This window comes from Bos indicus x Bos taurus, chromosome 2 (assembly GCF_003369695.1).
Source record: "Bos indicus x Bos taurus breed Angus x Brahman F1 hybrid chromosome 2, Bos_hybrid_MaternalHap_v2.0, whole genome shotgun sequence".
In the NCBI taxonomy this organism is placed as follows: domain Eukaryota; kingdom Metazoa; phylum Chordata; class Mammalia; order Artiodactyla; family Bovidae; genus Bos; species Bos indicus x Bos taurus.
In genome coordinates this window covers 128,606,903-128,727,644 of record NC_040077.1, presented here as the reverse complement: position 1 = coordinate 128,727,644, position 120,742 = coordinate 128,606,903, and the positions used below count along the sequence as shown (strand labels likewise).

At 44.6% G+C, this 120,742-nt stretch overlaps 2 protein-coding genes and 1 non-coding gene across 5 annotated transcripts; all 3 read right to left on the bottom strand.

Annotated features, from left to right (window-relative positions):
- Positions 1-7,145: 7,145 nt before the first annotated feature.
- Positions 7,146-31,747, bottom strand: FUCA1 (alpha-L-fucosidase 1). Its single transcript, XM_027520494.1, is given in 9 exon segments — positions 7,146-7,902; positions 8,121-8,220; positions 9,926-10,110; positions 11,222-11,422; positions 14,284-14,389; positions 18,691-18,828; positions 20,667-20,716; positions 20,718-20,802; positions 31,298-31,747. Coding segments are annotated over 9 exon segments (1,407 nt in total). The 5' UTR covers positions 31,696-31,747; the 3' UTR covers positions 7,146-7,758.
- LOC113881968 lies at positions 13,291-13,397 on the bottom strand. Its single transcript, XR_003508236.1, has one exon. It is a non-coding gene; the product is annotated as a U6 spliceosomal RNA (small nuclear RNA).
- An 18,184-nt stretch (positions 31,748-49,931) lies between the features above and the next one.
- On the bottom strand, positions 49,932-86,681 carry CNR2 (cannabinoid receptor 2). Of its 3 annotated transcripts, XM_027520472.1 has the most exons (4): positions 65,204-65,571; positions 64,086-64,174; positions 60,206-60,250; positions 49,932-52,256 (listed from the first exon to the last, which is right to left on the bottom strand). In XM_027520472.1, the coding sequence occupies exon 4, from the start codon at positions 52,209-52,211 to the stop codon at positions 51,126-51,128; it is 1,086 nt and encodes a 361-aa protein (XP_027376273.1). In that variant the 5' UTR covers positions 52,212-52,256; positions 60,206-60,250; positions 64,086-64,174; positions 65,204-65,571; the 3' UTR covers positions 49,932-51,125. The 3 variants fall into 3 exon arrangements, with proteins under 3 accessions (XP_027376273.1, XP_027376282.1, XP_027376276.1); XM_027520481.1 differs by lacking the exon at positions 65,204-65,571 and having other exon boundaries at positions 64,086-64,796; XM_027520475.1 differs by lacking the exons at positions 60,206-60,250; positions 64,086-64,174; positions 65,204-65,571 and adding an exon at positions 86,471-86,681.
- Positions 86,682-120,742: the final 34,061 nt, after the last annotated feature.

Genomic DNA, 120,742 nt, shown 5'->3' with positions numbered 1-120,742 from the left:
AAAGACATTGCATGCTGTAATGTACAAGTTTATGGACAATAAATCTGAAAACTTTGTTGAAATGGGTTCCCTAGACTATTATAGCTTTTAAAAGTAGCTTGAAAATAAAAGAATCCTTACATCCACTAGGATGGCTGTCATAAAATGGACAGATAATAAATGTTGGCAGGGATGTGGAGAAATTGGAACCTTCATTGCCATGACTAGTGGCAATGTACTATAAAAGGTGCAGCTTCTATGGGAGACAGTTTGGCAGTTCCTCAAAAGTAAAATATAAAATGAACGTATGATCCAGTAATTCCAATCTTAGGTATATACCCAAGAGAATTGAAGAGTAGGAACTCAGAGAGAAAACCTGTTCATCAATGTTCTTAGCAAAGTTATTTACAATATTGTGAAGGTGTAAACAATTCAAATGTCCATCAACTGATGGATGGATAGGACCTCCACGGTGGTCCAGTGGTTAAGAGTCCACCTGCCAATGCAGGTTCTCTCCCCGGTCTGGGAAGATTCCAAATGCTGCGGGTGGGTAAGCCAGTGCGCCACGACTACTGAAGGCATGAGCACTGAAGCCTGTGCTCCTCAAAAGGAGAAACCACCACGATGAGAAGTCCACACACCGCAACTAGAGAGCAGGCCCCACTTGCTGCAACCAGAGAAAGCCTGCACACAGCAACGAAGACCCAGTGCAGCCAAGAATAAACAGATAAAACCTGATGGATGGATAAAGAAAATGTGGTATATACGTATAATAGAACGTTGTGTGTGCTGAATGAGTGCTAAGTAGCTTCAGCCGGGTCTGACTCTTTGCGACCCTGTGGACTGTAGCCTGCCAGGTTCCCCTGTCCATGGGATTCTCCAGACAAGAATACTGGAGTGGGTTGCCATGCCCTCCTCCAGGGGATCTTCCCGACCCAGGGATCAAGCTGCATCTCTTCCATCTCCAGCATTGGCAGGCGGGCTCTTTACCACTGAGCTACCTGGGAAGCCCAATAGAATGTTCTCTCTGCTCTGCTTAGTTGCTCAGTCGTGTATGACTTTTTGCGACCCCGTGGACTGTAGCCTGTCAGGCTCCTCCCTCCATGGAGATTTTCTAGGCAAGAATATTGGATTGAGTTGCCATGCCCTCCTCTGGAGGATCTTCCTAACCCAGGGCTCCCATATTGCAGACGGATTCTTTACAGTCTAGATTATTTAAACTTAAAAAGGAATAAAATTTTGATACATGCTACAACATGGATAAATCTTGTGAATATTATGCTAAGTGAAACAAATAAGATACCAAAGGAAAAATATTGTATGCTTCCAAGTATATAAATTATTTATTATTTTTTGTTGTGCAGCATGTGGGATCTTAGTTCCTTGATCAGCTGCACCACATGTCCCTTGGTGGCCACCATGGCAGGATTACCTACCATCAGAATATTCCCAGCCCATTAACAGGCTATGGGAGTCACTTTTATCAGCTTTCTAAGATGAACACAGTGAAAAAATAATTTGTCAGTTTAGGACCAGATGGCAGATGGGAAGAACTGGCCTCCCAAAGGAACTGGCCTCCAGACATGCCTTGGGCCACAATCTTGTAAGGGGTTCAATTCATTCTTTGCTGCAAACTGTCCTGGCCTGGCCTGGTCATCTCAGCACTGAATTATTTGAGATGTTTGAATTTAAGACAGACCCAAGGAGTTCAACTTACTCCTTTCCACTGAGAAAGATCCTCCATAGTGGTCTTATTAAGGACATCTGACACAATCTGGAAGGTTTAAGAGTTGGGGACACACCTTGAGCCTCTATTTTGTAAGGGGGTCCATCCATGTGGCTGCACAGCAAACCATCCTGGCCTGTGACACTCCCCTGAGCTCTTCCACTGAAAGGAAACAGCACACCTCAGATCTCTATTTTGTAAGAAGTTGGATCTACTCATCTCTGTTGTAACCATTTCTGAAATCTGGAATCCTGTCCTACAGCGTGGACTTACTCCAGACTTTAGTCCAGTGGCTAAGACTCCAAGTTCCCAATGCAGGGGGCCTGGTTTGATTCTTGGCCAGGGAACTAGATCCCACATTCTGTAAAGATCACATATGCTGCAAAAAAAAAAAAAAGAGATCCTGCATGCTGCAATTAAGATCCAGAACATATTAAAAAAAAAAATGGCGGGGTGAGGGGGAGATGTGATCTAGAGTTGGAGACACAGTCTGGAGCTCAAGTTGGTGTGGAGTTGGATCTTCTGGTCTCCATTGGAACGATCCTGGAATCAAGTCCAACATCTCGGATTTACTCATCACATTGCATGCAATCCTGAAGACAGAGTTGGAACCCTTCTTTGGGATGAAATTTTTAAGAATTTGGATCTATTCATCTTCATTAGAATCATCCTGGAATCATGCTCCCCCAAGCATTCCAGAGGTTCAGTATCTACTGGAAAATTTACAAGTCGAGGACACACCTGTGGCGGTGACTTTGCTAGGAATTGGATCTGTTCTCAGAGTCTCCCATCATGGTTTACTGGGGACCTTCCATACCGTCAGGGAGACCATGGTGCCAAAGAGTCCAAAAGGTGCCAGAGGCCACCTGGAGCCATCCTGTTGCCCCTCCATCATCTTCCTGGGAAAATGGTGGTTGAAAACTTAAGAGCCCAAAGTTGGAGCTTCGGCTGTTCAGTCTCTTGCACAACTTTTGTAAATTTTGTTTTAGGTAATACTTTATATCTGTTAAGGTAAACAGATATTTTTCACTGTTTTCTAGTTTTTGTACTGTAGATGTGCAATTGTTTTTTACTGATGGAACCAATGATCTACTAAAGTGTCTTATTCATTCTAATAACTTTTTTTTCGGCCACATCCCACAGCTTGGTTCCAAATCAGGAAAGGGGTACATCAAAGCTGTATATTGTCACCCTGCTTATTTAACTTCTATGCAGAGTACATCATGAGAAATGCTGGGCTGGATGAAGCACAAGCTGGAATCAAGACTGCCGGGAGAAATATTAATAATCTCAGACATGCAGATGACACCACCCTTATGGCAGAAAGTAAAGAAGAAATAAAGAGCCTCTTGATGAAAGTGAAAGAAGAGAGTGAAAAAGTTGACTTAAAACTCAACATTCAAAAAACTAAAATCATGGCATCTGGTCCCACCACTTCATGGAAAATAGATGGGAAACAGTGAGAGACTATTTTTTTGGGCTCCAAAATCACTGCAGATGGTGACTGCAGCCATGAAATTAAAAGATGCTTGCTCCTTGGAAGGAAAGTTATGACCAACTTAGACAGCATATTAAAAAGCAGAGACGTTACTTTGCCAACAGAGGTCTGTCTAGTCAAAGCTATGGAAAACCCCAAACTGGAAAAATCCAGTAGTCACGTATGGATGTGAGAGTGGAACTATAAAGAAAGCTGAGTGGCGAAGAATTGATGCTTTTGAACTGTGGTATTGGAGAAGACTCTTGAGAGTCCCTTGGACTGCAAGGAGATCCAACCAGTCCATCCTAAAGGAAATCAGTCCTGAATATTCATTGGAAGGACTGATGCTGATGCTGAAACTCCAGTAATTTGGCCACCTGATGCGAAGAACTGACTCATTGGAAAAGACCCCAATGCTGGGAAAGATTGAAGGCGGGAGGAGAAGGGGACGACAGAGGATGAGATGGTTGGATGCCATCACCAACTCAATGGATATGAGTTTGAGTAAACTCCGGGAGTTGGTGATGGACAGGGAGGCCTGGTGTGCTGCGGTCCACGAGTTCGCAAAGAGTTGGACACAACTGAGCGACTGAACTGAACTGAACACAGCTTGTGGGATCTTAGTTCCCCTATCAGGGGTAGAACCTGGGTCCCCGGAGTAAAAGCGACAAGTCCTAATCCAGAGAATTTAGGATTAGGATTTAAATTCCCAGGGATCACCAGGGAATTTACCTAATTCTAATGATTTATTTGTATATATTCTTTGAAGTTTTCTATGTGAACAATCACATCATCCAAGAACAATGATTGTGTGGTTTCATTTTTTCTGACTCTTAGATCTCCATTTTTTGTTTTTTTCTTAACTTGTTTTACTGCATCTATCAGGACCTTCCAACCCAAACAACACTGAATATTAACAGTGATACTTGGCACCCCATCTCACTCCTGGTTTACAACGTAAAGGTTCATATGGTATTCATATTTTTCTATTTCTTCGTTATTTAGTCTTGGTAGATTTTGTGGTTCTAGGAATTTGTCCACATTCATCTAGGTTATCCTATTTGCTGGTATACAGTTGTTCATAGTTCTTATAATTCTTCTGTGGAATTGGTAGTAATGTCCCCACTTTCATTTCTAATTTTAGTAATTTGGGTCTTCACCAATTCTTAGTACACTTGGCTACAAGCTTATTATTTCGATTTCTTTAAAAAGAATCAATGTTTGGTTTTGTTGATTTTCTCTATTGTTTTTGTATTTTTTATCTCTGCTCTAATCTTTGTTTCCTTCTTTCTGCTAACTGGTTTTAGTTTGTTGTTTTTCTAGTTCCTTCTGTTCTACAGTTAGGTTGTTGATTTGAAATCTTTCTTATTCCTTTTTCGCAATGTGTTTATACCAATAAATTTCCTACTCAGCACTGCGTTTTCTGGGTCCTGTAAGTTTTGGTATGTTGTTTTTGTTTTCATTCATGTCTAAGTATTTTCTAATTTTCTTTGTGATCTCTTTGATAGAGTTACATTGTTTAATTTCCACAATTTTGTGAATTTTCCAGTTTTTTCTGTTACTGATATTGAACTTCATTTGCATGCATGCTTAGTCACTCAGTCGTGTCCGACTCTTTGCGACCCTATGGACTGTGGCCCACCAGGCTCCTCTGTCCATGGAATTTTCCAGGCAAGAATACTGGGGTTGGTTGCCATTTCCTCCTTCAGGGAATCTTCCCCTCCCAGGGAACAAACCCGAGTCTCCTGTGGCTCCTGCATTGGCCAACAGATTCTTTATCACTGAGCCACCTGGGAAGCCTCACAACTTCATTTAGTCATGGTCATAGAAGATACTCTGAAAAATATATATTTAAAAAATCTATTGAGACTAATTCATGGCCAAATAGATGGTATTTTTTTTCTATCTTTTTTGTTTCTGTTCCTCAGACTCAATAATTTCCCCTGTTCCATTGCTGTTCTTTCTTCTGCCTGATCAAATCTGCCGTTGAATTCCTTTAGTGAAATTTTCATTTCAGTATTTTACTTTTCAGCTCCAGAATTTTTGTTACATGTTCCTTTTATTGATATATTCGTTTTCTTTACTTTCTCTGCATTTTCCTTTAGTGATTTGAGCATTTTAAAAACAGTTCTTTTTAAGTCTTTGTCTGGTATATCTGCCATCAGGTCTTTTCCAGCAAGTTTCTGTTGATTTACTTTTTTTCTTTTGAATAGGTCATACCTTCATGTTTCTTTGTATGTCTCGTGATTTTTGTTGTTGTTGAAAACTGGACATTTGAATCTAATAATGTGGCAACTCTGGAAATCCAGATTCTTCTCCTTCCCCTGGTTTGCTATTTTGTTGTTGTTGTTACTGTTTTTGTTCATTGCCTTTTCCCCCTTTTTGATTGTTGTAGGTTGTCTCTGTGCCAAGGATAAGTCAAAGGTGTAAACTTAAGGTCTTCTCAGGCCTTTTCTGACTCTTTCCACGGGCAGACATGGTCACTTTCTAATATCTCCCATATAAGCAGTTGTTGGATTTCCTAACCTTTAATGTCTAGCTCCCAGAAGGGGGAAAAAATGAAACTGGGGGTGGGGAATGAGCACCAGCCCTTTAAGTCCCTTGTAAGTTACTTCAGCTATTGGAGGAGGGGTTTGCAACAATGGGGAAGGCACAACAATGGTTTGTCCACCTATCGCCTGTACCTCTGTGATCAAAAGCAGCATTCAAGAGCACAAATCGCACCCCCCTCCACCCAAAGAGCACAAATCCCTGACATTTGGACAACAGAGTCCTTTTGCCCACCTTGAACTCATAGACTATATGCAAGTTGTTCCAGGAACACATGCACAGCTGTGTACTCAATGATTAGGGATGAGGGATGGGTAGCTGAAACTGACCAGAATTAACCATAATTTACCATCCAGGTATTCTTCTGGAAGTTGCAAGCCTTCAGTAGCCTCCAGAGTTTCAAAATAGTTACATCAGACAGATTCTGCCAGTACAATTGTTTTCTAGATGGGGGAAGAGATTCTTGGTGCTTCCTCTTTGCCATCTTCCTGGAACCCTCTCTAAAGCAATTTTTCTTAAAAGCTACATTTCACAAGTTTCAATGCATAGCATTTCCATTATTATTCTAAGTGCTTTCTAATTTTCTTGTGCTTTCAATAATAAATAAGTATTTAAAAGTGTTTTAAAATTTCTTAACATATTAGTTTTTCCTTCAAGTTTTTATGGTCCTTTAATTATGTTACAGACATATGATATAATCCTTATGACATTGCTTCTTTGGTATTCACATCTGTAAATGTTTCATATGTGCTTGAGAAAAACAAATTTTATGTAAATGTAGGTTAAGGATTTCCAAATACATCTTGTAAATAAAAAGGAGAAAACTTTATTAGATCTCTAACAATTAGAGAGACTGAGTGGATGCATGCACGTGTTAAGTGCTGTGCTGGGCTGCGTTTAGTTGTTCCGTCATGTCTGACTCTTTGTGACCCCATGGACTATAGCCCGCCAGGCTCCTCTGTCCATGGGATTCTTCAGACAAGAATACTGGAGTGGGTTGCCATGCTCTCCTTCAGAGGATCTTTGCAACTCAGGGATCAAGCCCAGGTCTCCCGCACTGTAGGCGGATTCTTTACCATCTGAGTCACTAGGGAAGTCCAAAAATACTGGAGTGGGTAGCCAATCCCTTCTCCAGGGCATCTTCCCAACCCAAGGGTCACACCTGCGTCTGTTACGTCTCCTGCATTGGCAGGTGGGTTCTTTACCACTGATGCCACCTGGCCAACTCAAGAGAATGGGACTAGAAGTGAGGAACAGAAGAACCAAAGGGATTACTTTCTTGCTCAGCATTAAGGAGACTTGGCAGGTACTCAACTTCTACTTTTCTTTTTTCTTTTTAAACAGAAACATAAGGCTATAAGCAGTCCATATAGAAACTGGAAGAAGAAAGCTACAACGTGCTTTTTAGTAGAAAATGATTTGACATACAAATTTATTTATTTGACTGTATTAAAGCAAGGCAGAATCACATTCATTTTCTTCATAGAATCCCTGTAAACAGACTGAATGTCAGAGCTCTTAGCTTGCTTTGCAAACTTCTAAAAAGCTTACTATTAGCAGCCTTGGAAGCATTTTCCTTCCCCTCGAGGCTCTCCTGCTCTTGGGGGCAGATGGGGGTAGCTGGCGACAGCCGATGCTAAATAAATAGCATATAGTCGAGTCTGCCAAATCCTTTTCAGCACCTCCCATAGGCAATGGGACGATTTGGCTTATTCTTGAAGTCATCTGAGTAAGCAGTCAGGTTATGAAACAGAGGATGGAGGAAGTTTCCATTGCAGATAATTCCCAATAGTAGGAATGGGTGAGCTTAACTGTTCAGTCTCTTCTATTGATCAGAGAGAGATGCTAGCACTGGATCTCAGATCTTTGATCCCGTGAGACATCAGTGTAATGTAATCCGTTCCATTTATTAAAATGTGTTGGAAAAGAGATTTCTGAGTAGAGAAGAGTCGTTTATTATAATGATGGCGATATAAGAGGAAAATCAAAGTGCCGGCGGTGTCCCTTTCTTCTTGAACTCCAATGATCACTTCACTCCTGTCAGCTTTATGGTCCAAGCAAACTCAGTTGGAAGAGCAGCGGGTGGTAACTGGGGCAGGAACACGAGGAGACCTTTACCTGAGGGATTTAGGGACCACTTCAGATCCTTTTGGATTCCCAGCATTGTTACCTGCAGAGAGCAAAAGGGAATGGGAAAAACACGAATGCATTGATGAGCACAGAATATGGCCTGAATATGGTGGCAAACAACTACACTGGGCCAGGGCGGGGAAGACAGCCCAGAAGGGAAACAGGAGAGATCTGGGGAAGGAAGGAAGGGTCAGAGAAGGCTCGCCAATTCCTTTACAAAGAGCTACATCTCCAACAGGACTGATGGAGGCTCTTTACCTTTGTGGTTGAAGTAGCTATAGGGGATATAAGGCTTAAGATTCCATATTCTGGCCAGTGCAGTAAAATGGCATAAACAGCTAATCCTTTAGACGTATACCTGGGAAAAAAGAAACGTCGTTGTCAAAGATGCCCGGCTTATTATCCTGCCACATGACCTTATACATTCCCCCGTCAATTACCCACCAATTGCGAGACCTTCAGTCTGTCACTGCCACGAGCAAGTAACTTGATACCAATTTAGGTTTGGGCTTCCCTGGTGGCTGAGACAGCAAAGAATGTGCCTGCAGTGCAGGAGGCCTGGGTTCGATCCCTGGGCTGGGAAGATCCCCTGGAGGAGAGCATGGCAACCCACTCCAGAATTCTTGTCTGGAGAACCCCATGGACAGAGGAGCCTGGCGGGCTACAGTTCATGGGGTCGCAGAGTCGGATGTGACTGAGCGACTAAGCACAGCAGCACGGTTAAGCTCTGTGGGAATTATGTAGCCCTGGAAGACTCTTTCTGGGTGGTATCTTCCCTTTCTTCTCTGTATGGGGTTCTAAGTTTTCCTAAAACATTTTTTTTAACTCTTATATTAGTGACACATACTGAAGCCATCTTCCTCATTATTCATATATTTCTTTATCTTTAAATCCATATGAAAACGTCTGAGGGTATAACATGGGCAAGATGTGCAATGAAGATGAATTTTAATTCCTTTTTAAAATTTAAAATTTTTGGTCATCCCACTTGGTTTTTGGGATCTTTAGTTCCCCGATCAGGGATCAAACCAAGGCCCATGGCAGTGAAAGCGTCTAGCTCTATCCTCTGGACCGCCAGGGAAATTCCCAAGACAAATCTGTTGTTCTGAGGTTTCACTATGCTTAGAGAAAGTGAAAGTGCTAGTCACTTGGTGTGTGCAGCTCTTTGAGACCGCATACACTGTAGCCTGCCAGACTCCTCTGTCTATGGAATTCTTCAGGCAAGAATACTTGAGTGGGTAGCCATTCCCTTCTCCTGGGGATCTTCCCAACTCAGGGATTGAACCTGGGTCTCCCTCAATGTGGGCAGATTCTTTACCATCTGAGCCACCAGGGAAGCCCATCCTTATAGCAGAGGGTGAAAAAAATCACTAAATAGAAACTCATCCAAAACAGAACCATGAACGTGTTTCTCCTGATGCAAAGCCCCCAGCTCTGTGATATAACATTTGCAGAGGTCTTTCACTGAGCAGTTAGTATGTACCTGGCACTCTGCTGGGTGCTTTACATAGGTTAGTTTATTTAATCCTCACACTCCAGGAAGTTAAGTATCATCACCCCATTTTGCAGTTGAAAATTTAAAAAATTCCTGAAGCCTGAGATCAAATAACTAGATCCACAATGCCAAGTGTGAATCATGCCTTCTTCGCTTAGTAGCTTCGTAACTCTGGGCGGATGATTACTCCCCTGGACCTGCTTTCTCCTTGTAACCTAGGGATGGTGACATTATCCACCCAGTGAGATTGTTGAGGGCACTAAATGAGGAGAAAGAATTTAGGATGGAGTCTACCACATGTGGGTGCTGTACAAATATTAGCTATGACTGTTTTTAGGGGTTGAGCAAATTGATACTTCGTAGCTCCTTTCTTCACCAAGCCTACCCACCTCCCTCACTAGTCAAAGATACCCTGGGGCCTAAAACATAAACCTGGGCGCACATTTAACATCACAGAACAGCTCTTGTGTTTCCTCCAGATGAGTCCGTGGCCTGGCTTGTAACCACTGTGGACCCAAGGGGTTGCCAGCTCAGGATGTTCCCACCTGTAACAGAAGACTAGACTCACCATACAGAGTTCTTCTCAGATTGTACTCTCCATGGTTTGGAGGCATAGATAGCCTCTCCATTGATGCTCAGCCACTTCCCAACAGCAAGTAGCCTTTCTTGGAAGATGGGAACGATCAGTCCGTCTTTGGTTGGTCCGACGTTGAGAAGATAGTTGCCTCCCAAACTTACTGTCTGAACCAGTTCCTGGCAGGAGCAGAAAACAGGGAAATTCTAGTTCTGAATGCCAAGCCTGGCTGAATGCTTAAAACACACAGATGGAGGGAAGAAGAAGAATCTAGGCTGTTCTCCCTGTGTTTTGTGAATATCCTCTATCTTTTGGAAAAGACAATATATTTTTGTCATTTTCATAGCAGGATAGGCTTACATGAGAAAATTGAAAAATTCTGCTACACAGTTGAGAGATATATTAACTCAGATTCCAGGGAGTGATCATGGGCTCTTACCCGTGAGCTGGCACCTGCCATAGTGCCATATGTAGACGGAAGTGTCATATATCAGAGGCACAGAGTGTCAGCCAGGGAGCTGAAAACAAAGCACTTGGCCTTGAAAGGATTCTGTGGAGCCAGCCAGAGAGAATACAGAGATTAGAGATGAGAGATTTAGAGCAGGTGCTATGGAGACTCGGGGTGGGGCGGTGGGGCAGGGAGGTGTGGAAGAGATCTGATGAATTTCAGGATACCCTGAGCTATATAAATGTGTATGTTGCCCCTTCAGGAAAACATTCTGTAAAGAGATATAGTCTTTAAGATTTCTGGGGTGGGATGCGTGTGTGTGTGTGTGTGTGTTTCCTGTGACCCCACACAGTAGCACTTCAAGGCAGTCCAGAAAAATTAAGGCTACATACAGAAAATTTTAAAAAGGAGGTTCTGTTAGAGTACCCCAAAGACACCACACCATTAACTTTTGAGGTTTCCTTCTGGTCTTTTTCTCGTGCAGTTAATTCTATATAGTTGTGATACTGCATAACTTGTCTTTTCATCAACCCTGTAAGCATTAATCCCTATTACATTCAGAAACGTTTTCATGGTTAAGGAAAATCCCCAAATCTGCTGAATTGTTCCTTTATGGTTGCCAGGAATTGAAACAGCCCAATGTCAATCTGAAAATAATCCTGGGGAGAACACCTCTGTACAGAACTCTTCAGTAATTAGACCTGTCTCCTTAGGACAAGTGTTATGAGTATGTTCAATAACCCGAACGGGTTCTCCCGGCCCATAAGTCTATCCAGAGTGCTTCCACCGCTCTTAGCCAGAAGGCAGCCTGGGACTGCAGTTAACAAATAACTACCTCTTACCGAAATGATCGTGGATTCGTTTGTGATGTCAGCCATCTCCATGTCTCGACGGTAGCCCCAGGACCGCTGGTCTATGGAGGTGCACATCTCCCACTTGTGATCTGGCAAGGTCTCTGGCTGGAATTTATCTTTACAGTTATAGTATCCTCCATGATGACAGGAGCAGTTCTGACCCCATCGGTCATTCACTACGACCTCATCCTAAAGGAGGAAGGAGCACTGAGATCATCGGGGGTAAAACTATCTAACTCAGTTTGATAAGTCAGGTGCCTGTTTGGAAGCAAGGAGCAGACTCAGTCGAGCACAGTGGTTCTCAACTGGAGGAGACAAAGGGCAAAATCTAGAGACGTTTCTTGGTCACAACTCGGGGTGGTGCCACTGCCTCCTAGTGGGCGGAGACCAAGGATTCTTCTAAACCCATTACAAGGGAATCCCCTGGCCATCCAGCGGTTAAGAATCCCTGCTTACACTGCTAGTGGGTGGGGGTCTGATCCCAGGACTGGGAACTAAGATCCCGCATGGTCGCATGGTGTGGGCAAAAAAAAAAAATCATAAACATCTTACAACACAGAGAACTGTCCCTTCACAACAAAGAAATATCCAACTCCAAACGTTATTTGCAGTTAACCCCAGTCTAGCAATATGTAGTGTCAGAACTGGAAGGGCCTGTTTAGATTATCTAGTAAACCACTTACTCTATCGGAAGAGAAATGTAGAAGAGGAGACCTGCCGAGATCACATTCCCAGGCAGAGTTTCTGAAAGCTGGGACTATGAATCCAGCCCAGGATGCTTTTCACTATATAACCCTGACTTTCTTTACCTAAGTAAGGCAAAGTCAGTAATCAAACATTCTTTTCCTTCCCTTAAGGTTTTGCTGAACTTCAAAAAATCTTTACATAGAATAACTTAATGTCAACATTTAATACTACTATGAGGCTCATACTGGGGTATCCAGAGTAAACAAGTCACAGCTCTTGCCCTCAGAGATCCAGCAGCGACTAGCTGAGGAGACATATACATGGACGATTATGATGTGACATCACATCAGCGTCACAGAATTCACCTAAACACCAGTTCAGGAGTGTTTCTTGCTTCTTTCAGAAAGAATATAAATTTCCAGGAGCCAGATTTAGTTTACATTCCACCAGTACTTACTCTGTGTCTAACTGGGCCAAGGACTGTTGCTGGAGTTGGGGATGTAGGAGTGAATAGACCCAAATTCTTGCCCTCACAAAGGTGATGCTTCAGTGAGGGAGACAGATAGCAACGAGGTAAGTGGTATCTGAAATATGTTGGGCCAGGTAAGTGGTTAAGAGAAAGATAAGATGAGGAAAGACAGCGTTGATGGAGGCATGCTGCGATTTTAGACAGGGTGGTGGGGAAGGTGTGACCTCCCAGAGAAGACCTGCAGAGAGGTCAGGAGTGGGAATTACAGACAGCAGAGGGGTAAGGATCAGGGTCTGCTTCTCCTAAAAGTCATTTCCTAATATGAGTACATGACAACCCTCTTTCCTAACGCATGAGAAAGCACGCAGGACAAGAGTGGGTAGAATATGGTCTGCAGTGTCCCACCTGAGGATCCGCATCTAAGCCACCCCAGCCGGGGAACCACCGGGGAAGAACCACCAGGCCTCGCCACTAGAGGTCCCCACGCAGCCCGAAAGTTCCAAAACACCAATGTGAATTTGCTTCCAATTGTCACATAGGATCTTTCTTCCCCTTTTCTGAATTTAGTAATAGTTAGCCAGTGACACCCACTCCAGTACGCTTGCCTGGAAAATCCCATGGACAGAGGAGCCTGGTAGGCTGCAGTCCATGGGGTCGCTAAGAGTCGGACACGACTAAGTGACTTCACTTTCACTTTCATGCATTGGAGAAGGAAATGGCAACCCATTCCAGTGTTCTTGCCTGGAGAATCCCAGGGACGTGGGCTGCCGTCTATGGGGTCACACAGAGTCGGACACGACTGAAGCGACTTAGCAGCAGTAGCAGCCAGTGACATCCTAAGAGGTTTATGAACCTACCCAGATAGCTCAGTTCAAACTGGTCTTAGATTTTTCTTTTTTTTTTAAATATGGAACGCTTCACGAATTTGCGTGTCATCCTTGCGAAGGGGCCATGCTAATCTTCTCTGTATAGTTCCAATTTTAGTATATGTGCTGCTGAAGTGAGCACAGATTTTTCTTTAAAATGCACAACAAAGCTAGAATCTGTAAGATTTTTGAAATTTTCTACGGTGAAGATTGAGACTTCTGCTACTTCGTGTCTTGAAATGTGAACTATAAACGGGCAGCTATTGTGCAGTGTAGTAGGTTGCTTTTGAGGGACAGCTCAAGGCAGGCGAAGTTTCCAACTTCCTTAGAATTTGGATCTCAGGGAAAAGAAATTTCCCTATATGAGTTAAACTACACAGTCAACATAGAGTAGCTGAGGTCATAGATTCTCACATTTTATTCCTATCATTTAATAAGTTTTATATATTAATTTTTTGGGTGGTTTTCTTATTTACAATGTCTGTTTGCTTAACAGTTTATTTTCTCTAATGGTGGTCTGGGGCTTCTTTATACTATTTCTATCCTACGACTTAAATTTAAGAAGCTTGAAAACTAGCTTGTAAAAATCAAGAATTAAAGGAGAAAAGAAAGCTTTAAGGAAAAAAAGCTTAAAGAAAGAAAAAGGAAGGGGCAAAAAAGAATGAAAGGAGAAACCTTTCACATCCATTAAGCTCCCTCGTCCCTACCGCACCCATATCGATCCTGGTATTTGTTTATTTGCTTACACTTAAAGTCCTTATTGAATTTGTTACAATATTGTTTCTGGTTTTATGTGTTGGCTTTTTAGGCCCAAGACATGTGGGATCTTAGCTGTCTGACCAGGGATCAAAGCTGATCCCTTGCACTGGAAGGTGAAGGCAGACTTAAGCACTGAACCCCAGGGAAGTCCTGAGATTAGTATTTATTATTGTCACTGTTGTCATTACGGTTATTACTCCAGATCTTGGCTCCTCACACTGTGTTTTATCATAACAGATAAATAAGGGAGAAGTCATATAATCACATACCTTAACTGGGCTATCATTGTAGAGCCAAGCAAGAAAATCTGTAGAGTTCCAGTAAGTGTCAGGACATTCCCACTCTCCATCAGACCAAATCAAGTCAGGTTTATACCTAAGAGACACACAATTACAACAAAGTTTATCATCTGAATCCAGTCACAGTCAAGTCTGACAGACCTATCTTTGCCACATATATTTAAAAATTAATTTCCTCCTATTTTGAAAGTACCATGGTACAGAGAAAGTGGAAAACTAAAGGATGAAAATGACCACACACACACCTGTGAGCTAACACAACCACCATTTAATATACAGCATTTTGGTATATTTCTTCCCAATCTTTTTTTAAAATGTCTTAGATTAAAACGTAAAGCTTTATTCAGTGTGTATACAATTTGGTTTCCTTCCAGAAACTGATCCCAACGAAAAGAGTGGTGCTCCAGAACTACAGGATTATTGTTTCTGCTTTTAAGATGTGTTAAGAGCTCGAACCGGAGAAGGCAATGGCACTCCACTCCAGCACTCTTGCCTGGAAAATCCCATGGACGGAGGAGCCTGGTGGGCTGCAGTCCATGGGGTCGCTAGGAGTCGGACATGACTGAGCGACTTCACTTTCACTTTTCACTTTCATGCATCGGAGAAGGAAATGGCAACCCACTCCAGTGTTCTTGCCTGGAGAATCCCAGGGACTGGGAAGCCTGGTGGGCTGCCGTCTATGGGGTCGCACAGAGTCGGACACGACTGAAGCGACTTAGCAGCAGCAGCAGCAGCAGCAAGAGCTTGAACTGTTCCATCAAATGCATTTTGGGGGACAACTACCCAGAGCTTTGATCATAAAAATCTATTGAATTCACTTGAGCCACAGTTGCATCTTTCTCATATTACTACTCTGAGCCTTATGAGTGTATGTATTTATACCTCTAAGGTAAGCAGTATTAGTCCCACTTAAGAAAGCCAAGAATGTATTGCTCAGTAACTTTGTTTTAGGTGCAAAGCTGGTAAGTAATAGGAGCTGGAACCCATATGTAAATCTGCCTGTTAGTGAATCCTGTGCTGTACTCCGTAAACACTTAGGTCAGCACGTCGAGTCCAGGAAAAAGGCTGCCTAAGAGGCGAGAGAAACACAGATGGTGTGTGTTTTACTGTATAGGAAAAATCGTAGTAGGCACTTTATACTCGTTAACTTCATTCATTTTCACAACACCCTGTGATGTATAAACAGGTAAAGAAACTGAGCTATAGAAAGATCACGGGTTTGTTCGAGGTTATACACTCAGTAAGAAAAAAAGAACTGGATTTCTGACTTGAAGCTTTGCTGGTTGGTTTCTTAACAACCGTCCTGTTTCCTTGCAGCAGTCATCTGGGTGCAAGTTTTTTCGTCTTTTGGTCTACAGTGAGTGTCCAAGCACAGACGGCTGCCTCTTAATCTTTAAAGGTCCACCATCCTCCTAAGTGCCCCCAGGAGCAAGAAGGGCAAACGCAGAATAAAACATGGTGAAGACCAGTGACAAACCCCAAAGTAAAAGTCATCATTTTTAAGGATAATTAAGAATAATAATGCCTCTATTATTCTGTACCAGGCATAGTGATAGAAACTTCATATGTTATGCTGAGCCCTACTTAGAAGGCATTCTTGTCACTTTACAGAGTGACAATCTGAGGCTCAGATGAGTAACCTGTTTAAGGCTTCTAAGGGAGTTCCCTGGCGGCCCAGTGGTTAGGACTCTGCGCTCTCACTACTGAAGGCCTGGGTTTGATCCCTTGATCCCTGGTCAGAGAACTAAGATCCCACCAGCTGCACTGCTGTTGTGGTCATTGATGTTGTTCAGTGGCTAAGTCATGTCTGATTCTTTACGACTCCATGGACTGCAGCACACCAGGCTTCCCTGTCCTTCTCTGTCTCCTGGAGTTTGCTCAAACTCATGTCTATTGAGCTGGTGATGCCATCCAACCATCCCACCCTCTGTCGCCCCGTTTTCCTTTTGCCCTCAATCTTTCCCAGCATCAGGGTCTTCCAATGAGTCATCTCTTTGCAGCAGGTGGCCAAAGTATTGGAGCTTCAGCATCTGTCCTTCCAATGAATATTCAGGGTTGATTTCCTTTAGGATTGACTGGTTTGATCTCCTTGCTGTCCAAAGCACTCTCAAGAGTCTTGTCCAGCACCACAATTTGAAGGCATCAATTCTTTGGCACGCCTTTTTTTTTTTTTTTTTTTTAAACTTTACATAATTGTATTAGTTTTGCCAAATATCAAAATGAATCCATCACAGGTATACATGTGCTCCCCATCCTGAACCCTCCTCCCTCCTCCCTCCCCATACCATCCCTCTGGGTCGTCCCAGTGCACTAGCCCCAAGCATCCAGTATCATGCATTGAACCTGGACTGGCATCTCGTTCCATACATGATATTTTACATGTTTCAATGCCATTCTCCCAAATCTTCCCACCCTCTCCCTCTCCCACAGAGTCCATAAGACTGATCTATACATCGGTGTCTCTTTTGCTGTCTCGTACACAGGGTTATTGTTATCATCTTTCTAAATTCCATATATATGCGTTAGTATACTGTATTGGTGTTTTTCCTTCTGGCTTACTTCACTCTGTATAATAGGCTCCAGTTTCATCCACCTCATTAGAACTGATTCAAATGTATTCTTTTTAATGGCTGAGTAATACTCCATTGTGTATATGTACCACAGCTTTCTTATCCATTCATCTGCTGATGGGCATCTAGGTTGCTTCCATGTCCTGGCTATTATAAACAGTGCTGCGATGAACATTGGGGTACACGTGTCTCTTTCCCTTCTGGTTTCCCCAGTGTGTATGCCCAGCAGTGGGATTGCTGGATCATAAGGCAGTTCTATTTCCAGTTTTTTAAGGAATCTCCACACTGTTCTCCATAGTGGCTGTACTAGTTTGCATTCCCACCAACAGTGTAAGAGGGTTCCCTTTCCTCCACACCCTCTCCAACATTTATTATTTGTAGACTTTTGGATCGCAGCCATTCTGACTGGTGTGAAATGGTACCTCATAGTGGTCTTGATTTGCATTTCTCTGATAATGAGTGATGTTGAGCATCTTTTCATGTGTTTGTTAGCCATCTGTATGTCTTCTTTGGAGAAATGTCTATTTAGTTCTTTGGCCCATTTTTTGATTGGGTCATTTATTTTTCTGGAGTTGAGCTGGAGGAGTTGCTTGTATATTTTTGAGATTAGTTGTTTGTCAGTTGCTTCATTTGCTATTATTTTCTCCCATTCTGAAGGCTGTCTTTTCACCTTGCTGAGAGTTTCCTTTGACGTGCAGAAGCTTTTAAGGTTAATTAGGTCCCATTTGTTTATTTTTGCTTTTATTTCCGATATTCTGGGAGGTGGGTCATAGAGGATCCTGCTGTGATGTATGTCAGAGAGTGTTTTGCCTATGTTCTCCTCTAGGAGTTTTATAGTTTCTGGTCTTATGTTTAGATCTTTAATCCATTTTGAGTTTATTTTTGTGTATGGTGTTAGAAAGTGTTCTAGTTTCATTCTTTTACAAGTGGTTGACCAGTTTTCCCAGCACCACTTGTTAAAGAGATTGTCTTTAATCCATTGTATATTCTTGCCTCCTTTGTCAAAGATAAGGTGTCCATACGTGCGTGGATTTATCTCTGGGCTTTCTATTTTGTTCCATTGATCTATATTTCTGTCTTTGTGGCACGCCTTCTTTACAGTCCAACTCTCACATCCATACATGACTACTGGAAAAACCATAGCTTTGACTAGATGGACTTTTGTTGGCAAAGTAATGTCTCTGCTTTTTAATATGCTGTTTAGGTGTGTCATAATTTTTCTTCCAAGGAGCAAATGTCTTTTAATTTCATGGCTGCAGTCACCACCCACAGTGATTTTGGAGCCCAAGAAAATAAAGTCTGTCACTATTTTCATTTTTTTCCCCATCTATATGCCGTGAAATGATGGGAACAGATGACATGATCTTAGTTTTGTGAATGTTGAGTTTTAAGCCAGCTTTTTCACAAGCTTGCATGGCACAGCCAAGAAAATGCTTGAGGGTAACAAGAGGCAGGATTCAAATACAAATTTGCCAGATGTCAAACCCTCTGTAGGGTCCATTAGACCATGCTGCCCTTCTCCAAGCTCCTGACAAAGAAAGTGGTATGGAAGGAGTTAACTGAGGTTTGACTTACTACCATCCTCAGTTCTGTTTCAGTTTATAAAATCAGCATGACCATACTATGGAAGTTTTGAAAAGCAAAAAGAAAAAGTATACTTTGTCTTAACACAACGATTACTCATTACTATTTTGATGTCTTCTAGAGTTTTTTCATATCCCACCCCTACCCCTTTCCCCTCAACAGTATAAGCAGCTCAGATGTCATTGATGAAAGTCATAAGGCTAAAACAACTTTTGTTTTGTACCTGTTAACAAGGTCATAGAGCTCTGGCATTGTTTTTGCATTGACGAAGTACTGGGTTTTAAAGCCATTTTTCTTATCACGTAGGTAGAGAGGATGGAACCATTCTAAAAGTGAGTGATACAGTCCATAGCGTATGTTCCTGAAACAGAAAAACAGGACAGCAACTGTCATTAAGCAAAGAAAAAATATTTTAAGAAAAATCAGTTGCCAGCATTTTCACATCTCAGTGAAATTTACCATTAGGGCATACAGGGGTCAGGACCTACAGCCAGTTCCTTAAATTATCTCTTATCATTCATTTAAGCAAAATGATTGGCTTCCTTTGTTTTTGATGATACAAATAACAAATTGGGCTTCCCAGGTGGCACCAGTGGTAAAGTACTCATCTACCAACGCAGGAGACACAAGAGAGACAGGTTCCATCCCTGGGTCAGGAAGATCCCCTGGAGGAGGACATGGCAATCCACTCTAGTACTCTTGCCTGGAGAATTCCATGGATAGAGGAGCCCAGCAGGCTACAGTCCATGGGGTCACAAAGAGTTGGACATAACTGAAGCGACTTAGCAGATAACAAATTATCTTTATGCATAAATTATCTTAACACCAAAACGTTATTTAAACCATTTTCTGTCTTTTAAGTCAATTATCTCAATAACATATAGTCCTATTAAAAATGTTTTCTGTTGATCATAATAGATATTGAAGAGATACTGGAAAATGGAGACAAATACCAAGAATATCCAAAATCTCATCACTCAGAAAGAACCGTTAGTACCATTTTCTGTGCAGTTGAAGTTAATTTATTGTTTCATATAAGATTTACTAATAGTTCTTAATATACCTGAAACAAAATATGGTTAAACTTACCTATTTTCATACACAATAAAACTTGTTGTGAATTAAGAAGAGTGAGTGTTTTGGAAATGCTGTAATACAAGAAGGAAGGATAACATTTGCAGTGGCATAGACAAAGCAGAAAGAACTGAAGTTAAGAATTTCATCATGTGATTCAGTGACTAGAAGCAGAGAAGGTGAAAATCAAGGCTCTTAGAGTCCAGATCTAATCAACGTCTCAGACTTTTACAGCAGGACTATTAGCAGAGCACAGTATTGGGGAACTGAATGTTTCACAGGTGACATATGTCAGCAAATGCTTTTGACCGGATAATATCTGAGGCTTTGTAGGCCTTGCTATCTCTACTCTGACTCTGCAATTAGAGCTTGAAAGTAGCCAGAATCAATGCGTAAGTGAATGAACACAACTGTATTCCAATCAAACTGTATTTATACAAATAAGTAGCTGGTCTACCCCTTAAATAGGACATCAAGTTTGCCAAATCACAACAGAGCTGAGTGGGCATGACACAAATACCACTTTTCCTCCTTACAGGCAAATATACTCAGAACAGTAGGGTCCAAAATCAGAGCACCTGGGTTCAAATCCCACTTCTGCCCCTTCCCAGCCCTTTGACCTTGGAAAGTTACATCTTAAGTGGCAGATATTAGAAATACTACCTAGAATCACGAGTGATGCCTTACCTTCCTTTTTGTTGCTTTAACTGCCCTCTTCAGCTCTCTCCTGATTTACCACTCATCTAAACCTTCCATGAATCCTACAAAGCTCTGGGTTGACAGCTAAGGAGGACACAAAGATGAGACACAACCCTGGCCTCCACCAGACACTGGAAAAGGCCCTAGGTTGGAAGGCTTCCCAGAAAGAATCCTTTGAAGAGCACAAGTGAAGCGTCATGGTCTCTGCTGCGTATCCTTCACCTAACCAGAGAGGGCTGTGCACTTCTCTGATGCTTTGGGTCACATGAAAACTGCCAAGGTTCAAACACTGCCAATTCAGGGCCAGACGCCCTCTCATGTACTGGTTAAATGCAAACTTAGAAAACACAGCAGAGAAGAGAAGGCACGGGATACTGGGTGGTTAGATCAAAAGTGAAGATGGGGTGACTGTCTATGGACACGCACCTCTTCCGGATGGCTGTTCCCAACTCACCAACCAAATCACGATGGGGCCCCCACATCCTTAGAGTTCCAATTCCAAGACACAGGGCTTGGCCAGTTTGTGTAGCCTTCGTGATGCTTTGTCGTCAGGACTACATACCTGTGAACATTGAAACCACGTGAGCAAAGGAAGTGGGCAGTGGGCCACGAGCACCAACTTACCTGGCACACCTGAGGCTTTTAAAATGGTTGAGGGAACTCAACTACAGGAACTCAACAGGAAATGTACAGTTGACCCTTGAACAACATGGTGGTTAGGGGGTGGTTAGCAGGTGTCTGCTGACCCCTGTTGCAGAAGAAAATCCATGTGTAACTCTTGACTTCGCCCTAAACTACTAATAGCCTACTCTTGACTGGAAAGCTTACCAATAACATAAATGGTCGATTAACACCCATTTTGTATGCTATATGTATAATATACTGTATTTGTACAATGATGTAGGCTAGAGAAAAGAACATGCTCTTAAGAAAATCATAAGGAAGAGAAAATACATTATAGTACTGCACTGCATTTATTTGTTTACTTTATTGGAGTACAGTTGCTTTAAGATGTGTTAGTTGGAGATTGGGCATATGTACTGTATTTATTGATACCATAAGTTTACATTGTCTGTTTACAAGATGAACCACCTGTCAGTATCCACAGCGATACTGTCTTACATGATACAAAACACTGTAGACATTATAGTTATTCCTAACACTAAATATCAAAGCTGGAAAGCTAATGTGAAAAAGCAATTCATATTTATTTGTAGTTCTAATGATTCATTCATTGATACTGAAGAAACAGCAACATGACTGCTTTGTAGTAGCCTAGCGCAATCAATATGATTGCTTCATGATAGCCTAGCTTACAACTGATGAATGAATCATTATAACATTTTTATGGCATATGGTATTATACTCATATTCAAAATATGGGATTGGAAACATTGTTACATTTTTAAAAAGTCACTTGAATGTGATGATAGGTTGAGTTTGTTTTTTTAATTTAATTGGAGGCTAATTACTTTGCAATATTATAGTGGTTTTTGCCACACATTGACCTGAATCAGCCATGGGTGTACATGTGTTCCCCATCCTGAAGCCCCCTCCCACCTCCCTCCCCATCCCATCCCTCAGGGTCAACCCAGTGCACCAGCCCTGAGCACCCTGTCTCATACATCCGTTGAGTTTTGCTGAAGGTTTTAATTTTGTTTTAGGTTTGAAGGATTTGTTAACAAAAGAAACAGCTGGTTACATACATAATAACCAATTTCAATATTTAGTAGATAACTTAATTACAACATACAGTCGTTAAAAGAAAAGAAACAGAAATAACAGAAGTAACAGTGTGCATATCACCAAAATGGGCCACCAACCTATATCCAGACTTGAACAGAGATGGAAAGTCCCAAGTAACAGCAATCTGAAGTCCCAGTTGGGAAAAGGGTCCCAGGCAAGTGGGTCTACCCCACCATGAGACTTCAAATTGCAGATTTGGGGGCTCCTGCTTATAACTCCAGGACACAAACTGATATCATCATCAATTTGCACACAGCTCTGGTTTTCCTTTAACTTTTACAATGCTGTTTCACCTTGTGAATCACAAGATTTTCCAGACCTCCAGGGGCTCAGGAAATTCCAAGATCCTCTCTTATCTAAGGTGCTGCCTGATTTGCTGGTAACAACTGGTATGCTTACAGGCAGACATGTCATCCAGGCAGGGTCCATGCAAGGTTAGAAGTCGGTCAGAGGCCTGCTGTCTTGCTTCTGAAGGCTGAACAAGAGTACCTCCATTTTAATTTCCCTAACAGTCTGATACATAGTTATTTAATTATGAGAGGGGACTGGAAGGTGGTGCATCAGTTCAGTGCAGTTGCTCAGTCGTGTCCGACTCTTTGCAACCCCATGAATCGCAGCACGCCAGGCCTCCCTGTCCATCACCAACTTCTGGAGTTCACCCAGACTCACGTCCATCGAGTCAGTGATGCCATCCAGCCATCTCATCCTCTGTCGTCCCCTTCTCCTCCTGCCCCCAATCCCTCCCAGCATCAGAGTCTTTTCCAGTGAGTCAACTCTTCACATGAGGTGGCCAAAGTACTGGAGTTTCAGCTTTAGCATCATTCCTTCCAAAGAAATCCCAGGGCTGATCTCCTTCAGAATGGACTGGTTGGATCTCCTTGCAGTCCAAGGGACTCTCAAGAGTCTTCTCCAACACCACAGTTCAAAGGCATCAATTCTTCGGCACTCAGCCTTCTTCAGAGTCCAACTCCCACATCCATCCATGACCACAGGAAAAACCATAGCCTTGACTAGACGGACCTTTGTTGGCAAAGTAATGTCTCTGCTTTTTAATATGCTATCTAGGTTGGTCATAACTTTCCTTCCAAGGAGTAAGCGTCTTTTAATTTCATGGCTGCAGTCACCATCTGCAGTGATTTTGGAGCCTAAAAAAATAGTCTGACACTGTTTCCACTGTTTCCCCATCTATTTCCCATGAAGTGATGGGACCAGATGCCATACTGTATGGTAATATAATTATTTGAAAGCAAAGTTTTAAAAAAGTAAGGAAAGATATTATTAATTTTATAAGAAGTATCGCTTACTTTCTGCTTATGTAAGGATTGGCTATTTACTTCCATGCCAATCTTGCGTGTGATGGTCTACAGATGAACACTTAGGCAGTGACTGCAATGATGATGACCCAAAACGTTTCATACAGTTCTTGCCATTCAGTTCTCAGATCTCATGAAGACACTTATACACTTACACAACAGATAGGTTTATTAACTGTATGGCATAAGGATTTACTGTTCATTAAGTGGAAGTGGATTACCATAAAGGTGTTCATGACGAGTACCTGAGGAGGAAGGGGAGGGGTTGGTCTTGCCATCTCAGGGGTGGCAGAGGTGGAAAAGGAGGAGGAGGTGGACAGGAGGCAGGAGAGGCGGGCATTCAGGGTAACGTTATGGAAATATCTCATATATTTCTGTCTGACTGTTAGAACTCACTTACCAGTGCAGGAGATGCAAGTTCAATCTCTGGGTCAGGTAGATCCCCTGGAGAAGGAAATGGCAACCCACTCCAGTACTCTTGCCTGGAGAATTCCATGGACAGAGAAGCTTGGGCTACAGTCCATGGGGTTGCAAAAGAGCTGGACACGACTTCATGACAAAACAATGACAAATACGATACCAATCCTTCCACGGTTTGCTTTAGTTTCATATCATGTCATAGAAGGGTCAATATGGTAAAAGAAGTCAAAAGCTGTCCTGAATAATCAGAATCCTTCTGCCAGACTGTCTAATGTCAATGTGTTTTCTGGCACTGCTTCTTCTATGTCTTCTTCCTCATTGTCTGGCACTTGTTCAGAAGCACTTATCTCCATCAAACTGACTTATGTTAGTTCCTCAAGTGTGAGGACACCAGCTCCTGAATTTTTCCAAGATCCCTATCTTGAAACCCTGCACCTCTCCCCTCCTTCTCTCCCCCCACCCCCCATATCTCTTTCATGATCTCCTTACTTGGCTCTGTTGTAAATCCTGTGAAGACATGCACAACATCTGGACACAGTTTTCTCTGGCAGGAATTTTATTGTTTTGGGCTTGATGGTTCTTTCTATAACAACAATGGCATCTTCAATGGTGTAATCCTTCCAGACTTTCACAATGCTGTCTATATCGGGGTTCTCTTCCATTGTGCTGACAACCCTTTCCATCAAGTACCATGTGTAATGAGCCTTAAAGATTCTTAAAGTCCACCATGGGGATTTCCCTGGTGGTCCAGTGGTTAAGCATCTGCTGTGCAATGCAGGGGATGCAGGTTCCATCCCTAGTCAAGGAACTAAGATCCCACATGCCCTGGAGCAACAAAGCCTGCATGCCACAGCTGGAGAGTCCATCCACTACGACTAAGACCCCATGCAACCAAATCACTCAATCAATCAATACAAAAAGAAAAGATCCTTATGACCCTTAGATCGACAGGTTGAATTAGAAATGTTGTGTTTGGGGTAGACCACTTCAATGTCTTTGCTGTTGAACTCTTGGGGTTCTGGGTGGCCAGGGCATTGTCCAATATTAAAAGAACTTTAAAAGGCAGTTTCTTACTGGCAAGGTACTTCCTGACTTCAGGGACAAAGCACTGATGGAACCAATCCAGAAAAAGGGTTTTCGTTGTCCAGGCCTACTTGTTTTACAACCAAAAGACTGGCAGTTTGTGTCATCTTTTCCCTTCAAGGCTCATTGATTAGTAGGTTTATAGAAAAGGACAGTCTTAATCACAAACCTGATCGCATTTGCACCAAACAGTAGAGTTAGGAAGTCCCTTCCTGACTTAAATCCTGGTGCTTACTTCTCTTCCTCACTAATAAATGTTCTTGGAGGCATTTCTCCTCCATTGGATGGCCCACTTTAATCTGTATTAAAAACTTGTTCAGGGGTTTCCCTGGCGGTAAAGTGGTTAAGACTCTGCACTTCTACTGCAGGGGGCACAGGTTCGATCCCTGGTTGGCCAACTAAGATCTCGCATGCCACCTGGGGCCACCAAAAAACAAAAGGGAAAAAAAAGCAAAAGCTGATAGACAGAAACCCTTTCTCCTCAATGATTTTCTCAATGGCCTCTGGGAACTCATCTCCTGGTTGGTAGTAACTGCTTCCCCTGTTATCTTGACATTTAAAAAGCCAAACCTCTCGAGAAAATTATCAAACCATCCTTTGTTGGCATTAAATTCTCCAGCTTTAGATCCTTCACCCTCCTTTTATGTTGTCATGTGACGACTTCACTTTTTCTTGAATCACTTTAGTGTCTTTATGTATACCTTTCTTATAGCAATCCAGTACGCACATCAAAGCTGCATTTTCAATAAGAGATAAAAAGATATTTTGCAATAAGTGCACGGTTTTTCACACCTTATGGCATAGTTGCAATGACAGCTTTTTTTTTTTTTTTTTTACACTGGATTCATTTATGTTGGAAGGGCAGTGGGCAACTGCAGCTGCAGACCTCAATCTACAATACATATCAAGCAATTCAACTTTTTCTTGTAATGTTAATTTTCTCCGCTTCTTGGGAGCACTTCTGGCATCACTGGGGAGCTCTGTATGGGTGTCATGGTGTTATTCAAGGTTTATGATATTGCACTAAACAAGATGAAAGATACTTGAGGACATGAGAGATACTTTTTACTGTGATAGGTAATTTATCAGAGGGATGAGTGTTCATGTGAAGATAAGCATCACTTGGTGTTTTAAGTGGACACGACAGTTGAGCTCACCAACAGGACACCAATAGGAGGTGGCTACAAAATTATGACAGAGCTACAGTATGTACTGTGATTAATTTAATGCATTTTATGATTTAATATGGGCTTCCCAGGTGGCGCTATCGGTAAAGAACCCACCTGCCAATGCAGGAGACCTAAGAGACAGAAGAGCCTGGTGGGCTATAGTCCATGGGGTCACAAAGAGTCAGACATGACTGAGTGACTGAGCAGACACACAAAAATGGTAAAATAAACTAGTATCTATATATTTCATGCATTCGTGACATACTCTTTTCTTAATTTTTGATATTTCTGTGAGTTTTTTCAAATTATAACAAATCTCCCAAAATTTTTCCAATATATTTATTGGAAAAAACTTGCATATAAGTGGACCCATGAAGTTCAAACCTGTGTTGTTCAAGGGTCAACTGAACTTGTATGAGTGACTATATTAGTGATATCCAGGGAATTGCTTCAGTCACAACACCCCTTGGGTATTGTTCCAGGAATGAAAGCAAATTTGAGGAAGCCACAGTCCTTAGTTCCCAGACAAACAGGAGACTAGGAAGGAAAGAAGGAAGAAAGGAATAGGTAAGGGAAAATATGTATGCACTGGCTCTCCAGTTCTTGAGCTCTTCTGTGTATTAATGTTAAGCATTAAAAAACAAACAAAAAAAAAAAACAAGCCTTTGCCCTAAAGGAGAAAGAAATCTCCACAAAAAGAGCAGATGACAGAAAAATAAGATCTTTATAAAGCCCATATCAATTTACAGAGATGACAAAAGGCAAAAGAAAAAGGGGAGAAAAGGCAAGTGTTGAAATAATAACCAAATCACTCAACATTTCATTTACTTTTAAGGCAGAAAAACAGTTGGTGCCCAACGTGATAATTTAATCCCCGGCTGATGTGGGGAGCTCAGGATTTTAAGGGCTAGACAGTATTTCAGGCTCTGTGGACCACAGTCCTCTCTGTGCTATATTCTTCTTCTACTTTTTAAAAACAGGTTTTTGAAAATGTAAAAATCCTGCTCAAGAAACTTACAAAAAAACCGGCAGAGGACCCATCCCTCTGGTCATGGTTACAGACCCCTGGTGTGCTGGAAAGAACCTTCATCTTAGTGTCATGGGATCTGGAGTCTAGGACATTAGTTCCCTTCCTCTATCTGGGCCAGTCATCTTGTCCACAGTAAGGGCACTTGTCCTGGACAAAGGACTGTCTCCCAGATTTTAACTTCTTCATTTGAAAATTATGGATTTCTAAGGCTTCTGAAAGACAGTGAACTCCTCCTCTGCCGGGAGAAATATCAATAACCTCAGATATGCAGATGACACCACCCTTATGGCAGAAAGAGAAGAAGTACTAAAAAGCCTCTTGATGAAAGTGAAAGTGGAGAGTGAAAAAGTTGGCTTAAAGCTCAACATTCAGAAAACGAAGATCATGGCATCCGGTCCCATCACTTCATGGGAAATAGATGGGGAAACAGTGGAAACAGTGTCAGACTTTATTTTTCTGGGCTCCAAAATCACTGCAGATGGTGATTGCAGCTATGAAATTAAAAAACGCTTACTCCTTGGAAGGAAAGTTATGACCAACCTAGACAGCATATTCAAAAGCAGAGACATTACTTGGCCAACAAAGGTTCGTCTAGTCAAGGCTATGGTTTTTCCTGTGGTCAGGTATGGATGTGAGAGTTGGACTGTGAAGAAGGCTGAGTGCCAAAGAATTGATTCTTTTGAACTGTGGTGTTGGAGAAGACTCTTGAGAGTCCCTGGACTGCAAGGAGATCCAACCAGTCCATTCTGAAGGAGATCAGCCCTGGGATTTCTTTGGAAGGAATGATGCTAAAGCTGAAACTCCAGTACTTTGGCCACCTCATGCGAAGAGTTGACTCATTGGAAAAGACTCTGATGCTGGGAGGGATTGGGGGCAAGAGGAGAAGGAGAAGACAGAGGATGAGATGGCTGGATGGCATCATTGACTCGATGGACGTGAGTCTGGGTGAACTCCAGAAGCTGGTGATGGACAGGGAGGCCTGGTGTGCTGCGATTCATGGGGTTGCAAAGAGTCAGACACAACTGAGCGACTGATCTGATCTGATATTCCCATGCCTTTAATTGCAACACTAAATATCAGTTGTAATTTCTCTTTAGTACATGAGGACTTAAAGTCCAAGAAAAACTAAAAGCTGGAAGTCATCTGAAACAAGACAACGGTGGAAGACTGCCCTAAGCCAGAGGCTAGAAAACCTACCTGCCTTCATTCTTCAGTTCAGCTCAGTCGTGTCCGACTCTTTGTGACCCCAAGAATCGCAGCACACCAGGCCTCCTTGTCCATCACCAACTTTTGGAGTTCACTCAAACTCATGTCCATTGAGTCAGTGATGCCATCCAGTGATCTCATCCTCTGTCGTCCCCTTCTCCTCCTGACCCCAATCCCTCCCAGCATCAGGATCTTTTCCAGTGAGTCAACTCTTCGCATAAGGTGACGCAAGTATTGGAGTTTCAGCTTCAGCATCAGTCCTTCTGATGAACACCCAGGACTGATCTCCTTTAGGAAGGACGGGCTGCATCTCCTTGCAGTCCAAGGGACTCTCAAGACTCTCAAGAGTCTTCTCCAACACCACAGTTCAAAAGCATCAATTCTTCGGTGCTCAGCTTTCTTCACAGTCCAACTCTCACATCCATACATAACCACAGGAAAAACCATAGCCTTGACTAGACGGACCTTTATTGGCAAAGTAATATCTCTGCTTTTGAATATGCTACCTAGGTTGGTCATAACTTTCCTTCCAAGGAGTAAGTGTCTTTTAATATCATGGCTGCAGTCACCATCTGCAGTGATTTTGGAGCCCAGAAAAATAAAGTCTGACACTGTTTCCACTGTTTCCCCATCTATTTCCTGTGAAGTGATGGGACCGGATGCCATGATCTTCGTTTTCTGAATGTTGAGCTTTAAGCCAACTTTTTCACTCTCCTCTTTCACTTTCATCAAGAGGCTTTTTAGTACTTCTTCTCTTTCTGCCATAAGGGTGGTGTCATCTGCATATCTGAGGTTATTGATATTTCTCCCAGCAATCTTGATTCCAGCTTGTGCTTCTTCCAGCCCAGCGTTTCTCATGATGTACTCTGCATAGAAGTTAAATAAACAGGGTGACAATATACAGCCTTGACGAACTCCTTTTCCTATTTGGAACCAGTCTGTTGTTCCATGTCCAGTTCTAACTGTCGCTTCCTGACCTGCATATAGGTTTCTCAAGAGGCAGGTCAGGTGGTCTGGTATTCCCATCTCTTTCAGAATTTTCCACAGTTGATTGTGATCCACACAGTCAAAGGCTTTGGCATAGTCAATAAAGCAGAAATAGATGTTTTTCTGGAACTCTCTTGCTTTTTCCTTGATCCAGAGGATGTTGGCAATTTGATCTCTGGTTCCTCTGCCTTTTCTAAGACCAGCTTGAACATCTGAAGTTCATGGTTCACGTATTGCTGAAGCCTGGCTTGGAGAATTTTGAGCATTACTTTACTAGCGTGTGAGAGGAGTGCAATTGTGGTGTAGTTTGAGCATTCTTTGGCATTGCCTTTCTTTGGGATTGGAATGAAAACTGACCTTTTCCAGTCCTGTGGCCACTGCTGAGTTTTCCAAATTTGCTGGCATATTGAGTGCAGCACATTCACAGTATCATCTTTCAGGATTTGAAATAGCTCAACTGGAATTCCATCACCTCCACTAGCTTTGTTCGTAGTGATGCTTTCTAAGGCCCACTTGACTTCACATTCCAGGATGTCTGGCTCTAGGTGAGTGATCACACCATCGTGATTATCTGGCTCGTGAAGAATTTTTTTGTACAGTTCTTCTGTGCATTCTTGCCACCTCTTCTTAATATCTTCTGCTTCTGTTAGGTCCATACTATTCTTGTCCTTTATCGAGCCCATCTTTGCATGAAATGTTCCCTTGGTATCTCTAATTTTCTTGAAGAGATCTCTAGTCTTTCCCATTCTGTTGTTTTCCTCTATTTCTTTGCATTGATCGCTGAGGAAGGCTTTCTTATCTCTCCTTGCTATTCTTTGGAACTCTGTACTCAGATGCTTCTATCTTTCCTTTTCTCCTTTGCTTTTTGCTTCTCTTCTTTTCACAGCTATTTGTAAGGCCTTCCCAGATAGCTATTTTGCTTTTTTGCATTTCTTTTCCATGGGGATGGTCTTGATCCCTGTCTCTTGTACAATGTCATGAACCTCCGTCCATAGTTCATGAAGCACTCTATCAGATCTAGTCCCTGAAATCTATTTCTCACTTCCACTGTATAATCATAAGGGATTTGATTTAGGTCATACCTGAATGGTCTAGTGGTTTTTCCCACTCTCTTCAATTTAAGTCTGAATTTGGCAATAAGGAGTTCATGATCTGAGCCACAGTCAGCTCCCGGTCTTGTTTTTGCTGACTGTATAGAGCTTCTCCATCTTTGGCTGCAAAGAATATAATCAATCTGATTTCGGTGTTGACCATCTGGTGATGTCCATGTGTTGAGTCTTCTCTTACTCTCATCCAAACCACTGCTCGCTCAGCCACCAAGCTCATCCTTGAAGCTGAGGGTCACCATTCCTTGCCTTAATACCTGCAACATCCTGCCTTCAAGGATGACTCCTTCAGGACCGGCCCCAGCCTTCAACAGACTTGGGAGTCCTTGCCTCCTCCCATCCAAGCTTTACATTTTCAGTTCTCTGAACCATTCACATGCAAGCTGCAACAGTGCTCAAAACAATTTCATGAGCACTCTCTACATGCAAGGCATTGAGCAGAGCAGATGACACAGAGTCTATATTGTTGCCCAAATACACTGGGCATCAGAACTTCCTTCCCTCTGGGACATATTAAAGCTGAAAGGAAGTACACAATTCCAGGGTACAGCCATGGAAGGAGGCGGTAGGGAGGTAAAAGGCCTTGTTCAAGTTCACAGTTGAACTAGGATCAGACTCCCGACCTTTCGTTAAAATCCTGGAACCTTGATTGTCTTGCTAACCCGCAGGGGACTGACTTTAGGCATCACTTAGCTCAATCCTCCCCATATTCAGGTCTTTCCAAGTCCACCAAGGGCTTTCCAAGGCCACCACCAACCTGAAACCTTTATTTCCTTCTAATCCTCAAGCTTAAGATCTGGCGTGACACATACAATTCTGCATCCTTCGGGAGGCAAAACAGAGTACCCCCGACATCTGAGGTCACAGGGACACCTGTGTGATCCGGCAAATCTCCTCGCCTCCTCCCCGCCCCCACCCCGCCCGATTCCCACCAGCTTAAGGCCCTCCCGGCGCTCAAGGGTCAGCCCTCGCCCGCTCCCGCGGCGGCGTCACTCACTTGGCCCCAGCGGCCTTGAAGAGGTCAGCCCAGCTGTCGGGGTTGAAGAAGCGCGCCGTGAACCTTGGCCCGAAGTCGGCGTAGCTGAAATCCGGCGGGTAGTTCTCTTTCATGAAGCTCTCGTACTGTGGCAGCTTCTCGCCCTGCCAGTGCCACCAGAACCACTCGCTGCCCCAGGCGGGCACCGAAAACACGCCCCAGTGCACGAACACCCCGAATTTGGCTTCATCGAACCAGGCCGGCAGCGGCCGGGAGTCCAGACTAGGCCAGTCCGGGGTATAGCGCGGAGGGTCGGTGCAGTGCCGAGGGTCGGTGCAGGGAGGGAGCCGCACCGCTCCGAGCACCAGCACCAGCTGCAGCAAAAGCAGCAGCCGGGCGCCGACCACCCACGACCTCATCACGGGATGCGGCAGGCACAGCCGCCTCGGTGCCTCGCCGCCCTCCTCTTAACGCGCAGGTGCGGGGCGAGCGGCCACGCCCACCATAGCTCCTGATTGGCTCGGAAGGGAAAAGGGGGTGGGGAAACCCGGGCTGCTTGGCTACCGGGAGTCTTTCCTCCCGGTGGGCGGGCAGTCCCTGTCACCGCTCTGGCGCTCAAGGGGATAAAGAGGCAGGGAGGCGTTGATGGCTCTCAGTGACCACTGACTGAACACTTCAGAAGAGAATTCACTGCCGGGTGAAATCGTGGGCGAGGTGTGTGTGTTAAAGGTACGGTGTGTGCAGAGAACTGAGAGTGGTCCACGTTGACCTTACTGTTGGGAGCTATTTGTTGTTGCCGTTCAGTCGCTCAGTCGTGTCCGACTCTTTGTGACCCCATGGACTGCAGCACTCCAGGCCTCCCTGTCCATCACCAACTCCCAGAGCTTACTCAGATTCATGTCCAGTGAGTCGGTGATGCCATCCAACCATCTCCTCTGTTGTCCCCTTCTCCCGCCTTCAATCTTTCCCAGCATCAGGGTCTTTTACAATAAGTCAGTTCTTCGCATCAGGTGGCCAAAGTATTGTAGTTTCAGCTTCAACGTCAGTCCTTCCGATGAACACCCAGGACTGATCTCCTTTAGGATGGAGTGGTTGGGTCTCCTTGCAGTCCAAGGGACTCTCAAGAGTCTTTTCCAACACCACAGTTGGAAAACATCAATTCTTTGGTGCTCAGCCTTCTTTATGGTCCAACTCTCAAATCCATACATGACTACTGGAAAAGTAATGTCTCTGGTTTTTAATATGCTGTCTAGGTTTCTCATAGCTTTTCTTCCAAGGAGCAAGCATCTTAATTTTATGGCTGCAGTCACTGTCCGCAGTGATTTTGGAGCCCAAGAAAATAAAGTGTATTGCTGTTTCTATTGTTTCCCCATCTATTTGCCATGAAGTGATGGGACCCGATGCCTTGATCTTAGTTTTTTGAATGTTGAGTTTTAAGCCAGTTTTTTCACTCTCCTCTTTCACGTTCATCAAGAGGCTCTTTAATTCCTCTTTGCTTTCTGCCGTAAGGGTGGTGTCATCTGCATATCTGAGGTTATTGATATTTCTCCTGGCAATCTTGATTTCAGCTTGTGCTTCATCTGGCCTGGCATTTTGCATGATGTACTCTGTATATAGGTTAAGTAAAAAGGGATAAGGGACTTTTTGAGTTGTATTATAGAAGAGAAAGGGCTTTCCAGCTGATGTAGTAGTATAAAAAGAATTCGCAGGCCAATGCAGGAGATGCAAGAGATGCGGGTTTGATCCCTGGGTGGGGAAGATCCCCCGAAGGAGGAAATGGCTGGAGTCCCTGGGATGGCAAAGAGTCAGATATGACTGAGTGACTGAACACACACTAGGAAGAGAAAGTCATGAGGCAGGAAGAGCATTGTCACAGCCCTGGCAAAAATGAAGGAGCCGAAGGAAGATGGGAGAAAGCGTTATCAGGGGAGAGGTGGGAGGAAAGTGGACACTGAAAGAAGAACAGGTCGTCCCATCTCTGCCCTTATAATGCTTCCTCCCATCATCCTTCTGCCCCTCGTCTCTGCCAGCGCTGTGACAATGTTCTTCCACGTGGTATTCCTGCCTCCTGACTTTTTCTTCTATGTGTGTGTTCAGTTGCTCAGTCGTGTCCGACTCTGCAATCCCACAGGTGTGACTATTTTGCCTAATATTTGTCTAGTATGTATTGAAGGGCCTTCCCTGGTGGCTCAGATGGTAAAGAGTCTGCCTGCAATGCGGGAGACTGGGATTCGATTCTGGGGTGGGGGAGGTCTCCTGGAGCAGGAAATGGCAACCCTCTTTAGTATTCTTGCCTGGAAAATCCCATGTATGGAGGAGACTGGTGGGGTACAGTCCATGGGGTCGCAAAGAGCCGAACACGACTGAGCGACTAACACACCCGCACATGTCTTGAACTTGCTTTGGGACTTTTGAGGCTATTCAAAGAGCTTGACATCTACTTAGAAAAACAAGACCTATGCACAGGCGGAATCAAAGGAATATTTTTAGAGTAACAGAGTGAGAAAATTGAGAGCCTCAGGCCTAAGTGGTGCCTCTGTGAACCTTGTCTGACCAGAAGGTCACTAGATTCTACAACTGGTAGATGCTGTGCATGTTCAGGTAGGCAGTGAGGTCATGAGGTGTGCGAAGTCTGATGACCACCCCACTGCACACTTGGTACCTCCGTATCAGTGAGAGAACTGCTTCAGGTTGGAGTTGGAAGGAATTCTGGAGATCTTTGACACCATCCTGTTATTTTCTCTTCTTCCCATTTTATGGAAGAGGAAACTGAGACCCAGAGAGGGGATTGGAGTTGTCCAAGATCATACAACTAGTTTGGATCAGCAGTGGGACCAGAACCCAGGTCTGCAGATGCAGAACTTGTGTCTCTCAAATGCTGCTTCTCTCTTGTACCCCAGGAGGTGCAAGAGAGCCTGTCAAAGCCTCTGTTGACAGAAGCAAGCACTTCCTCATTCTAGGAGTGATAAACAGAATGGCTGTTGCTTAGTGAACAGCCATTTTATCTTCTGTTACTTCCTTTGCAAGGTTATGTTGTAATATTGTCCACAACAGCAAGCCCAGACACTTAAACAAAACAACAACAAAACATTTGTACATGTCTTCTAGTGATCAGTGTGAGTAATGGTCTTTGATGCTACAGAGCTCATCTTGGGGAATATAAAATAGGACACCATGACCTTTATTCCTCCTTAGCCTCATAGCCAAAACATAAATCTGCAGATGCAGGTGAGAGGCATTGTAACAGTCTGGAAAACCTGGAAGCTGGGAAACCTAGGTTTCTTGCATTAGACACCACCTTCTTGGGTCCCCTTGGGCAGGTCTTGTCCACTGCCTGGGCCCATTTCCTCATCTAAACAATGAGTTCTCAGTGATATCTGGGGTCCCCTTTCTCCCTTGCTCTCCCCCTCCATAAACTCTATTTACTGGGGCTTCCCTGGTGGCTCAAATGGTAAAACATCTGCCTGTAATGTGGGAGACCTGGGTTTGATTCCTGGGTCGGGAAGATCCCCTAGAGAAGGAAATGGCAATCCACTCCAGCACTCTTGCCTGGAAATTCCCATGGACGGAGGAGCCTGATAGGCTACAGTCCATGGGGTCGCAAAGAGTTGGACATGACTGAGCAACTCCACTTTCTTTCTTTCTTTTCTTTACTTAAAGCAGAAATAGGGTGTGATTGTGAAAGGAGAGAGAAAGAAAATGTGGAAGTGCATTTAATTCAATGATTTTTAAACTCTAGCTTTATTCATTAAACAAATATTTACTATCAATTTATGCCAGGCACTTGGGCATTTTTTTGGCTAAAATGAGATAAGAACCCACCAATGAATAAAGAATGGCATGTCCCAAGTTTAAGGAGTCACATTAGTTCAGTTCAGTCACTTAGTCGGGTCCGACTCTTTGCGACCCCATGAATCAGAGCACGCCAGGCCTCTTTGTCCATCACCAACTCCTGGAGTTCACTCAAACTCACGTCCATCGAGTCGGTGATGCCATCCAGCCATTTCATCCTCTGTCATCCCCTTCTCCTCCTGACCCCAATCCCTCCCAGCATCAGGGTCTTTTCCAGTGAGTCAACTCTTTGCATGAGGTAGCCAAAGTATTGGAGTTTCAGCTTTAGCATCAGTCCTTCCGATGAACACCCAGGACTGATCTCCTTAAGGAAGGACTGGTTGGATCTCCTTGCAGTCCAAGGGAGTCTCAAGAGTCTTCTCCAACACCACAATTCAAAAGCATCAATTCTTCCGTGCTCAGCTTTTTTAACAGTCCAACTCTCACATCCATACATGACTACTGGAAAAACCGTAGCCTTGACTAGACAGATGTTTATTGGCAAAGTAATGTCTCTGCTTTTGAATATGCTATCTAGGTTGGTCATAACTTTCCTTCCAAGGAGTAAGCATCTTTTAATATCATGGCTGCATTCACCATCTGCAGTGATTTTGGAGCCTAAAAAAATAAAGTCTGACACTGTTTCCACTGTTTCCCATCTATTTCCCATGAACAGATGCCATGATCTTCGTTTTCTGAATGTTGAGCTTTAAGCCAACTTTTTCACTCTCCACTTTCACTTTCATCAAGAGGCTTTTGAGTTCCTCTTCACTTTTTGCCATAAGGGTGGTGTCATCTGTATATCTGAGGTTACTGATATTTCTCCCAGCAATCTTGATTCCAGCTTGTGCTTCTTCCAGCCCAGCGTTTCTCATGATGTACTCTGCATAGAAGTTAAATAAACAGGGTGACAATATACAGCCTTGACGAACTCCTTTTCCTATTTGGAACCAGTCTGTTGTTCCATGTCCAGTTCTAACTGTCGCTTCCTGACCTGCATATAGGTTTCTCAAGAGGCAGGTCAGGTGGTCTGGTATTCCCATCTCTTTCAGAATTTTCCACAGTTGATTGTGATCCACACAGTCAAAGGCTTTGGCATAGTCAATAAAGCAGAAATAGATGTTTTTCTGGAACTCTCTTGCTTTTTCCTTGATCCAGAGGATGTTGGCAATTTGATCTCTGGTTCCTCTGCCTTTTCTAAGACCAGCTTGAACATCTGAAGTTCATGGTTCACGTATTGCTGAAGCCTGGCTTGGAGAATTTTGAGCATTACTTTACTAGCGTGTGAGAGGAGTGCAATTGTGGTGTAGTTTGAGCATTCTTTGGCATTGCCTTTCTTTGGGATTGGAATGAAAACTGACCTTTTCCAGTCCTGTGGCCACTGCTGAGTTTTCCAAATTTGCTGGCATATTGAGTGCAGCACATTCACAGTATCATCTTTCAGGATTTGAAATAGCTCAACTGGAATTCCATCACCTCCACTAGCTTTGTTCGTAGTGATGCTTTCTAAGGCCCACTTGACTTCACATTCCAGGATGTCTGGCTCTAGGTGAGTGATCACACCATCGTGATTATCTGGCTCGTGAAGAATTTTTTTGTACAGTTCTTCTGTGCATTCTTGCCACCTCTTCTTAATATCTTCTGCTTCTGTTAGGTCCATACTATTCTTGTCCTTTATCGAGCCCATCTTTGCATGAAATGTTCCCTTGGTATCTCTAATTTTCTTGAAGAGATCTCTAGTCTTTCCCATTCTGTTGTTTTCCTCTATTTCTTTGCATTGATCGCTGAGGAAGGCTTTCTTATCTCTCCTTGCTATTCTTTGGAACTCTGTACTCAGATGCTTCTATCTTTCCTTTTCTCCTTTGCTTTTTGCTTCTCTTCTTTTCACAGCTATTTGTAAGGCCTTCCCAGATAGCTATTTTGCTTTTTTGCATTTCTTTTCCATGGGGATGGTCTTGATCCCTGTCTCTTGTACAATGTCATGAACCTCCGTCCATAGTTCATGAAGCACTCTATCAGATATAGTCCCTGAAATCTATTTCTCACTTCCACTGTATAATCATAAGGGATTTGATTTAGGTCATACCTGAATGGTCTAGTGGTTTTTCCCACTCTCTTCAATTTAAGTCTGAATTTGGCAATAAGGAGTTCATGATCTGAGCCACAGTCAGCTCCCGGTCTTGTTTTTGCTGACTGTATAGAGCTTCTCCATCTTTGGCTGCAAAGAATATAATCAATCTGATTTCGGTGTTGACCATCTGGTGATGTCTATGTGTATTCTTCTCTTGTGTTGTTGGAAGAAGGTGTTTGCTACAACCAGTGCACTCTCTTGGCAAAACTCTATTAGCCTTTGCCCTGCTTCATTCCATATTCCAAGGCTAAATTTGCCTATTCAGTTCAGTTCAGTTCAGTCGCTCAGTCGTGTCCGACTCTTTGCAACCCCATGAATCACAGCACACCAGGCCTCCCAGTCTGCCGGGAGCCAGTGTGAGGAACTCCACCCATGGCAAAGGTCATGAGCAAGGAGGCTCGGCATACGCAAAGGTGGGATCGAGCTTCAGGAGTCCCCCTGGAAATTCTCGAGCACCTACCCCCAAAACCAGAGTCTGCCTACTTTACTGATTTGTGCTCTCACCTACACCTCTGACTTTATGGGTGGCTGTCCCCCACCACCTCTCTCTGAAAAAGTTAACTTACAGCTCCAGTTAATAAAGTTCCTGGGCGTGACAAGAGTGTTTCAACCTATATACTCCTTTGGAAGTCCTCTAGCCAGCCTGAACAGGTTCTTCCGGCCACATGTGATTGTTCACAGCCTCCCAACCGTGAGAGGCATGAGATGTTCTAAACTGTCTAAATATGGATTCCTTTGAGCAGTTAGAAGATTGATTAGAAATTGTATTGGTGAAGGGTTTTTCACTTGTTGGGCCAATGTTTGCTGCTAAGTTTCCATATCCCTTACCACTGTGTCCCTGGCAGTGTATTGATTAATATAATTGGTGTATAGGAATGTAAGTAGTAGCTTTAATGTTTGTGACCTTGGACCCTTGAGTTAATTCTTTTCTTGTTATAGCCCACCACACCTTTGCCCTATAGGAATGCAACTTTATCTAATGCTTTCAGAGGGTGGTGCCTGACTTTAGAATAATCACCTTTAGAGAAAAACAAGTTTTCTGAAGAAAGGGTCATAAAATGTTAACAGGCCCCCTGGCCAGAAGATGATGTAAATCACCTAAACTTTTGCATATGATATGTTTGAAAGCCTGGCTTTGGTAAGGATCAAGGACTACTGACCTTCCCCCATTATCCTTTATGCACAACTTAAGGTATTAAAAACTAGTTTGGAAAATAAAGTGCGGGCCTTTTTCACCGAAGCTTGGTCTCCCCATGTCATTCTTTCTCTCACCTTCTGGCTGAATTCCCATCTGGAGGCTCGTCAAGCCTACTAATTATGCCTGGGCTTCTAAGATCTGACTGGGGATGCCTTAGTGTCTCCTCTCCTTCGGGAGAATGGGAGGATGCCTGCGGCCTACGTAGGTGACGCAAATTCCTTGTCTTGGAATTTTATTAGCTTTCCATGTAAACCAAGTTATTCAGCCTCTTTTTTTCTTCACTGAATTTCTTCACTGAGCTATCCTTATTTAACCACTCTTCATATCTTTAATTAACATTTAAATAAGCTATTGTTTCCTGATCGACACCCTCCCTACTTAGAATTCCCTGGATCCACCGGGGCTGGACCCCAGCACCTGTCCCATCACCAACTCCCGGAGTTTGCTCAGACTTACGTCCATCGAGTCAGTGATGCCATCCAGCCATCTCATCCTCTGTCATCCCCTTCTCCTCCTGCCCCCAATTCCTCCCAGCATCAGAGTCTTTTCCAATGTTAACTCTTCGAAGGAGGTGGTCAAAGTACTGGAGTTTCAGCTTTAGCATCATTCCTTCCAAAGAAATCCCAGGGCTGATCTCCTTCAGCATGGACTGGTTGGATCTCCTTGCAGTCCAAGGGACTCTCAAGAGTCTTCTCCAACACCACAGTTCAAAAGCATCAATTCTTCGGCGTTCAGCTTTTGAAAGGTTGTTGTTGAATCACACGAAGACACCGGGATTCTTGGCCCCCGGAGAAGAATTCAATCCGGGGCCAGAGACGAGGCTTGATTTCTCAGAGCTTTTGTGTAACAAAGTTTTATTAAAGTATAAAGGAGATAGAGACAGCTTCTGACATAGGCATCAGAAGAGGGCAGAAAGAGTACCCACTTGCTAGTGTTAGCAATGAAGTTATGTACTCTCCAATGAATCCAAAGAATGTCTGGAGGTTGTAAAGACCTCACCAGACCTACTCCCATAATTTACATTTTAAGATAACAGAATTAGCCAGAGGGCTTAATCCAGTGACTGTCCTCAGGCAGGATACATTATTGTTATATAATCCCTGTAAAGACCAGGTCTACTCCCATAATTTACGTTTTAGGATAACAGAATTAGCCAGAAGGTTTAACCCAGAGACTGTCCTCAGGCAGGATACATTGTTATATAATCCTAAGGAATGTAGAGAAGGAAAAAAAGTTTGTCCTTCTTTCTCCTTGAGAATTCCAGACCCCTCTCCTTGGAGACCCCTAGACTCCTTATCAACCTGCCTAGGAAATGACTCTCTCATTCCCCCCTTTTCTTTTAGGAGAATTATGTTGCCTAGGGAAAGGGGCGTCATTCTCGTTCCATAACTGCTTCCGAGCTGACAAGGGGCGTTGTCCCTAAATTGGTGAGGCAACATATTCTCCTAATCCTCATATTGAGGATATCTGATCCAGGGGCCCCAAATAGTAGTTGGAGGAAGCTGCAACAGTAGCAGGAATTTGAGCAACCATTTGTAACTTAAAAGCATTCATGCGGCTAGAAACAAGTCCAGTTACACAGTTACAGATGCAGGCAACATAGTCATTAAAACAAGTTAAAAATCGAAATTAAAAGTCACATTATGTCCATAGTTAAAGTGCAACGTGTTGCACCAGTCCATTTTAGGGTTAGGGTTAGGGTTCAGATGAAGAAGAGGCATCGCATGTGATTGTTGTCGAAGGTATTCACAGACTTTGAGAAAGTCTTTTCCTTGAAGTGGAGATGTCCACCTCCGGAAGCCTTCCACTGATGAAGAGGGGAGTGCTCCACAGACCCAGCATTTAGACCGATTGTGGAATGCAGCGTAGGAGTGAGCCCAGAATAGGAAGGCACTGTCTTGAGGATCAAACGGCAGACTCAGGAGTTTTGGAGTCAGCAGAAGTACTCACATAGATTATCAGGCCCATCCGCTGCCCTGTGCTTAACTCTAGAGCTCGGGTCAGGGCCACAAGCTCCACTAACTGAGCACTGGTTCCCTGGGGGAGAGATTTTGCTTCCAAAACCTGTTCAGCAGTCACCACGGCATAACCTGCTTTACGCTTTCCATCCTGAACAAAAGAACTGCCATCTGTAAATATTTCCATGTCAAGATTGTCTAATGGGGTATCCTTTAGATCCTCCTGAGCTGCATAGTTTAAAGTTAGGAATTGAGAACAATCATGACCAGGTGTTTCATTTTCCTTCTCAGGACGGAAAGTGGCAGGATTTAAATTTCCACAAACTTTAAGCTTAGTTACTGGTCCTTCTAACAACGACTGATATTTAAGAAGCCTACTGTCTGTCATCCAAATAGTAACCTTAGAATTTAAGATTCCACTCACATGAGAAGTCAGTAAAGTAAGTTTTCGTCTATTAATTATTTTTAAAGCTTCAGATGCTAATAAAGCCGCTGCCCCAATTACTCTTAGGCAGTGGGGCCACCCACGTGAAATTACATCTAATTCTCTGCTTAGATAAGCAATAGGTTGCTGGTGAGGTCCTCGGGGTTGTGTCAAAACTCCCATTGCCACACCTTTTCTTTCAGTGACAAACTAAATTCTGACCCTGTGGGCAAGCTCAGAGCTGGAGCTTGCAGGAGAGCAGTCTGAGGAATCTTAAAGCCTTTTGAGTTTCTGGAGACCAAACCAGTTTGTCGGTTTGGGCCTGCTGAGTTTCAGCTATAAGTTTATATAAAGGCTGGGCAAGTTCCCCATAACCCGGAATCCAAATGCGACAGTAACCTGTGATTCCCAAAAATCCTCTCAATTGTCTTAAAGTCATAGGTAGGGGATGGTTTAGTATAGGTTTAATTCTCTCAGGGCCTATGGCCCTAGTTCCTTCTGATATGATTAGGCCCAGATATCTAACCGATTGTTGACACAGCTGAGCCTTTTCTCTTGATGCCTTGTAACCACAGCCTGCCAGAAAGTTTAAGAAATCTTCTGAGGCTCGCGAACAAGCTTCCTCTGTCTCAGCACAGAGCAAAATATCATCTACATATTGTAACACCACCGCTTCAGAGCTATTAAAGTTTTGTAGATCCCGTGACAAACTGTCCAAATAAGTGAGGACTGTCACGAAATCCCTGAGGCAAAACTGTCCAGGTTAACTGAGAAGCTTCCTGCGTAGGGTCTTCAAAGGCAAATAGAAATTGACTTTCTTCTGCCAAAGGCACCGAATAGAAGGCATCTTTCAAATCGACTATTGAAAAATATTTGGCTCGTTCAGGAATTTCAGACAATAGAGTATAAGGATTAGGCACCACGGAGTGTAAAGGAACTACAGCCTCAGTTATTATTCGTAAATCTTGAACTAGTCTCCATTTACCATTTGATTTCTTTATACCCCAAATAGGAGTGTTGCAAGGACTGTTACAGGGAATTAATAGTCCCTGCTCCTTTAAAATTTCGATGATGAGTTTTAACCCTTCCTTAACCTCAGGTTTCAGTGGATACTGCTTCTTATGTGGGAATACGTGCGGGTCTTTGAGCTTAACAACTACAGGAATAGCATTTTGTGCTCGGCCCACAGATTTTCCATCAGCTCATACCCTAGGATTTACATTTTGTTCAACTAAAGGGAGAGAAAGGGAGGGCTCCATATTCATGAAAACAGAGGCATGGACCTTGCTCAGTATATCCCTTCCCAAAAGGGGTGAGGGAAATTCTGGCACGATCAGAAACTCGTGTGAAAACAGCACAGAATCCCAGTTGCAAGATAAAGAATAACTGAAATAATACCTTTTGGCTCGTCCAGACAGTCCTATTATGGAAGCAATTCGGGAAGAAAGTGGGCCAGGGGCTTCAGTAAGCACTGAATAAGTTGCCCCAGTATCTAAAAGGAAATCGATGGGTTGGCCCCCCACAATTATTAATACCCGGGGTTCCTCAGATGTAATTAGGACGGGAGCTTGTGTGGGGACCCCCGGGCACCTTCAGTCCTGATTGTCTTGAGAGTCTGACCCCGGAGACCTACGCCTCTGGGGGCAGTCTCTCTTCCAGTGTGGTCCTTTGCAGACAGGACATGGAGCCGGGGGCAGCTTAGATGCCTGAGGGCAATCCCGCTTGAGGTGCCCCTCCTTTCCACAGTAGTAGCAAGCCCATCCCTTTTCACCTGGGTCCCTCTGGGCATTTTTCTCAGGATGTTTAAGAACGTTTTTCATAGCCATGGCAAAGGCTTCCGCCTTTTCCCTCATCTTTTTTTGCCTTTCTTTTCCTCATATTCCCTACCATAATAGACTGAGCCAGTTGTAACAGAGTATCTAAAGACTGATTTGGTCCTTATTCCCATTTTAATAGCTTATGGCGGATATCTGGAGCCAACTGAGTGAGAAATCTATCCTTTAAGATCACTTTTCCCTCTTCACTTTCAGGATCAATCTCAGTGAATCTGCGAAGGCCTTCTCTTAGTCTGTCTAGGAGTTTACCAGGAGCTTCCTTCTCCTGTTCTATGTCTGCTAATTTGCCATAGTTTAAAGGCTTAGAACGCGCCTGCCTAAGTCCCTCAAGAATACATCTAACAAAATGACTGATCCCATCTTCCTTTAGCTGTGTTGTAGTCCCAGTCTGGTTCTATAGTTGGGACCGCCTGATTCCCAGTGGGGAGGGCCCCTATCTCGTTCTCCCTCTTCCCTACTGATTCATTACCAAGCCACTCATCTCCATAAGTAACCGCTTTTCCCAAAACTCGAGTCTTTGACTCGGGAGTCAGCGTTTGTCCCCAAGATATACATCACATCCTTCCAAGTGAGGTCATAAAGCAGAGTAACACCTTTAAAAGCTCTAATATATTTTTCTGGGTCCTCTAAATAGTCTCCCAGATCCTCCTTGATTCTTTGTATTTCTTGATAAGAAAAAGGCTTATTAACTCTCACAGACTGATTGTTTCTCCCGGTGGGTGTTTCATAAAGAGGCAACAGCTTGTGTGGCTGTTTCTCAGTCTCTCTGGCTGCTTTGCACATATGATCCCAGGGATAGATTTGAGAAACCAGTTTTTCTTCTTCTCTTTGTCTCCTGTCCTCCATCTCATCTCTTACTTCAATGGTCTGAGTTTCTACTGAAACCAGAGTAGTCTGAGGTGTACTGAGATAGGAGTTGTTTGGACCTCCATGTGGGCAGTTTGAATCTCAGTTTGGATTTCCACTGAGACCAAGGCAACCCTTCTGAGGGGGGTTCTCTGGCTTTCAGTTTTCTCAGCTTGGAGCCCCAGGTACGGGGGCAAAGTAGGAGGACAGGAGGGAGCTGAAGGTTTCACGCCCAAATCTATACCCTTAGGACACAAGTCTGGCATATTTCGCAGAGAGAAAAAGGGCAACACTTCTAACCATTTCCTTTGTTCCTTACAGAACCGGTCTAATTGTAGAACAGTATCATACCCTCCAACTGGCCACCATTCGCCGTCCTCCAATGGATACCGTGGCCATGCAGTATCACATAGGATGACCAGGTGTGTCTCCTTTAAGCCCTGAGGGTCACATCTATCCCAGTTTTTCAGGATGCAGTTCAAAGGAGTGAGGCTGGAATTGTTAGCTCCCATCTATAAAAAAGAAAAAAAGCGACCAGCACCATTTTTCTACTGGAGGCGTCCCTCCCTGCTCTAGATGGGGGTGTAGACAGACTTTACACCAAAAGCTTTTCCTTCCTGGTCGGACTTAGTCTGCCCCTTACCAACGCAGGCGCCGTACTCGTCCCTCCTGGTTCTACCACCAAGATGGGGTGGGGATGTATCAGGGGTAGACCTGATAGCATCCCTACTTGACGTCCAGCTCTTCACCCTTAACCTTGCTTGCCTCTGATGTCACCCGGGGTGAATCAGAGTAACCTTCCGGAATGCCTCCCAAGCTAAGACCACTGGGGAAAACATTTGTCACCTGAGTGCCTGTGCACTACCCTGAGTATTTCCTAACCACAATAAGACCGATGCGAACATAAAACTGAGATGTTCTTTCCAAGCATCACCACACCAGTATAAGAGCCTCCTCCGATCCACTAAGAGCCAGCATTACCAAAGGAAAAAACCCATTGCAGTCCCAATCTGATTAACCTTTAACCTCAGAGATGTTCTTGGAGCTAGAGCTCCATCTAGCTTCTGAACTTTCGATTCCTAGCGAGGCTAGGCGCTTTCTTGACTACCAATCCAAGTTTGGGACCTAAGCCACAGTACACAGTAACAGTATAGATCACACATCCATTGAAAGTCTATGATCCGATAGATTAGGTTAGTACTTCTAATTCCCAAGGAGTTATGAAATGGTCAAAGAGACCGAAAATTTGACCAAGAAAGGAGAGTTTGGTCCACACACTTTGCCCATTTCTGGTCGGTTCCCGAAGGAGACATTGGGTGCCTCTTGGCATTGGCTGGTTGGTATAAACCCCCTACAGGTTTCTGCCATAAACCGTATGAGATCACCGTGGAACCGCAGAGCAGGGCTCCTTACTTGCTTCACGCAGGGCATGTCATTCATCCACACAAGCACACTGTAGAGTTAATAAAGCATGGCAGAAAATGTGTTCACTAAGAGACAAAGAACTAGAGCTCCAAGCATCCTTACCTTGTCCTGAAGGATCCTGGACGAGCCCTCAAGATGAAAGGTTGTTGTTGAATCACATGAAGACACTGGGATTCTTGGCCCCCGGAGGAGAAGAATTCAATCTGGGGCCAGAGACGAGGCTTGATCTCTCAGAGCTTTTGTGTAACAAAGTTTTATTAAAGTATAAAGGAGATAGAGAAAGCTTCTGACATAGGCATCAGAAGAGGGCAGAAAGAGTACCCATTTGCTAGTGTTAGCAATGAAGTTATATACTCTCCAATGAATCCAAAGAATGTCTGGAGGTTGTAAAGACCTCACCAGACCTACTCCCATAATTTACATTTTAAGATAACAGAATTAGCCAGAAGGCTTAATCCAGTGACTGTCCTCAGGCAGGATACATTATTGTTATATAATCCTTGTAAAGACCAGGTCTACTCCCATAATTTACATTTTAGGATAACAGAATTAGCCAGAAGGTTTAATCCAGAGACTGTCCTTAATCCAGAGACTGTCCTCAGGCAGGATAAATTATTGTTATATAATCCTAAGGAACGTAGAGAAGGAAAAAAAGTTTGTCCTTCTTTCTCCTTGAGAATTCCAGACCCCTCTCTCCTTGGGGACCCCTAGACTTCTTATCCCAGAGAAGGCATTGGCACCCCACTCCAGTACTCTTGCCTGGAAAATCCCATGGATGGAGGAGCCTGGTAGGCTGCAGTCCATGGGGTCGCTGGGAGTCGGACACAACTGAGCGACTTCACTTTCACTTTTCACTCTCATGTATTGGAGAAGGAAATGGCAGCCCACTCCAGTGTTCTTGCCTGGAGAATCCCAGGGACGGGGGAGCCTGGTGGGCTGCTGTCTATGGGGTCGCACAGAGTCGGACACGACTGAAGCGACTTAGCAACAGCAGCACACCCCTTATCAACCTGCCTAGGAAATGACTCTCACTTTCTTCACAGTCCAACTCTCACATCCATACATGACCACTGGAAAAACTATAGCCTTGACTAGACGGACCTTTGTTGGCAAAGTAATGTCTCTGCTTTTCAATATGCTATCTAGGTTGGTCATAACTTTTCTTCCAAGGAGTAAGCATCTTTTAATTTCATGGCTGCAGTCATCATCTGTAGTGATTTTGGAACCCCAAAAAATAAAGTCTGACATTGTTTCCCCATCTATTTCCCATGAAGTGATGGGACCGGATGCCATGATCTTCGTTTTCTGAATGTTGAGCTTTAAGCCGATTTTTCACTCTCCTCTTTCACTTTCATCAAGAGGCTTTTTAGTTCCTCTTCACTTTCTGCCATAAGAGTGGTGTCATCTGCATATCTGAGGTTATTGATATTTCTCCCGGCAATCTTGATTCCAGCTTGTGCTTCTTCCAGTCCAGCGTTTCTCATGATGTACTCTGCATAGAAGTTAAATAAGCAGGGTGACAATATACAGCTTTGACGTACCTCTTTTCCTATTTGGAACCAGTCTGTTGTTCCATGTCCAGTTCTAACTGTTGCTTCCTGACCTGTGTACAAATTTCTCAAGAGGCAGGTCAGGTGGTCTGGTATTCCTATCTCTTTCAGAATTTTCCACAGTTTATTGTGATCCACACTGTCAAAGGCTTTGGCATAGTCAATAAAGCAGAAATAGATGTTTTTCTGGAACTCTCTTGCTTTTTCCATGATCCAGCGGATGTTGGCAATTTGGTCTCTGGTTCCTCTGCCTTTTCTAAAACCAGCTTGAACATCTGGAAGTTTGTGGTTCACATATTGCCGAAGCCTGGCTTGGAGAATTTTGAGCATTACTTTATTAGTGTGTGAGTACTCCAGGTGTTTCTTGACTTCCTACTTTTGCATTCCAGTCCCCTATAATGAAAAGGATATCTTTTTTTGGGTGTGAGTTCTAAAAGGTCTTGAAGGTCTTCATAGAACCATTCAACTTCAGCTCCTTCAGCGTTACTGGTTGGGGCATAGACTTGGATTACTGTGATATTGAATGGGTTGCCTTGGAAACAAACAGAGATCATTCTGTCGTTTTTGAGATTGCATCCAAGCACTGCATTTCGGACTCTTTTGTTGACCATGATGGCTACTCCATTTCTTCTAAGGGATTCCTGCCCACAGTAGTAGATATAATGGTCATCTGAGTTAAATTCACCCATTCCAGTCCATTTTAGTTCGCTGATTCCTAGAATGTCGACGTTCACTCTTGTCATCTCCTGTTTGACCACTTCCAATTTGCCTTGATTCATGGACCTAACATTCTAGGTTCCTATGCAATATTGCTCTTTACAGCATCAGACCTCGCTTCTGTCACCAGTCACATCCACAACTGGGTATTGTTTTTGCTTTGGCTCCATCCCTTCATTCTTTCTGGAGTTATTTCTCCACTGATCTCCAGTAGCATATTGGGCACCTACTGACCTGGGGGGTTCCTCTTTCAGTATCCTATCATTTTGCCTTTTCATACTGTTCATGGGGTTCTCAAGGTAAGAATACTGAAGTGGTTTGCCATTCCCTTCTCCAGTGGACCACATACTGATGGTAGTAACATAAATTTGTGCAACCACTGTGGAAAATAGAATAGAGATTCCTCAAAAAACTAAAATAGAGCTCTCACATGATTCAGCAATTCCTCTCCGCTAATCCAAAAAAATACATGAGCCCCAATGTTCATAGCAGCATTATTTACAGTAACTGGAAGCAACCTAAATGCCCATCAACAGATGAATGGATAAAGAGGCTGTGGAATGGAACACCACCGAGTCATGAAAAAGAATAAATTCCTGGCAGGTGCAACAACATGAATAGACCTGGAGGCTATTACGCTAAGGGAATAAGCCAGACAGAGAAACATGAATAGTGCATATGTTCTTACTTATGTGTGGAATCTAAAAAAACAAACAAACAAAAATGAACATAACAAAACAAAAACAGACTCACAGTCATAGAGAACAAACTAGTAATTACTGGTGGGGAGACAGAAGCAGGGAGGGACAAGAGGAGTTGGGGTTAAAAGGTACAAACTACCATGTATAAAATAAATAAGCTACAAGGATATATTGTACAACACAGGGAATATAGCCAATATTTATAATAAATTAATGGAATTTTTTTTTGTCTAGAAAAATGTTGACTCATTGTTTTATACCTGAAACTAATGTAGTAATAACATTGGAAATCAGCTATACTGCAAATGAAAAAAAAAAAAAAAAAAAGACACCCAGAAATAAAGAATGGGGAAAGGCCATGTGAAGATAGAGGCAGAGGTAGGAGTTATGCTGCCACAAGCCAAGGGACACCAGGAGCTGCCGGAAGTTGGAAAAAGCGAGGAAGTGTCCACATACTGGGAGCGTCCCAGGTGGCTCAGGGCTAAAGAACCCGCCTGCCAATACAAGAGACGCAGGTTTGAACCCTGGGTCAGGAAGATCCCCCGGAAAAGGAAATGGCAACCCACTCCAGTATTCTTGTCTGGGAAATCCCATGGACAGAGGAGCCTGGCGGGCTACAGTCCATGGGGATGGCAAAAGAGTTGGACACAACTTAGCGACTAAACAACAGCATCCTTCCCGTGAAACTTTGGAGACAGCATGGCCCTGTTGACGCTTGATTAGTTTCTAGAGTCCAGAACTGTGAAAGAATAAATTTCTATTGTTATAAGCCACTCGGTTTGTGGAAAGTTGCTGCAGGAAGTTAATATAGGGCACAAAATGAAGTATGTTGAGACATAATGATAAGGTTGCAGCAATTTGCTGTTGCTGCTAAGTCGCTTCAGTTGTGTCTGACTCTGTGCGACCCCATAGACAGCAGCCCACCAGGCTCCCCTGTCCCTGGGATTCTCAAGGCAAGAACACTGGAGTGCGTTCCCATTTCCTTCTCCAATGCATAAAAGTGAAGAGTGAAAGTGAAGTGGCTCAGTCGTGTCTGACTCTTAGCGACTCCATGGACTGCAGCCTACCAGGCTCCTGCGTCCATGGGATTTTCCAGGCGAGAGTACTGGAGTGGGATGCCATTGCCTTCTCCGAATTTGCTGTTATGAAAATTTAATATTATTATTAGATTTATTAAGTCATATTACCACTTATACTTTATACATATTTGTCACTATTAGACTTATTATTATTGAAGTCTGATTATTATTTGTAGGCTTGTTTATTATTACTATCCGAATCAAGCAGAATTTGACTGAACTGGGCCAAGAAGTTAGTGGTAAAGAGGGTAGGCTTAGCAGTCAAACAGAACTGAGTTGAAAACCCCAGCTTTGGGTACATATCAGTAGTGTGATCTCAGTCAAGTGATTTTTGCCTTTTAGACATTGTCCTCATCGGTAAATTGCGGCCACCAAACTCTCTTCATCAGATTATTGTGAGACTGAGATTCCCCATTTAAAAACACTTAGCCCAGGAACTTCCCTCGTGGTCCAGTGGCTAAGATTCTGCACACCCAACGCAGGGGTCCGGGATTCAATCCCTGGTCAGGGAATTAGATTCCACATGCCGAAACTAAGGGATCCCCAGTGCCACAGTGGAGCTGGAAGATCCTGTGTGTCTCAACTAAGACGCACTACAGCCAAATAATTTAAAATACATAAAAGCACTTAGCCCAGTGCCTGGCACACAGTAACATCTCAATAAATGCCAGTCAACTCATGACCAAAGCACATAGTAGGTCTACTCTACTAAAGTTGCCTCAAATAATCTCTCTTCCACGGCCTTGATGATTTCTTTCTTTGTACCACCATCAACTTTCTTTCTTCATTGGGTCTATTCCCAGCAGAATGTAGAATGTGAGCCCCATTAGACAGGGGCAGAGTCTCATTTATGGCTGGACATCCAGGATCTAGCACAGAGCCTAGTGTGTATTGGTGTGATGGTTGGATGAATGAATGAATGGCAAACACCTGGTCTTGTAAATATTAAATGAAGACACGTTTAATCAATACATTTCCTTTTATTCCATCTGTAGTCCCAAATAATTGCATCAGAATTCTTATGCATCCTCCTCACCATCAGCAATTTCTCCTGCCTACTGCTTTAAGCCCCTTTGGTAGGAATCCAGCCTCCCTGATAATGTAAAACATGGGTATCCTGGGATCTTCAAAAGCATGGGGCTGAATCCTTGCTGGAGCTGATGGACTGTGGGACATGAGCCCTATGCTTGGCACATGGTAAGGGAATTTCCCCTTCCTCCCACTTGCTCTGTTTATTATTTGTTATAGGGTTCAGGTGGAAGAGGAGACAAAGGGGCTGAATTGAGGGATGGCTGGGAACAATTCGGGGATTTATAAAACCTTTGTGTATATCTTCCTTTTTCTTGGAGTTGGATTAGACTGGCACACTGCCTGCTTCCAGTGGTACCACCAAAAAGGACTTAGCAAGACCAACAGAATTCTCTGAAGATTCTGCATGCCAAGTGATCCCAGCCTCCTCTGTATTCCCCAGGTCCCTAGGAGACACTGTGATTGTGGATGGGGATTATCAGGGTGTCAGAGAGGGCCACTGCCCTAATAATAAGATGCTCTGAACTGGAGACTTGTCAGTTACCTTTGCAAGAGGGGGATCGACATCCTTGATCCTCATCGAATTTTAGTTCTTGGCCCTCTGTGGGAAGGGTGACCTTCAGGTAGGGCCTTTCATAGCTCTAGAACCAAGGAGGCCCCTAACAGTTAAACAGGAAGAAGGGCTGTCCAGCCATCCCATCTGATATCCTGAGATCCCAGGAGAATGATTCATTCTTCCCAGATCTCCTCCAGGTCCCTCATTGCTGAGCGTAAAAGCTCCACCTGGCTCCTGGGGTCTCTGGAGAATTCAGGCACTAATCTGTTTTATTGGGAAGGTTGTTCTGACCTGCACTGAGCCTGTCCCAAGCCGCCTGCCTCCTGCCCACCTTGCCGCCCCTCACAGGGCCTGACTACCCAATAGACTGTGATCAGGTCATGCAGACAGGCATGACCAGGCTACCTTCCAGGGGTCAGTACCAACACTCAGTGGAAAGGGCTAAGTGTCCAGGCCTCTGGGGCTGGTTCAAGTCAGATGAGAGGACCAAGGCCACTCTTCCTCCTTCGGGGAGTGAAATGACTTCTGACTTGGCTGATTTCATAATGTGAAAGTGATCACATCAGTGATCAGAGCTCATCAGGCCAGGATAGCTCTCTGGAATCTAGCCCGGGGGTGGTTTTCACATCAGCCTCTGTCTCAGTGACTGAGGACCTGGGGATCTCTCCTTTTCCTTCTGGCCCAAGGCCCCTCACGCACTTCTTCCAGCGGGCGAGGCGGTGATGGGCAGAGGACCGGATCTCCCCGCTCCGCAGGGCATAGATAATGGGGTTGACCATGGAGTTGACAAGGCAGAGCAAGGAGCAGAAGGCAAAGACCTTCTTGACCTGGTCGCTTAGCCTGGCACCCAGGCTGTAGACCATGAGGGCCAGTACCGGGAACCAGAATATGAAGAGCACAGCCAGGAGCATCCCCAGGGTCTTAGCCAACCGCACATCTAGCCGCATCCGGGCTATTCCAGACAGGTGTCTGTCCCGGTGCTCAGCCAAGCTGGCTACGTGCTGATGGGCCTTCCAGAGGACATGCGCATAGGTGTAGATGATGCCGGCGAAGAGGGCGGCGATAAACAGGAGCCAGCCCAGCAGATAGTCATTGGGGATCAGGGGGAAAAGCTCAGAGCAGGGCCTGGGGCAGCAGGTCCATCCCATGAGGGGCAGGTAGGACACCAATGCGGCGAGCACCCACATGATGCCCAGGGTCACCAGTGCCCTCCTGCGGGTGAGTAGAGCTTTGTAGGTTGGCGGGTAGCGCAGACAGAGGTAGCGGTCGATGGCAGTCAGCAGCAGGCTGCCTAGGGAGGCTGTGAAGGTCAGAGTCACGCTGCCGATCTTCAGCAGGAAGACAGCTTTGGAATCCACGCCATCGAAGACGTGGAAATGTACAAAGCTGGAGGCAAAGACCACACTGGCCAGAAAGTCGGCCCCAGCCAAGCTGCCAATGAACAGGTAGGAGGGCTTCTTGCGGAGCCGGTGTGAGGACCCGATGAGGTAGAGAACAACCAAGTTCTCCAGGGCACTCAGCAGGCCCAGGAGGGTGCACAGTACCGCGATCGCGATCTTCTGGGGACCGCTCAGGATCATGTACTCCTTCATGGGGTTGAAATTCAAGCCATCGCTGGAGCCATTGGCTGCCTCTATCTTCAGGCATATCTCCATGGGGTGGGTCCCTGGGCTTCTGCTGGGCTTGCCAAGAAGTCTTTGCTGTAGCACAAGAAGAAGAGATGAGTCTTTTTCAATCAGTGCAATGACCTCACACAATCACTGCCAAGTCACTTCAGTCGTGTCCGACTCTAACTGTAGCCAAACTCTTCACCCGAGCAGATGGATCATATTTGTTGCTCTCTGCGGTGTCCCTAGTGTCTCAGACCATAAAGAATCTGCCTGCGATGCAGGAGACCTAGGTTCCATCCCTGGGTGGGGAAGATCCCCCGGAGAAGAGCAAGGCAACTCACTCCAGTATTCTTGCCTGGAGAATCCCATGGACAGAGGCACCTGGTGGGCTACAGTCCACGGGGTGGCAAAGAGTTGGACACGACTTTGTGGCTCACACCTTCACTTTGTCACTTTCCCTCTATTTTACCCTTTCTCCATCCTAGTGAGGATGTACTAGGTCTGTGCTGGTTGCCTTAGGAGAGGCATGTGGGAATTCAAGAAGCTGAAAAAGTGAAAAAAGTGAAGTCGTTCAGTCGTGTCTGACTTTTTGCGACCCCGTGGACTGACCCCTGTCCATGGGGTTTTCCAGGCAAGAGTATTCCAGGCAAGGTTGCCATTGCCTTCTCCAGGGGATCTTCCCCACCCAGGGATCAAACCCAGATCTGCTGCACTGCAGGCAGATGCTTTACCATCTGAGCCACCAGGGAAGTACATCAAGAAGCCAAGGTGGCCTGCAAACTATATGATCTCACATATATGTGGAACTAAAAAAAAACCCCAAATTAATTCAAAGATACAGACACTAGCTTGGTGGTTGCCAGAAGCAGGGATTGGTGGGAGGGTGGTGTGGATGAAATGCCTTTCAATTATAAAAGTACAAGCTTTCAATTATAAAAAAGTCTTGGGGATAGCTACTAATACTATATTTGAAAGTTGCTAAAAGAATAGATCTTGAAATTCCTCATCATAAGAAAAAAACTGCAACTGTGTAATAATAAGGAAATGGCAACCCACTGCAGTACTCTTGCCTAGAAAATTCCATGGATGGAGGAGCCTGGTGGGCTACAGTCCATGGGGTCTCAAGGAGTCGGACACGACTGAGCGACTTCACTTTCACTTTTCAATGACTTATTACGGTGATCATTTCCCACTACGTACAAATATGAAATCATCATGTTATACACCTGGAAATAGTATTATGTCACATGTGAATTATACCTCAATAAAGTAAAATAAGAAATAAAAGTGACTTGCAAGCTTTTTGGGTTTAAGCAAAAAACTACACTAAAGGCTTCATTTTGAAAGTATGGACATGGGGTCGCTCATTTTGAAAGTATGGACATGGGGTCGCTCTGACTGGGGTCAGTCAGACACGACTGAGCAACTGAACTGAACTGAACTGAAGGGTCAGAAACTGAAAGGAGGGCTTCCCTGGTGGCTCAGTGGTAAAGAACCCGCCTGCCAATGCCGGAGACGCAGATTCAGTCCCTGGTCTGGGAAGATCCCACATGCTGGGGAGCAGCTAAGCCCACAGGCCACAACTAGAGCCTGTGCTCTAGAGCCTGAGAGTTACAACTGCTGAAGCCTGCACGCCCTAGAGCCCATGCTCAGCAACAAGAGAAGCCGCCACAATGAGAAGCCCATGCACTGCAGCTAGAGAGTAGCCCCGTTCTCCACAACTAGAGAAAAGCCTGCAGAGCAATGAAGGCCCAGAAGAGCCAAAAATAAATAAATAAAGTTATATTTAAAAAACTGAAAGGCAATCAAAACCAAGAAAAAAATGGAATGCAGAGTGATAAGGTGGAGAGTTTTTTGCATTTGTGTTTTATTTTGTTTGCCAGTTTTGGTAAGTAAGATGCTGAAGGTTTAACAACTTTTTAGGGATGGTTAGACAAGACTTGGGTTTCACAGCAGTAGAAATGCTAGATAAAATATAGGAGTCCCGATAAATTTGAATGTCAGATAATGAATCATCTTTAGTATAAGTATGTCCTAAGTATTGAGAAAAACAAGCAGGGCACCCGAATATTGTAAGGGACATTATTAGAAAGCAAACTTCGAATTTCTCTAGAGGGATATACTCTCTTATCCAGGTCACACAAGATTTCCACATATAAAGGCCCAGGGAATTTGAGCTCATGATGCAGAATTACAAAATGCACAAGTAAACATGAAGAAGAGTTAGCAGAAATGTCATACGGTAGAATTAGACTTCCAAGAACTTCATATAATTCTTGGGTTTATGTTATAGAATATGTATATAGGCTTTTTCTTTTTCTTGCAGCACGAAATCTTAGTTCTTAGTTCAGGGGTTGAACCCATGCCTCCTGCACTGGAAGCACGGAATCTTAACCACTGGACTGCCAGGGAAATCTGAATACGTTTAATATGATTAAACAATGAGGAATCAAAACCATGATTACTTAGTGAGAGGCGAGGCAGATTTGAAGAAGAATCAAGTAGAATTTCTGGAAGTGAAAAATGAAGTCACTGAAAACGGAAAGCCTTAAGAGGAGGTGAAAGAGCAGAAGAGACTAGGCAGCCAAAAGCTCTGATCTGGAAAGTGGATCTGAGGAAACTTCTCAAAAGGCTGCACCAGGAGATAGATGGGAAATACGGAAGAACGGTTAAGAGACAGGAAGGATCAACAGAAAAGGTTTAAAATATATCCAACTGGAATTTCAGAAGAGAAGAATAGAAATTGGTGGTGGGCATTGGGGAGGTCATATTCAAAGAGATGCTAGTGGAGAAGTGCCCAGAATTCTCCTGGATGTGATTCCTCTGATTCAGAAATCACAGTGAACTTCAAGCAGGTTTTTTTTTTTTTTAATTAACTGTAGTTGATTTACAATGTTGTGTTAGTCCCAGGTGTACAACAACATGGTTCAGTATATATATATATTTTTTTTTTCCAGATTCTTTTCCATTATAGGTTATTATAGGATATTGAATATAGCTACCTATGCTATACAATGAAAAAAGAAAAAAAAAGTGCTAGTTGCTCAGTCCTGTCCTGATTCTTTGTGATCCCTGGACAGTAGCCTGCTAGGTTCCTCTGTCAGGAGGAATTCTCCTGGAATTCTCTGGAATTCTCCAGGCAAGAATTCTGGACTGGGTTGCCATGCCCTTCTCCAGGAAATAAATAAATAAAAGTCAATAGTGTTTTATAAAAATAATATTATATTTATATATACATACCTTTTCAGTTTCTTTTCCATTGTAAGGTATTACAGGAGATTGAATATAGTTCCCTGTGCTACACAGTAGGACCTTGTTTATCCATTTTACATATAATCATGTGTTGAGCAGAATTTTTAAAACAATGAATTCCGCATTCACATATATTGTAATAAAACTTCAGAATGCCAAAGACAAAGAGAAAAAATTAAAAACAATCAGAGATTAAAAAAACACAATACCTGCAAAGGAATCACAATGAAATTTAAAAGCAGATTGGCCAAGAGCAATAATAATAGCCAGAAGATAGATGGCAAAAAGCTAGCTGTCACTCAAAATAATACAAATAGAATTATTCACTAACAGACCTTCACTGAAGAAAATCTAAAGGAGGTGCCATCAGAAGAAGGAATTCTCCGTAGAGGGAAGGATAGAAAGGCAAGAAGGAATTGTGAACAAATAAGTGAATAAATGTATGAGTAAATAAAAACATGTCTGTATAAAGCAATAATAGAAGAAGCACAAGCTGGTATCAAGATTGCTGGGAGAAATATCAATAACCTCAGATATGCAGATGACACCACCCTTATGGCAGAAAGTGAAGAGGAACTAAAAAGCCTCTTGATGAAAGTGAAAGTGGAGAGTGAAAAAGTTGGCTTAAAGCTCAACATTCAGAAAACGAAGATCATGGCATCTGGTCCCATCACTTCTTGGGAAATAGATGGGGAAACAGTGGAAACAGTGTCAGACTTTATTTTTGGGGGCTCCAAAATCACTGCAGATGGTGATTGCAGCCATGAAATTAAAAGACGCTTACTCCTTGGAAGGAAAGTTATGTCCAACCTAGATAGCATATTCAAAAGCAGGGACATTACTTTGCCAACAAAGGTCCATCTAGTCAAGGCTATAGTTTTTCCTGTGGTCATGTATGGATGTGAGAGTTGGACTGTGAAGAAGGCTGAGCGCTGAAGAATTGATGCTTTTGAACTGTGGTGTTGGAAAAGACTCTTGAGAGTCCCTTGGACTGCAAGGAGATCCAACCAGTCCATTCTGAAGGAGATCAGCCCTGGGATTTCTTTGGAAGGACTGATGCTAAAGCTGAAACTCCAGTACTTTGGCCACCTCATGTGAAGAGTTGACTCATTGGAAAAGACTCTGATGCTGGGAGGGATTGGGGGCAGGAGGAGAAGGGGACGACAGAGGATGAAATGGCTGGATGGCATCACCAACTCGACGGACATGAGTTTGAGTGAACTCCAGGAGTTGGTGATGGACAGGGAGGCCTGGCGTGCTGCGATTCATGGGGTCGCAAAGAGTCGGACACCGCTGAGCAACTGAACTGAACTGAACTGAATAGTGACTGAGACTGATTTGGAGGGGATAAAAACAGAGTGCAAGTAAAATTGTGAATGACAGTAACATAAGCCGAGAGAGAGGAATAGAGCTGCAGCTTTATTTAGGAAGTGAGTAACGGTATTGAACTGTGGTGCTGGAGAAGACTCTGGAGAGTCCGTTGGACTGCAAGGAGATCCAACCAGTCAATCCTAAAGGAAATCAATTCTGAATATTCATCATAAGGATTGGAACTGAAGCTGAAGCTCTAATACTTTGGCCACCTGATGCAAAGAGCCAACTCATTGGAAAAGATCCTGATGCTGGGAAAGACTGAAGGCAGGAGGAGAAGGGGACGACAGAGGACGAGATGGTTGGATGGCATCACTGACTCAATGGACATGAATTTGAGCAAGCTTCAGGGGATGGCAAATGACAGAGAAGCCTGGAGTGCTGCAGTCCATGGGGTCACAAAGAGGTGGACACAGCTGAGTGACTGAACAATAACAAACGGAAATGATCTAATTTAGACTTTTAAAAATCAGGCATCAGGACTTCACTGGTGGTTCAGTGGTTAAGACTTCACCTTCCAATGAAGGGGTGCAGGTTCGATCCCTTGTTGGGAAGCTAAGATCCCACAAGCTTCATGGGCCAAAAGGCCAGACATAAACAATAGAAGCAACATTGTAACAAATTCAATAAAGACTTTTAAAATGGCCCAATAAACTTAAAAAAAAAATCAGGCATCATCCTGGCAACTAAAAATTGGCACTTACCAAGAGCATTGCCAATGAATGAACAACAAAGGCATTTGCCATCTGCCTCTACAGGAGATTGAACCCTGCTGCTATAGCTGTTGACCTTCAACAACCCCTGAGGGAGTTTAGGGTGGAGTGAGGCACCCTGTGCTCCAGGGAATCTGGTGGGACAGGTCTTTAGATAGTTGGATGTTTTTAGGAACGGATTTTATGATATCAATCCTTGCATCTCCTCATATGTACAGAAGCCCTAAATCCCTTCATGTTGACATCAGATCCTCATAACTAACAAAAAACCTTTGTAAAATGAGTGCTTTGTGGTATCGAACTCCGCCTTCTCCAGAACCTTATATATTGACTTTCCGCCAAGGCCACTTTGGAGAAGTCTCTCAGAGCTATCTGAGATGCTGCCTCCCGGTCTGCAGTCCTCGTTTTGTCCCAAATAAAACTTAACTCGCCACTCTCAAGTTGTACATCTTTTTTAGTCAACAGTTATTGGGACCACGAAGGGACCCAGAGTGAACTTCCTTCCTTCAACTGGACTCCACGAGGAACTGGAGCTTTGGTACCAGCAGCGGCCCCTTGTGCCCATTCTTGGGGAGTGCAGATGAATTTGGGTAAATCTCTCCTAGTTCTTTGGAGAAGGAAATGGCAACCCACTCCAGTATTCTTGCCTGGAGAATCCCAGGGACGGAGGAGCCTGGTGGGCTGCCGTCTATGGGGTCGCACAGAGTTGGACACGACTGAAGCGACTTAGCAGCTCCTAGTTCTCGAATCTGCTGTATTGGTTGAGATTCTGAGTTTTATTTGGCGGTGGAGGAGGTTCCGGCCCCCTCCCAGTAGGAAAGATACTGGTGAGGAGCCCAGGTGAAACATCCAGGGCATACCCACTCATGGTCTAGACACTGAGTGGGGCTTGGTTGAAAGATACTGAAAAATCCCCACCCAGGCAAAAGATACTGGGTGGGGAGCTGGCTGGAAGATGCCAGGGGAATTACCCACCCAGTGAAAAGGTACTGGGTAGGGGGACTCAACTGAGGAAAAAAATTAAGGAATACCCGAGGCTCAGCTTAAAGATGCTGAGGTTGCTCCGTTGTAGGGGACCAAATGGTCTTAGCAAAGCGATAAGAGGCTGATCTGACACTTTTCCTCAATTCGACTGCCATTATAGAATTTGTCAGTATAAAAGTGAGGAGAATATATGAGAGCTTTGCTCCAAAGAAAAGGGGCAAGACTCCTCCCGGTTGGTTTCGGTTTTCTCAAGTGACTGAGGAATTTACGGGAGTGGTGGAAGCCTAGTCCTCATACTGTGCAGTGGTCCCATAGGGAAACCCACTAGTTAATCAAAATACTTTTTCATCTGGGGATCACACATAAGAATTGGCCGTTCAGCCACCTGAGCAGCCATGGTGGTCTTAGATTGCTGGAGGCAGAATCTGAGACACGCAAGAGGAGCTGAAATGACTCTGGGATGACTCCTAGAGGAATTAAGCTCACAAGCAGCAGATGGGCCCACTACACAAGTTCACTAGTGATTTTTATCCCTGACAAATTCAGCTTAAAATGGGAAACGGAATCTCTCAAAAATAGAAATCAAGGAGTGTCAGAAAGCCAGCATCTGACAAACACTCCAGCCAGATTCATGTATAATACCTATGGAGCTCATACTCGCAAGTACCTAGTTAATTGAAGAAATTGTACTAAAAGAGATCTCAACCTAAAATGGCCAAATTGGGGTCTTTTGATATTTCAAAATTGATAGTTTTGCATGCACAATCAGAAAAGGCCGGCTGTGCTTACTCTGACTGGTATCTAGAAGCTTCTAAAAGAGGAAATGATAGAGTAACTTCTTCACAGGAAACCAACAAGAAATTGCTTGAAACTGTACCAGAACTAAAAAAGGCTGCTAGCAGTGACTCTGCCAGGTCTCAGGTCTAGTGGAACTGGGAAGTCACGTTTGGCATTTACATCATTTGGCTTTTGATTTCTGGGTATCTCTTTGCCTTTTGTTTCAGAGTGTGACTCCTGGCTGGTGAAGTTCTGGTTTGGTTTGGTTTGAGTGTGCAGACGTCTGGTACATACTACTCGAGCTAATATGGGAATTGCTCATTCTAAGGTTCCACACTCCACCTGGTAACCCCTTGGAAAAACAGATTTTTTTTTTTTTTTGACTGGTCAATCTATAGCTATGACAAGAGAAACGGCCTAAAATATTAGATCTTTATTGACAATAGGATAGGAAAATGGACTAAAGTTCCCTTATGTCTAGGACTTCCTTCTGTAATTAACAGCCTGGGGGTCTGATCAAACTAAGACCCTCACTTCCCTAGAGGGACAATCACTGCTGGGACCAATCTGCCCTTGATATAAGGACCGAGTTGAGCACTATCTGGTCTAAATTCTGGCGATAAAACTATGATCACAGATCATAATTTTATCATAAAAAATATTATTTTTGACAATGTGGTCACAATATTCTTTAGACTCCAGAGAAAGCTTGAAGAAAAAAATTATCTTTTTAAGAATTCTTGCCCTTAGGAAATAATTCCGCCTGGAATGCGGGAGACCCGGGTTCGATCCCTGGGTCGGGAAGATCCCCTGGAGAAGGAAACGGCAAACCACTCAATAATCTTGCCTGGAGAATCCCATCGAGGGAGGAGCCTAGTAGGCTACAGTCCATGGGGTCACAAAGAGTCAGACACGACTGAGCAACTTCACTTTCTTTCATACCTTTAGACCAGAGCTCTCTGGATCACTCTAGATCATCTCTAATTCCTGAAACCAAAAGGAAAAAAAAAAAAAAATAAAGGGAACAAAGCCTTTTAAAATCTTACTCTAACCCCCCCCCCGCTTTTTTTTTTTACAAGTAGTATTCATAACTGAGTTTGGAAATTAAGCAGAATATCTTCATTGTACCTAGGTTTAATATAAGTTAACTATTATTATATCTGTTACAAGTTTGTCAGCAAGGAAATTACCTCGAGTGAAGAAACTTCTAAAAAATATTAAGAATAATTATTCTTTAGGAATATCTGTCTAAAATAGTCTCTCCAGATTGGGGTAACTTGAACTTCTAAGGGTTGTGGTAAATTAAGTGTTGGAAGTGTATTGAATAGCTAAGTCATTTCCAAATAAAATAAGATTTTGAAACATTTACTACTGAACACTAATTTCCTTTTACAGAGAAACTAAAGATTTCTGGGATTAAAAATGAATGGTATTTGGGGTCATCCTAAAATGTTCTAAGAAAGCAAAGGGTTTAGAAATTATCACTGGTATTTATGCTTACCAATCTATAAAATGCTCAAATAAAAGTCAGTTCTTGGTTGCTTAAGGGAAGTAGGAAGTGTGTTTTCGGTAAAGAAGGTATGAGGAATGGAACTGCATTTTGTGAAGGGAAAAGGAAGTAAACCTGCCTCACAGGTGGCTTTTTAGGATGGAAGACCACAGTCATGGGTACAGAAAGCGATGAGGTTTGTGAAACGCGAACCGTGAAGAAAGAGCTTTGTACATAGTCAGGACTAAGTTTTTCTTTATCTCTTAAATGATCTGTTCTAAAATCTTTTATTGTTACTTTGACTAAGTGAATAGCTATTGTTTCACAATGACATATAATCCTATCTGACTGAGTTCTAAACCTTTTTGATATTTGTTGACAAAACTTCCTAAATCCTTCTAATGAAGATGTCTAGCTAACTTCTGGATTCTTCAGAGGGCCCCTGAAACACCCCAAAGAGAGATATTACACTAATTTGGCTGATTTTGTATACAGAATTACATGGAGAATATTGTCAAGTGAGTAATAAGTCTCGGGTTATATTGTATGGTAAATGTTACTAATATAGATATCCTAGAAACTGTATGATAGGACTTCCCTGGTGGCTCAGATGGTAAAGCGTCTGTCTACAATGCGTGAGGCCTGGGTTTGATCCCTGGGTCAGGAAGATCCGCTGGAGAAGGAAATGGTAATCCACTCCAGTACTGTTGCCTGGAAAATCGCATGGACAGAGGAGCCTGGTAGGCTACAGTTCATGGGGTCGCAAAGAGTTGGACACGACTGAGTGACTTCACTTACACTTACAGAAACTGTATGGAGTTCCTAAAATTCTGATATGTTTGGGTAAAATGTTATCAGGCATAATTCTAGTTACTATCTCAATATTGTCATAGCATTAACCAAGTTCTGTCTCTTCAAGAAGATTTATAAAAAGAACTTTTGAATAAATACCAGTTTCTGAACTGAGTAAGGATTCTAATAGAAAACCTGATGACTTCACAAAGGTTAACAAAAGGACTGAATGAACTGGTGAATATGCTTATAACTTTTATGGTTTCTATCTGAAAAACTACTGATTTGAATCTGTGTTTCCCAGGTGTAAGAAAAAAAAAAAAACCTTTCCCTCTAATTATGGCAGTAGTTTGGTAAAATTATATTTTATAAACAAATTGAAACATTTATCTTTTCTCTCTTCTGAACCCTCCAGAGATTGGAATCTCTTAGTTTCCAGTAACTTTATCAGATAAGTTAGGAAGGTTATCTCAATAACAGGTACAGAAATCTCAAGGAATTTTGGAGACCTTGAGAAGGAAGGAATTTATTTAGATCTGTTAGGCAAAATCTGTGATAAGTCTTTGGCATGACTTTCCTAGCCCTGAAAGATTTTATTTTAAAAATCTGTGATAAGCTTTTGGCAAGACTTTCCTAGCCCTGAAAGATTTTATTTTAAAAGTTAAGTCTGAGACTATAAAAGTCTCAGCAAAGCAAAAAAGTCTATGATCAATTTTGGTTATATAAATCATGCCAAGTTTATTGAGACCAGACCTATATTACAAACAGGTCTTAATTAGGTTATATTTGGTAAAAATGATGGTGATTTTAGGGAGAAGGGGCTTCCATGGTGGCTCAGATGGTAAAGCATCTGCCTGCAATGTGGGAGACCCAGCTTCGATCCCTGGGTTGGGAAGATCCCCTGGAGAAGGAAATGGCAACCCACTCCAGTACTCTTGCCTGAAAAATTCCATGAACAGAGGAGCCTGGGGGGCTAGAGTCCATGGGATCACAGAGAGTCGGACATGACTGAGCGACTTCATTTTCTTTCTTTCTTTCTTTAGGGAGAAAGAGATGTTTCAATGAATGTTAAATCCCAGTTTGTTAATGGAGGTCTGTATCTACTAAGACTCATTTCCTGGATAGGTCTTTGCTGTTAGGGTATATTAATATAAAATTTAATTGAATTATTGAAGGACACTCTAGGGTTGTTTTGAAGTTTATCTCAGTAATCTGTCTTTGGATGAAGATCAGATGCCTCACACATAACCTGCAACCAAGACTGGAAGAAGATATAATTTAAGGAACTCGCTCCAACATGGATGGAAGGACCTTTCAACTCCATGGTACTCTTAACTAGCTCATGCCCAATGAAATCGAAGGGAAATTGACTCAGGTTAACTCCCACTTCCAAAGGCCCCTGAGCTGGACTGGTCTATAGAGAGGCCTGCTGACCTCAAACTCACCTTAAAATGATGCTCAAACAGAGGAAACTACACTACCCTAGGACGAGAAGAAGATGATGTCAGAAGCACAAAGCTTGCCCAAGATGCTGATTTGACTTGTGTGATCATTTATAATGTTTTCTTGATTCCTTGGACTTATGCCTATCAATCAAATGTTTTCTATCATGGACGTGATTCTATGCTAGTTTAAAACTCAATCCAATTGTTGGTTTGTGGCCAGTTACCTGTGCCTAGTACTTCTGGGTTACCTTGGTGGATTTCTGTTCTCTAGGGCTCTGATTGGATACCCCTAGGAAATTATTTTAGATGAGTGTTCAGTCCTGTTCTATCTATTCATTATATTACTAGATGGGATCCTCTCACCTGGCCAATTAGTAATACCTGCTCTGATGCTGGCCATAGATTTAAGTTTTCTCTTAGGGTCATTTAAACTCAATCGAGTAATGAGCTAAGTCTCAATAAAAAGTTAATTTCTCATCCATTAAAAGGAAAACTCCCACAATTATGGGGAGGATGTACATGGTTAACACCAGGCTATGGTCATTTAAGTTTCAAGGCTCCTCTATGTTGGGAAAGGTTAAATCATACTAAAAATGATCAACCTGGTAATTATGAGACAAGGCTGGGTACTTTATGAACTATGCCTGTTATTACCCTTAAAGAGAGTGATTGGTATGGAACTCAGTGGACTTGTGGCACTAATTTATGGCCTTGACATCTACAGGGATGGATATGAAGGTGTAGCCTGGGATTCCTATGAATTTAAGGTCATACTTGTTAACAAATTAGAAATGACCCCAACCAGTCTATCATTGGTATGATCCCAGTGGGTCAAAGATCTGTATTCTACTAGTATGACCATTTAGCAGCTTGTGTGTGTATGTGTGTGTGCCTTCAATGGGGTTGGAGGATGTAATTGATCATATCTAAGCCTTAACAACTTGCATAAGCTTTAAATGATAGTAATTGGGCTATTAGCCTATTGAATTCTGAGATCTCTATGATAAGAAAGGAAGCGCTACACAACTTCAAGGTCTTACAGCATCTCAGGGAGATGTCTGTGCTATAATTCAAAGTGAATGCTGTATTTTCATACCTGATAAATCTTTTAATGTAACACATTTGATGACCCAAATGAAAAATCAGACTTCTGCTTTAAAAGACCCATTCCGTCGTCTTGACGATCTTAAAAAAAAAAAGAAACTGGTTTGGTGTGGGAGGCTCATGGCTAAAATATTTACTTTTAATTCCACTAATGTTTTTAACTATACCATTTATATTTTGCTTGTTTCACAAGATTATTATCTCTTGTATTACCAAGTGTATGACTGAGCTTCCAACGAAAATGATGACTAGACTTGAAGCCGTTGATTAAATGTATAGTTCGATGTATGATCAATGATGGTGATAGTGTAACTCTAGGTATGAAAAGATGCAATGAGAGGAAATAGTTTCCTGGACCATAACTAGAAGAAAGGTGTCCAGAGGTCTTTGACTATTAAGATTTAATCCAGTAACAGCACATCGAGTGTCTTATCAGCAAACACCTTCAGAACTGGGAACGAGCCTTCCTAGCAACCCGGGACAAAATGGTCATGAAATGCCCCCCGAAGTTTGGTCAGATTGATGACCACAAGGGGGCCAGGTCAACTACAAATTGTCACTTACCAAGAGCATTGCCAATGAATGGACAACAAAGGCATTTTCCACCTGCTTCTATGGAGATTGAACCCCCTGCTGCTATAGCTATTGACCTTCACCAACCCCTGAGGGAGTTCAGGGTGGAATGAGGCACTCTGCTCCAGGGAATCTGGTGGGACAGGTCTTAATTTTATCAATCCTTGTATCTCCTCATATCTAGAGAAGCACTAAATCCCTTTATGGTGACATCAGATCCTCATGACTAACAAAAAACCTTTGTTAGCACTCAACCTAAATTGAGTGCTTCATGGTATTGAGCTCCCCCTTCACCAAAACCTTGTATATTGACTTCTCCCCACTGCTGCTTTGGAGCAGTCTCTCAGAGCTGTCTGAGATGCTGCCTCCAGGGCTGCGGTCCTCATTTTACCCCCAGTAAAACTTAACTCACAACTCTCAAGCTGTACATCTTTTTTTAGTCGACACCAGCAATGCAGGACAAAATGCTGATGAAATGGGCCCCAAAGTATGATCGGATTTATGACCACAAGGGGTGAACTACAAATCGGCACTTACCAAAGGCATTGCCAACGAGTGAACAGCAAAGGCATTGGCTATCCTCCTCTACGGAGATTGAACTTCGTGCTGCTGCAGTTGACCTTCAACACCCCCTAAGGGAGTTCAGGGTGGAATGAGGCACTCTGTGCTCCAGGGAATCGGGTGGGACAGGTCTTCAGATAGTTGGATGTTTTCAGGAATGGGTTTTATGATCTCCATCCTTGCATCTCCTCATATCTAGAGAAGCACTAAATTCCCTCACAGTGACAGCAGATCCTCATGATTAACAAAAAACCTTTTGTAGAATGAGTACGTCACGGTATTCAGCTGCCCCTTCACCGAAACCTTATATATTGACTTTCCCCCACTGCTGCTTTGGAGCAGATTCTCAGAGCTATCTGAGATGCTGCCTCCTGGGCTGCAATCCTCATTTCCCCACAAATAAAACTTAACTTGCAACTCTCAAGTTGTACATCTTTTTTTTAGTTGACAAGCTAAACATCCAACTCATGAAATTAGACAAAGAGCAACAGCAAAAATACAGAGAAGGTGGAAGGCAAAAATAATAAGAGCAGAAACTGATGACATGGTAAAACAACTGAAAATAAGATGCTCTGACCAAGACCGAAACTAGTTCTTTGAGAACATCATAAAACAGACAGACCTCAGGTAAGATTCCTCAAGATAAAGAAGAGAGCCTCCAAATAAGAAAAATATCAGGCATGAAAGAAAATGGTCAATTATCCTTTGAAAAGATGTTTAACCTCAATAGCATCCACAGAAAGGCAAGTTTCACTACCATCAGATCAGCCAAAAAATGAACCTGACACCCTGCGTATTGGAGAGGTGTGGAGGGCAAATGTTCAGTGCTGTGATGGGGGTGTGAGTTGGCACAAACACTGGTGAGCAGTTTCCCCAAATCTAATGAAGCTAAAGACAGCCACTGCCCTGGAATGCACCAGTTCCGCGCCTGAAAATGTTCAAGGATGTTAGTTTCAGCATTTTTGAAATAGCAAAAAACCACCACCAACCACAAAAGTCCAACTGGAAAATGCATAGATAAGTTATAGTACATGCCTACAAAGAACTACATAAAGCAGTAAAAAATGAACTAGAACTAAACTCATCAACAGGGGTAAATCTTACCAACACAACGTGGAGCCAGAAGACCGATCCCTTAGGAGAATGTAGAAGTCTTATAAAGCAGATAAAGGGAGCTGGAAGATAATGGCAGAGGAACTAGAGAAGTAGGAGGGAGGGCAGATTTTTTCCAGACTAGATTAGAAATCAATACCTTGCCTGAGGCAAAGCGAAAAAGCTGTTCCTCTCTGTAGATGTCTTGTGTATTCTTTACTGGCTGTTCTTCGGTCTCGAAACATTAAATAGTAAAACACTAAAAAGTAGTTACTATTGAAAAGTGGAAAAATAGCTACATTGAAACACAATAGTATTTTATAAAGTTTAAATATTTTACTTAATATTCAAAACAGGATTTATTATAGTTTTCTGGCACTCATTTAAATTTTGTTCCCCCAGTGAGACCCTACGTCTGGTCCTGTTAGAGGTTCTCAGGGGGTGGGAAGTGGGACGAGAGATGTCTGTGGCTTTCTGAGCAGTGGTTTCCTGGTGTGTCTGAGTGGGAAGACCTTAACCGCATTTTCATATTTTTGCTCACAATAACCTCCAGGGTAGGTATGCTTATGCTCAGTTTGTAGAGGAAGAAGACTTAGGAATGATAAACTCTTTGGGCAACCTGGACTCAATTTCCTTATTTATAAAATACAAATAATGTTGGTAACCTCATTATAAAGATTTAGTGAATTAATACATAAAATAGGGGACTTTGCTTGTGACCCAGTGCTTAAGAATCTGCCTTGCAATGCAGGGGACGCAGGTTCGATTCCTGCCGAGGGGCAACTAAACCTGTGCTGCAATGAAAGATCCTGTGTGCTGAAACTAAGACCCACTGCAGGCTAGTAAATAAATCTTTTTTAAAAATACTTAGAAGTAGAAGAAGTATAGAAGAGATCTCTATACTTTATTGAGCTGTTCCTAACTTAGAACCTGCTCAGGATGACCTAGTTATTTAAGCGTGAGAATTGGGGTTCACAGACTCAATGAACATGAGTTTGAGCAGACTCCAGGAGATGGTGATGGACAGGGAAGCCTGGCGTACTGCAGTCCATGGGATCGCCAAGAGTCAGAACTGTGGTACAAGTCCAGCTCTGTCTACACCGGTACCCTAAGTGTGGTTAATCTGAATGGAGATGTGCTTTGAGTGTAAAATACACACCAGATTTCAAAGACCGTATGGAAGAAAGACAGAAACATAGCTCATTAGTAATTTTTTAATACTAATTACCCGAGATGATAAATTGGGCTAAATAAAAACATTTACTTTGCCTGTTTCTTTTTATTTACTTAGTTTTTCCTGTGGCTACTAGAACATTTAAAATGACAAGTGGCTCATGGGACAGTGCTAGCCCGCCCCAACGTGCTGTACTTCTGGTGACAGCAGAGTCAGAAGTATTCAATTGCAGCCGCCACTGGCAGCCCCAGTTGGACTCAACTGTTTGCCTAACCATTCCTCAAATAGTTCTGCTCCAAACCCACACCCCATGCTTTGGAGTCTTAATCTCTGGCCCTTCAGGGAAGTCCTAGTTCTGCTTTCTACCCACCTTTGCCCCAGAGGTTCCTTTCCCGGTTCATCTTCCTTCTGGACTCATCTTTTATCTTGTGCAGTCTTCCTCGAACCACAGTCAGACACCACTTTCCCAGACTTACTCTGTGTATATTATAACCTGCTCTGATTAGTCTTTTCTGCAGCCATATTAATAACTGCACCAACCAACATGCTATGCAATTTAACTTCTACAAAATATTTTTTCTCAGCTACCATCTAATGTAATCCATACAGCCTCTGATAGAAGAACTGTGGTTATTGTTATTGTACAGATAATGGAGGCTCAGAGATGTTACTTGAAGGAGGACACACAGTTTGTCAAGGTCAGAGACTGAGCCTTCATTATTTCTGGGTCTTCGGTGCCTTGCACAATGCCTGCTACATGGTCGATGCTCAAAAACTTCTTTTTTTTTTTTTTTTCAAAAACTTCTTAATGAATGCAACCCATTTGGGTGGAAAGCGGCTGTCTCCAATGCAGTAGATCCCAAGTAATATTAGGGGAAGCACACTGACTGAAACCGCCCACCCTGGGTAGGCACCACAGTGACCATTTGCATGAATTGTTTTATGACAGGAGATCCTGATAAGGAATATGGAGCTAATAAGCCACCACCAACAGGAAGAGTTCGGGAAAGGTCGAAAGGAGACACCGTGTGTCCATACGCTTCCCAGAATCCCTCTCGCTAGCATCCGTCTTGGCTGAGCAATGCGTGTGCCACCAGGAAAGACTCTGAATTAGAATGATTGGCCAAAGACCACCTGGAAACTAATCCCATCACCATAAAATCCGAGACTGTGAGCCACGAGGCAGAGCAGTTCTCCTGGGTTCCCTTACCCTCCTGCTCTCCTCCTGGGTGCCCTTTCCCCATAAAATCTCTTGCTTTGTCAGCACATGTGTCTCCTCAGACAATTCATTTCCGAGTGTTAGACAAGAGCCCAGTTTCAGGCCCTGGAAGAGTCCCCTTTCCTACAACAGTAAGGGTGTGAAGGGAAAGGGGATCACGTTGGGTAGGTTCTAATCCTAGCCCGGTGATCTTATTCAAGGTCCTAATGCCTCCGTTTTCCCATTTCTCATCTGTAAAATGGTTTTTTGTGAGGATTTAAGTAAATTAATAAAACATATGGAAGTGCTTATTATTATTATCTTCAAATGGGATAATTCAACCTGCTTGGTGAACTTGTTAAGAATAATGTGCCTGGTGCATTGTAAGAGCTTAATGAGTGGCAGCTCTTATAATCCAGTGTTTGGGTTTGGTTTATTTTTTTTTTAATTTTTTAGAGAGCAGAATGCTTTTTACCCTCAAAGAAACCTGTATTCATAAGTCAGGTAAAAGCCGAATTCATGTTACCTATGTCTGCTCTTCCAGGCAGCCCGGATTCCTCTTTGGAGCCCTCAGGCTCCAAGGAACAGATAGAAAATCTCTCATTTAATACACCGCTATCGTTTTACCATCAAGGAAACTAAGGTTGGGGATATAGTTTTCTAAGTCAGACAAGGCAGCACCAAAATGGGATCTAGACTGCATATCTGCATCCCCCAAGCCACAATCAAAACCCTCATGCTGTGCGCGTAGAAGTGACCCTACCTGGAAAAGCTGGAGAGGAGTGCTTCCCTGAGACTGACACCCTTTGCTGAATGTTGCCAAGGCCACCCCTGAGTGAGACCGGAAATGGTGCCAGCCGAGTTCTCAGCCCTGGGTTGAATGAGTGAAGACACGTGTAAGCCTTTATCAGCTCCCACACCCCTGTTCTGCCACTGCTGGGTGCTTCCTCCCTGCGCCCCTGCAGCTCCAGTCCCATTTCCCTCCAACTCTCTTCCCCTATTTCCCTTAGGAAACATCCCCCTCGCCCCCATTAAAGAATGGCTTACCCCACGCAGAGTCCAGCCTAGAAGGGGGATGCTTGGATGGTGGTGGCCAGCATCGGTGCCTCACTCAGGCTTGGCGTGACCACCAACCTATGGTTATTGTCCAAATTAAGTAAGGGCAGGAAATGCAGACTTCTAGATGGAGGACCCAACAAGAAAACATCCGACAACAGGATGCACAGAGCCACAGGAAACCCAGTTCCCTGTCTGCCTTCCCTCTGAGCAGATAGAAATCTCTTTTGGAGTCAGAGCTTCTGGCTTCTAGACAAGCCTTCCTCCAGGGCGAAGACTGGTCTGAAAGCCCCAAACAGAGAGAGACACTCGGTGCTTTGCTGCGCCGGCCACTGTTCCCGTTCCACCTCTGCCATGGCTGGTCATGTGACTTTGGGCAAGTCCCTTCAACTTCCTGAGCCCCTCTTCTCATTTGTGAAATGACAATGACAAAACCTGTCCCATTCTCCTTGGGAAAACCAAACTGGCTGACCACCGCTCCCCCACCCCCACCCCTCCCATGGCTTTTTAACCATGTCCATGGGGAGGCTATGATGGGGTACCAGTCCTTTCAAAGTTAGCAGAGGCTTCATGTCTGTGTGTTTGTTAGGGGGAGGAAAGGTTCTTCTTCTTCTTCTTTTTTTAATCAGTTGTGTCAATGGAGTTCCAAATATTAGGTTTTGGTTTTCAAAACCATTTTGTGACCTGACTTTGTACACATGTAATATTAAAAGAGAAACCACCTGATGTATGGCAGAAACCAACATAATATTGTAATTATCCTTCTATTAAAAATAATAAAGGGGAAAAAAAATTCGGTGGGAGGGGGAGAAACAACCAACCAAGTGCTTTTCCCACCAAAGAAAAATGCCAAAGCCCCCAAACTACATGACTCTCTTTCCCCAGAGAGCACGTCCACTCTGCAGTGGGTGTGCAGGACCTGGAGTTCTGACTCCTGCCGAGTGTCTGGGAAAAAAGCCTTGAGAGCCAGGAAGCTGCTCAGAAAAGAATCACCTGGGGTTTTTTCTGACCTGAACTGAAAGTGTGAAGTGAAAGAGCATCACAGTCCCAGCTAGCTCCTCTGTACTGCTGTGCTGAAAGCCCAAAGGCACTGGGGTCACAGGTGAGTGAGCCGGCCCTGGCCTTTTGATGGTGGCTGCCACCCCTGCAGTGAGAAGCTGAGATTGTAGACTGGCAGCAATCTTTTTTTTTTTTTTAGTGTCAGACCATACTCCACGGCATGTGGGACCCTGGTTCCTTGACCAAGGATTGAACCCACACTCCCTGCGTTGGGAGGCAGAGACTTAACCACTGGCCCACTGGGGAAGTCCAGGAACCATAATTTTTTATCTCTGACTGGGAATGGGGAGGCCTGGGTTCCAGTCCCTGTTCTGCTACTGAGTGACTTTGGGCAGGTCCTTTCTCCTATCTGGGTCTTTTCTCATCTTCAAAGCAAGTAGATTGCTGGGTCACTTCTTCGGTCTCCTCTGGGAAACTCACCATGTTGGATCCCAGTATCACACAGGCTTGGCAACCAGACCTCTCTGGATTCAGCCAGCCCTGGATTCAATTCCTGCTCTGTACCTTGTGGGCTGTGTGATGCTGGGCAAGTTACTTCACCTTCCTGAGCCTCTGCTTCATTCACCTGTAAACTAGGAGAAACACTACCCATGTCACACCATCGTGCAATCAAATAATAGAAATTTACAAAATGTACGGTGGCTTACAGTATGTGTCCAATGAAAGGCAGGAAATAATAGAGTTAGTTTATAGAATTCTTACAGGATTCTGGGCTTGTTCCACTTTTGTCTGAGAACTTAGGCATCTAGAAAGTTCTTCAGGACTTCCCTGATGGTTCAGTGGCTAAGAATCTGCCTGCCAATGCAGGGGACACAGGTTCAATCCCCAGTCCAGGAAGATCCCACATGTTGTGGGGCAGCTAAGCCCGTGAGCCACAACTACTGAGCCCACGCTCTAGAGCCCATGCTCCACAAAAAGAGAAGTCACCACAATGAGAACCCTGAGCCCTGCGACAAAGAGTAGCCCCTGCTCGCTGCAACTAGAAAAAGCCCACGAGCAGCAACGAAGTGCAGCCAAAAATAAATAAATAAATAAAATTTAAAAGAGAAAATAAAGTTTTTCATTCATCCTTAGGGGACACTTTTTTTTTTGGAAAAAAAAGCCCCCAAACCAACCTTGTTTGAGCTGCATAAATAATCCATTACTAATAGATCAGAGTTAGGCTCTCCACTTGCTTCTCAGCTGGCTGGGCTCTTGGCGCTACACTCAATCATAGGAAGAGTCCTGAGGCCGTCCTTACCCCTTTCTTCTCCTAGTTTCCCTCTGTGCTTGATAGCACTTGGTTGCAATTGCCACAAGTTTCTCTGGAGTTTTGGACTGTGGGCTATATTCCTTTGCCCAAATCTTATTTATTTTATCAGGCCCTATATCAAAAGTCACCTCCTCCAGGAAGCATTCTCTGGTTTCTTCTTACTGCTCCACATGGATGAAACTTATTGAGTCCTACTGCAGGGATCACCGCCTACCTTCCATTATTTGTGCCTATTCCTTGTATTGCTTCCTGGACTGTGAGTTTCTAATTTTGAGAATAGAATCTGGGTCAGGGAGCAGCAGCATCTTCGTATTCTATTCCCCCTTACACCAAAAAGAGTTTGCAGTAGATTCTTGGTGGAGATCTTCTCATGAAGGGCCTGAGCTAAGCAAAGCAGCCCTATGGAGCTGGAACTCAGCCCACATAAGCAAGGCAGTTCGATGGCCCCCAAGCCACTGCTCCACGTTCCAAAGCCACAGCAGATACTGCCCATTGCTCCCAGTCTTCCTGTGCCCCAAGCCTCACTCTCAGCTTCTCACCATAGTGCTTCTGGCCCGCAGATCCAGACTTCCGGAAAGAGGCGGGAACCACAAGCAACAGGTCAAAAGCAGAAAGTTAACTAGAAGGTTGGTAAATGTCCAGGCTCTTTAACCTTATAAACAGACCACCAGGATAGTCATTCCTAAAATGGATTTGGCCGTGGAGGTGGGACGGCATGTGGAGGAAGGAACTTACAATTTCTCCATCAATATGAATCAGAAGAGAAGGTTGTTGATGGGAGTCAGAGTATAGAAACTGCCCTAGGACTCCCCTAGGTCTAAAAATCTGCCTGCCAATGCAGGGGACCTGGGTTCAATCCCTGGTCCGGGAAGATTCCACATGGCCTGGGACAACTAAGCCACAACTACCGAGGCCTGAGTGCTGCAGCTACTAAAGCCTTGCCCGCGTGAGCCTGCGCTCTGCAGCAAGAGAGGCCACTGCAACGAGCAACCCCTGCACTGGAATTAGAGAGCAGGCCCCACACGCCGCAAATAGAGAAAGCCCGTCAGAGCAATGAAGACCCAGTGCAGCCAAAAGTAAGTAAGTAAATAAATAAATAAATAAATAAATATATATATACTTTTTTTTTTTTTTTAAAGAGGAGAGATACGAAGAGCTGCAAAGGGGTTATTTTCCAAGCTGATTTCTCCAGTATATTCCTCCTGGATTTCCAGCCCTTGAGCACAGGGCCCTGGTAAAAAGTAGGCTCTTATGTATCCTAAAGTTAACTTATTGAATGAATGAATGAACGTCTATTAGAAAAAAAGCGGGTTTCTTCAGATTCTCATCTTTCCTTTCCCCTCAGCGGCCAGGAAGCTCCGAGTTGAATGCAATGCAGGCCAGCAGTGCTGGGTCATTCAAGATTGGTTCCTCATTTACTTCTTGGTCCTTTTAGGGGTTTCTAGTGCTTTGCTTCTATTTCCACTGCTCTAATTCATAACACAGGCCACCTCCAGTCCTTTTAGGAAATAATTTGTAATTTACAGAATTGGGGCAAAAGATTATTGAGGTCTCCTTGATAATTCCTTTCTAAATGCCTATTGCTTGTGGAAGAAACCCAGTCCCTATGAGTCTCCCTTGTGGGGCTGAAGGATTCTCTCCCAAGTCCGCTATCTATACACCATTCAACATCCCCACCCAGAGGTCCACGGAGTTACTTCCTGCTGTCTGGACACTCATTCTCCCTCGATCTTCCTTCCTCATCCATCTGCATCATCTCCAGCCTCTCCTCCCAGGAGGAATTGAGCTACATGAAGCCTGAGGCCTCTTTCCACTGTAGTGAAGGTTAAACGTCAAGACTTTGGAATGAATCATTGTAGGATTCAAATCCCAGCTCTGCCACTGATGGGCTGTGTGACCTTAAGGCAAGTTACTCAAACTCTCTGGGCCTCAGTTTCTTCATCTGAAACTGGGGAAATTAATACCTGCATGCTTTTTTAAAAACTGTTCACAAGTTTATTGCTGAGTTGCAAAAATGTTTCCCCTGTAATATCTGCATGCTTGACATCCACATGAGATAATTATTTAAAACGAGCAATAGCTTGGCTGCCTAACTGAAAGGTAGAGTTGTGAGTATGATGTAGTAGAAAGAAAAGGATTCCAAGTTAGGAAGCAGGTACTCAGGGTTTGAACCTGGCACTGAAAGTGGACGTGTTAGTTGCTCAGTTGTGTCCGAGTCTTTGCAACCCATGGAGTGTAGCCCACCAGGCTCCTCTGTCCATGGAATTCTCCAGACAAGAATACTGGACTGGATTGCCTTGCCCTTCTCCAGGGGATCTTCCCGACCCAGGAATTGAACTCAGGTCTCCTGCGTTGCAGGCATTTTCGTTACCATCTGAGCTACCGAAGCTGGCTTTGGGACTGGTTAGTTCTGCGGAGAAGTCACTAACTCTGTGTGGCCCCTGAACTGCCGTATGAAAAGAAGATCGAAGGATAGTAGTGATGGGCCTTTGTATTGTACTACTGCCCTCTCTTTGATATCTCATTTAAACCTGATCTTATTTTCCAAATTTTATAGATAAAGAAATTGGGGTCCAGGGATGCTAAGAGGCTGGCTGGGGGTACAGAAATCTGTGCTTTTATTCATTCCTCTGAAGACCCAGGGTCCTATATTATTGTTTACATTCTTTACAGCTTCCAAACCAGTACTCAGTAAATTAACTAATCTGAAATCTACCCACAGGACAATTTTGTTGAGTCTTTTCAATATCTTCTTTTCAACTACCTTCAGTTCAGTTCAGATCGTGTCCGACTCTTTGCGACCCTATGGACTGCAGCACGCCAGGTCTCCCTGTCCATCACCAACTCCCAGAGCTTGCTCAAACTCATGTCCATTGAGTCGGTGATGCCATCCAACCGTCTCATTCTCTGTCGTCCCCTTCTCCTCCCACCTTCAACTATCTTACACTCCAGCAACTTCCCTTTCAAAGAATGGACCCATCAGGCCCACATTCAGAGTATATTTTATTTGACAGTTTGCACAGCAGGGGAGGGCTCATAGCCATTATATGAGGCAGGTGGCATTCCTCGAGCAAATGGATTCAGAAAGGGCAAGGCCTTTGCTCCCAGTTTATAGCAAGTGGCAGGCCAAGCCAGGACTTGAGCCTTCGTGTTCTGACAAAGTCAAGTTGATAAAGGGACAGGATCTGGTGCATGACTCTGCCCAGGCGACACCAGACACTGGCAGTCTTTTGCCTTTAATCCCAGGGGCAAATCACATCTCTTTTCTTTTTGTCTTTTTCCTCTTCTGACCAGTTTCACTCCGTCATGCCTCCATTGCTAGCATTCTCTGGCCTAGATTTTAGTCCTGTCCCCATCAGCCTGGTGAAGTCCCGGTCTCATCTCTTCACCCCAACAGATCTGCCAGACAGGCTGAAATCCAGCCCTGACTCAGCCGACTATTAGCTCTGCACCCTCAGATAAAGTCACTTACTTTGTTCACTTCTTTCCCTCAGTTTCCTCACCTGTAAAATGGGAATAACATATAGAATATATTTCTTCGGTGACAGTGAAGCAAGAGAACTAGCTGGGAAACATCATGCTTAGTACATTGCCTGGCCCAGAGTTCGCCTGCCAGCGATGGCAGGCTTTACATATACCTATAAGGTGTATACATATTGTAACGTTCTCCTCTCTTTCTCAAGTTGCCTTGTCTGCTATGCCCTTGGGCTGTATGGGTACAGAGGCCTGGTTCCTGGGAGACAGGAACCAGAGGTGGGACGATGTTAAGAGAACAGAGGGAGAAGATCCTATTTCCATTCAGAATTTTTGGAACTGAGTGAACAGGAAGCTGAGAATGTTCCTGGGAGCCTGGTGGGTTATTAACCAGGCTGGGGCAGAGAAGTCAGCATAGGGACTTCCCTGGTGGCCCAGTGGTTAAGACTCCACGCTGCAATGAAGATCGAAGATCTTGTATGCCACAACGAAGACCCTGCGCAGCCAAATAAATATTTTTTTAAAAAAGAACCAGCAGCAGCCAGCACCCATCAGCCTGCAATTATGGGGCGAGCTCTGGGCCAATGAGACAGGAATCTGGATTCCAGTCCAGATTTTGAGTAGAACTGTTCTGTAGCCACCTCAGGCAAAACAGTCCCCTTTTCAGAATGTCCATCTGCACCAGGTAAGATCTCAAAAGCCTTCTCGTTTGGTCCTTTCAATTTGTGAGTTGTGCAATTAACCTTGTGGGCTGGGGCAGGGCAGGGTGGAGGCGGGGAGTGGGTGAGGGGATCTGTCAGGTTGCAAAAGAGCTCAAGTGAGAAAGACTCGAGCAACAGTTCTCAAACTCTGTGGGCTCAACACCCCTTTACCATCTTGAAAGTTGCCCAGATCCTCAAGGGCTTTCCTTGATACAGGTCTTTCAAACAGTGACTGGTTAGAAACTAAAGCTGACAACTTAAAAATGATATTTAATCAACCTGTTCTGTGTGAAAGAGATAATATGTTTTTAATGCCAATAATTTTGGGGGGCAGATCTCTTTGCTATCTAGCAGCTGGACTCTCATCTCTGCTTCTGCATTCAGTCTGTTGTGATATATCATTGTGGTTAAAGTGTATGAGGAAAGGGGGTTTGTTGCTGTCCCCTGGAGCTTCCTTTGTGGCAGGCACTATGTGGAGGCCTTTTACCTACACGCCCTCTCTCCTTTATCCTGCCAGCTCCTCTTTCGGATAGGTTCTTATTTTCACTGTCTTAGAGATCAGGAGGAGAAGGCAATGGCACCCCACTCCAGTACTCTTGCCTGGAAAATCCCATGGACAGAGGAGCCTGGTGTGCTGCAGTCCATGGGGTTGCTAAGAGTCAGGCACGACTTAGCGACTTCACTTTCACTTTTCACTTTCATGCACTGGAGAAGGAAATGGCACCCCACTCCAGTGTTCTTGCCTGGAGAATCCCAGGGACGGGGGAGCCTAGTGGGCTGCCCTCTATGGGGTCGCACAGAGTCAGACATGACTGTAGTGACTTAGCAGCAGCAGCAGCAGAGATCAGGAAAGTGAGGTTCAGCTGGAGGAATTTGCCCAAGGTCAGACGGCTTGTAAGTGGCAGAGTCAAAACTCAAAGCCAGGATGCTATGTTCCACTTGGCACTGGAACCCGTCCATGAAGACCAGGCCGGCTTGTCTGGAGAGGGGCAGAGGTCTTTCTCACACTCCAGGTAACAGTCTCTTCCCTGGTGTCCTTTTCTACCTTCCCTCCTTGGACTGCTTCCTCTAACCAAAGCCTCTCACACCACCGTTAGGGCCAGGGCACTCAAAAGTCAGCTCCAAGAGGGCTGGGGCTCATCGTCTAGTTTGCTTCCTGCTGTGTCTTGGGGGCCTAGAACTCCCCGGCTTGTGGAAGCTGCTCAAGGAGCATTTGTCAGATGAATTGGTTGAAGGAGTTCTCTGACACTTGTGAAAATCCCCAAGGAGGGTTCCCTTCTTCAAGATGCTCAGAGCAGGGACTTCCCTGAGGATCCAGTGGCTAAGAAACCACCTTCCAATGCAGGGGACGTGGGTTCCATCCCTGGTCCGGAAAGATTCCACATGTGGGAGGATCCCACAAGGGGGGGTAGATATGCCCCCCAAAATTATTGGCATGAAAAACACATTATCTCTTTCACATGTAACAGGTCCATTAAATATCATTTTAAGTTGTCAGCAATGAAGTCTGTGAGCTGCTACTATTGAGCCCGTGTACCTAGAGCCCTTGATCTGCCATGCAACGAAGGAAGCCACTGCAAAGAGAAGCCCACACACCACAACTAGAGAAATGAAGCTGAGCACAGCAATGAAGACCCAGCACAGCCAAAAATAAATAAATAAGGAAAAAGCTAAAAAAAAAAAAAAATGTCCCGCATTGATACAACCGATCCTTTTAAGGGGGAAAAAATGGACGATATATCAGCAAGAAGGGCATGGCTGGCTTCACATTTCAAAAGTGCCTTGCTAAGGATCTGTGGCAAAAAGACTTGGGTAAAAGCTTTCAGAGCCTGACCTGCCTGCCTGGCACGTACCTGGCAGAATGGAATCACAGGGTGGAGGGACTGTACCTTAACGGCGGTGGACCGAGCACTGGGCTTTGCGTGTAAACTCAGTCACTCCGCACCATAAGGTGGGCAGGGTGGTTCTATTCTCCTGTCTCTCATTCACAGACAAGGAGACAGAAGCACACGGAGATGAAGTGACTCTCCTGAGGTCATACAGAGAGCAGAGCCCACCTGGAACCCAGGTCCAGGTCCATCAGCCTCATGCTCAGTGGGGTCTTGTACCTTTCTCCTGGGGACCTCCATCCTTGGAGGGGAGGGGGGCGGTTCTTCAAATACTGTAAGTACATAGCCTTCCCTGTTTCCTGCTTTAGCAGATCCCAGGAGACTCAAGAAGGGCGCCTTGGCAGGCTGTCTGAAACGTGTCTTAGTTCTGGCCTACAGGGAGCACCTCTGTGATTCAGGGCATCACTTTGATTCTGTGCTTTTTGTCTTCATATTCATTTATTCATTTATCTTTGGCTGCGTTGGGTCTTCACCGCAGTACACGGGCTCTCTCTGGTTGTGCATAGGCTCAACAGTTGTGGTGCACAGACTTAGTTGTCCCAAGGCGTGTGGAATCTTCCCTGACCAGGGATTGAACCCGTGTCCCCTGCAATGACAGGCAGATTCTTAACCACTGGACCACCGGGAAAGTCTCTATCCTCATCTTTATAGTAGGACTAAAGTTCTATTGTTCTCTTTCAAAGAAAACCCGCTACAGAAAATTTTAGGAATTCAATCATTAGGGCTTCCCTGGTGGCTCAGGTGGTAAGGAATCCACTCGCACTGCAGGAGACTCAGGTTCAATCAAACCCAGGTTCAATCCCTGGGTTGGGAAGATCCCCTGGAGAAAGGAATGGCAACCCACTCCAGTTTTCTTTCCTGGAGAATCCCACGGACAGAGGAGCCTGGTGGGCTATAGTCCATGGGGTTGCAAAGAGTCAGACACGACCTAGAGACTAAACCACCACCACCAATCATTACAGTGTAAATGCCTGGTAAGAGTCTATGGCTCCCCTTACCCTTGAGGGTACTTGCTGCTGGTGAAAGCTTGGTCAGGAGTCACTGGGAAGCCTGGTGAGGTGAGTGGATGGGTTTGGGAGCATTGTTGCTGCTGCTGCTAAGTCGCTTCAGTCGTGTCCGACTCTGCGACCCCAGAGACGGCAGCCCACCAGGCTCCCCCGTCCCTGGGACTCTCCAGGCAAGAACACTGGAGTGAGTTGCCATTTCCTCCTCCAATGCATGAAAGTGAAAAGTGAAAGTGAAGCCGCTAAGTCGTGCCTGACTCTTAGCGACCCCATGGACTGCAGCCCACCAGGCTCCTCCATCCATGGGATTTTCCAGGCAAGAGTACTGGAGTGGGGTGCCATCGCCTTCTCCGGGAGCATTTTAAAACTGTTAATTACACCTGGAAGAGGGTGGTTACCCCTTCCACCTGTGAAGTATTCTCTGTAGGACAAGCAAGGTGTTGTAACCCCGGGGTGCAGAAAGGCCATTAAAATAAGCTGAGGGCTTTTTACAGTGGCTTCTCTGCACAGCAGAGAGTGGGAAAAGGTTAACCACGTGTGGTAAGTATTCTGAATCCCCCTGTGGTTTCTTTGCAGGCTGTTCTGCCTCTTTCTGGCTTGCTCAGATCCCAAAGGGTGGGGTCCCTCCCTAATCTTGATTCTGATTGTTTCTAGGGTTGCAGCAGCCCGGGAGGGGAGGCTGGTCCTGGATCAGAGGCAGCAGTGGTGGGGTGATGATGCGGAGAGCCCTGGAGGCTCAGCCCTTGAAACATACCAGTGATCATGACAAAGATAGAAAGTAACACTGAGTGAGTGCTTACTGTATACTGTGGGCCAGACCCCAAGCTACACACTTTACACTTAACACATACATTCTACAGGACAAGCCAGTGAGGGAACTGGTACGACTTCCATCCTATAATTAAGGGAACTGGCACCAGCAAAGAGGCTCTGTTGTCCGTAGGACTTCAGGCCACCAAGATCTGTGAGTGGTGACAGAGTGGCTAGAGGGTCACCAGGGCGGCTGGACAGGGGCTGGTGATAAATTAAACTCAGTGTGGGTACTCAAAGCCACGGAGAGATGAGGAGAGGCCAGCAATCTGGGAGTTAACCCTTACGGGCACTCCAAGATAGCCCTCTACGATACCGTGTGTTCATGTGCTTTGGGGAATCTGTCTGGCTTCTGGCCTCTGTGGCCGTGAAGAGGAAAGCACGTTAGCATTTCTGGCCTGGGATCTGGGATCGGATCCAACAAGACTGATTCCTTCAGTAACTTGAGCGTTAACCTGGATTTCTATCTCCTGCTTCTGTGAAGAGAGGTGATAAGCAGGTAAGAATCCACTCAAAAGCTTCCCTAGTGGCTCAGTGCCTGCAATGCGGGAGACCTGGGTTCGATCCCTGGATCAGGAAGGTTCCCCTGGAGAAGGAAATGGCAACCCACTCCAGTATTCTTGCCTGGAGAATCCCATGGACGGAGGAGCCTGGTGGGCTACAGTCCGTGGGGTCGCAAAGAGTCGGACACGACTGAGCGACTTCACTTCACTTCAGATAGAGGTTTAAGAGACAGCCCTGAGTCACAGATGTGAGTTCTGATTCTGCCTTTTGTGAAATCTGTGGTCTCCTGGGCAAATTACCTCACCATCCTGAGCCTCAGTGTCCTTATCTGTAAGATGGGGATAATGAAATTATCTCCCCCCAGGGCTGCTGGTGAAGACTGAACGGGGTGGTGGTATGCATACAAAATGTATAGCAAGTTGCCAGGCTGGCGCTTAAGAAATCCTCGAAAACGGTAGCTTTTGTTTTGGCTGCGCTGGGTCTTCACTGCTGCATTCGGACTTTCTCTAGTTTCGGTGGGAAGGCTTCTTGCTGCGGTGGCTTCTCTTGTTGCGGAGCACAGGCTCCAGCGTGCAGGCTCAGTGGTTGTGGTGCACGGGCTTAGTTGTCCTGCGGCGTGTGGCATCTTCTCAGACCAGGGATCGAACCCATGTCCCCTGCACTGGCAGGCAGATTCCTAACCACTGGACCACCAGGGAAGTTCAGTATTAGCTATTAATGTTTATCGTTCTTGCGTGCATTTTCTCTGCCAGGTTACTTAAGGATCATATCCAAAATTTCAAAGAGAGAAATAAAACAGAATGAGGTGATTGGATTACACCATCTTTCAGCTTTTCTGACTCAGGAACTATTTCACAGTAATATATAATTTTACAAACCCCAGTGAGAATTATATGGACTGTGTCATAATTTTCTATGGTCCATGAAAAAGGAAGTGTTTTAAGTCAAATGTACTATTTGTAATGTGTCTTATTTCCAAAATTTCCTTAACATTTATTTAACTTATATGCCTAATATGTAAAAACAAAGTTTACTTCTCCACGGTTTACAGTGACACATGTGCTTGATTTACTTTAAATTCATGACCGAAGAAAATGCATGGTGGCTGAACAAATTTTAAAATGATGTTTTATGGAGGCACCAAATGGACTTTAAAATAGACTGACATGGGGAATTCCTTGGTGGTCCAGTGGTTATGACTTGGCGCTCTTACTGCCAGGGGCCCCGGTTCAACCCCTAGTCCGAAAACTGAGATCCCAAAAGCCTCGAGGGATCATTTATGTGAGTTGAGGTTTTGCATTCTTGCATCTGATTGCTTAAAAAGCTGAATTGTGGCTTTTAAAAAGAATGTTATGCTGTTGTATGGTAAGATAAAATAGCTCTCAGGTCCCTATGTATAAGCACCTCTCTGCATATGCCTTGCAGGTATAGATCACTTTTCTGTGCAACACAGGAAAATAAAAACTACATGTTATTTTTTCTTTTAACCATCTTTGACATTTCGTAACAGAATTTTCCTGGTAAGCCATGTAAGGAATTTGATCAGATAAATACAAATGATAAATCTGGAGGCAAATCTGTGAGGTCATTATCTTCCTTCTTCTACTTCCTTGTTTATTCAGCCTCAGAGTTCCCTTTGCGTCCTTTGTTTGTTTGTTTGTTTTTTAAATGTACTTATTTATTTGGCTGCATTGGGTCTTAGTTGCAGTACACAGGGTCTTTGTTGAGGTGCACTGACCCTCTAGCTGTGGCAAGCTGGCTTACCGACTAGGGATCAAACCCCAGGTCCCCTGCACTACAAGGTGGATTCTTCAGCACTGGACCACCAGGGAAGTCCCTGATTCCTTTCTTTAATCATTGGTTCATTAGAGGTATGAATTAAACAACATAAGATGAAGATCAGTGTAAAACCATGTATTAGCCAAAGCCACGCCAGTGGTCAAAAGATGAACCGCCTGGTTGGAAGTCATGAGAGTATCATTTATTTGATCACCACTAACTATTGCTTTTGATTCTTCCATTTATTTTATTAAAAAATTTTTTTTGGCTGTGCCATGTGGCTTGTGGGATCTTAGTTCCCCAACCAGGGATCAAACCCAGGTGCCTGGCAGTGAGAGTGCTGAGTCCTAACCACTGGAATTCCCAATTCTTCCATTTACCTTAAGAAGTTCTCACACTGAGAAAAATGTCTTTTAAATGGCAAAACAATTATTCACTAATTTTTTTTTAATGGAAATGTTCTAATAATGTGAACCTTCTGGAATAGCTTCTTCCTTGTTGGGATGAGCTGGTGGAAAACAGTGGAAAGACAGATCTGGGCTCGACTCTTGTCTCTGCCATTTACCTGCTGCGTCTGAGCCTTGGCAGCCTCACCTGCGCAGTGGGTGTTGTATACAACGACTCAGAGACAGTCCACGGAGCCCCAGTCCCTGCTTTTGGCTTCTTCAGATTCCCCAGGATCCAGACAGATCCCTGGAGACCCATAAAGGATGGACTTGTTGCGTTCTGACAGAGGTAACACTGAACGCAGCTGTGATTCTCAAAGAGGAACTTTGGGGTGGCCCCAACCCCCCAGGAGAGGAAGGCGGGGGGACTTTGGTGGGAGAGGCTGCCTCTGACTCGCTGGGTGAGCGGATCTGGGGCCTCCCCTCTGGGGGCATCAGCAGGTGGGGGAGGAGAAGAGAAGCAGGAAAACCCACAGGATGCCCGACCTACCCATGCGGTCACCCGCTTGAATGTAATACTCACAGTTTTCTCTCCCATGCTGGGTGTGATGACGCTGGGGAGGCTCCTCCCCACCTGACCCACCCCATCTATCTGCCCTGGTCTGCCATTTTCTTTCCTTTGGGGGCCTTCGCTGCCTGAGGGCGGTGGGGGGGGGGCGGGGCAGGACACCCTGCAGACCCTACCTCTCCAGAATATGATGGGAAAACGGAATAAAGGTCTTGTCCTTTTCTGCTGGAGGAGGGCTGACCCTGGGCCCGCCTTGCACCTTAGTGCTTAGGAGGCAGTTTCCACGTCTGTTCTCCTGTCTGATTCTCGCCACAATGTACCACAGTTCTGGATTCGGATAGACCTGGGTTTAGGGCTTTGCTTTGCCACGTGACCAGCCGTGTGAACTTGGGCAAGGCTTTATGCCTGGGTGAATTTCAGTTTCTCACCTCTCAAATGTGGGTAGCAATAGCATTTCCCCCACAGGCTGCTGCGAGAATTGAAAAAGGTAAGGCTGCAGGTCTAGCAGAGCTCCAGCATGTTGTACTAGAATGCTCAGTAAATGTTGCTGTTGTTCAGTCGCTCAGTCCTGTCTGACTCTTTGTGACCCTATGGACTGCAGCACACCAGGCTTCCCTGTCCTTCACCAACTCCTGGAGTTTACTCAGACTCATGTCTGTTGAATCGGTGATACCATCCAACCATCTCATCCTCTGTCATCCCCTTCCTCTCCTGCCCTCAATCTTTCCCAGCATCAGGGTCTTTTCCAATGAGTTGGCTCTTCGCATCAGGTGACTTCAGAAAACGCACAAGCACTCCTTTGAGATGGGTAGGTAATCCTACCATAGCTTCATTTTTAGAGTTGAAGAGATTGAGGTTTGCAAAGGAGATGTGACTCAGCCAAGGTCGTCTGACTAATCGGGGAGACTTGGGTCCTCCACAAGGTTCAGCGATCGACAGCACAAGCTTTGGAGCCCACAGCGCAGGACTGGACCCTGGCTCTTCTTCTCCTTGGCCATGTGAGCCTGAGTGACTCCCCATTGCTCTTGAGGCTTGGTTTTCCTTCTCTATAAGGTAAGGCAGCCTGTGTCCCTTCAAAGAGTGCCCTTGGTGTCTCCCAGCTCAGGGACTTTTTGCAGGGGCAGGGGCAGAAAGCAGAAGCTGTTTGAAGACAGCCCTTCTTCCTGTCCTTTGTTAAAAAAATACCTAAGCTCAGTGAGAAGGTTAAGCTGGTGTCCCATGGGTGGAGAGAGAGGAGCCTGCACCTGTAATCGAAGGCCAGGGAGAGAGGCGATGGCCCCACGCAGGGAAAGCACCCGAGGTCACGAGTTCTGTGAGTGCTGGGGGCCTACAAGTGCCTTGGGGAGATGGCAGGACCTCTGGGGGAAGTTGCCGGGTGGCATACCCTGGAGGGTGAACCCAAGACACAGGGCACTCCAGCCTTGGCAGAGAATCTGGGCTCCAGGCATACAGGGGAAGGGAGGAGGGCTGGACTTCAGGGGATCAAACCCCTTTGGACAAGGGGGCATTCATCATAGGAGGAGCCCGGGTGGCTTCTCTCACTGTGCTCTGTAAGTGACCCTAAGAGTGAGGAGTAGGGGAGGGGATAGCTCAGTTCACACTGAGATCCACTCTCTGACTTGCTCAGTAGGATGGGGGCTTGGAGTCCTATTGAATGTGCTTTAATAAGAATGTATAAAAGAACATTTTATGCACATCTGAGATCAGGGAGAAAGGTGAAGAGACGCAACAAGATGAGGAGGGAAGAGAAAAGACTGGCCCCGAGGGCTTCGCTCAGCTGAACCGGGCTGTCATTTTCCACCTTGTGTGTGTGCTGTGCTCAGTCACGTCTGACTCCTCTGTCCATGGAACTTTCTAGGCAAGAAGGCTGGAGTGGGTTGCCATTCCCTTCCTCAGGGGATCTTCCTGACCCAGGGGTCGAACCCGGGTCTTCTGCACTGAGGGCAGATTGTTTACCATCTGAGCCACCAGGGAAGCCCCTTTCCCACCTTAATCTGACCTTAACCCACCAAAGGGTAAAGGACGTGCGTCACTGATAGAAACGGATGCTTGGGCTCAGGGCAGGTCAGGGACCATCTCTAGGCGAGCCAGAAGGTAGTTACAGACCTGGGGCCAGTGTTGTCGGGGTGCCACCTCCCGGGGTCTCTCCCAGTTCCTCCGCAGCCCCTCCTCCACCTCAGTCCTGGTCTTCATGCCCTGAAGGTGTCCACGTGCTACCCATTCTAGGGGAAAGCAGCCCCACAGCCTCACTCGTCCTCATCTCTAGTCCAGGGCCAGGGTGGATTCGGTGAAGGTCAGAATCTTCACCTCAGCCACTCCCTGAGCCCAGCACACGTGCCCACGGCAGTGCTGGCATCATCTCATCAACCCTCCCACGAGCCTGTGAGTGATGGTCTCGGGTCTGAATTTCTCAGAAAAGGAAGCTGAGTGGGGGAGAAGTGGCATGATTTGTCTGAGGCCACACAACTGAAGTGACCTAGCAGCAGCAGCAGCAGCAGGGTTAATAGAGGCAATGCTGGGGTTCATACTCAGGCATTGACTCCGGGGTACACTGTTAGCCCTACTGTTTGCTGAGTGGACCCTCCAGCGAAGTGGATCTCTGGCCTCCTGGGTCTAGAGTGGACCAGACCACACTACACTCCTGAGATGCCCACTGGGCAAGCTGGGTCTCTCTGTCAGTTTCCCCATCTGTACAATGGAGGCCAGGACTCACCAGATGATTTCCAAGATCTCTTCTGGCCCTAGTCTTTGTTTTTTTTTTTCCCCTGGTCCATGATCTTCTATTTAAGCCTGCACCTTGTAAGGCAGGAGAGCCTAGTGGCTGAAGTGTGCGGGGAGCCAGAATGCCCAAGTTCAAGCCCAGCGCTCTCATTGAATGCCCATGTGACTTCGGGTGAGTCACTGAGCCCCGTCTGTAAAGTGGGGAATGACAACAGCACCTGTGGGAGACCGCTGTGAGGATTAAATAAAATTAAACCACGAAAGGTCCTTAGAGCGGTCCCTGGCACACAGCGAGGCTCTCTGAGGCTGCGAGCACCACTGTGCGTCCTGACCCTGGTGGACACAGAGCTGAGAGCTGATTCTTGTCCTAGCTGAGAGGGTGAGGACCACACAGGCCATGAGCCTTCCAGGGGCTAGTCCTGAAAAACTGCAGGAGTCCTCAGAAACATCAGTCCCCTGGCCCCAGGCAGGTCCGCCCAGCTTCTTACCACCCTGGAGGGAAGGGGTACGGTGAGAACACAGGTTTTCTAGAATGAGGAAGAAGCCCTAAATAAAACAACAACAAAGTCTACTCACGGTTGTCTGGTGGTTGAGCTCCCTGACCTTGCTGGACCTTGAGTGCTGGTGATCGCGTGTCTCAGGTCCGGCCCTGTGTCCCAGGCAGAGCTCCTGGGGCTGCTCTCCTCAAACCAGCTTCCTCGCTCATCTGGTTTCTCACAGATGAGTGAGTGTGGGGAGCTCTGGTCTTCCGTGCCTGTCACCACTTCCCCTCTGGGTTCCCGGTGCCACGGTGTTCTTGCCCTTGCAGTTGAATTGCTTCTCAGGGGGATCTCTGGCCAGGGCATAGGCCCAGGGGTCCTGGGATTTGGGTTCCAATCCAGCCTTGCTGTCATGATCTCAAGCAATTCACTTAACCTCCCTAAACCTTAGTTTCTTCATCTGTAAAATGGGGATCAAGTACCAGCCTTACACAGATCACCTAACAGGACATTCTATGCTAACACTTCTTTCCCATCAGACCCGAGCTTTGAAATCCAACTGCCTTCAGGCACCAGGCAGATAACCGATATAAATGGGTGCAGGGTGCTGGAACAGGGCAAGAGGGACTGTGGTGGGGACGGTGGGGAAAACAGGGACCCATCTCTCAGCTCCAGGCAAGACTTGCCACCTGGGAGTGCAAATCTAATTGCCAGATGTTCCAAGCATTTGGAAGATGTACCACATCTTTTAAGAGACACTAGAAATCGTGACTTTTATGTAGTGGCTTCCATTTTTAGAATGTTGACCACAAAGTCAAATCTGAACGTGCTAAGTGGGTCAGATCAAACACCATTTTCAGTTTATGCCTGCTGGACCATGGGCTCCCTGAGGGCAGGGAGTGTGTACTCAACGCCCAGTCCTGAACCTGATAGAGTTCAAACGTCCCTCATACCTGTTATCTCAGATAGAATATTTAATGAGAGTCTACTTCTCCCTAGGGATACATAGATGAGTATGATACAGTTCTTGCCTTTCTGGGGTAATGGCCTTTGATGATCTCATTAGATCTTTTCACCTACTGCCCCTCACAATCCAGGCCTGAAGGGTTAGATTTGGCCAGTAATTCTCAAGAAGGGAGATTTTGGCCCTGAGGTGGAGTTAATAGATTCAGTGAGCAAAATTATAGGATGGTGATATTTGAGACCTGCACGTGCTGAAAAATTATTGTTTCTTATCTGAAATTGAAATGTGACTGGCCGTTCTATACTTTTATCTGGCAACTCTGCCCAGAGGGGACATCTGGCAATATCTGAAGATGTCACACTTGGCAGGGATCCTACTGACACCTAGTGGGTGGAGGCCAAGAATGCCACACACAGCCTACCATGCTTGGGACATGGATTATCCACCTCAGTTCAGTTCAGTCACTCAGTTGTGTCCAGCTCTTTGTGACCCCATGAACCGTAGCACGCCAGGCCTCCCTGTCCATCACCAACTCCCGGAGTTTACCCAAACTCATGTCCATTGAGTTGGTGATGCCATCCAACCATCTCATCCTCTGTCATCCCCTTCTCCTCCTGTCCTCAATCTTGCCCAGCATCAGGGTCTTTTCAAATGAGTCAGTTGTTTGCATCAGGTGGCCAATGTACTGGAGTTTCAGCTTCAACATCAGTCCTTCCAATGAACACTCAGGACTGATCTCCTTTAGGATGGACTGGTTGGATCTCCTTGCAGTCCAAGGGACTCTCAAGAGTCTTCTCCAACACCACAGTTCAAAAGCATCAATTTTTCGGCACTTTCTTTATAGTCCAACTCTCACATCCATACTCAACATGTCAATAGCACTGAAGTTGAGAAATGGCTCTAGATCCAGCCCAGGTCCCTTCTGAGCAAACCCCACTCTGGAAGGCCTTTCATTTGATAACTTATCCCTTGTGTGTGTGGGGGGGCAGTCCTAGGAGCAAGTAATTGTCAGTAAGGATGAGAAGAAATACTGGGGTATTAAGAAAGAAGGAAAAAGAGACAGGATGTAGCTGGGGCGTGGGGGCCACTTGCAGCCTACGTCAGACTTCTGTCTGCATAGGAATTGGGGAACACCAGGGATGAGCTAGGAAAGATCCAGGAGATGCTGTCACGACACTGACTCCTGGACCCCTGGCTTTGAGGAGACCCCATCAAGAAGAAGGGGGAGGTTGGCCTCCCCCCCGAAGCCTGGCTCCCCATTGCAGCCCAGAGATTGGAAAGGCATGCTGAAGGCAGGTCTATGAGAAATGAATAGTGAATGAAGAAAAGAAGGGAGCTAGTTTTGAGGCTAAGGTGGAAACAATGCTGGGAATCCGGGTTCTGCCGCTACCTGGCTGTGTAACAAGTTACTTCCTTTGCCTGGCCTCCATTTCCCCACTTCTAAAATGAGAGGTGCCATTTTTTTCTAGATTCCACATGTAAGTGATATCATACGGTGTCTGTCCTTCTCTGTTGGACTTTCTTCACTTGGGGTGATAACCCCCAGGTCCGTCCATGTTGCTGCAAGTGGCATTATTTCATTCTTTTTAATGCCGAATAATATTCTCTTGTATGTATATTCCACATCTTCTCTATCCATCCTTCTGTCAATGGACATTTGGGTGGCTTCCATGTCTTGGCTATGTAAATAATGCTGCTATGAACATTGGAGTGCGTGTATCCTTTTGAACCATGATTTTCTCTGCATATATGCCCAGGAGTGGGATTGCTGGATCATATGGTAGTGCTAGTTTTAAAACACACATGTTGGCTGAGGACTTGGTAAAATAGTCACGGGGACTTCTGTGCAGATTTTTAGAGCTCTTCTCTAAATTGTTTCTTTTTCTTCATTACTGTGCTGAATACTCTGTTATAACCTAAATGGGAAAATTTGAAAAAGAATAGATATATGTATGTGTGTAATGGAATCACTTTGCTATATACCTGAAACTAACACAACATTGTTAATCAACTATATTCTAAATGAAAAAAGATAGGTGCTTGTACAATTTTCAGAGTCACCTAAAGGGCTTGTTAAAACACACTGCTGGCCCACCCCACCCCAAGTTTCTGACTATGTATCCTGGGCTGAAGGCTGAGAATCTGAATTCCTGACAAACTCCCAGGGGAGTTTGGTCCCAGGGGATGCTTGGGATGTTGGTCCTTGGCCACACCTTGGGCAGCACCGAACAGTGTCATGGGTAAGGGCCCTTCCTGCTCAGTCAGTCCAGGATCTCCGAGTCCTCTGGGTACCATGGGCAGAGCTGAGAGGGCCCACACAGGAAGTCCATTCTCTTTTCCCCAGGGAGGGCAAAGTGCACCTGCCGGGGAGGTTCCAAGAGTTGGTTTTCTGTTCCCAGTGAACAGCCGGCTTCACCAGCCCTTGTTCTGTGAGACGCTGCCATCTACTGGTTGCATGTGCCCATAGCCGGGTCCAGAGCACTGCCATGTTTGGGGCCTGATTGAAAGAGGAAACTTCCCTCCAGTATTCTTGGCTGGAGAATCCCATAGACAGACGAGCCTGGTGAGCTACAGTCCATGGAGTTGCAAAGGGTTGGACACGACTGAGGTGACTTAGCACAGCGCAGCACCCTCCCTGGGTGGTGTCTTTCCTACCAGATGGTGGTGGTGTCTTTCCTTCCTATCAGAGAAGCAGCCTTGGTAATGTCTAGGCCGCCTGCCCCCTTTAGATGGCTCAGTTCCCAATACACAGGACACCTGAGTTAACCTGGGAAATGAAGACAAGATGCGCTGGTAAGCCTGTGGGATAACATGCTATCTCCAAACATTGCTGCTTTCTGCTTTGAAAATCCTGCTGCTGCTGCTGCTGCTACTGCTGCTACTAAGTCGCTTCAGTCGTGTCCGACTCTGTGCGACCCCATAGACAGCAGCCCACCAGGCTCCCCCGTCCCTGGGATTCTCCAGGCAAGAACACTGGAGTGGGTTGCCATTTCCTTCTCCAATGCATGAAAGTGAAAAGTGAAAGTGAAGTCACTCAGTCGTGTCTGACTCTTAGTGACCCCACGGACTGCAGCCTACCAGGCTCCTCCATCCATGGGATTTTCCAGGCAAGAGTACTGGAGTGGGGTGCCATTGCCTTCTCCGTGAAAATCCTGACATACAATTATCTTCATTTATTAAATGGAAAAGGATTAATGTACCTTTACAAATTTTTACTATCAGCACCCTTATAGTGCTAAGTTGCTTCAGTCAAGTCCGACTCTCTGTGACCCAATGGACTGTAGCCTGCCATGTCCCTCTGTCCATGGGATTCTCCAGGCAAGAATACTGGAGTGGGTCACCATGCCGACCTCCAGGGGATCTTCCCAACCCAGGGATCAAACCTGCATCTCTTCCTTCATTGGCAGGCAGATTCTTTACCACTAGCGCCACCTGTGAAGCCCAGGTGGTTGCATAGGGCATGCTTAAGACACAGTGGCTCACTTAATTAAACTGGGCAAAAATTTGATAGCAATGTTGGCAAGCCTGCTGTGAGACAGACATTCTTGTACACTTAATAAGCTCACTTAATAAGCATGTATAAGCTGAAAATAAGTAAAACTCTCTGACATAGTGGGGTGGTTTGAATGCAGGCTCTGGAATTGGACTACACCTGGATTTAGATTCTGGTTTGGGGCAAATCTATGTTGCTTGGTCAAAGCACTTTCTCTGGTCTCAGTTTCTTCAACCAGGAATGAGGAACTTGGTTCCAGTCAACGTTTCTCAAAATTTATCTTCATCAGCATCTCCAGGAGAGCTTATTAAAGTACAGACACACTGTACAGATAGCCCATAGGCACATGAAATGGTACTTATCATCATTAATTATTAGGGAAATGCAAATTAAAACTACAATGAGGTACCATCTCACACCAGTCAAAGTGGCCATCATTTAAAAGTCTACAAATGACAAATGCTGGAGAGGATAAGGAAAAGGGAACCTTCCTACACTCTTGGTGGGAATGCAAGTTGGTACAACCACTATGGAAAATAATATGGAGGTTCCTCAGAAAACTTAGAGTGACCGTATGATCCAGTAATCCCATTCCTGGGCATATATCCAGACAAAACTCTAATTAAAAAAGATACATGCACCCTCTATGTTCATAACAGCACTGTTTACAATAGCCAAGATATGGAAGCAAACTAAACGTCCATTGACAGATGAATGGATGAAGAAGTCAGTCAGTCAGTTTAGTTGCTCAGTCGTGTCCAACTCTTTGCGACCCCATGGACTGCAGCACAGCAGGCCTCCCTGTCCATCACCAACTCCTGAAGCTTGTTCAAACTCATGTCCATTGAGTCGATGATGTCATCCAACCATCTCATCCTCTGTCGTCCCCTTCTCCTCCCGCCTTCAATCTTTCCCAGGATCAGGGTCTTTTCCAAGGAGTCAGTTCTTCGCATCAGGTGGCCAAAGTATTGGAGTTTCAGCTTCAGCATCAGTCCTTCCAATGAACACCCAGGACTGATCTCCTTTAGGATGGACTTTGTGCAGGAGTGGTGGGGGTGGGGTGGCGCTTAATATGGATCCTTAGGCAACGTTGTCCTCAAGCTGTGCAGACCTTGGGGAAGTTACTTCCTGTCTCTGGACCTTAAGTCTCCACCTCCGGAGGATGAGATGATTGGGTTTCCAGGAATGGCAAATCGATTTTACCTTGAGGGCCAAGTCCGGTATTTTGGTAATTGCTGCCTAGAGCATAATGTTGAGAAGGATTCTGAATCTAAGCTCAGGAGGAAGAAGTGTCGTGATCCACTAGTGAGGCTTCACTGGTGTAAGAGGGGCAGTGCTGGTCGGCATCTTTGGAATATAGTTCTTAAGCTTTGGGGGGGTCATGGCCCCTTTAGGAATTTGATGGGATGCAAGGCAAGTAGTGAAAACACAATGGGGGCAGGCAGAGAACTGGGTGTAAGGTCAGAGAGTGGAGGCCTGTGGCCAGCTGGAGAGCCCTTGCCATGCGGAAAGGAGGCTATAGCTCTCGGCTCTGCTGGGTTTTTCTGGCGATTTTGTCTTTTGGCTGCGCTGGGTCTTCTTGCTGTATACTGCCTTTCTCTAGTTGCGGTGAGCGAGGGCTTCTCTCTTGGACGGGGCCCGGGCTCCCCACTGCAGCGGCCTCTCTTGATGTAGAGCACGGGCTCTAGGCACGCAGGTTTCAGTAGTTGTGGCTCATGGGCTTAGATGTCCCGAGGCAGGTGGGACCTTGATTCCTGGACTAGGAATCGAACCTGTGTCCCCTGGATTGCCAAGCGGACTCTTAACCCCTGGACCACCATGGAAGTCCTGCTGATTGTTCCCTGAAGGAGTGAGTTCAGCTGGGTGGCCAAACCGTAGGATTTTTCGAGAGATCCCTCAAATCTGGAATTGTTACTTTTTTTTTTTTTTTTTAATCAAACATGTTTAAACAAACAACATGTCTTTGGCAGGATCTATCCTGTGCGCCTCCAGTTGACAACTTCTGCCCGAGGACCCTTCTGATTCTGGCATTTCCGTGTTGTCCCAGCCTCTCCTTCTCTGGCCCGTCCCAGTGAGGATAGCTGGTAACTTCTCATAGATGAATACACGCACATCCCCTCGCCGAGGGTAACTATTCTTCCCTTTTCCGAGGGATTTGTATTTCAAAAGAAGGGGGCATGTGACTCCACATCCAGTCACAGTTATCCCTGAAATCCATCAGACCCCACCATGGCTATTTATTGGGCATTTTTTTTTTTCTGATTATGAAAGTGAACAGACGTCACAGACAAGGTTCACCTATGTGAAAGTTTAAAAAAGAGAGAAGCCGAATAAGATGTGTGGCATGCCTACTATTTTTGTAAATTAAAAAACACCTACACACACAACAACATATTTATAAGGATACATTTAAAGTCAAGGGTACTTGGTGACCAAAGAGGTACCCTAGAGGACTTCCCAGGTCCAGTGGTTGAGAATCGCCTGCCAATTCAGGGGACATGGGTTGCATCCCTGGTTCTGGAATATTCCACGTGCCAATGGGCAATGTGTCAGCACCACAACTATTGACCTGTGCACTCTAGAACCCATGCTCCACAACAGGAGAAGCCGCCGCAAGGGGAAACTCTCCCCTCACAAGAGTAGCCCCTGCTCACCGCAGCTAGAGAAAGCCTAAGCACAGCAACGAAGACCCAGCACAGCCATAAATGAATATAAATAAAGAAGTACATAAGAGAGGTTACCTGTAGTCATGGGTGGGGTGGGGGGTGGGGGCTGGCGCAGAAGGAGGCGTGGGAGGAAAGGGGATAAAAGAAATTCAATATGTCAATCAATCAGTTACCTGGGAGGAGAGCGCGGTAATGGTGAGCCATAGACTGCCAGGGGCTGCTCGAGACAGTCAACTCCCCCAAAGTCCTCCCTAAAAGAGTAATAATGATCATCACAGACATTTTGGGAATTTAAAATATATATAAGGGAGAAGACAAAAATGCCCCCTTCTGGTCCCACTGCAGGGAGCCAGGGAGACTTTTCTTTCTTTTTTTTTAATATTTATGTTTGTTTATTTATTTGGCTGCGCTGGGTCTGAGCTGCAGCATGTAGGATCTTTAGCTGCGTGGCATGTGGGATCTAGTTCCCCGATCAGGGATCGAACCTCAGCCCCCGCACTGAGAGCACAGACCACCAGGGAAGTCCGTTTTGCTAGCTTTTTTGTGTTCTTCTCTCACCCGCCACAGATCCAGGCCAGAGGTGTTAGGGGCTCAGTGTGCCTCTGGGGGCCCTTGGGGACAGAGATAGAGGGCGGCTGAAGAGATGAATTAGAGTCGGTCAATAGAACCTGAGTTTGGGGCCAGACTTTGAGCTCCAGTGCCCAGGTGAAGCACACGGGTATTTCCACCGGCTCTCAGCCCAGCTCTAGCAGAAACAATCGGCTCTATAAATAACAGTGTCGACAGGGCCTGAGGGCAGATGTGAGCCGGCCAGGCTCAGGAACCAGAAAGAGTTTAATAATAGTCTCTGTTCGTCTCTCACCACTGGGCTCAGACAGCAGTGCAAACAAAGGCAAATGACATCTGGGCTCCCAACCAGGACCTGTGTGTGGCTGGCGTCTTCAGTAGCAGACGACTGGATTTTCATTTTCCAGCTGGGTTCTGGCGGTGAGAAGCAAGGGGCATCAGGGTGGCTAAGCAGTCCACTCCTTCTGGACTTGGAAGCAGATGGACCTGTTCCTGATTCTGCCACTGAACAGCTGTGTGACCTTGATCAAGTTACTGAATTTCCCCGAACTTCAGTTTTCGCTCACACTAATGTGTGTGTGTGTGTGTTAGTCGCTCAGTTGTGTCTGACTCTTTGCAACCCCACGGACTGTAGCCCACCAGACTCCTCTGTCTATGGAATTCTCCAGGCAAAAATACCAGAGAGGGTTGCCATGCCCTTCTTCAGGGGATCTTCCTGGCACAAGGATGGAACACGGGACTCCTGCATTGTAGGCAGATGATTTACTGTCTGAGCCACCAGGGAAGCCCTCCCCTTGTGCTCATACCACCTATCAACTGTATGCAAAAAATGGAAAGCCATATATACATATCAGGAACAAGTGCAAACACAAGAGAAATAAGGCAGATACAGATGCTGTCACTAAGACTCTCTCTCCCACAAAACTGTAGATGGTCTCCTCTGAGTCCCCTTTTCCACTTGGCCTTGATGTTGGCCCCTAGCCTGCCTTAGGCCTGCCCAGCCCAGTCCTAGCAAACAAGCAGGCTAAATCATCCCCATCATTGATATCCAATCAAATTCCTCATCGCCCAACTGTGATGTCTTAGTCCTTGGCCGGCCTTTGGCAAGAATCCCATTAGATCAGTTTAGCAAGAATCCCCCTGCCCTCAAAGACTTTTCCTAGTAACTTTGCATCCATGGGCACCCCCTCCCTGGTCCTTGGCTTTAAATCCCCAGCTGCCTTTGCTGTACAGTGAATCCCCTATGTATGAACCTTCAAGCTGTGAACTTTCAAAGATGCAAACACGCATCTGTTTCCAGCAAGGAACCAGAATTTGGTGCCGTCAGCGTCAGGTGTGAGTGAAATTGCAGCTTGCCCTCCGTCTCCTATTGCTGACGATCCTTCATCTCTACCATCTCCTACCTCCTCTCCCTTATCCAGTCAGTAACTTTTCTTCCCTGTCCACTCACTGCCAGTCCCTGTATACCAGCTGTGGTACTGTGCTACTGAACCTTTCAAGTATCAGTTCAGTTGAGTTGCTCAGTGGAGTCCAACTCTTTGCGACCCCAGGGACTATAGCACGCCAGGCCTTCTAGTCCATCACCAATTCCCAGAGTTTACTCAAACTCATGTCCATTGAGTCGGTGATGCCATCCAACCATCTCATCCTCTGTCGTCCCCTTCTCCTCCTGCCTTCAATCTTTCCCAGCATCAGGACAGCTCTTCGCATCAGGTGGCCAAAGTATTGGACTTTCAGCTTCAATCTTTCAAGGTATTGTAAGATTAAAAATGTTTTCCTTATTTTTGTGTGTTTTTTAATGTATGCACTATTTGTGTGCTAAGTATTATAAACCTATTACTGTACAGCACTATATAGCTGCTTGTGTTAATTGGGTTAGCTGTTGGACTTACGAACAAATTGGACTTACGAACATACTCTCAGAATGGACCTTGTTCGTAAGTAGGGAACTTAGTGTATTTGAAGGTGAGTCCCATCTCTCTCCTCTGCTGCAACATTCCTCTCACAATATTCCTGAGCTAAATCTTCCTCACTGTTTTAACAAGAATCATTGTTCTCCAATTTCCCCAACCAGAACAGAAAATGTAAGTTAACTCAAGAGAAACCAGCGTTGGGTAGTAAATCCTACATTCTTATTATAAACTTCACACTATCCCAGTACCTGGCATGAATGCCCAGTCCTCAAGTATGTGTTGAATGAATAAGTAAGGAGTGTCCCCAGGCTGGTGAAAAGAATGAGAGCCATAGTGTTTAAGAGCTGAGTTCCACCCGCTGCTTTAGCGCAGGTGGGGGTGGTTTGTGGAGAAGGAGCACCGAGAGTTGGGAGATTTGCGTCTGGTCCCTGGGGTTGCAGTCTCAGTTCCCTCATCTGTGAAATGAGCAGGCTGCTCTTTAGCTAACTTTTTTTTTTTTACTGTAATCCATGAAAAATTCAGTTTACATTATGACCCAGTACACTTATAACATTTTCACTCAGCCATAAAAAAGAATGAAATAATGTCATTTGCAGCAACATGGATGGTCCTAAAGACTGTCATACTGAGTGAAGTAAGACAGAGGAAAACAAATGTCATATGATATCATTTGTATGTGGGATCTAAAAAAAGGGTTATAAATGAATCTATTTACAGAACGGAAATACAGTCACAGATGTAAAAAAGAAACTTATGCTTATGGGAGGTGGGGACAGGGTGGAAGGATACATTGGGAGATTGGAATCAACGTATACACACTGCTATATATAAAATAGATGGCTAATAAGGACATACTGTTTAGCACAGGGAACTCTACTCAATGCTCTGTAATGACCTATATGGGAAAAGAAATCTAAAAAAGGGTGGGGAGAAGACAAAAACAAGGGAGAAACAGAAAGATATAAAGAACTAAAGCAGAGTTCCAGAGAATAGTAAGAAGAGATTTTAAAAGTCTTCTTAAGTGAACAATGTAAAGAAGTAGAGGAAAACAACAGAATGGGATAGACTAGAGATCTCTTCAAGAAAACTGAGGGCATCAAGGGAACATTTTATGTAAGGATGGGCATGATAAAGGACAGAAATATTAAGGATTTAATAGAAGCAGAAGAGATTAAGAAGAGGTGGCAAGGATACACAGAACTATACAAAAGAGGTCTTAATGACTGGGATAACCATAATAGTGTGGTCACTCACCTATAGCCAGACACCCTGGAGTGTGAAGGCAAGTGGGCCTTAGGAATTATTACTACAAACAAAGCTAGTGAAAGTGATGGAATTCCAACTGAGCTATTTAGTGCTAAAAGATGATGCTGTTAAAGTGCTGCACTCAATATGCTAGCAAATTTGGGAAACTCAGCAATGACCACAGGAATGGAAAAGGTCAGTTTTCATTTCAATCCCAAAGAAGAGCAGTGCCAAAGCATGTTCAAACTACTGAACAATTGTGCTCATTTCACATGCTAGTAATGTTATAGTCAAAATCCTTCAAGGTAGCCTTCAACAGTACATGAACTGAGAACTTCCAGATGTACAAGTTGGGTTTAGAAAAGGCAGAGGAACCAGAGATCAAATTGCCAACATTTGTTGGATCATAGAGAAAGCAAGAGAATTCCAGAAAACATCTACTTCTGCTTCATTGACAAAGCTAAAGCCTTTGACTGTGTGGATCATAAGAAACTGTGAAAAATTCTTAGAGATGGGAATACCAGACCCCCTTACCTGCCTCCTGACAAACCTGTATGCCGGTCAAGAAGCAACAGTTAGAACCTTACATGAAATAACCGACTGGTTCAAAACTGGGAAAGAAGTACTACAAGACCGTACATTGTCATCCTGCTTATTTAACTTCTATGCAGAGGACACCATGTGAAATGCCAGGTTGGATGAATCACAAGCTGGAATCAAGATTGCTGGGAGAAATGTCAACAACTTCAGATATGCAGATGATACCATTCTAATGGCAGAAAGTGAAGAGGAACTAAAGAGCCTCTTGATAAGGGTGAAAGAGGGGAGTAAAAAAGCTGGCTTAAAACTCAACATTCAGAAAACTTAAGATCATGGCATATGGTCCCTTCACTTCATGGCAAATAGAAGGGGAAAAAATGGAAGCAGATTTAATTTTCTCGGGCTCCAAAATCACTGCAGACAGTGACTGCAGCCTTGAAATTAAAAGATGCTTGATCCTTGGAAGGAAAACTATGACAAACCTAGATAGCATATTAAAAAGCAAAGACATCACTTTGCCGACAAAGATCTGTAAACTCAAAGCTGTGGTTTTTCCCAGTAGTCATGTACTGATGTGAGAGTTGGACCATTAAGAAGGCTGAGTGCTGAAGAATTGATGCTTTCAAACTGTGGTACTGGAAAAGACTCTTAAGAGTCCCTTAGACAGCAAGGAGATCAAACCAGTGAATCCTAAAAGAAACCAACCCTGAATATTCATTGGAAGGACTGATGCTGAAGCTGAAGCTCCAATACTTTGGCCACCTGATGTGAATAGCTGACTCCTTTGAAAAGACCCTGGTGCTGGGAAAGATTGAAGGCAAAAAGAGAAGAGGGCGGTGGAGGGTGAGATGGTCGGATGGCATCACCGACTCAATGGACGTGAATGTGAGCAAACTCCAGGAGATAGTGAAGGACAGAGAAGCCTGCCATGTTGCAGCCCATGGGGTTGCAGAGTCAGACACAACTTGGCAGCTAGCAACAACAACGGGCGATGAAAATTAATTAAAAACAAACAAAGATTAGCATTCAGGACACAATACCATATTGACCCAGCTGAGCTTCCTCCCGCTCCCCAGTATGCTTTAGTTCTGTGGGTCTTTCCAAGGGAAATAAAGTGAATGATTCAAGATCATCTTAAACTGATCTAATCAGAGGCAGACATCTCTTCAGGACTTTTGTTTCCAGGAGCCCTGCTCTGGTGAAGAGCGTGTGAATTATGAGCTGCGTGGAGCTGAGGCTAAGCCAAGATCAGGTGAGGTTGTTGAATGTGCAGAGTGTGCTCCTCTCTGAATTTGTGATACACAGATCCAAGTGACCACCATCCCTAATATTTCCTTCCCATGATTGAGTTTGCTGGTCAAAACATCATTACTTCATTTATTGGATAATTTGATACTTGATATTTGTCTTTGAGATATTCCAAGTTTTCCATTAGCTTTTGTAGCAAGCATTAGTAAAAGAGAAAAACTGTACTTAAATAGTAATTTAATAATTTAAATAAGCAACTATCCAAAAAATAATAATATTTACATGGTGTATATAAAATTACAATATCAATTTCATGTAACAGTAATAATCTCCTTATTCTCTTTGAATCTACTCTGTTTTACTTTTAAAATGCTGTGCTGCTGCTGCTAAGTCGCTTCAGTCGTATCCGACTCTGTGCGACCCCATAGACAGCAGCCCACCAGGCTCCCCCGTCCCTGGGATTCTCCAGGCAAGAACACCGGAGTGGGTTGCCATTTCCTTCTCCAATGCATGAAAGTGAAAAGTGAAAGTGAAGTCGCTCAGTCGTGTCTGACTCTTAGCGACCCCGTGGACTGCAGCCCACCAGGCTCCTCCGTCCATGGGATTTTCCAGGCAAGAGTACTGGAGTGGGGTGCCATTGCCTGCTCCATTTAAAATGCTATTTGTAGCCAAAAACATACTTTTAAATCATCCACGAATAGGTCACAAACTGAAATCTGCAAACCCTTCTTAGACAATAAATGCTGGAGAGGGTGTGGAGAAAGGGGAAACCTCTTGTACTGCTGGTGGGAATGCAAATTGATACAGCCACTGTGGGGAACAGTATGGAAGTTCCTTAAAACCTGACAACAGAACCACCACACGACCCAGCAACCCCACCACTGGGCATGTACCTAGAGAAAACCATAACTCAAAAAGACACACGCACCCGTGGTCACTGCAGCACTAGGTACAATCGCCAGAATACGGGAGCACTTTTGCCTCTCAACAGAGGAGCGGATAAAGAAAATGTGGTGTACAATGGAATGTTACTCAGTCATAAAAAGGAACAAAATTGGGCCATTTGCAGATGTGGATGGACCTAGAGACTGTCATACCAAGTGAAGTAAGTCAGAAAGAGAAAAACAAATGTCATATAAACACTTGGAATCTAAAAAAATGGTATAGGTGGAGACAGAGATGTAGAGAACAAATGTATGGACAACAAGCGGGGAAAGGGAGGCAGGCTGAACTGGGAGACTGGGATCGACATATATACACTATTGATACTATGCATATAACAGATAACTAACGAGAACTGACTGCATAGCTCAGAGGACTCTACTCAGGGCTCTGTGGGGACCTCAAGGGGAAGGAAATCCAAAAAAGAAAGGATATATGTGTGTGTGTGTGTGTATAGCTGATTCATTTGCTGTACAGTAGAAAGTAACACAACATTGTAAAGCAATTATATTCCAATGAAACTTAAAACAACAACAACAAAAAACAACCCTTGTGAGACAACCTCCTATCCAGGTCTGGAATTCTGACCTGCCAGCATCATAGCAGCCTGCAATGCCCTCTCCCTCTGCTTTTCTGTTTGGTCTGGACTCCTTCCCAGATGGCCCGGTGGTAAAGAACATGCCTGTCAATGCAGGAGACACAAGAGACGCGGATTTGATTCCTGGGTCGGGAAGATCGTCTGGTGAAGGAAATGGCAACCAGCTCCAGTATTTTTGCTGCGAAATCCCATGGACAGAGGAGCCTGATGGGCTACAGTCCATGGGGTCACAAGAGTCAGATTCGGCTGAGCAGAGCACCACCACCTTCTTCCAGGTCTAACCAAATCCTTTCCCCTGTAGATCTTCCCTGCTAGGCCAGGAGTCCCGCTTCTCAACCTGCTTTTGTTTTTTTCATAAATGGTTATATTTTTATCTGGCAATTAGCTAGTAGTTATGCCTATGTGTCTAGAACTGTGCTTGGGTCTATGGAGGAGTCAAAAAGGCAGAAGACTCATTCAGGGTCCAGGTGCTGACATGGAGGGATCAGCAAGACACGAGGAACAGGGGATGTGAGAAGGCAGCCTGGAGGGGGTGGGGTGAGGGTAATATCCTGCAGAAGTGGGGAGGGGAGAGAACCCGCTTTTCACTTCCCTGTTCAGAGAAGTGGAGGATGGGCGAGGAGAGTTAAGGCTGAGGACAGAATGAGCCCAAAGGCAGGGGAGGGGCAGAAAGAACCCCTCCTTGAACAAACAGGAAGCGGCACCGGGACCTCTGTGCAGGGGTCCAGGGAAGTGGGTCAGAGGGAAGCGCTTCCTGCCGCCTGACTGGCTGGGCTTGGTGATGAAGCAACCTTAGGGTCAGCAAAGGCATTTTCCACTCTGGGCAGATGCCGAAAGGTCTGACTGGCTGGACACTTCTGACTCAGGGTTGACTCAAGAAGCTGTCGATACATTTACCTTGAACCTTTGAAGAAAAGAAAGTTGACTAGACTATTTCACGGTTTTGGGATTCTCTGGTGGCTCAGATGGTAAAGAATCCACCTGCAATGCAGGAGATGCAGGTTTAATCCCTGGGTCGGGAGATGCCCTGGAAAAGGAAATGGCTACCCACTCCAGTATTCTTCAATTGTCCAGTATACCTGGAGAATTCCACGGACAGAGGAGCTGGTGGGCTACCGTCCATTGGGTTTCAAACAGTCGGACAGGACTGAGCGACTAACACACACACACACACACACACACACTTCATGGTTTTAAATTGGAAGCTGAGTAGCAATGAAGATTCTCTCCTTGACCAAACTCTGCTCAGGCTCCCGGGACTTTTCAATTAGGCTTCAACTTTTGGATTTTCATATTCATCTCTGCTGTCTGGTTCTAGAAAGAATCCTGCTAGGTTGGTTTAGTTAGAATCCCTCATCCTCTGTGTCCCATCTCCCTCCATTTCTAATTGGATTTCTCATCCTCCACCACCCCCAGGTGATAATTGGTCACCCTGACTGGACTTCAGCAGGAATCCTGTTGGATCAGTTTAGCCAGAACCCCCATCCCCCTTACTCCTGATGTTTCCTCTTAGTAATTCTCCATCCACTCACACCCACCCTACCCCTTGGTGATAAATCCCCTCTTGCTCATTGTAAGGTGAGTGCAGAGAAAAAGAGAGCGAGCCGGACAGTCAGGTAAGAAAAGGAAATTTACTAGAGGGAAAACAGGGTAACTGCTCTTAAGGAGAGCCAGCATTCTCCCTTTCTGACGGAGTCCTTCTTATACCCCACCAATGAAAAATTCTCTGAAGGGATGGTCACGTAGCCGGAGGTCTGGAGTCTGGTGGTCTCAAAGCTTTGAGAGATAACAGGATGCCATTTGGGCAATTTGGTCAGTCTCACAGATCACTGTGATTTAGTCTTTGTTTTTCGAGGTCGACATAACGAGCCATCTTATCAATGAGACCCCATGTGGACCCTATCACCCATACGGTATTCAGAGTTGCATCCAGTCTCTCCCCTGCAGCAAAAACCCATTGCAAAGACTCCCCTGGCAGTTCAGTGGTTAAGAATCTGCCTGTCAATGCCGGAGACAGTGGTTCTATCCCTGTTCCAAGAAGATTCCACGTGCCTTGGGGCAACTGAGCCCGTGCACCACAACTACTGAAGCCGAGCTCTAGAGCCTGGACTCCGGGCTCCACAACAGGAAAAACCACCACAAGAAGAAGCCCACACGCTGCAACTAAAGAGTAGCCTCAACCACTGCAACTAGAGAAAACCCGCACAGAGCAATGAAGACCTAATGCAGCCAGAAAAACAACAACCAATCCATTGCAGTGGTCTCTACACTTACCATGATGCCCACCCCCCACCACAAATAAAGTCTCTTACCATCTCTAATACGTGTCATAAATAATTTTCCAGTAGCTTTCAGGACCCATGAGAAAATACGGAAAACAGTCCACAAGCAAAAGTTTGTGGGGAACACCTGGATGGTTGAAGAAGCAACAGTGGAGGCAAAACTGGATCGGGTTCAAGTTCTAGTCCTGCCTCATCCTGGCTGTGTGACCTAGGACAAGTTGGAGCCTTAGGTGCTTCTCCTATAACATTAGAGGATGGGGTGGACCCCCCAGCTCTGACTTTCTGTAGGTACTTAGTAAGCGCTCATTGAATAAATGAAAAGAAAATAAAAACAACCTTCAAGTATTGAAGCCTCACTGTACACAGTTCTAGACACATAAGCAGACAAATAAATACCTACCAGCTAACGGACAGATGCTGATGCTGAAGCTGAAACTTCAATACTTTGGCCCCCTGATGTGAAGAACTGACTCATTTGAAAAGACCCTGATGCTAGGAAAGATCGAAGGCAGGAGGAGAAGGGGACGACAGAGAATGAGATGGTTGGATGAAATTACCGACTTAAAGGACACAAGTTTGAGTAAGCTCCGGGAGTTGATGATGGACAGGGAAGCCTGGCGTGCTGCAGTCTGCGGGGTCGCAAAGAGTCAGACACAACTGAGCAACTGAACTTAACTGAACTGACAGATATAACCATCTAAGAAAAAAATAAAAACAGATTGAGAAGTGGGACCTGTGACATAGCAGGGAAGATCTATAGGAGAAGGGATTTGGTTAGACCTAGAAGGAGTCGAGGCATAGAACCAAACTTTTCAATAAATACATTCTCATTTGTGAGAAAATCTCACAACACTTAGCAATAAGGATCATATATCCATATGACATTGTGTGTGAAAATATAGCATAGTCTTCTCTAGGAAGGAGGGAGAAGGCAATCTATGATTTGGCTGAGATCAGGTCTACCATCCTTTGTGCCCTGGACTCAAATCTTCAAAGGTCTTATAGGCCAGGAGGCAAATCTCTTTATTTCAGGATTTCCTTTCTCCTTCCTTTGATCTGTTTCTTCAAAGCACTCATCATCTGACATCCACTGAGTATTTGACTTAGTTTTTCATTTGTCTGTTTCTCTTCCCTAAAATGTAAACTCCACAAGGCAAGGATCTATGTCTATTTTGGTCTCTTCTATAAAACTAGACAGTGTGTTAAAAAGCAAAGACATCACTTTTCCAACAAAGGTCCGTATAGTCAAGGCTATGGTCTTTCCAGTAGTCAAGTATGGATGTGAGAACTAGACAATAAAGAAGGCAGAGCACAGAAGAATCGATGCTTTTGAGCTGTGGTGCTGGAGAAGACGCTTGAGAGTCTCTTGGACAGCAAGGAGATCAAAACAGGCCATCAAAAAGGAAATCAACACTGAATACTCTTTAAAAGAACTGATGCTGAGAAGGGGACGAAGAGGACGAAGAGGATGAGATGGTTGGATGGCATCACTGACTCAATGGACGTGAGTTTGAGTAAATTCTGGGAGTTGGTGAGAAACAGGGAGGCCTGGTGTGCTGCAGTCCATGGGGTTGCAAAGAGTCAGACATGACTGAGCAACTAAACTGAACTGAACTGATGCTGAAGCTGAAGCTCCAATACTTTGGCCACCTGATTCAAAGAGCTGACTCAATGGAAAAGACTCTGATGCTGGGAAAGATTGAGGGCAGGAGGAGAAGGAGATGACAGAGGATGAGACAGTTGGTTGGCATCAATGATTCAAGGAACATGAACTTGGACACACCTTGGGAGATGGTGAGGGAGGGGAGCTTGGTGTGTTGCAGTCCACGGGGTCACAGAGTCAGACGTGACCTGGCGACTGAACAACAACAACAACCTCCTCTGTGCCTGGAATGGTGTTTGGCTGTGCTGGGTCTTTGTTGCGGGGTGACTTTTTCTCTAGCTGTGGCGAGTGGGGCTACTCTCCACTTGCGCTGTACAGGCTTCTCATGGCAGCCACTTCTCTTGCTGTGGACCATGGGCTCTAGGGCTCATGGGCTTCAGTAGGAGTTGTGGCTCCTGGGCTCAGTAGTTGTGGCTCAGGGGCTTAGCTGCATGTGAGATCCTCCCGGATCAGGGATTGAATCCATGTCTCCTGCATTAGCAGGCAGATTCTTTACCATGGAGCTACCATGGGAAGCCCTGGTGTAGATCATTTTTAAAGCCTTTATTGAATGTGTTAGAATACTGTTTCTGTTTTGTGTTTTTGACCATAAGGCATTTGTGGAATCTTAGCTGCCCAGCCAGGGATGGAACTCACACACGGCACTGGGACGCAAAGTCTGAACCACTGGACTGCCAGGGAAGCCCCTCAGTGAATGTTTATCAAGATCCTAATTCCTGTTGGGCCCCGTTCCAGATGCTGGGGTTACAGCAGTGAACGAAACAAAACCTTTGGCCTCAGGCTGCTTAAATCCTAGTATCCTCCCATAAGAAAAGAGACCTATCCAGGTTCTTATTCTGCTGAGCCCGATGCCGCTCACAATCCTCTGGACTGCAGCACTCCAGGCTGCCACTGTCGACCGGAGTTGGCCGAAATAAACCCTATTTGCTGTGCAAGAACAGGTGAGGCAATAAAGGCAGGAATCCCAATCAAGTGCTGTGCAGTCAGAACCTCTGGCTGGCCCAGGACTCGGAGTACCTTCCCACTGGCCCCAGTGTCTCCCATTTTCCTTTCCCCAGCCGCTGACCTATCCTGGGGAGTGGAGGGCGAGGAGGCTCACCTAGGTGCAGATCGGATGGAAAGGCCCTAGAGGTGACCAGGTTGTGTTGAAGCTGGGAATGGAGCCTGGTGTAAGCAATGGGCACAGGCTCTGGGATGGGCAGTTCATGTTTCAAATCTCTACTTCTCTATTCATTTGTGTGACCCCAGGCAAATCACTGCACCATTCTGAGTCTTAGTTACCTCACTTGTTAAATGGGATAATTGGCTTTGAAGGGTTCCCTGGTGGCTCAGCTGGTAAAGAATCCGCCTGCAATGCAGGAGACCTGGGTTCGATCCCTGGGCTGGGAAGGTCTCCTGGAGAAGGGAAAGGCTCCCCACTCCAGTATTCTGGCCTGGAGAATTCCATGGACTGTATAGTGCATGGGGTTGCAAAGAGTCGGACATGAGTGAGTAACGTTCACTTTCATGTTAAAGGGTTGACACGCTGATTAGGTGAATAGGGATCAGCTGTGCTCGGCACATAGGTGTTGCTCAGCAAATGTTTGGTGAGCGGATGACTGCCTGAGTGAGTGAATGCCTTTGTGTTCTAGCAGGGAAAGTGGACCACCAGCCCCGTTCCCCAACTCCTTTTCCCAGACCCCAGGTCAGGTTCTAAATCCCCATAACTTTCGGGCTGCTGAACAACAGGAAGAGCACGGGGCTTGCAGTCACAACTTTCGGGTTCAAGCCCTGTCCCACGACCAGTAGCTGAGTGATTGGGTAAGTCAGTTTGCCCAAGTCAGCTAAACCTTAGTTCCTTCCTTATAGAATGGAAATGCTGTAACTGCTAATATTATTAAGAAAACTGCAAAATTACTAAGTATTCTGTACCTCCTGGGCTCTGAGCCCTTTATTTTATTATTATTATTAATATTTTTAGTCACGCTTCACAGCATACCCCGACCAGGTATCAAATCCATGGACCTTACATTGGAAGGGCCAAGTCTTAACCGCTGGGCTGCCAGGGAAGTCCCCCTCTGAGCCCTTTAAACACACCACTGCCCTTAACCCTCATACCCCACAGTGAGATAGCGATAATCATCTCCATTTTACCAAGGATACCTGACTCAAAGACATTAAGCAACCTGCCCAGCTTTGTGCATTGCCTGAGTAACAGGGCTGAGATTCAAAACCAGGCCATGGAGCTCCAGAGCCTGAGCTCTGAACATTGTGTTGACCCAGTGGGGTGGGGTGGAACTCACGGAGCCCTTGTGAAAGTCAGTGAAAGGGCTTCTGTAAGTGAAAGCTGTGCTGTGTGCAAAGGTGTGGAAACTTTTTTATAGCTGTAGCTCCCTCGGAGCGCTTTTTCATGTTCTGCATTGTATAGTGTACACAGTTGCTCTCGTTTCTGACTCCTGCTGTCAAAACTCCCTAAAGGCAAGAACTGTGTCTTATTCATCTCTGCACCCACCCAACATTCAGTCCAGTTCTAAAAACTGAACTGGAGCTCAGGAATAAACACAGAGGGTGTGGGTGCCTTGTAGAAGCTGAGGCACTCAGGTAATGATATTTGCTCATTAAAATGTAATGAAAACAAGAACACCTTTCAAAACACATTAAAAAAAAAAAAAAAAAAAACTCAGTGTTCCTGAAACACTTTGAAATCACACTTGCTATTCTAGGCTTTAAAACTCCACTTATCCTTTTCTTTCTGAGAGTTTGCAGATGTGGTCTCAGAAGAAGGGGAATAAAGAGAAGCAGAGGATCTTAGGGACACATTTCTCAGGGAAGAAAGAGTCTTCCATTCACAAGTAGCAGAAATCTGACTTGGGGGGGAGGTGGGAGTTGGGGGTAGTTATTTGAAAGCAGAATCCTCTCAGGCCAGAGGTTCTGTGGAAACCTGTCTTTTCAAAGTTATCTAGTGTGTGACCTGACCGAGAAATTCTGTGGAAGTTCGAGAGAGATTTGATATTATGAGGCAGCTGCCCAGGAAGTTAGGTTTGAGGCAGGAGGCAGATGGGCCCCCCAGGGCAAAGCAATTGGAGATTCATTCTCTATTGACAGAAACTCCAAGACTAGAATAGCAGGGCAATTAAGGGAGGAGGCTGAACCCTGCACAGGCCAGTATTTCTCGTTCCAGAGGCTAGAGAGCCCCCAACCAAATGTTCGCAGAAAAGGCGTATCTCTTAGCCAAGATGGATTCTATCACAAAGGCCTATACGTGTGTACACAGGAAAGGATCCTGAGATGCACCAAATGTGGACTGTGAACCAGGCAAATCATAATGACTGGCCAAAGGAAACCTGGAAGAAATGCCCCATCAAAGTAATTCAAACTGCCGTGAGGGCATGACTTAGCAACTCAGGGACTCTCTCCCAAGCCTGGCCGTGTGTCTATCCACACATACTATACTCTTTTTCCTCCTGATGAATACTTCACTTGCTTCACTACTTTCCATCTCTGTGGAAGTTCTCTGCAAAGCCAAAGGGCCAGGGCCCTTGTCACTGACCATTGGTCTAAGGGCTAGGATCTGCTGCTTCCACTGCCGCGACCCAGCCTCCATCTCTGGTTGGGAACCCAAGCCACCCGAGATCACGTCCACAAGCTTTCCTCAGTCTGAGGTTCTTCTTATAGAAGCCTGGAAACCCTAAACCGTCCCCAGTGCAGCAAGAAGGGAGATTCTTCAACATGTTTGTGTTCGTGGCTTTGTCAGTCCGTTTCCACAGTGAGTAGCAAACTTCCCTAACAAGCTGACGCTGACCCAAAATAGGATTCATTTGACTAAAGCTAAATGCAACTCAAAGAGCTCATTCTCCTACTCACGAACAGTCATCTAAGACTTTAGCCAGTGGTAAATTTAAGCTCTAAATTATAACCATTAACATTTCAGATTCATCTGAGCTGTTGAAACAGCCAAGTGGGCATAAAAAGTACAATGGCTAAAAACAACAGTTTTGGGATGGAACAGGCCAGGTTTGACTCTCAGTTCAGTTCAGTTCAGTTGCTCAGTCGTGAAATGAGCACAATTGTTCAGTAGTTTGAACGTTCTTTGGCACTGCCCTTCTTTGGGATTGGAATGAAAACGGACCTTTTCCAGTCCTATGGCCACTGCTGAGTTTTCCAAATTTGCAACACTTTCACAGCATCATCTTTTAGGATTTGAAATAGCTCAGTTGGAATTCCATCACCTCCACTAGCTTTATTTGTTGATGCTTCCTAAGGCTCACTTGATATCACACTCAAGGGTGTCTGGCTCTAGGTGAGTGATCACGCCATTGTGGTTATCTGGGTCATTAAGATCTTTTTTGTACAGTTCTTCTGTATATTCTTGCCACCTCTTCTTAATATCTTCTGCTTCTTTTAGATCAATATCATTTCTGTCCTTTATTGTGCCCATCTTTGCATGAAATGTTCCCTGGGTATCTCTAATTTTCTTGAAGAGATCTCTGGTCTTTCCCAATCTATTGTTTTCCTCTATTTCTTTGCATTGATCACTGAGGAAGGCTTTCTTATATCTCCTTGCTATTTTTTGAACTCTGCATTCAGATGGATACATCTTTCCTTTTCTCCTTTGCCTTTTGCTTTTCTTCTTTTCTCAGCTATTTGTAAGGCTTCCTCAGAAAACCATTTTGCCTTCCTGCATTTCTTTTTCTTGGGGATGGTTTTTATCATAGCCTTCTGTATAATGTCATGAACCTCTGCCCGTAGTTCTTCAGGCACTCTGTCTATCAGATCTAATCCCTTGAATTGATTTGTCACTTCCACTCTTTAATCGTAAGGGATTTTAATCACTGCAGATGGTGACTGCAGCCATGAAATTAAAAGATCCTTACTCCTTGGAAGGAAGTATCTAGACCAACCTAGATAGTATATTCAAAAGCAGACACATTACTTTGCTAACAAAGGTCTGTCTAGTCAAGGATATGGTTTTTCCAGTGGTCATGTATGGATGTGAGAGTTGGACTGTGAAGAAAGCTGAACGCCGAAGAATTGATGCTTTTGAACTGTGGTGTTGGAGAAGACTCTTGAGAGTCCCTTGGACTGCAAGGAGATCCAACCAGTCCATTCTGAAGGACATCAGCCCTGGGATTTCTTTGGAGGGAATGATGCTGAAGCTGAAACTCCAGTACTTTGGCCACCTCATGCGAAGAGTTGACTCATTGGAAAAGACCCTGATGCTGGGAGGGATTGGGGGCAGGAGGAGAAGGGGACGACAGAGGATGAGATGGCTGGATGGCATCACTGACTCGATGGACGTGAGTCTGAGTGAACTCCGGGAGTTGGTGATGGACAGGGAGGCCTGGCGTGCTGCGATTCATGGGGTCGCAAAGAGTTGGACACAACTGAGTGACTGAACTGAACTGAACTGAACTGAATGATCTAGTGGTTTTCCCTGCGTTCTTCAATTGAAGTCTGAATTTGGCAATAAGGAGTTCATGATCTGAGCCACAGTCAACTCCCAGTCTTGTTTTTGCTGACTATATAGAACTTCTCCATCTCCAACTACAAAGAATATAATCGATCTGATTTTGGTATTGACCATCTGGTGATGACCATGTGTAGAGTCTTCTCTTGTGTTGTTGGAATAGTGTGTTTGCTATGACCAGTGTGTTCTCTTGGCAAAACTCTGTTAGCCTTTACCCTGCTTCATTTTGTCCTCCAAGGCCAAACTTGCCTGTTACTCCAGGTATCTCTTGACAACCTACTTTTGCATTTCAGTCCTCTATGATGAAAAGGACATCTTTTTTTGGTGTTAGTTCTAGAAGGTCTTGTATGTCTTCTTAGAACCATTCAACTTCAGCTTCTCAGCCCCATCATTTTGTAGCTGTGATGCATAGGTAAATAGTTTCATCTGTTTAAAACGTAATACCGTCCAGTACAAACTAGGTCTAATGAGTTAGAGATTCCCAGGGTTCTTGTCAGGATTAAATGAGAATGTACGTGGCTTCCCAAGTGGCACTAGCAGTAAAGAACCTGCCTGCCAACACAGAAGACTTAAGAGGTGCTGGTTCAACCCTGGGGTCAAGAAGATCCTTGGAGGATGGCATGGCAACTCACTCTAGTTGTTACCAAGTCCAAGCTTGCTCTGCTTGTGGCAGAACAGTCCAATGAATCTGAGAGATGAGGTGTTGAGGCTAGGAAAATGAATTTATTTGGAAAGCCTGCTGACAAGAAGATGGCAGGCTAGAGCCTCAAAGCAACCATCTTCTCAGGGTCTGAATGCCAGGTTCTTTATAGATCAGAGAGAAAGAAGCAATGAGGAACTAAAGTCAAAAGGCAGAAGAGAGTGTGAGAGGCAGTGGGAAAGTAAAGTGAAAGGGTCTTCAGTCTTGCAAAATATCTGCAAGAGAATGGCCAGCCTTTGGAAGGCATATGTTAATCTCTTCTATTCACAGGTTACAAACTATCTCTCCTTGAGCTGAGCAAAGGCACTTTAATTTACAGTCAAGCAGAGGGGCAGGATCCTCTGAGGCAGGCAATTATGTATAATTAACCCACTCCAGTATTCTTTCCTGGAGAATCCCCATGTATAGAGGGCCTGGCGGGCTGCAGTCCATGAGGCCGCAAAGAATTGGACATGACAGTGACTAAGCACATAATAACAAAAGGGACAAAAAAGCAAGTCAAACAAACATGAAGTCAAATTGGCCTCTTCCCTGCAACGCAGTATTCTTGCCTGAAGAATCCCACGGACAGAACAGCCTGCTGGGCATGGAATCGCAAAGAGACGGAGGTGACTGAAGGGACTTTAGTCCACACACAGGCAACTATCTATACAATATTTACATTGCATTTACAACTATTTGCATAGTATTTACAATGTATTAGGTGTTATAATCACGATGGTGTGATCACTCACTTAGAGCCAGACATCCTGGGATGTGAAGTCAAGTGGGCCTTAGAAAGCATCACTACGAACAAAGCTAGTGGAGGTGATGGAATCCCAGTTGAGCTATTCCAAATCCTAAAAGATGATGCTGTGAAAGTGCTGCACTCAATATGCCAGCAAATTTGGAAAACTCAGCAGTGGCCACAGGACTGGAAAAGGTCAGTTTTCATTCCAACTCCAAAGAAAGGCAATGCCAAAGAATGCTCAAACTACTGCACAGTTGCACTCATCTCACACGCTAGTAAGGTAACGCTAATAAAGTAATGCTAGTAAAGTAATGCTCAAAATTCTCCAAGCCAGGCTTCAGCAATACATGAACCGTGAACTTCCTGATGTTCAAGCTGGTTTTAGAAAAGGCAGAGGAACCAGAGATCAAATTGCCAACATCCGCTGGATCATGGAAAAAGCAAGAGAGTTCCCGAAAAACATCTATTTCTGCTTTATTGACTATGCCAAAGCCTTTGACAGTGTGGATCACAATCAACTGTGGAAAATTCTGAAAGAGATGGGAATACCAGACCACCTGACCTGCCTCTTGTCCAGTTAGAACTGGACATGGAACAACAGACTGGTTCCAAATAGGAAAAGGAGTACGTCAAAGCTGTATATTGTCACCCTGCTTATTTAACTTCTATGCAGAGTACATCATGAGAAATGCTGGGCTGGAAGAAGCACAAGGTGGAATCAAGATTGCAGGGAGAAATATCAATAACCTCAGATATGCAGATGACACCACTCTAATGGCAGAAAGTGAAGAGGTACTAAAAAGCCTCTTGATGAAAGTGAAAGAGGAGAGTGAAAAAGTTGGCTTAAAGCTCAACATTCAGAAAACGAAGATCATGGCATCCGGTCCCATCACTTCATGGGAAATAGATGGGGAAACAGTGTCAGGCTTTATTTTTCTGGGCTCCAAAATCACTGCAGATGGTGATTGCAACCATGAAATTAAAAGACGCTTACTCCTTGGAAGGAAAGTTATGACCAACCTAGATAGCATATTCAAAAGCAGGGACATTACTTTGCCAACAAAGGTCCGTCTAGTCAAGGCTATGGTTTTTGCAGTGGTCATGTATGGATGTTGAGTTGGACTGTGAAGAAAGCTGAGCACAGAAGAATTGGTGTTTTTGAACTGTGGTGTTGGAGAAGACTCTTGAGAGTCCCTTGGACTGTAAGGAGATCTAACCAGTCCATTCTAAAGGAGATCAGTCCTGGGTGTTCATTGGAAGGACTGATGCTAAAGCTGAAGCTCCAATATTTTGGCCACCTCATGGGAAGAGTTGACTCATTGGAAAAGACTCTGATGCTGGGAGGGATTGGGGACAGGAGGAGAAGGGGACGACAGAGGATGAGATGGCTGGATGGCATCACTGACTCAATGGACGTGAGTCTGAGTGAACTCCAGGAGCTGGTGAGGGACAGGGAGGCTTGGCGTGCTGCAATTCATGGGGTCGCAAAGAGTCAGACACGCCGAGCAACTGAACTGAACTGAACTGAACTGAGGTGTTATAAATAATCTAGAGATGATTTAAAGTGTACAGGAGGGTGTACCTAGGTTATAAGCAACTACCACAGCGTTTTATACAAAGCAGTTGCGCATTCACAGGTTTTAGTGTCTGAGTGGGATCCTGGTTTATCACCCGCAGAGATGGAGGGATAACTATTTATTGCCTTTGTGTGATTTCCTTCTCGTGATGGTGGACTGGACTCAGTGACTATTAATAGCTTCCAACAAACAGAGTATAGCAGAAGTAATGAGATATTAGGGACCCTAAATAGCCAAAACAATCTCGAAAACACAAAAACAAAGTTGGATGTCTCATTTTGTGGTCTCAATACTTACTACGAAGCTACAGTAACGAAAACAGTGGGGAAAGGGCATAAACGTGGACATACAGAACACTGGAGTAGAACAGAGAGTCTAGAAATAAGCCCTCAAATAGACGGTCACATGATCTTCAACAGGGGTGCCAAGGCATTCAATGGGGGAGAAGTCAGTCTTTTCAAAACATGTGCAAGGAAAACTGAATATCCACATGTAAAAGAGTGAGTTTGGACTCTCATTTTATGCCACATTCAAAAAATAATGCCAAATACATCAAAGACCTAAACAAAAGAGGCAAAACTTTTAAGGAAACATGAAATAAGAGCTCCACCACATTAGATTTGGCAAAAATATGTTGGATTGTGACACATAACAAAAGAAAAACTAAGCAAATTGGACTTTATGAAACCTAAAAGCAGGTGGACCTCAAAGTGGCAGGGAGAAAGTAAAGAGACAAGGTAGGTCATTAGAAAAAGCATGGGAGACCCGTGTGAGTTCATGATCACTTAAGAAAACAGATTTGCTTAACCACAAAACCAATCAGGCTTGCTTAGCAGCAAAACCCCGCAGCAGAAGCCTGAGACGGGGCCTCAAACAATGAAACAGTGGAGGCATGAGGCCCACATCCTGCCCAGGGAGTCAGTAAGTTAATGATTCCCGGGACATGCGCTCTGCACACATGAAAACCAATGATTGATGGAAAGGCGACACTCATTTATTTATACTTGTCTGTGCTGGGGCTTCCTTGTTGCACCTGGGCTTTCTCTGGCTCCGTGAGTGGGGGCTGCTCTTCACCGTGGCGTGTGGGCTTGTCATCGCAGTGGCTTCTCTTGAGGAACGTGGGCTCTAGGTGCGTGGGCTTCAGTATTTGTGGCACACGGCTTAGTTGCTCCGAGGCATGTGGGATCTTCCCAGACCAGGGATCAAACCCGTGTCCCCCGAATTGGCAGGTGGGTTCTCAACCACTGGACCTACCAGGGAAGCCCTGAAAGGTGACATTTCAAAGTAAAGACCCCCATTGTGCTGAGACCTGAAATAATATTTCCATAGTACCATGGAAGTACCAAAGTCATAGTGCTGACTTGACCGTGCAGGGACAAGAAAACTCCTCTGCCAACCTGGAGGACTAGCTGGCTGTGGAAGCGTTGTGTCTACTCCAAAATGAGGAAAAGTGGTCTCCCCCTGCCACTCTTCCTTTGATTTCCAAACTGTAGCCCAGGAAGCTCTCAGTGTGGCACTCTCTCATTCACCTGCCTGTGAGCCTCATAAGCTTTCTACTCTAATAAACCGTCTTCTTACCTATCACTTTGCCTCTTGTTGAATTCCCTCTGTGCCAAGGCATAAAGGACTACAGTTTCTCAGAAACAACCCCCTCCCACCCCTGCAAGTGCCACCTAATGGTTTCCAAAAGATACTCAGAACAGAGTGAAAAGGTAACTTATTTAAATGGGAGAAAATATTTACATATCAAGTACCTGATAAGGGATTAATATCCAGAGTATATGAAGAACTTCTAAAAATCACAACAGCAAAATGACCCAATTCAAAAATGGACAAAGTACTTGAACAGATATTTCTCTAGAGAGATATACACATGGCCAATAAGTATATGAAAAAAGATGGTCTGCATCACAAATTATTAGGAAAATGCAGACCAAAAACACAATGAGATGTTGTGTCACAACCATTAGAATGGCTACTATAAAAACAAAAACAAAAGTCCTGGAAAATAAGTGTTGGCCAATGAGTGGAGAAATCAGCACCCTTCTGTAGTGCTGATTGCTCAGTCGTGTTCAACTCTTTGTATCGTGCTGATGGAAGTGTAAAATGATACAGCTGCTGTGGAAAACAGAATAGTAGTCCCTGAAAAAATGAAAAATATAATTGCCACATGGTTTTCCACTTTTGGGTACCTAACAGAAGAGTTGAAAGCAGGGACGTGAACAGGTATTTGCCACACCCGTGCTCATAGCAGCGTTATTCACCATGGCCAAAAGACAGAAATAACCCAAACGTCCATCTACAGATGAACGAATAAACAAAATGTCCTTACCGGTGGAATCTTATTTTCAGTCTTAAAAGGAATGGAAATTCTAATACATATTACAGCATGGATGAACCTTGATGATGTTCTGCTAAATGAAATAAGCTGGACACAGAGAGAAAATACTGTATGATTCCACTTAAGTGAGGTGCCTAGAGGAGCCAAAATCAGAAACGGAAAACAGGATGGTGGTTATCATGGGCTAGGGGGAGGGGAAAATGGGGACTTATTGTTTAAGGAGGACCGAGTTTCAGTTCAGGAAGATGAAAACTTCTGCAGATGAGTAGAGGTGATGGTTTCCCAACAGCATGAATGCCTTTAATGCCACTGAACTGTGCACCTAACAGGGGTTCATGGTAAATTTTGTGTTAGGTATGTTTCACCACAGTGCAAAAGTAGTGATGGGATTTTACTTCTGAGGTTAAGTTGCAAAAAGACTGTGACTTCTGTCTTGCTTGCTCTCCTGCTTTAACTCCCCCTGAGGGAAATCCCCCTGAGGGAAACTGTTGCCATACTGTATGCTGTCCTTCAAAGAAGCCCCTGTGACAAGAAGATTAATTTTTCAGCCAATAGCCAGGAAGTAGGCCCGTGGACAGCCAGCTGAGGAAGTCTGGAAGCGAATCCTTCCCGACTTCCAGCCTGGAAATGACCAGCTGACTCCTTATTGCTATCTTGGGAAGAGCCTGAGCCTCTTGTTGATTGAATAAGAGACCAAGATGAAATCTCTAAATTGCAGAAAACATTGTTAAGAATGAAATATGTGAATGGGTGATTATCATTCTATTTCCAAATGAATGAGCACAGGAATGAAAAAAGGAATATGTAAATAAACCTATTTTGCCAGCCATGGGAGTTGAAGGATTGTTGGGCCACATGGGTTGTTTTGCATGCCAAGAACACGAGGGCACTTCTGGTGCCCAAAGTGAAAGAAAGTGAAGTCTCTCAGTCGTGTCCGACTCTTTGCAACCCCATGGATTGTAGCCTGACAGGCTCCTCTGTCCATGGGATTTTCCAGGCAAGAGTACTGGAATGGGTTGCCATTTCCTTCTCCAGGGGATCTTCCCAACCCAGGGATCGAACCCAGGTCTTCCACATTGCAGGCAGACGCTTTACTAGGGAAGCCCAGTGCAAGCTCAACACAACCCCCAACATCCACTCTTACGGTTAACAATGTTTTGGCTCCAGGAAAATACTTTCCAGATATCTTGCTGCATGATTTTGAAACCAAAAGCAACTGCATCCAAATGATAATGAAGTTTGTGGTAGATTTTGTTGTTGTGAATATAAATTTGACAAGGTAGGAAGCTAGGATATCTTTTATTTAAATATTTTTTAGTTTGTCCCGTTTAAATATTTAAACAAATGATATGTGGTTCTCCATTTGCACCCTTGCCCCAGACCCTCACATGTATCAGGGACAGTGATACAAAATCCTGGCTCTCTGTGCATTAAGGCCAAAAAAGACATATGGAGGCAGAGCTTTGGAGAAACAAGGAAAAGAGCTTTATTCTTTGCCAGACAAAGAGGGAACATAGTAGGCTATTGGCTCAAGAACTGGGGCTCACTTCCTGGGGACTAGGGAGAGGTTTTATATCCTAATGAAGGTCTTGCCTTATTTTTTCTTTTGCAAAATTTCAAAATGGCCACAGTTGGCATCAGGTAACTTGGTGACTGGAGTTAGTCTTGTCTAAAGTCCCATCTGAAACAAAGAATGCTAATAGGGTGTGCAGGGGGAGAATACGAGGAGCAGAATATGATTCATATGGAGTCAGAGAGTAGCTTTGTGAAGGCCAAGTCCGGCTACAAGTGTTTGTTCGTATTAACCAAGAATAACCAAGATTTTTTTAACTCTTTCAGGCCTGTTTATGTTGTTTCCCCAGCCTGTTCCTTGTTCCTTTTTTTCCTTATCAGAAAAGTCTCACTTTTATGTAAGAAAAATCTCATCTTTATTTTTGCTGCAACAATGGGTCTCAATATCATCTTGGATGATCAGTTGCTCAGTCGTGCCCAACTCTGTGCAACCCCGTGGACTGTAGCCCACCAGGCTCTTCTGCATATGGAATTTCCAGGCAAGAATACTGGAGTGGGTTGCCATTTCCCTCTCCAGGGGATCTTCCCAACCTGGGGATTGAACCTGTGTCTCCCACATTGGCAGGCAGATTCTTTACCACCGCGCCACCGGGGAAGCCCTCAGTAACATGGTATGTTGAAAAAGAAGCTCCATGGTATAAAGAAGTATTTTTATTTCTCTTATCCTGCCCCCTCCCTGTCTTCCCCTCCCTCTCCTCTGCTTCTTACTGTGGTAAATTAATGTAACATAAAATTTACTAATTTAACAATTTTTAGGTGTATATTCATATTGTTGGGTAACCATCAGCATCACCCATCTCCCAAACTTTTTCATCTTGCAAAACTGAAACTCTATATTCATGTTTTGTTTTTTTTGTTGTTGTTGTTTATTTGTTTTTATTGAAGTGTAGTTAATTCACAATATCATGTGAAACTCTATACTTATTAAACAATAACTCCCCCTTCTCCCTCTTTCCAGCCCATGGTAAGCCCCATTATATTTTCTGTCATTATGAGTTTGACTACTCAAGGAACTTCCATTCATATAAGTGGAATCATACAGCATTATCTTTTGGTGATTAGCTTATTTCACTTAGCAAAATATCTTCAAGTTCCACCCATCCTGTGGCAACTGTTAAAAGTTCCTGTCCTTTTAAAATGAAATAGTATTATATTTTATGCATATGCTACATTTTGCTTATCCATCCACTCATCAATAGACACGTGAATTGCTTCCGTGTTTTAGTTGTTGTGAATAATGTTGATGGGAACATGGACTTAACAAATATCTGAGACCTCCACTTTAAATTCTTTTGGATATGTACCCAGAAGTGGAAGTGATGAACCAAATGATAATTATGGTAATTATGTTTTTTAATTATTTCAGGAGCCAGCATACTGTTTTCCACAGTGGCCATTCCAGTTTACATTCCTGAGTGCAGAACTGATGCTTTGAACTATGGTGTTAGGGAAGACTCTTGAGAGTCCCTTGGACTGCAAGGAGATCCAACCAGTCAATCCTAAAGGAAATCAATCCTGAATATTCATTGGAAGGACTGATGCTGAAGCTGAAGCTCCAGTAATTTGGCCACCTGATATGAGGAGCCAATTCATTGGAAAATGATGCTGGGAAAGATTGAAGGCAGGAGGAGGAGGGGACGACGGAGGATGAGATGGTTGGATGGCATCACCAACTCAATGGACATGAGTTTGAGCAAGCTCTGGGAGATGGTGAAGGACAGGGAAGCCTGGGGTGCTGCAGTCCATGAGGTTGCAAAGAATCGGACATGACTGAGAGACTGAAAAACAGAAGCAATGCACAAGGATTGCAATATCTCTAAATCCTCACCAACATTTGCTAGTTTTTGCTTTTTTATTTTTGTTTTTATAAGAGTCATCCTAATGATTGTGAAGTGGCATCTCACTGTGGTTCAGCTTTGCACTTCACTAATGATTAGTGATGTGGACTATCTTTAGAATACTTATTGGTCATCTGTATATCTTCTTTGGAGAAAATCTATTCATGTTCTTTGCCAATTTTTGGATTGGGTCATTTTGTTGCTGTTGTTTTTTATAGGAGTTCTTTATATGTTCTGGATATTAATCCCTTATGAGATATAGTATGTACAAATATTTTCTCCCATTTCCTAGGTTGTCTTTCCACTCTGTTGATAGTGTCTTTTGATGTGCAAGACTTCCCTGGTGGCTCAGATGGTAAAAGTGTCTGCCTACAATGTGGGACACCTGGGTTCGATCCCTGGGTCGGGAAGATCCCCTGGAGAAGGAAATGGCAACCCACTCCCATACACTTGCCTGGAAGATCCCATGGACAGAGAAACCAGGTGGGCTACAATCCATGTGGTCACAAAGAGTCGGAAACCACTGAGCGACTTCACTTTCACTTTGATGCGCAAAAGTTTTTCATGGAATCCAATTTGCTTCTTTTTCCTTTTTTCGTCTGTACCTTTGGTGTCATAATCCAACACTACATTGGCCAATCTAAATCTTGCTCCCTGTTTTCTTAAGAGTTTTAGCTCTAACGTTTAGGTCTCTGGTCCATTTGTGGTTACTTTTTGTATATGGTATAAAACGAGAGCCCAGCTTCACTCTTCTGAATGTGGATATCCAGTTTCCCTAGCACATTTGTTGAAAAGACTATACTTTCTCCCACTGAATGGTCTCGGCACCCTTGTTGGAAATCATGTGACCATATATGTGAGGGTTTATTTCTAGGGTCTCTATTCCTTTCCATTGATCTCTATGTCTATGGTTATGCCAGTTTCCCACTTTTTTTTGATTACTATAGCTTTGTAGTAAGTATTGAAATCAGAAAGTTTGAGACATTCCATTTTGTTCTTCTGTTTTCAAGATTGTTTTGGCTATTCAGGGTGCCTCGAGATTGCATATGAATTTTAGGACAGATTTTCCTGTCTGACAAAATGTCATTGCATATCGATAGGGATTCCATTAAATGTATAGATCACTATGCAGTGTTGACATCTGAACAATATTAAGTCTTTCAATCCATAAACTTTGGTGTCTTTCTACTTGTTTATGTCTTCTTTAGTTTCTTCTAACATTAGAAAAATGTTTTTATTTTTTCCTTGACTAAGACTCACCTCCTTGGTTAAATTAATTACTATTTTATCCTTTTCGATACTGTTGTAAACTGTGTTGTTTTCTTAATTTCCTTTTCAGATTTTACATTGTTACTATATAGAAATGCAACTGATTTTGAGGCCCTGACTTTTTATTCTGCTACTTTGTCAAATTTTTTTTTTATTGTTTCTAATGGATTTTGGTGGAATTTTAGGCAGATGACACCACCCTGATGGCAGAAAGTGAAGAGGAACTCAAAAGCCTCTTGATGAAAGTGAAAGTGGAGAGTGAAAAAGTTGGCTTAAACCTCAACATTCAGAAAACGAAGATCATGGCATCCGGTCCCACCACTTCATGGGAAATAGATGGGGAACCAGTGGAAACAGTGTCAGACTATATTTTTCTGGGCTCCAAAATCACTACAGATGGTGACTGCAGCCATGAAATTAAAAGACGCTTACTCCTTGGAAGGAAAGTTATGACCAACCTAGATAGCATATTGAAAAGCAGAGACATTAGGTTCGTCTAGTCAAGGCTATGGTTTTTCCTGTGGTCATGTATGGATGTGAGAGTTGGACTGTGAAGAAGGCTGAACACCGAAGAATTGATGCTTTTGAACTGTGGTGTTGGAGAAGACTCTTGAGAGTCCCTTGGACTGCAAGGAGATCTAACCAGTCCATTCTGAAGGAGATCAGCCCTGGGATTTCTTTGGAAGGAATGATGCTAAAGCTGAAACTCCAGTACTTTGGCCACCTCATGCAAAGAGTTGACTCATTGGAAAAGACTCTGATGCTGGGAGGGATT

Coding starts and splice junctions, on each gene's coding strand:
- CNR2 (XM_027520475.1), bottom strand. CDS start 52,211: ATGGAGATATGCCTGAAGATAGAGGCAGCCAATGGCTCCAGCGATGGC.